Source organism: Acartia tonsa, chromosome 2, assembly GCF_053477335.1.
Source record: "Acartia tonsa isolate MP-2025a chromosome 2, ASM5347733v1, whole genome shotgun sequence".
Lineage (NCBI taxonomy): Eukaryota > Metazoa > Arthropoda > Copepoda > Calanoida > Acartiidae > Acartia > Acartia tonsa.
Window position 1 is genome coordinate 10449842 of NC_137261.1, and position 144179 is coordinate 10594020.

Sequence of the window (144179 nt, forward strand, 5' to 3'; positions counted from 1 at the left end):
GGTGCAAAAATAAGCTACCTACCCACATTTCTATAGTAATGAATGAGTATTTGTTTGAAGCAATACCATTGTAAAATGATATAAATGCTAGGTAATGATATTATCAATTGAGCACGGATTATTTCAATAAAACAGGAAAACATTACATCAGCTCCTAAATTATTTTCCTTGAGAGAGTATTTTTTTAAAATCTATCCTATGTAAGTGATTATTTTAAATCATAAAATCAACTTTGAAACATTGTATGTAAGATATCACCTGTAATCAACTTGTATATGGCCACTATGACATATATGTGACATAGGCCATTTAAATTTTAATTCAACACATTTTTTTACTTAAACATTATTTTTAAAAAAGGTCCTCTAAATTGTACCTATAAAATAATAATGTACGTATTTTATGTTTAGCTTAAATTATAAATATTCATATTAAGGAAAAATTTGAATATTTGAAAACTCGGTTGAATACACTGTTTAAAGGAAGCCCTTCACTACGTTTGAAGTATGTTTAACTCAAGGAGTAAAGGAATATATAAATTGACTATTTCTTTCAATTATAAAATTGTTATTAATTGAATCGCATTGCGTAGTTTTAAGGTCTATACTTATAAAATTATTATTGACAAAAGATAAATTTCGGTTTCCCTTATTGTGCCTAGTCGAGCAGAGAACACCCTAACACCTGATTTATTTTACATATAGGAAAAAAACTATCTTTTGATAATTCAACTTGGAGAATAAAGTAATACCACTTAAAGTTTTCTACTTATAATTAAAATATGAGTATTTTCCAATTATTATCTAAAAACAACATAAAATTTAAAACAATATTACAGATTTTTTTCTTTATTATTTTCTTTTTTATTTTACCTATCACTCTCTCACTGGCGTTTGCACTAAAGTAAATCCTTGCTTGGTCATTCAATATCTTTTACCTCAATGAATTTCAATAAATGCTTGTGTGCTTTAGAGGTCGCCTACATTATTTTCTAGATTTTATACAGATTGTTAAACAGAGTAGACAAAGAGTTCTCTGTTCATGTATGTACTTTTTAGTACCATTCAATATCTTTTACCTCAATGAATTTCAATAAATGATTGTGTGCTTTAGAGGTCGCCTACATTATTTTCTAGATTTTATACAGATTGTTAAACAGAGTAGATTTCTCTGTTCACTTGTTCTTTAAAGGTCGCCTAGATTATTTATTAAATTTTATACAGATTTTTAAACAGAGTAGACAATGATTTCTCTGTTAACGTTTGCTTAAGATCGCCTAGATTATTTTCTATGATCTATAAATTATTAATAACAGTACACAAAACTTTTCCGTCGTTAACGCGTGCTTAAATTATTTCCTAGATTTAATACAGTTTGTTAAATTATTTATCTGTACACATTCAATACCTTTTATCCCAATGAATTTCAATAAATGCTTGTGTGCTTTTGAGGTCGCTTAAATTATTTCCTAGATTTTATATAGTTTATTTAACAGAACAGACAAAGATTTATCTATTAACGTGTGCTTAAGATCGCCTAAATTATTTTCTAGGTTTTATTTATACAATTATTGAATCAGAACAGTCATTAATCAATATTTGATTAACATACTTTAAACTAGCATTTTTTTTTATTTCAATTTATGTTATTACTAGTGGCTGCTCACCTAGTAATTATGGCCCTTGGTCCTGCATTGGACCTTGAATTTCCCTGTCACCTTAAAATTTTTGGTTGTGCAATAAGATATATAAGTTTTCCGGAATTTTAAAGTTAGGGGGAGATTTGAAATCTGCATCAAATTTTGAAGATTTTTCATAAAATTCGTTTTTTCTACAATCCTTTAAAGCGGAAATGCAATTTAAGTTAATTAATTTTGGCATCTGTGATTGGAGGATTTAAAAAATCTGCGCTCTGATTGGATGGCGTACATCATTCAATTAATTAGAGCGCAGGTAGTTTAAAATCCACCTATCCTATTGGTCAAAATTAATTAACTTAAAATGCATTTCCGCTTTTAGATAAAGAATTATACAAAAAATGAATTTTATAAAAAAAAATCCTTAAAATTTGATGCAGATTTCAAATCTCCCCCTAACATTAAAATTCCGGAAAACTTATATATCTTATTGTGCAATAACTTTTAAATTCAATTGAATCACATTTCATAAATATTAAGGTTTGCTTATAGATTACAGGGGAGGAAAGGGAAAGGCCAATTCACAGTGTGCAGTTCTGACGATTTAATAAGCTGACTCATGTGCAGAAGTGAATACACACCGAAATATTCATGACTAAATTACATGGATCAATAATCATAATCAATTTTCATGGCTTTTTAGTAAAACTTTTAAAAACCAGTATCGGGGTTGAATATTAAGCAAAATAATTGAAAGGGTAGAAAACCTTTGACTAAGAGATATAAACAATTGCAAAAATTTTAGGGGGAAAACCATAGACGTCCAAGGTTAGGGGTATAAGGATGTTTACCCCCCTCAAACTTTGAAACCTCTGTAAAAAATATTTATAGCTGAACAATAACATGCTTTTTAGCGAACACATGTATGAATTACATTTTTTACTTCCGCTTTAATAGTTATTTTTATGACTTTTATTACTCTCTTTTTGTTCTAATAAATGTGATAAAAGTTTAAAGATTTTTTAGATTGCTACACTAAGATTTTACTTTTATGATACTAAGGCACAAGGTGTATCTTTATTGTTATTTAAACAGATTATCAAACTTTAGAATTGGGCAAAGCGTTGTCTTCTTTAATCTGTCCCTATACCCAAAGGAAATCCAAATCTATTAATAGAAAATTAAGTAATTAGATTGTTCGGTGTGAAGCAAAATATTTTTTAAATAGCCAATTGTACTGAATAGTACTTTTTAGAGAAGTTTTATATGTTTATTGGAGTTTTTTTTAGGCTATTTAATATTTAGAACCATCTCCCTCTAAATCCCATAAAGAATAGGGGCGAGGCGGCTGGATGATATGTGAAGTACATTTATCGCATCTTATCATATACAGCTTTCCTCCACAACTGGCCGAAAGTCCGTGCTAACAAATTTGGTATTAAGTTTAAAATTTTTATTTTAATATTCGTGGAAAATTTCTATAATACGATGCTATACATGATTTTCCGTATTTCTGAGAGCCGGTTCATATCCAGTGAATATTAATCGGTTTCGAAGCCACGATGGAAAAAGTTTTTGTGTGACCACTGATTTGGTGATGTCCAGAAGAGCCTTGAAAATTTTGTATTAAACCACACAACAGACGGAATTCCCAAGATATTACAGGGATAAGTGGATTGTCGTGTGAAAAAATTATATTGGTTTACTCTATTTATGTCAGGTTTTAAGTTATAATCTGTTAAGTTCTTTTATGAATCTTCAGATTTTAATAAATACTGAACCGATTGGTGCCCCTAGATGCTAGGGACGCAGCCGCTATTTGATGATAATTGCCTAAATATTTCTTTAAAAATATTCGTATAACACTTTACTGGACTTACTTCTATAAATTTGTTTTAATGCTACTCCAATTATAAATATAACTTTCCTAGTTTAAATGTAGTTTATTTTCATCTACATACAAATCATTTTTCCGCTGTCCTGTAAATTTTTAATTTTGGGATGTTATGTTTTAAATTACAATATGACAAATATAATTTTGAGATAAATCTGATTCATATTTTAAGATTGGGAACATTCAAAGATTTTTAAATCTAGGGAATTTAAATCATATCATTTTTATATATGAATATAATATAGATATTAAAATAAGGTAGAATAAATTTATGATCATAATGAGCTAAAGTTAAATAAGTTGAATTATTTTTTAATTTTTTATTGTATAGGTAATATACCTAGTAATTGCTAGGTTACATAAGGAATTAATTGTTCTTTTCATAGTAGGATTTATAGTTTTTTTATTTTTCGTTACAGTGCAGTGCAAAGTTTTATCTTTCAAACGTTTTGTTGAAATTTTACAATGAATGCATGGTTTTTAATAAAATAAATGATTTTTGGTTTTCCATTGAATCTAGATTTTTCTGATAAAAAAATATCGCAATATCCTGTCGTCATTAAATACTCAAATAAAAAAAAAGATATTTATGAACCATAGGGTTGATAAAAACGATTATAACTTGAACGAATTTGTCCAAATGTGGATTAACTAAAAGATTATCAAAGTATCTTAAACCTATTTAAAACAATACAGTAAAAAAAATATTTGTTCAAAAAATAATTCATTAACAAAGGTTTCTAAAAGTATTTAAAATTTGTAAGATATACCTACTAACTTTTATTTATACCTACTAAAGTAATCTAGTACATTATGAAATTACTAGCGGCTTCGCCCCTAGCTTCGAGGAGCTTTTCCCCAAGAGGTGATCAAAAAAAATTAAGGTGAAATTCGTAAAAGGACCAGGGAAATCTTCAGCAAAAAAAAAGGACCAAGGAAATCTTCTGCAAAAAAAAGGACTAAGTAGGTATATACCCTGAAGAGTAGAATCCAGTCGGTTCAGTGGTTACCGAGATCTTAAGCTTCAGACGGACGGACGGACGGACAGACATCATTCTACTTTGTATTATAGATTAGATATGCAAGGAAAATATATATATCTGAAATATAGAAGAGCTGCGCAACATGGAATAGTAAATAAACACAGCTTTCCGCTGATAGTAAAATGAAAAATTTAAAGATTAATTTCAGTTTTGTTAGCCTCGATGGGCCGCATGCCCGGGTCAACAAAACTGGTACTTTTGAAATATTTTTTAGTATAGCTCAGGTCCGGTTCTAATCCAACGGATATTAATCGGTTTAGAAAAATATGTCTAAATCTTTTTGTTGTTTTCTGTTATTATTGAATGTATGGGTCGAATGATAATAGATGAATAATAAATATATATAAATGATAATAATATGTGTTGTATTTACCACGAACCCCTGGGCCCCCCCGCAGGAAAACAAGGATGATCAACAAGGCTCATTTACAAAGAATACTACCATTATTTTTTTTATATAATAACCAAGTATTTTAGGTAGGTAGCAGTCAGTCAACAAACTTAAATTTAACCCTTACAGATCGGGCCCCTATTCCCACCTTAATAGATCGGGGGGGGGGGGGGTCATATTGACCCCCCCCCTCTATCTCGGCTTCTGTTACAGATAAAGACGTAAATTTTTTTTCTGGTGGTTCATGTGTATTTTTAGAGAAAATTACTTTTTCTAGTCATAGCGGTCAGACCGCTCCTTAGCCGCTTTTTAGCGGCCAGCCGCTAAATTTTAAAACAGCTGTAGAGCGGCCAATTTTGCAGCTAGGATGACCAAATTTTAGGACGAACTTTTATTTTTCATAACAAAAAAATTACTTTTTCTGATCATCGCCAAAAAACGGAAAATAACGGAAACCGCCATTTTCGGCGGTTACGGCGGTAAAACGGCGGTTGGCGGCGCCAATTAATATTTTTATCTGTTTATTATTGCTCAAGGATTTACCAAAAAAATTTATAGGTCTCTAGCTGTAATAGAAGCCACGATATTCATGATATATGTCTGTAGTAAAAGCCGGACAAAAATCGGTCATAAAGTCGGTCAGGGTGCGGTCAAACGGTCATAACACCACTTTTCTCATAAGGTCATTGATATTCACCAAAAAAATTTTAGGTTTCTACCTTATATACAAAGTCATAATGTAGAAATTAAGATTTATTTAGAATTTTTTTAAATTTTGGTGCTACCCAACCGACTTTGACCGGACACCACGACCGACACAGACCAGATATCCTAATAAAATCAACTCTTGCCAACGTGTAATTACTAAACTTAAAAAGTCATGAAGTCACAACTCTCTATCTTACCTACAAAAAAATGACATTGAAAAAATAAGGGGGGGGGGCTCAATATGACCCTTCCCCCGATCTGTAAGGGTTAAGGTTTAAAAATATTAAAAGAAAAGTGTCATTGGTCCATCGGTTGTCAAGATCTATTAATACAGAGACATCTTACCTCTTTGCATTACAAATAAGTTTTCTAATATTTTCTTTTTTTTCAGGTAAGATTTTGATTACTTACAGCCTTGAGAAGTCGGTTGTAACGAAATTTAAGTGCCTTCATGTTACTATTTGGACGCTTTATTTGAAAGCTTTACCTCTTAGCTAATTAACGAAAGGTTTACTATATTGCTCTCAATTTTTAAAATTATTATTTATCCCCTAACCCATAGATAGATTTATATTTATACAATAGTTATTACAGTTTTTTTCTTATATTAGATCATATCATTCATACTTGCATATTATATGAATAAAGAATAAAACAAAATATTAATATTGTGACTGTATATTCTATTGGGAGAAATATATATTTTGCACAACCAAGATAACTAATTTAAATCATCACACTCACAAAAACTCTATGTAAGCAAAACCTAAATATATTCCAAAAATGTGTACTTTGATATAAAGATAGCATTCAATTGAACTGTGTTTTAATTTATTTTGGGATCTAGTCCAGTTCACGGTAAAATGTCACTGACTGGTAACGATTATCTCTAAAAATCTTTAAATTAAAAGGCTGCTAGCTTACAACGGCTGAACGTGCATATGTAGCCTGCACACTTTTTTAAGTGGCATAACAAAGCCTATAAATAATTTGGAATAGCCAAGATCTAAGAAACCACGGGGAAAGCTTCACGGAAGAAAAAACGCTTAAAATAAGTCTTTTTCGCGCATTTATACTTCCCCTCACAAACCTTTGAAATCTTTAATTTTACCTTCCTCAAAAAAGCTTGGACGTTCTTGTTGACTCAAAATAAAATTAATCAAATGTTATCCCTATTAATGACAAAAGTGTAGAAGGAAAAATGCAACTGCCAATTTTCTTACATTTATGTATGTGTAACTTGGATTACCTTGGATACAGAAAAGTATTATTAATATAGAACAGGACAGCCAAAAGATTTACTTAAAATATTGAAACTAAATTCTTATAAAGATTAGTCATATAAAAAATATTCTTAAAATAGCCTTAAACATAGAAAATAAGTGGATTTTTCTTATTATTGATGTAATAACAGCTATTCCACCTAGACCCTAGAGGCCTCTCGAAGCCATTAAGAGAATGGGGTAACCCCCCCCCCTCCTCCTCCCACGATTTTTGAAATTTAATTCGCGGATTTTTTATGATTTCTTAAATATGACTTTATGGTAATTTTCATAAAAAAATGCTTGTTATTACTTAATTATTTATTGTTATTGTTTGGCTATTCTCTAATCCCAGCTGATTATCCATTTAGCGTTAATCAATATCTTTTTGGCAATAGGTGTCTTACTAAATATCGATGATGGGAATTAAGGGAAAGATAGGTGAACAAGTACACTGATGACCGTTGTCTTGTGTGTCCGCTGGTTCATCCATTTAGATGCTAACCGCTAAATAGATAAGAGTGTGCCCCTCATGGCATTGGTCATGATGCTTTTTGAGCTTTTTTTTGGAGTTGGGCTAAACCCCCCCCCCCTCCCCCCAAAAAAGTATATATATTATGTTAATGAAAATCCCTTTTTTTGTAACAAAATTTAAACTTTTGGTACCTGAACCCCACTTCCTTTAGGGTAAAATACCTAGGGGTTAAACCTCTAGTTCAATATATTACTTTCGAGAAGTTAAACTTTGTAATTGTACTTCTAAAGAATATTCAAATGTTTAAGTTTAATTCATCTTTGTTGTACATTTCACCTAATTAACTTACTGTACAATAATTTACATATTTGTTAACTATGTAAATAAAATTTTAGTTTTAAATACATAAAAAAAGTAAAATTACAAACAATATCAAATTTTAGATATTGACAAAGTGGTTGGGAAAATTAGGTAGAAAATTTAAGGCCGTATATTTATCTTAAATAAATTATTCACTTCTCAAAGGTACAAAACAGACATACTTTTAAAACTTAATGTGTTATATTGAGCTTTTAGTAGCAGTATCTAAATGTTCTTTTTGGTGGTTATGTGTCACACAGCTTTTATAACTTTTCTGTGCTATCTAAGAACTTATTTGTCCTCCTTCCTAATGACTCATGATGAGTAATATGATGTAGGAAAATCATGATATCGGAGTAAGGATTACAGTTTACCAGAAAACAATTATCTTCTTTACCTTAATATATGTGAGTAATTTAATTTGGAAATATACAATCTGGTGTTCCATTATTTACGCTTAATTATTTTTAAAATGTTCAAATTTCTTTTCAGGAGGGTTATTAAAGCATAAGCATAAGAAATTCTGCTGTTTATTACTCTAGTTTACAAAGTGATTTTGTGTATCATTATTGAGAATATACAATGTACATCAATTTTTCGTCCATAGTCTTATACCTTTAGATCCCTAAAAAGCTGTCCGTTACATAAGGCTTTAGTCTTATGGTAAACTACATTTTCATGATTTTTACACTTTGTCGGCAACGATAGCACACCATGCAATCTGTACTGGAGAGTTATTTCAAGAATTTTTTGTTACATAATAACTTATTCAAAGAAGCTTGGGTTTACCTTTCTGGATGTTAAGTCGATGATTTAAGACCAGAGGCGTGTAGAAGGATAGTGTATCCAACCCCCTCGATTTTGGTTCACGGGGGTTGTCAAAAATTGTAAGGGGTGTGTCAAATTTTTAAAAAAGTGGGTTTAATTATTATTAATAATTACTAAGTCTACCCAGTACAGAATCATTCGGTATTTTGAAGATTTTTAAAATGAATAACTTTGGCATTTTTCGTTGAATCACCAATCATGCACTTTTATAATATTAATTTCTGGTTTAATTTAGATTCTTGTTGCAGAAATGATAAAAAATTCATACAGTCACTCTTTTACTAGCATATGCATTAGACTATATAAGATGGAAAAAAATTAAATGTTACAGGTAGATTTGAAATCGGCATCAAATTTTAAGGGTTTTTGACATCCGTTATAGGTGGACTGAAAACTACCTGCGCTCTACTTGGTTGAATGATGAACGACACTTAAGCTTCTCCAATCACAGATGTCAGAGTTAATTACCTAAAAGTGCATTTGCGCTTTTAAATAAATAATTATACAAAAAAACAAATTTTATTAAAAAAATCCCAAAAATTATATGCTGATTTTAAATCTACCTATAACATTAAAATTCTTTCCATCTTATATAGTCTACAGTATGCATATAGGCCTATGTCTATTACTACGTTAGAAAAGGTGTTTCGGATGTCCTTAAAAAAAACCTCTTCGCTATAATCAATTTCTGATTCAACCATTTTTCTAGATTATTAAAACTGCGTCTTTCTTCTTTAAGAATTGATTTGGTTTTTCTGCGCTACTTGTGGACATAGTTTTTCTTGTTCTATCTTTTAAAAAAATGGTCTCCCATGAGTGTGTCCGCCTGTCCAATAGTTTAAAATTTAGTATATCTTAGTTGGATTTCATTGTATTTTAATTTTTTTTTGGATAAAAACTTCAGAAAATGATTTCTTTTTCATTAGTTCTTTACACTAATTGGATGTCTATTTATATAGGCAAAAGTATTAGAATAAATGAGTGCATATCTTTGAAAATTATTTCTATAAGAGTATCTATTGTTCTATCTGAATAAATATTAAATATAATTTAATTACTAGATAATGAAATGCTAAATATTTATCTAATATTATACACAGGCGAAATTCTTAAAATATATTGAATTCTTGTTCAATTAGTAAACACAAAAATCTATTTCTAAAACGTAGTTTTTTATCTACCTGATCCAAAGACCCTGCGGGGGACCTTAACCCTGAAGAGTATGTAACAGTTGTGACCCAGTACCCAATACAACCTAACATAACCTGACCAAAGTAATAGACAAACAAACGAATAATTCCTCCCCATCTATTTTTAATATTTTCCTAAGAAAAATGTGGCAGTGTTCAATAAAGACTTTCTGTGAAAGCATAAAAAAACTGTTTAGTATTCTACGCGTTGTATATTGAAAAAGACATAAAATATAATCAAAGCTGGACAACCCTCAGACAGAAAGGTAAAAGTATAATATCACTAGTATAGAAAAATATGATTGTTATGTAATTTGTTTTCCAGTATCGCTTGGAAACCGATTAATATCCGGTGGATTATAGGCGGTTTATCATCAGGCAAACTAATCGGTTTAATTCTATAATTTGTACGCTACAAATTGGACGCTATTGTCATTGTTTTTTCTTTGTATAAATGGATATATTTTAACTTGGATCTTACTTCAGATTTTCATGTAATCTAATAAAGTGAAACTTGTAGCGCGCTTAAAAAATGAACCCCCCTTTACCCCATCCCTTTCTCCATACTGGATAAACGATTTGACCAATAAACGAGCTCCATGCTATCAAGCTAAATTAACGTCAATTATCCCCCTGTCATAATATCCACATCCATTCTTGTATAGTTAAATTCTTGCAAATGTTATGAACACTCAACCCTAAAGAACTTTTCTAGTATGCAACTTACAAAACGATATTCTTATAATTGGTTTTATAATATCACTGTTGGTTTTACCTGGAATTAGCCTGCTACAATTCTGTAATTGTACTCTACCGGTATAACTTTTGGAATCACCCTAAATTTGCATATTCGTGGTTGAATTCCAACCCATTTCTATTTCATAGTTCATATACAGACCTCATTTTGGGGATAATGTACTTTTACAATATGGAGAAGTAATCTGAATAACAAATCGCAAAACAGAAGAACAATAGGGCGCATTGGGAGGAAAATTCAGGCTATTTTTTATTTCAAAGTTCATATGCAGTCTTTTTCTGGTTGTTTTTCTCTATAATTTGTTTATAAAGGCCAATAATAAAACAATCAGACTATAACTTGGACAAAACCAAAGATCTCATAAAAATATGAAATATAAATTCGTTTCTTAATTTTGTAAATATTTCCTTTCTTTTTCAATATTCTAGTCTCTATTTGTGTTATAAGCGTGTCTGCCAGGCGTTTATTGTTTCCAGTTGACATATCATTCATATTCATGGGTAATTTACTCCAGAAAGCTTTATATCCATCTATTTTCATTTCCTCCTACCAATAATACCAATATATGCTTTATTTATATGTAAAAATTTGCTTCGCCCATAGTCTAAAATATGAAAAAGGAGGATAGGCCTTACTTTTTATTTTCCATATTTGTTTTTAAAAGGAAATTTTTTTTCTAAGGTAATTCCTTTGGGTAAGTTGTCTAAAATGGCCTAAAACCTACCAAGTGCAATTTATATATAGATAGGTAGTTTTAAAATTTTTTTGGTCTAAAAAACAACCACGCGAATAACTTTAAAAGAGTATTTTCTGGTTATAAATCTGTTATTTATAAAATCAATCGTTCCATGTAACAACAAAAAATCTTTTTTTCTTTATGAAAAGTTTGGATACTACTGGTTTGGACCAATAAATCAAAATTCAATAAGAGTACATAAAGTTTAGGAGCCAACAAATAAGATAAAAACTTTGGGTACTAGTAGGATTGGGCCGGATATCCGGTAATTTTTAATATCCGGCCGGATACCGGATATTAAAACTATCCGGTTACATGATATCCGGCTTATTTATGACGCCGGATATCCGGTTATCCGGCCTAATATCCGGTAATTTGCCGGATATCGAACGTTGGCCAGATATCCGACCGGAATCGGATATCCGGGTTTAGAAATCAGCCGGTTATCCAGTATCCGGCCCTAGGTACTAGTGTAATTTACTGTCAAATACCTAAAATTTTAATGTTTCATGTATTAAATAACGGATTAAAGAGTATAAAAACATTTAATGCATATGAACAATAGTAGACAATGTACGGATTAAGTTGTGAGCCAATATAGATAGGGACAATCATATTGAAAATTAATATTATTAAAAATGGACGATTAAATTAAGGACATCCCCAATTATGATAAACATAATTAGGGATTTAAAAGTTTAAACACTATCAACCAACCAAACAAGATTTAATTAAAATACCCAAAGATATTAAGCCATCTAATGAAAGATCGTGTTTCGAGAAATACGTTTGTCACAAAAGTTTTATATTTAAATTATTGAATTATGTCCTGCTTTTATGTTTGTTTTCCATAAAATATTTCCATGTCTCGAGTCTTATCATATTTCAAGTTTATGCAGTGATACAGGATAAGGATAAATTCACTAAAAATAATTCATTTCGAATTCTATTTTTAAATTATGTGGAATTCCTACTACCTATTCTTATAGGAATCATTATTCAAAGTTTAAAATCGAAAAGACAATTCTAATTTGAGGTTTTTTCATCTTCCAATGACCGATCACTTTATCATAAAAATGTGTACATTTAAAAATTGTTTTTAAAAATGGGATAGAAATTGGCAGAAAGTTTGAAAACTAATATAGAAATTTGACTTTATATCAAATAATAATTTTAAGAAATTGTTATTGTCAAGCATGACTATTTATTTATTTTTTAATCAACCATTTTGTTTATATTCTTTATTAAAATTTTAAATTCCTTTTTTTTAGGTAAGGTACTTTTATTAACAAAGTAAATGTAGAAGAGAAAAGTGTATACAAAATCTAGGAGCTTACACCACATTATCATGTACTCTAATAAAGAATAACCTGTAGCTGACTAAAATAACTATCCACCCATCCACCTCTTTTACTCCACCCTAATCCTACTGGATAAACGAACTGACCAATTGATTATGTCCATGTTTGCAACCTAAATTGTCGACAGTTTTTTCCCCTTGTCACAATATCAAAATAATTCTATATCTATCCATTTTTACTGAAGAAATAACACCGCTTTTTGGCAAGTATATTATTAAAATTCCAAGATTTTACAACCTTTCATTGCATCTTTTTGTAAAATATCATAAAACTAGATTTATATTGTCCGACAACAAAATGTTCTTTAATTTTAGCCCCCGGCGAGATTATTATTAGAGATAATGAATTCTGGTGTAAAATCCAAGTAATAATATATTCATTGTAATGTAATGAGACTTTGCTCGCCAAGTATCTACCCTAATTATAAAGTAGCTTTGCAACTAATAAATGCATTTTAAAACGTAGATTTTCGAAGAAGTAAAAATATGATTTTTTTGGCACATGACTACGTACTGTCCTGTTCTGCAGGCAAAATATCAAAAATAAAAAATCAACACTCAGTCAATTTACTAGTTACCAAAGTAACACAAAAAATAATTTGATTTTATTACAAGAAATAACATTGTGATTGGTAACTAAGATGTCTAAAGGTGATATTTACAATTCATTACCAAAGTTTTGAATTATTTCATTATATTTTGAAAATCCAAGTTTTACCATTTCCTTGTCGCAATTTTACATTCATAATCTTATGTAAACTTATAACTTCGTGTTCCTTTTAACACTTTAAAAAAAACCTAAACTTCTAAATATTAGTAAAATATCTATGGGTTGATCTTATATTATGTACACATGTTAGTTCATGTTTAACAATGGCTTGCTTAGTTACACAGACATACAAACATACAGACGGACGTACAATTATATACAGACAGACATACATATTCTGAATCTTATATCCTTTGGAAAGGGAAACATATTCTGCAAATACACTACATTCATTTATTATTTGATTTTGATAGTTTATTTACTACTAAAATTTTATTTTCAATCGTTGAATTCGTTTTGTACAAATAGTATTTTTCTCGAGCTTTAAAAATTATTTTTAGAAAGACATATTTAATAAAATGTATATAAAACAAACAGATTTTTGAAACGAAATATGAAAAGTATTTTTGTGTTTTGAACAATTTTTTTGTGTATAATTATTCCTTTTCCATACATGTATTATGCATAATTTTATATTTGCCGCATTTTGGAATAACAGAGCTTTTTACACAGAGTTCACCAACATTTTAAATGCTTTTATTAGTTTAGGGCCGAAAACCACTGACTAAAATTACTTTGTTTATTGGGGATTTTTAAGATTAGTAAACTTGCAACGTTCAAATTCCAATGATACAAGATGTATGCTAAATCATGATTAATGCTTTTGAAATCGCCAAAAATCTTGCCTGTTTTAATATGAAAATAATGTAATAAAAATAAAGATAGAAACCATTATAAAATCAATCAATCCTCATTTGATAACGTTAGCATGTTTGAATAGACAGAGAGTTAATTAAAGAGATGCTACACTTGCTGTGATGTTATAATGGATATAGAATATACGTGGATATTATTACAGGGGAAATGTTGTCGATTAAGTTGCTAATATGAAGATGATATGTTGATCAGTTCGTTGATCCAGTATGAGGGAAGGGGATGAGGTAAAGGGGTTAGATAAAGGGTCATCGTTATTTTAGCCCGCTGCAAGTTAAACTTTATTAGCGAACATAAATTCTGACGTAACATCCAAGTAATGATATAGCCATTGATGTTATCTAATAATCAAATATTATATTGATAAATATGATGACAAAGAGAGAGAAATACAGAGATTATAGCTATTCCTTCAGTCAATTATTATCAATATTACAGCAACATTTGAGGCAGTAGGAGGCTAATATTCTTATGTGAATTGCTTAACTTGAGAGACCCTTTGAACCAATCATAAGTTCTGTGTTCTGTGCAACACATTTCAAGTGAGAATTCAATTTAAACTTGTCAGATAGACATTCGTAAATGGAGAGATTGATAGAAAAATAGATAGACAGATAGCTATGTTTTTTGACAGATTAAAAGGTACATCAATATATAATATAAAAGACTAACGAGTGTAACATAAAAAGCACAAAACATATTTGTTTCTATTTTCTAAAACTTATTTATACTTTTTAAAACATTCATTATTTTGATAAATAATAAATTTAAATTTGTCTGTTATACATTTGTCATCAAGGCACTTAAATATTTAAATAATAAACTTGTTTTTTCAATATTAGAATTTTACATGATTTTTATATATGGCTGTTTTAAAATTTTAAAAATGTTGATTAGCTGGCTACAAAATCATTTATCAGGGTTAACAGTGAGCATTCAAAATAACCCATTTCTTAAAGACAAATAAAAATTTTTCTCATTAGGTATACTTTTCCTAATTTACGTTTAATTCAATTTTAATTGTACCAAATAGTCACAATTTTTCGCCGGTTTCCTTTTAGTTGTAAATAAAAATGTAAAAATTAAGTTAGTTAAAAGTAGGTTCTATTCAATGAACGGCCTAAATATAATGATAGGAAGGACAATTATGTTTATAAGCAGCGAATTTATAAAATAAGAGATGGATAATCCCAAATTTTTATGACGTCACATTGAGTGCCTTTCAGCGTCTTCTAATGGAGTAAAAAGAAAATGTTTATTTTGGCCGTTACCTTTATATTTAAATTTGACATTGCAAAGCCTTATTCTTGTATTTAAAGTTTACATTTTAACCTAATTTCGACCTAAATTGGTTTTAGTTGTTTTCCAATAGTGAGTATTAAATTCAAGTATTAAATGTATTTTGTAAGAAGTTTTAAAAAAATAATATATTATAAGCTTAAAGACAAATAAAAAGTATCTCTTAGCTCTAAAATATTGAAAAGCTGTTCAGAATTTTTTAAATCGAAAGCAAGAAAGAAAAAGATCGTGCAGCCAAAGAGTTGGTTTTCTGTTGGGTGTTTCCTTATTTAATACACTGCTGGGCGATTGGCGCATTACACTGCAATTTAACGCAGAGTATGTTCAAAGTGGCGTGGGGAGGGCTTGTACCCGAAGCGTCACCTAGCCTTATCGATATAAGATGGTATTACACATACACACGAACATCTGCCTACTTATTATGTGCACTTTATACCAAACAAAATTAATTAAATGCCCAATACTGTATATTTCTGAAACAACTAATATTCTTAACCCTTGTGTAGCCTACTTCCTGGAAATTTAATTAATCATATATTTGCTTTTATGTGAAGTAACGTTTGTTAATTTAAGTTAAAATAAATATCAGGGATTTGGACCATTTTCTCTAGAAAAATTGGTCGATTTTTTGTTGTAACAAGGACGACAACATCCATAAAAGCGAAGCACTGAAACGGTAGGACAAACGGACATTAACACTTATATAGTGTCAGAGCTGAATAATTAGAATATAAATGTATAATAGTCGAAGCAAAATTATAAGTAAATTTGTTGAAAAACTGCTTGATTCAGGATAATGTTTATGTACATACTTACATTTTGGGACTTGATTATAGAGTTGCTTCTCCTATAACATTATACTTTGTTGTCCCAGGAATCAACATACAAAAAATCAAATGATTATATCACATAAAAATTTGTTGTTAAAAAATTTCTAAATCGTACCTAACTACTAAAGGAATCACCATGCAAAGTTTGAAATCGATAGGACAATTCTAACATGCCTAAATTAACGAAAAAAAAAACTATCCGTCTGTGACGGACGTACGGACAGATTCTAATTATAAAATCGATAGCATAAACATAAATTTTCGCCAACTTAATATAGTGTTACAGATGCCAAGGATAAGATTTTAATTTCAATCATGCATTTAAGATGCTGTATAATGATTTGAATTTTTCAAGTAAGTTTCTAAATATGAACTAGATACTTTGAATTTGAGACCCTGTTATCATTTCATTGAACTAATAATTACAAATATTTTTTTGTTGTCTTTTTTTGAAAATTGCATTGTTCCTCTAACATTTCTAGAAACCTATATGCATGTAAATCATGTGTCTTAAACAGTAAGTATGCCCATTGTTATGCTCCAAAAGTACAGCTAAAGCAAGATTTATACATATGTATTGTTATAAGATTAACCTAATTTCAATTTACTAAAAAATAGTAGAAAATTGTTGAACTTATTAATTTTTTTATCGTAGCTTCTCTTTAACTAGGGTTTGTCTGTACGTCAATTAGTCAGAGTAATTTTTTCCATTTTTCAAGAGCCTTATACCAGTTTAAGCTGATTTTAAGGCCATATTTGCTGTCTGAGTTTATTTAATTGAATCCTTTAATCCTCTCATATAATTACAAAAATATTTAGAAGTTTTTACACAACATTTAAAATTTTACAAAATAGTAGATATAAGGTTGTTAAAATCTTACAAACGTGTGAAAAAATGTTCCAACTTTTAGATTAGAACTTTAATTGGCCTAATCTACTTCTCAAGTTATCTTTTAAATCTTAATTTTCTTCTACTTTTATAACACCTTACCAGAAATCTTAAGGAGTAAGAAAATGGCCGATAATTAGATGTGTATTCCTAATGAAGATATACAAAATTACCCTTTCTGTAGATTACAGTTAGTGACTGAAACATTTAGACACTCAACTTTATGAACCAACGAACCACAATTCAAAAAAAAGTTCCCAAAGTTGTTACGCCAAAGAATGAGGCAAGTTTAATAAAGAGCCCAATATCCCCTACCTTCCTGCGTCTTACTGTTTATGCGATTGCGCAACCGTTTTAAAACTGCGATAACATTTTTTATACATTTTTACAGAATTGAACCCGAAATTGCGTGCAGGCATGTTCCCATTAATGCTTATGCATGCCGTAGAATGACTTGTAGAGTAGTTTAAATCAAGGAGGAAAGGAACATTGGACCTGAAATTATACTGTTATCTTAAGTGTCATAAGCAGGTTTCCTATTTGGTAACTTAAAAATACTTTAGGGGATTTTTATAAAATCTTGATTTGCCTGTACAAACCAGCAGTGTTAAATTTTTTAACCTATAGAAGGGGTAATATTGTTTATCATAATTGTGTATCTCTATTGCCTGATCCCTTAAAATCCGTGTGTTTGAATACTTAAAGCCTGTTTTGAATAAATCATAACTTAAAGATTTGATATTGCCTTTTTTTTGCAAAGCTCAGCTGCATTATATGCAAAATTTTGCAGATTTTTAAAATATATCCTTAATCTTTTACCCTGCCAATCCCTTTTTATAAAGGACACTAAGTAACATTGGTTCTTACCAACCATAAGTATTATAAAGCTGGAGTCCTGAAGGGATGATACATTGAGCCGTAAATTACATTGGTACCAAAAGTTTTATAACTATGGATATCTTATAAATTGGATCAAAACTTTTCAACCATTAATTTTAATCACAATTAATTAATTTAAAATTCCAATTACTTAATTTACATTAACAAATTAACTTTTCATTTTGTAGCAGATATTGTTCTAAAACCAGTAAACATGAGAGATACTTTACATTCTTTTAGTTAATAGAAGCGGCTGCGCCCCTAGCATCAAAGGGCTCTTTATTCGAAGGGAGAGAGGGGATACAAAAATAGCCGAAAACCATCTCAAGACTTAGATGAGAAATAAAATAGCCTAGAACCATCACAGGACCTATGAAGATTACTTAAAGTAGAGAATCACATAGGTTTAGCAGTTACTGGTTCTTTAAAAAAAAACTTACTTCTTTTTGTAATAGGATGTGTGTGAAGTTGTAGAGTAAGTTCCAAGTACCAGAGTATCCTTTTAGATAGGAAGTTTCAGAAGCTCAAGGAATCAAATTAAATATTTTTACTTCTTATTTAGTGTTTTAAAACATGGAAAAATGACTTTTAGATTTTAAAAATAAAATTTTGTTTTTGTAAAGATATATCAATTTCACTATAAAAATAGAATTATAAGGTTTACTTTGTAGTCGACATAACCATTTATTGCAACACAACGTTTCATTGGTCGACATGGTAAAAGAGTGTAATGGCAACTTTTTAGGTTCTAACTATATGACTTTTCGTCTATAGTATTCCATGACATCGATGTAATAAATTGTTTTTAATAAGGGCATTGGTTAGGTACCTAGTTAGAATTGACTACTGAGAAAAATTGTAATTATTCTCTTTAACTAGTCAAAATTGGTAGATTTTTAAAATTTTGGCTTATAAAAATTATATAATAAGTAAAATTATACCTAAATGTTAAAAGTACAAAAGAAAAATCAATTGATATATTTCCTCCTAATTATAATAAAAAGAAAATTCTCTTTAAAAAAGCTAAAAAAATATTTGTTGGAAAGTTTGCACATGCTAATTTGTACAGCCCAATCAAGATTAGTAAATAAATAAAGTTATTAGTATATGAATTATACAATGTCCCCTCCGTTCCTTTTAAAAAACTGATTTTTTTCCACGGCCATTGTCCGACTACTGTATTCCTTGGGCCCGACGACCTAAATGAACTAATCATTTCTACAGTGAAGTACAACTTTTTTTTGTCATTGGTTAATTATGATCAGGACTAAGTGTCACGCAATTATGCATTTTTTTCAGTGCAGCCACTCATCATTTTGTTTTCTGAGGGCTTTTGAGAAACTAAAGCGCAGCTTCCATGCTTTTATATTACTTGTTAAACGCAAAACAATGGGGGAGGGGGGGGGGGTGTATCACAGGGCTTTAAATTGTACTGGTCCCAATTAATGCATTATCTTACTCGTTGTCTATGAAGTTTGGGAATTCACACTCGTGTTTGGGTTGAATAAACTAAAAGTTCTTATTAATATACAGAGTAATTCTATCTAATATAATTGGTAGTGTACATCAAATAACAAAAATAACTCTAAATCATCAAATTCGTTTTTAGTCAAATGAACAATGAATAGTAACATAATTTTTTACATATTTTTGCCTAGCAAAATAAATTTATAATTAAAAAAGCTGCGCCAGCAACTAATATATTATCCTTGCGGCCACTGTAACCTATTATTATAGAAAACTTGGGACAATAATCACTTAATAAGGAGAGAGAAACCCACAAAAAAAGGCAAAAAAGAAATTGTTTTTGAAATAAGTTCACTAAAAAAGAGTTACAAGGACAATACTAAGCAAAGAATCTTTAGCTAGACTGTATTATTAGTCAGGAAATGTCTTAGCTTTAAAAGGTTTAGTTGTCTGAAATATAATTCTCGTATTTATTTCATTGAAAAGAAAGTATTTCATTTCCAACTAAATATATATAGATAAAACATTTATCAAAACTGTAATCTAGTTTATTCTTAATGAAACCTTATTTAATTTTTTATAAATATTGAAAGAATCTAATTTATTTAAATTATGTTTATAAAACCAGAAACGTGAATTAATGATTATTCGCTAATACATGTTTTCATTGACGCATGAGTTTTGTTTTAATTAATTTAGAATAATTCTCTATTTTATTTATTTAAGAAAGTTAGGTCACAAAAAAATAAATAACTAACAATATATATATTAGAAAGAAAGAATAAGCAAAATCAATTTAATTCTTATAGATAGTTAAAAAGGAACATATACATAAAATATAGGTCCTTTTATGGTTTTAGGCTACTTTATTTGTAAAATTAAGCATTGGGAAAGTTTTAGGCTATTTTAACTAAGTTTTCCTTACTTTTTCCGATATAAAGCCGCTAAATAGTAAGGATGCAACGACTAGTAGGTTATAAAAAGTGCCCTTTATACATTTCTAAAATTCTTTAAGAAACAAGAAAGATTTTACTGTTATCAGTTACTTATTGTGTCGCCTTTGTTTGTTAAAATTGTGACATACTTGTGACTAGCTGTGCTACGAAAATTTTATATATTTTCTTAATGCTTATGGATGTAATCGTCCTAACTATTTTCTTAAAAGTTTACAAAGACATTATGGTAATAGTTAGAAGAATACTTTAATGTAAAAACAAAGTTTCACAAGAAAATTGACATATTTCCCCTTTTAAAATGTCTATGTTTCAGTGTGTAGGGACGAACATATTCTTTACTCTTTTATGCCTATTTAAATATTAATCAAAATTACCAAGGTTATTTTGATATTGGTTTGTACAAAATTATGAAGATCAGAATACAGGTTGAAAGACAAACAGAGTTAAAGGGTAGGTCTACCTATAGTACACCTACATATTTGTCCCTACCTATCACAAATATTGACCTCATAAATATACTTACCTAAATTTTATTGATATTTACTAAATTAAGAATGTGTCTCCTTGCATCAATAGATTCCTTAGAATAAAGAATGTCAGAGGTACCAAAACAATTTATGAAAAATTCTGAATTGTACATATGTTATAGTTGAATAGAATTTAGATTAATAAAATTAGTAAAACCAATATTGTAATTTGTATCTATGTAATAGTATGTTAAAGGGAGCTCTTATTCAAAAGCCAAGGCATTCTTCTTTTGTAAAACTATTAATATGACACTTTTGCTAGAAACAGCATTCGGTATCTTTTAAATTTCTATGACGATGCAGTACTAAGATTCGAACCTATCACTTACTCGAAACCAATTGAGTGCAATTAATACATTTCATGGTATCACATACTTAAAATATATAACTTTATTGGAATAAAATGTAGGCCAAAATTTGGTATCCATGAAGTAAGTCCTATCTTGATATATTTCAACAAAAACCTAACTTTTCAATTTTCTAAACTTTTTTTCTTCAAGTATTCATAGACTGACATAAAAAGGAAGTCTTTTCAATAACATGAGTAAGAAAGGATGTATTTACAAAAAAAATAGTGTATATTAAATTCCTTTAAATCGAAAATAAAGTTTAATAAGATTTCTAAATTAACCTTTTATAATCAAATGCTTTGCCAACGTCATAATTTCTTTTTTCAATGTATTTGATAAGGGGCATTGCGAATCAAAAAGAGAGAGAGGGCAATGGGCTGTTTATTTTCTAGTACCTAAAGTTTTATAATAGCGTTTTCTTATTTGTTGGATTAAAAACTTTGGGGACTTAAGTAAATTTTGATTGGTTGTTTAATTAAGTTGAGTGTTCAAACTTTCAACCACTAATTTTAATCTAAAGAATGGTAATTTGTGTATTATCATTTTTGATGTACATCAATTTATCTGCCATTGTCTCATCTCTTTAGATGCATGGTTGCGAAGAGTAATGATAAACAAGGAATTAAAACCCATGGTCCTATCCCTATATATCTGAACATTAGGTTTAATCATTTTTCTAATGTTTTGTTTTGGTAATTATTGCCCTTATCAACCTTGTTTAATTACCCTATTTACTCTAAATAATTAATAGTTTATACCCAATCTTAAATAAAACTCTTAACGCAAAGCACAAAGAAAGGATGAGAACATCCATAAAAGCGAATCTCTAAAATCAGACGGTAGGACAAACGAACTCAATAAAATTAATTTATATTTATAAACAAATTTTTAACATATAGTTTTAAGACTTTATTTTATAGATGCTCCTTTTCTGATATTGTAACTTGTGTCTGGTAATCAATATAGAGTTGCTATGCTTAATTAATCGTACCCAACTGTTATAGGATACATCATAAAAAGTTTGAATTCGATAGGACAATTTTAACATACCTAAATCCATGTTAAGAGCTATACCCTAATAATAGAAAAGCCTTCCTTATTAAAATCATGGTTGGACTAATTGACAAAGTGAGCTATATAGCAGATGTGCAGTGGTCATCTAAATTGTTATCTTTGTTAGAAAGAGTAATGTCGAGGAAAATGAAAACAAAAGACCAAAATAATCTGATTTGGCAAAAGAATTCAATGGAAACAAGGATTATAACTTCCAATAAAAACGTAGATATTTCTAAACAAGCTGATAAAAGAGTAGTTAATAATTATTCATCGTGTTATAGACAGCTTTCCGCGGATATTAAAATAAAATATTATGAGAGTAATACTAATTTTATTAACCCAAAGGGGATGCATTTTTATTTTAATATTCGTGGAAAGTTGTCTATAATACGATGCTTTACATGATTTTTCAGTATGGTTGAGAACCGGTTCTAATCCAGTGTATATAAATCGGTTTCCATGCACACTAGAAAAGTTTTGGTTAGGTATTTATTTGATTTTGTTGCATTTCATTGTTTTTATTTGTTAGTGCACCTTCCAATTTATACATATTTGATAATTCATGAAGAGCATTTCTGAACTTCAGACGGACAGACAAACATTGTTAAAACTGTATAATTGAAACGCAAAAGGGATATGACCTTCATTCTTAGATACTTCAAATTTCTATTGTTCGTTTACAGAGTTGATATAATTGTAGTTTAGTTTCGAAAAATTTAAAAATATTATTTTTGATTTTTAGGTATGTTCTACATTAAAAAATACGATGCTATACATGATTTTTCAGTATGGATGAGAACCTGTTCTAATCCAGCGGATACTAATTGGTTTCGAAGTCATACTGGAAATCAACTTCCCAACTAATACGATACGATACACATTTACAATCTATATTGAAAGCAAAAAACGTCATATGTTTTGTTTCAATTTTACATACAATTAGGGGTAGGTAGGTGACTGGTGGAGTATTTCTTCTCTAATTTTAGTTACCAAATTCAAATTTGTTTATATTATACAAGCGGCTTAATCCATCTCAACCTACTTTTTTTAGTTTTAAAAAAGTAAAAGTAAAAAAATAGAGGGGGGAGGGGAGTTATAAACTTTTCCTATGAGAAGCTAGATTTTAAAAAAAGAACCTTATCGTTTTATCAGTCAGCTGGATTCTTCGGTGCAGACAAACATACAGATACGCGCATAGAGATCCTGTTACTTCATTATAAGGAATTTGAATTATTTTTCTTCCATTGGACTATCCTTTAACCTCTGAGTTTTATAGTCTACATTACTTTATTAGTTCTTCAATTACACCACAGAAAAAAGAAAACTATCAAAAACTGAAAAAAGAATTACACATCCTATAAAATAAAGTAGTAAGATTTTTCTTGTCTGAAGCTTTAGATTTGTATTACTACTCAACTGCTTAAGTTCTCCATTGCAGGGAAGGTTCAAATAGGTCCTAGGATGGTTTAAGACCATTGAATTTTCAGATTTAAATCTTGGGATGGTTTTAGACTATTTTTCTGGCGAAGCCGCTAGTTTTATGATATGTTATTAAAAATAGATTAAACGAGAAATTGATTAATATTGTCCAAGTAAAATTAATAATAAATATATTGATTTTTATTCATTAATAATTTATTTTAAGGTTAGTCTATACAAACCCAAATGCTTCATATTTCCTTAATTACCATATAATATCCAAACAATTTTTTATTAATGCACAAAGGCAAATTTATTTAAACCGCTGAATAGAATGGCTTTAACTTTTAGGAAGGTTCTGTTGTTTTCGATAAGTTTAGGCTATTTCTTATCACTTTATTATATAACCATTGGTTATGCCCGCAAAGGCCTCTAGTAGTACTTTATGAAAGGAGAAGGGTGGGGTGTAAGTACACCATCCAATTTCCATTTAGTTTTAAAAAGTAAAGTTGAAAGTTTTTTGTTTGATGGGCGAGGGGTATTTTTAAGGGGAAATTTTTCTTGGGAGGGTGGTGGTACTTTCCTGTTACTTCTATAAAAAAAGATTTATCTTTATTTACTAAATTCATACGTTTGGCTGCAAGCAGCCTTCAAATATCTTTTGTTTAAAATATTTTTTTGAACAGCAACAATTTAGCGCGAACTGTACCAGATCCACCAAATGTATGTAATTGATATTCTTTATCCGATTAATTCTCTAGAAAAGAAAATGTAAACAAAAATACAAATAAACCTAATGTTATTTAGATTAAGTGTACAATATTATCTAACTAAACTTAACTAAAGGACGTACAAAGCACTTGAATAAAACTATTTGGCCTATAGGATCATAACTAGCCTTTTTGTTCCATTAAATTTAACTTAGAAAAGGCGTTTCCTTGGAATAATGTTTAAATGAAATTACGTTGAAAATAACCTATTTTTTAATTTTCGGATTTATTAAGCTTCTCTTTTATAAATGTTGCTATCCTTGTATTTTTTTTTGTAGAATTAGTAGAAAAAAAACTAATTTACCTGTTTTGATGACGTCAGTGGTACAAGACGCACCAAATAATGTTAAACACAAATCTAATTTTCCATTACTAATACTAGCAGAGAAGATATATTGAGGGATCCAAAGGGACATGGCAATGGCCGATAAATTTATGCACATCCCCTAAGATGAATGAGTACCCACTTTGGAGATTATAATTAGTGGTTGAAACGTTTGGACACTTAACTAGGTATATAAGCCAACCAATCAAAATTTAAAATAACCCCAAAGTTGTAAATCAACGGACAAGATAACTTTGGTGACTAGTGCAATAAACTGCAAATTGTCCCCTTCCTTCCTGTGAGATATTTCACATGAAAAAAATATTTTTATCCCCACGTTTTACCCAATGAGGTTTTATTAAAAGTTTTCTTTGTTTCCTCCCTCCCTGCTAAAAAATACAATTTTTAAAATAAAAGAAAAGGTTAGACACGTATGCCATGTGAAATAGACAAATGGTTCTAAGTCAAAAGAATATGAAAGATATTCAATTGGATTATAGAACAATTTTTATAAAAGAATAAACGTAAGAAACCCTTTATTCCAACCTTATAGGATCATCCAACAATTTTCTCAGCTGCTATGTAAGATAGTAGGCTAATTTCCTTTCTTTAGACTAATGGATTTCTACTTTATAACTCCCTTAGTCCGTCGGTCTACCTTTAATGCAATTTGAACCTTAAATTTCTTTATTGAAATATAAATACGACTGCATCTTTCATTGATAGATCATCTTCAATCTTATTCACTTTTACCGTTTGTTCGCCACTAAATTTGTTGTCATACTTGTTTTTTAAAATTGTGTGTGGGTATAGTTGTTGAAATGGCAAAAAAAGGAATACTGGGGAGCGGGTAATTTCCTTACTGGCAACTAGAGGAATACTGACAAATAAACATTTCTTTTTGCAAAAATACACATATGTATATGTAGGTAGATATTCAAAATAACAAGTACAGACAAACAAATTTCATTTAAATTTAAATTTTGTCCTAAAGGAGGGGGAAAACTATCATTTTGAATGGCAGAAAAGTTTGAGGCAAGCTAATCGTAAATAGTAAACTATTATAATTTTTGTCTGCTGATTTTCTATTTATTATTCCGAATATTTGTCTATGTTTTTGATGCAAGAATAAGAAAAGAAATTGAATTTTATATAGAATGTAAAAATAATATGAAAATTTATATTTCCATCTTTTATTGTCAAAGTGAATCATAACAAAGTTGTTATTTCAGAATAAAAAGATTCGGAACATCTCTTTAACTTTTACCAAAAGAAAAGATAAAATAAAAAAGTAGGAATAAATTTTTGAGTAGCGACTTCTTTAATTTGACGCTAACAAGAATTGAATAAGAATAACTACATGCTCATAATGATCAGCTATTACTATTTTTTGGTCAGTTTACATAATGAAATTTAATTTTGTATCAAAACAAAGAATCCATTAAACCTACTGGAAAATAAGTTTTACCTATGGTTTTATTTAATGTGAATTGAAATAAATTACACATAAAAGAAATCAAAAGGGTTTAAGATTGATTTGTAAGTTCATTCCCATATAATAGTGGATGTAAATATTTATTTATTTCCCCGGTATATCATTTATATCCCTGGTATCATTTTTAGAAGATTTTTAATTTTTTTTGAAGATTTTAGAATTTTTATTAATTACTAAAAGAAAGAAAAATTATACTAGGGAAATAAATGAAATTTAAAAACCAAAATTAAACCACATTTCAGCATAAAAATGAGTTTTGTTTAAATGAGAATGATATTCCTATCCAGTTTTTTTTGTTTAGGAATGAATATTTTTTAGGAATACCCCATTTAAACGCCCAACTTTGTAAAATAATTAGAATTATGTCTTCAAAACAAGATTTTCAAAATAGAAGAATAGTTATTTCTCGCATCGTATTATAAACGGCTTTCCGCGGATATAGAATGTAATTGTACAATTATAAGATTAAAACTAGTTTTTTTTTAGCCCCGAGGTGCCGGAGGCACCGGCTAAAAAAACTGTTGAAACTGGATATAATACGATGCTAGACAGACATCATTTCTCAGTATGGCTGACAACCGGTTCTAATCTACCGGATATTACTCGGTTTCGAAGCCATACAGGAAAGTCTTTTACTCCAACGTACATTAAGATTTTGTTGTACATTTCCTGAAAGTTTCAATGATAAAATCTCATATGAGACAAACATGGAGTGAATATTAAAATTATCTTCAAAATATTATTCCTTATTTCTTAATTGCATTCATGATGAACATTTTTTTAGAATAATGATATAATGTTTTTTTATAAAATGTTGTCCATTCGGATAGGAGACTGCATTATGACTTTAGTAAAGCATTTTAAGTTTATAATAAAATACTAAATATTCGTTTTTTAAAAAAAAGCTTATGAGACTCTTTAACAACCTTGCTTAGTTTATAAAAAGAACCGGTTTCCAAACGTCTAGACCAATAAAATTAATCAACATAAAGGGTTGGTTACTGGCAAATTGGGAATGTACTTAAATCCCTTGAAATAATGCTTTCAGAATTTTCTTACACTTGAATGTTAAATTGGTAAACTTTTGGAACTTTTCTGAAGAAATAATCTCTCATTAAATGACAGGAATTAGAACCAGAAAATTTTATTAAAAAGTTGTCTAGAATTTTGTCGTCAACAAAGGAAAATTAATCTCAATTTTGTTTTGTAAATCTTAGAGCAAACTAAAAAATACAATTTTAATAATTATTTTGCTTCCAATCAGATATGAGAAGAAGACTTGGCCCTACAGAAAAAATTTTGAGTTAATGTCCAATGCCCATAATAATTTTGTTCAAATGATAGGAGCTTGTTTTTGATTTTAAAAACTTGCTAACCACTTCATTAAGCGGTTGAAGTGATCTTAAATAACTCATGGACACATACAAACCAACATAAAGAAATATATCAATGGACAGACACCAATATGGACAACACACATGAACAATCATACACAAAGACAGACACGCATATGAACAGACATACATATATAAAACCATCATCCATATGGACAGATATACAAATCAAAGGACACAGACAACCAATTAAATACTTTACTTTATGTTCATTTGTTTTATAGTTATCAGAATACTTATACGTATCCCAATAAAATTATAAAAAGTTTATAATTGTGCTGACACATATTTCAATAAGTTTTATTGGAAAAAATAAGTTTTATAGAAAACGAGGAGAATATAGTCCGTTAAAACGCGCTTACGCTTTAGAATTATATTCCAGGGATCCTAAGGGATAAGAAAATTTATGTAGAATAAATCTGTTGGTATGAAAATTAGGACACTACTTAATTGGAACCGACCAATCAGAATTCATTAAAAGGAAGTTTTTGCGCAAACATCCAAAAGTATTATATTTGAAATCTATAGAAAGATACTTACACCAAAATATGTCCAATACTAACCGTCAAAAACGTACACATGAACATGTCATAATTGTGTAATAGTTGAGCTTCAAATTTTATTGAGAAAATAAATATGATGACGTACGTAGTTATGTTAAAAACACATTTATTTTGAAGGTAAGTTAATTCTTCAAATTTATTCAGTTTTACAAAATTCGGTACCAAGTAATCAAGGTTTGCTGTTTATTATCTCTTAAACGGTTTAAATTGTTAAAAGCAGGTTTAAGCTTTCTTTTTGAAGTGAATACCCCTAATTGAAAAGAATAAATTTGTGATTTGAATTGAGCTTGTTTTGTTTCAATTATTTGTTTATGCTTGTCTGTTCTATACGATCTCATAAATAGTTTATAACCAAAGCGTATGAATTCTATCAAGGCTAGGTAGGTGTTTTATATCTACCTATTCGAAAATTGGCCTAGAATAGAAATTTTCTCCAAATCTTTGAGTTTAAAGAACTTAATATAGATATTTGTATGTATTATAATGCATATAAATATATGCATTTTTAAACAATGTTTACAATGTGAAAATATGGAGAGAGGCTTACAAACAAATACATAAAAGATTTCCATATATTAACTTTAAGAATATGAACTTTTTGATAAATAATGTTTACAAAATATCTTATTTATGCATTACCCAAGAACTTTAAGAGATAGGACAATGGACGAAATTTTGATATGCATTTTGATTTACCCCTTAAATACATTTAAATTATTGGTGGAAAAGCTTGAACACTGTGAGATTGTACAACTTAAATATTCAAAAAAAAGAACAATATTTTATAGCCAATTAGTTGGAGAAACAACATCGAAGCAGTATTCCAGGTCGGATGACCAGAGATCAGAGACCAGAGGGATTTAAAACCTCTCCCCCCCCCCCCAAAAAAAAAAGCAAACTACCTATAACAGAATCTTTAGAGGAAGATTATATATTTGTTCATTGTCATATTCATTTTAAAATCTTATGGTGTCCCACCCCCCCCAAGAAAATAGCTTAAAACCGTAGGATGAGTAGCTATATTCTCTGGTGAGAAGAGCTCAAACGGTTCAGCGGTTACTGAAATGTTAAGCTTCAGCCAGACAGACGGACATACATTGTTCTAGTTTGTTTTAAAGCCTATCATAAAGCTTTTTGAAAACTTTCCCAGAATATATACCTTTCATTTTAAAAAAACAAACAAAGAATTACTGCAAGATCAATTTGTCCCCCCTTCATTTAAAACTAGAAAAATGGATAAAAAATACAATCCAGATTTTGAGGTTTTCAAAAATAGCTTTAATAAAATTCTGTCGCTACCTATTGTTTTATACTATAAAAGTTTCCTGTTTGAACAATTTAATCGTACCCTTATAAGTAGAAACAAATTGTATGAAATGAAATTATTGGATAATAATCTTTGCTTGAAATGTAACGTAAAAGCAGACACTGATCATTCAATTATGGAATGCTACTTCCCTAGTTATTTTACGCATTGTCTCGCATTATTTCTTGATGAATACTACAATGATGGTAAACCAGATTTGATTTTTTTGAAAGAAAACTTTTATCTGTTCAATATACATTTTCCTGTATATCAAAATGATGAATATATTCAAATTAGTATTTTAACACTTATAGCAAAAGACAGATCATTAAAAATAAGCAAGGATGAACAAATATTGAAATTCAGCGATTTTAATTGTTTTGCTCAGACAATGTTTATTGCTCAATTTGCTTCTAAAATTCTCAATAACACTGGAATTAATAGTAACTTAATTGATAAATTTATTGATTATTTGATGCTCAGTAAAAATAATGTCCACTTATTTCGCATTAGTTAGATATTATAATTTACAATATTGTATTATCATAACATGATAATTATACCAAATATTAAATGTGTTTAATTTGTTTCATTGAAATAAATTTTAAAACAACAACAAGTATTAAATATAGTAAAGTTGTTGTATATGAACCTTGTATGTATAGTGTATACTGTAGCTTTGTTATGTAGGAATCCTTCAATATGTAAATCTAGAGAAGGATAGGGCTGGGGTACCTGAACAAAAATTAATATTTCTCCAACTTTTTAAAAGTCAAAATTTATAAGTTTTGTGTATTGTATTGATTTCTGAATGGCTATTGAGTATAACCCCTAATTTAATTATCATCTTGGTATTACATCCACTAAACTTAAAAAGTTATAAAAATATAATTTCTGGGATGTTGCACCATATTTTCATGTACTCCGCTATGGTAGTGATGCTCGCAGCTGGCTAAAGTAACGATTCCCCTCTTTACTCCATCCCCTCCTTCCCTTTCCTCCTACTGGATAGCGAACTGAACAATAAATGAGGTCCATATTAGCAAGCTAAATTGACGACTAATTTTCCCCTGTCAATATATCCACGTATATCCTATATCCATTATTATATCTATGTAGATCAAATTAGGTTTCCAAATTGTTTTTTATCTCTCCCCCTCCTCTTTCCCTACCCCTCTCCCCCAAGGGATTCAAATGTATGTGAAATTCTCTACTATAGGGTTGTTGACAAAGGAGTGCCAAACTAACCCACGCGGTAGGGGCGTGATTTAAATATATATAGTACACATTTATTTAAACTTAATTTAGGGGGTTACATATTATTACAACGTAGTTATAAGACTTAGGAAGCAATAAAATGAGACGTTGGGTATCCCTCTAACTGAACCGATTTTTGATTAGTCAACGGATCTAAATTTGTCTCGGCCAGGATATAATTAAAAGCCTAAGTCGGCTAAGGATTAGCTGAGTACAATAGTTTTAAACTCAAAAAATTAAAAATAAAGAGCTAAATGAGTGATTGCGTCTTTCTCTTTTTATCGACAGACGCACTTGGATATATTATTTTCATAATGAATGATATGTATTTCCGATTTTAACGTCAGCTTATGTGTAAATTTGGTGAGCTATATTATTGAGTAGCGTTGTTAAGATTGGATGGAAGAATTTTGTAATGAAAGTAAAAGTGGGGAAGGAGGATAAGGGATGGGGTAGAACGGGTTATCAAAAAACCAAAATTTTTTGCCAGTGGAACAAATTCCACCCTACTATAGAACATTTGAAAGTTTGGAGGCAAATTAGCTTTTCTTTAGTTGCCTAATTCCTATTGCTGTGAATACCCTGTGAACATGGGATTATCAAAGACCTAAATATACAATATGGAACATGGATTCATATTCAACAATTATGGCTGTTGTTGTCAATAAATAACTAAATTTACATATGAAATACTTTTTTGCAGCCTCAACCAATAACGATGTTAATTCGGAAATAAATAACGAAACCTATACGTGTTTTTCAGCTGTCGTTGGGGGGGCAACACATCGTAAAATTGACGACTTCTCCATTTGCCCGTATTTGCCCCATTTCAATGTACACACGTTTAAAAAAAAGTGCAAATAATCATTTTTTGTTTTAAGAATAAACCTTTACAAAATCGGACCTCAAATTAACCCATCATCAAGACCAGGGAAATGGACATTAATCATTTTCTATTTTTACCTGGTGAAAAAATAGAGTAATACGTTTCTATCTTAAACAAAAAAAAGACACAAAATGTGTATTTCTATATTGGTAGTAAAAAGAATATAATAAAAAATGGAGGATAATTTTTTTTATTTGAATAAAATATTTTTAGGATACTTATCTTTAACTAAACTAATATATGTAAATAGAACACCTACCTAACCGATGTTCACAATATTAGTTGGGTTCCGGAGATCTTTTATTCTATGAAAATACAGTAAAATGCTGTTGTTCTAAAGCTCTAAAATTTGCCTAAGGGGAACCACTTGATGAGTTTTGTATCTATTTTTATAAACTTTCTTTTTAGATAGTTTTAATATACTGAATTAATTTCAACCTTTTAAAAGAATGTAGCCCTTTTTTATGCAAAGTAGAAAAATGCATTTTACACAATAAAAGCATACAATTGAATATATTATAAGGTAACGTAGACGACGAAGTAGTTAATTCTTATAATTAGATTAAGTTAAACCTACTATGATGTTGGAATGTTATTTCAAAGGTTAGCCCTCTATCTCCATATTGGCAAAAAGCTTGTTCAATAGAGTAGTTAAATTGTAAAATATTATGACTTAAACAAATAATCACATTGCATTGGTTGACTTAAATACTTTTGGGGGTCAAAGTTAACTTTGCAAATTAACAGTGTCCAAACTATTTCATCGATAATTTGAATCAAAAGGGATAATTTTGTTTACCATAATTTTGGGTACACCTATTTGTCGTCCATTGTCCTATTCTTCACGGTTAATATTATTTCTAGTGGATGCCTTTTAAACTTTCTGTAACTATTTACATTAATTAACATAAATAAAACTAACTAAAATAAATATATTAAAGAAAAAGTATTTTAAGTCAATTAAAGTTAAGAGCAGATTTAATGAGGTCAGACTAAGAGAGAAGAAACAAAAAGGGGTTGGTGAAATTCCTTATTTGAGAAATAGGCAATCGTTACCATCCCCTCTCCCATTTGATTTTTTCTTCTTTGCTGTTTGAGAAGCATTAACCTAAGGGAAATGTTCCTATATTAATTGTATATTTACCATTGTTATTAGATAATTAGTTTAGGTTAAGTTGGGTCTGTTCAGTTTTATTAAGAAAAGAAAAAAAATATTTCATTATTTGGACAATTTGAATCGAGAAGGGATGTCACATTACAGAATTGGTTATTACAAATGGAGAGCTGTGTGCGAAAGATTTTAACATTTTATTTATCAATGATTGGGGGGGGGGGTTTGTGTTCACTTGTAAAATTAGTGATTATTGTGTAAGGGCTAGGTCAGCAAAAAGTAATTGATTGCTGTAATGCTGCTAAATAAATCCCTCTCTTCAGATTTGCTACTAAGTACAGGGATATAGGGATGATTGTCAGTAAATCCCTGAATATGAATATTCATTCAATTTCTAAATTTAAAAAATCTTTTTTTATTTTACTTAAATAAAAAATACCTACATGAAATATTATTTTATAAATAAATCCTTTTGTCTTTGAAGAAATGCTATAAATTTTCTTTTCTTCTGGAAAGTTAAATCTTTACTCTTTCTCTTTCTCTAAATTGATTTACTTATTTTAAAATTTATTTTCCTTTATTGTTACATTAAAAACGAATGAATTGTATTTTTCATTTAGAAAAAGAGGAATATTTTTAACAAAAAAGACAACATCTATAAACATTAAACAGTAAAGCACATAAATATAGATAACAAACTATTAGAATATAAATAATATCAAAATAAACGGACGTATGTTAAAGAGTGTGAGCACAAGAACCTTTTTTTATTGAATTTCAAAAGTCAGTTTCAAATAGCAGCTACACAGAAATAGGATATGAACGGGCAGACGGATTATTCAGATAATTTTAGATTCTTCTTACGAAATGTAAATGTATTAAAGGGGTAGTTTCATGTAATGCATTTGAAGTTAATTTAGTAAACCGCATATTTTTTTGCAAGTTAATGGGTTAAACTATATTTATATAGCATATATTTGAAAGAATTTTAATTTTCTACCATGTAGTTTTGAAAATAACAAGACTTGAAAATCGTCTTTTTTGTGATATATGCAATTTAAAAAGACAATTTTCAAGTCTTGATATTTTAAAAATTACGTGGTAGAAAATTAAAATTCTTTCAAATATATGCCATATAAATGTAGTTTAACCAATTAACCAGGAAAAAATATGCGGTTCACTAAATTAAGTTCAAATGCCTTTCGTGAAACTACCCCTTTGGACTACAATCAAGCGTTTTGTTTAAGTCTGAACTATACAAAAATCCATTAGTGCCTAATGTCTTTTCCAATATTGATCCAAATCAGATTCAATTCCACTGTATCAAAACCGGTTCTTTATCTTTTTTAGTATTACGATGCTGAAATGAGCTAAGGATTCTTTTATATCCACCAACTTTACTTTTGTACAGTTACACTATAAAAGCTGGCCAGAATCGGCATATACAATTCTATCCTGTAAAATAAAATGCATGTTGATCTTACTGTTGATAAGTATTCAATAATAGATACAAACAAACATACATCCAACTACTTTAGTATGTAGGATTATTATATGTAGACAAGAAAAGTAGCATATTTGTTCTAATAATTCCTTCCACGTATGACTACTGTTGTATTTCATGGATAAAGGAACATATCAATATTTTTTTCTCTCAATTATTAAGTGTTAAGTATGTCTATATGAGGAGGAAAATATTGGGGAGAAGAAAAGGTTTGTAGATTATTTTTGCAACACTGTCCCCTTCTTTCCTGGTTGAAACTACATATTTTCTTCGCACTTGCAAAAAGATTTATTACTGTTACATGGTTAAGGCAAGTAGTTGGTACATCAAGAAAAAAAGCATTTTGTCTCTAACTTGTCTGTCAGTCATATACAATATTTTTTTTCAAAATTTACTTATGTATTTTGGTGTAACATACCGAATCAATGTATAGTAAACATATATCTTTTATATAACAAATGATAAATTGCAATATCTCATTTAGACAAAACATTTTAGCATTATCAGTTTTCAACTCCATATAGAATAGCAACCTTTTAGTTTGTTTTGCAATGCTCATTTTTTATCAAATTTATCTTATACCTACTGAAAGTACAGCTTAGTACAATTTTATTATTATAAAAAAAAGCATTGAAGAAAATAGTTAAAGAAATCTAAACTTACTAAATACGTTGTTTAAGCATTTTTTTTATTGATAGTCGCTTCTTACTTCTCCTTTTTTGGGGTGGGAGGAGAAAAAGCCCTTGTTAGCATAAACAACTCTTTTATGAAAAGGAGAACCAAATCGAACTAGATTTAATTGAAATCTTCAGACGGGGGACAGTTGAAAGGCTGAATGTATGGACAGACATATTGTTTTACTTTTTTTTATTGTAAATGATAGGTATATGTAAATATATGTTCATAGTATGTTTTTATTTGAAGTTTAACAGATAACCTAATAAATAAATAATAATAATATATTGGTCTGCATGAATGTACATAATACTTTTATCATAAAAAAACATTTATGATACTAATATTGTAAGCTAATTTAATGAAATAATACTACGTACCTAAAACTCATAAATAATGCAATAAAACTATTTTAAATTTCTATTCTTATGCTCATAAGCTTTATATGGACATAGAAAATGTTCGTAGGAGTTGCATATATAATCTCATCATAAAATTACCTACATAAATTAAAAATACATTTCTTTGACTATTTCCGAAGCGATTTGAGGTTTTGTTAAGTGACGTAGGCTCTGTTTTATTTTGGGCTGTTTTTTCTTTTAAAATGATCAGCTAATATTAGGATAGGATATTATCATCGCAGTGTTGAGGGTTATCAACACCCCCCTTAAAGATGAATTGATGAAGGCCTGCCTTTCCCTTTTTCATCCCTTTATGGTTTTACTTCCCCAAGATGATTCTTTGTGTACGCCTCTGATCTTATGTCTCTTTTTCTGCCTATACATTGACACAAAATGAATAAATTTGTCCTTGTTTTCTCTACAAATAATACCTGAAAATATTAAGAAATATATTACCTGAACGAATAAAAGATTATCTACTAGTGAATGACCAAAGTTAATACATCATTTACAGCCCCCAGAGATCTGACTTATGTTCAATAAAACTAGACAATTTTTAGATCACATTAATAATAGCGCAGCTACTCTATAATTTGAATATTTTGTATGCAAGAAGTTTTAATTGAAATTTATTTTGTTTTTTTTAGTAGGTATTAACCAATAATCTTTCTATATGTTTTTTTAAAGTTTTTTTTGCGATTTTGCTATTTTCCTAGACACTACAAGAGGTAATTAAAAAAAATAATTACTACTGGTGCTGCCGCCAGTAGTTTTATGTGAACTAACTTCCCCATAAGAAAAAAAATTGGGGAAAAATAGATACCTACGCAAGAAAAAATAAATAAATCGCCTAAAACCACCACAGAACCAGTAGGTATATTCCCTGAAGAGTAGAATCCGATCGGTTCAGTGGTTACCGAGATCTTAAGGGACAGACGGACGGACGACAGACAGATAGACAGACATCGTTCTACTTTGTATTATAGATTATTCACAACTTAACCCAATGTTTTGCATCCATGTTATCATATTCGTTGCCTTATAAACTTGGGTACTTTATTTAATTTCAATGTGCTGGTTCTAAACTTATTGTATCCAAACTTTTTAACTAAATCTTAATTTACAGAAGATTATCATCATTGTGGATGTTGTTAATTTATCATCCATTGTCTTATCTCTTAAGACCCCTGCATTATTCAAGAAAAACAAGGGTACCTCCATTCCAACCCTAAATATTTTAACTAAAAAAGCTATGTTAGAATGTATGAATATTTAAGTAGTCAACAAACAAACAACTTTTTTTCTGTCAAGTCTCTTGTTGGACACTTCACAAATACAAAATACGTAGTCAATAGTAAAACAAGTTCTTTGGATAAGGATATGACAATTAAAGAAATAAAGTATATTACCTCAATCGTATCCACCAATTTAAAAGCTAATAAATCTCTGCTATATATTGTACCATCGGCTTCGCTTTTCGCATCTAGGGTAGGGAATGAAGAGCCAAAAAATGGCCTAAAACTATCCCAAGCCTATAACTAAACATTAGAATAGCCTATACTCACTCCGAGACATATGTCAAGGTTTTCTAAAATTTAGAACTTAATTGCTACAGATAAAAAAAAACTTACTACTTGATATACTGATATACTGATTTTTTTCTGTTGTATAATCATGAATAGTATAAATCACTTCTAGACTGTGTAGTTACTGTAAAGTAGACTACGCAGATACTGTAGAATATAGGCCTTGTATAGAAACTGAAACCATTTTTAATAATGTTTTTCGACGGCCTATTTTAAAGAGATTCTATGGCATATAATATCTTAGACTGTATTTTTTACGTTCTTTAAGCATCGGACGGACATTTGTTGTTATTTAGTAGCTGGGATGGTTAGTGGGATGTTATTATTATGGTCAACGTTCAAAATAAAGGTTTATTCCATTTTTTTTGAGGCTAATAAAGTGGGGACCATTATGTTTAATGATGCTTCCATGTAATTGATATTTATTAGATAGATACATTAAATTTTGGTGTTCATTCCCTTCCACATCATCGTCATGCATATTCGCACAATAACACAATAGCCAATAATTAATATTAATAGTTTTAATTTGTTGCTTTTCTAGTGTTTTAATAATGTGATTGCCTACATTGTAATCCCCCATTATCTGTGTGTGCGTTTTTGTCTGTAGCTTAAGGTTTTGCTAACCGCTTGACCGATATGACCCTCCTTTCTTTTAGGTCCACGAAATACATAGAACTATTTCAGGGGGAGGGATATCCATTATCCAACCTCCCAAGAGAAATCACCCCTAGAATAAGTAAAAAAAAAAATGTTTTTATATTATTCCTTTTTAAAATTATATGGAAAGAGGATAGTTGATTTACACCCCCCAACCAAACTTTACTTAGAGTTCCTCGTAATTTAGTAAAAAGAAACTCACTAAATCAATAATTCTTTTTTTTTCTAATTGATTAATTGTATTAATATTTCAGGTAACGTGTTAAAAGAAGAACAAAAAATGCGGCAGTCCTGTGGAATCTAGTCGGTGACTCACAAAAATCTACCAGAAAACCCCCATACGTTGATTAGTGTGAGCGTAGTTGAAGCTTGAAAATGGGGATCAAATCTATTTGGAAGTCTCTAACTTCCAGCGCCTCTCAGGGATATATTCATCATGTTGGTCAGATGCCTTTTTAAAGAAAAATATAGCAGAGTTATAATTAAATTGACGCCCAACAGACAACCAATTTGTAAATTCCAATTAATTGCACCTAAGGAATGAGGGAAAATTGAACTGTTAGATATACCGGTACCCAAAGTTTAATTACTACGTTACCTTGTTCGTTGACTCAAAAACTTTGTGTACTATTATTTAGTTTTGATTGGTTGGTTACAAAGTAGTACCTAGTGTTCGAACTTTTCGACGAATGATAGGGCAATTTTGTTTGACACATTTGGGTTTCATATCAATTACATTATCGATTGAGATACCTGTTTACACCTGTTTATTGGCAATGGTATTCCACCTACTGAAAAATTATTAAAATATAAGTTATAAAGGCAAACGTCCAATATCAAATTTCTTTTTTTGCTAATTGTCTATTGGAAAAGACTAGACCAAAAGTTTTAGTTGTGAATTAAACTCTAATTTGTAATAACATTTAGAAAATTAAGTTTGTGTCTGTGAGAGTTAAGTTACAATTTATGTAGCTTTGATGTAAGCAAAGCATTTGATAATTATTTTAATTTCTTTATGCAGGGTCGTCTAAGAGGGTCGGGATGATAAATGGGTGTTTACCCCCATCTACCAACCTTTAAACCCCTCATTTTACGTTCTTAGCTACATTTGTTAATTTTGAAATTTAGAAAAGATTAGGTTATCAAAAAAAGTTTGATTTAATTATAAATTGATTTAATTATCAAATATTAATACAAACAACAATAGAACTGTAAATTAAAGGACTAAATATATCTTCTTATTACCATTTGATATTGTTATCCTTGTTCGTTTTTGTTAAAATTGCAAGTGGCCTCATTTCTTAAATTTAAAATATTTAGGTCCACTACACAATTTTTCATCTTTTTCAAGTCGTTGCATTTCAAAACTTTTAAATTAAGACAGTTCTTTGCGTTCAGCCAAACCAAAACTTTAAATTTAGAGTGGATTTTTTTCTATTTATAGGAAAAATGATTTCATCTAAGTTTTGGGTTAACTTACTGCGAATCAATGATAGGTGAATAAAGGATAATTTGATCTCCTTTTTTTATATTTTTCTAAATTTATATTTTTACAAAATAATCTCATATATATTGGGTATTATCGAAGGAGTGCTAAACTGACAATTTACCTTTTGAAAGCACCTTTTTTCCTATTAATTTACGATCTGTTCCCTCTTCTCAAAATGGCGTTGCCACGTGCCTAATATAAAAGCAGTAGAAACCATTATCTCTTTTGTCCACTGTCGTTCCAAACTCAACCATTTATGTTTTTTTTTGTCTAATTAAATGGTTTATTATACCAATTGTATTTTAGATTACCTGTCCCGTTACAAAATTGTTCCAGGGAAGTGCTTCATTTTCTTTGATTTGAAAATACTTGACTCAAATAGAACTCTTCACAAGTAAATCTCAAATTAATCAAGAAGACGGGGAGAAATAGCGACAATAAAGGGATAGGGGATTGAATGATAAATTAATTCTTATTTTTTATATTTGCCTTTGCTATTGATTATTGAATAGAAGAAAGATATGAAGATTAATTTGAGTTGAAAATCTTAATTATGACAAATTTTGAGGTTATACTTCCAACTCAGCTTTGATCTGATTTAATACGTCTTTTAAAGACTAAACTTGATATAGTCGACTCTATTTTATTGGCTTTCATAAGATCCAACCGCTAAACTTTTTGTTTAAATCAAAAAAAGTTATATTCATTTGAATGAAATTAAGAAAAGTCTAGATTTTGATAGCTTATTTTCCATATAAGTAATCATTTTATGAAAAGGGGATCAATGTATTAGTTTCAGATAATTGAAGCTTTTTTGGACTTGACAAAAGCCTTTGATACATTCTTACATTTTTTCCTGGACACTCTATGCTTAAGTTTAGTACAATGTACTTCACTAATGAACTATTCTCCCCCAAATAAACTGCTTTATATTCTCTATGTCTAGAGCCACTGTGTACTTTATATGGTTTCAAAGTTCATTTATCACAATATTACAGCACAATAGCAGTGAAGTACAAACAAAAGTACACTGTGGCATCTCGAGATTCAACAATATTAGAAATATTCATTTGTCTGCATCATGTTTAATTTGTTTAGATAGCATTGTTTAAACAATGAATAGTAATATACAACTGTAGGATTTACTTAGCTTATTTGTAAGATATGTACAGCTTTACAGGTTTTAGTTGGCTTTTTATATAACATATTTCAATACATTTAAGTTAATTTCTCCTAAAAAAACAAAAACTTAGAAACCCTCTTTTGGTTATAATAGAATAACAATATATATAATTCTATTATATAATCAAAGGTATAATATAATTATATCAATGAAAAAACATCTATAAAAAAACAAGAATCAAAAAGCAGCCCTCTGATATAGCATGTTACTTTTTTGCGAAAATTTAATAATCTTGGGTTCAAAAGAATAATTTTAAGATTATAAAGTAGACAAGAAAATAAGACAGATAACTGAATGTAAAGACAGACATAATAACATTTTATAGGGTACTAGCGGCTACGCCCCTAGAGGCCTCTAGGGGCACTTGAGGAGGAGAGAGTCGAATTCAATAATTCAATTTCTTATTTTAGATTTTAAAAGAAAAAGTAAAAAAAATTTACGTTTGATGTTTGTTTTTCGTTGAACTCTCTTTCTAAAATTGAGAAATTTAAAAAAAATTTAATTTCTCTAGGGAGGGTGGTGGTACCCTCCCCCAAAATAGAATCTACCCTGTTAAGGAGAACCCGATCGGTTCAGCGGTTAGCGAGATCCTTCGGTACAAACACACAAACACACAGACACACATCCTGTTACTTTATTATAAGGATATACGGATACGCTTTTTAAAAAATTATACAGAACTACTGAAAGTTGGATATCATATAGACTACCATGTTTTTTCTCGTTCTTCTAATGAATAAATTCATTATTATGCTAATGAAATAAAAGGAAAGAGAGGGAGGTCATAAAGACAGCGGTAGGTAGTAACAGGCTTTAATGGACAACCTGAAAGAAATTTTATTTTTAAGATATAATTAAATGGAGTTTGTAAAACGAACTGAATGAAACAATTGATGTTGTTTTCTTTTGTATTGGCCGATTTTAAAAATAAATTGCTTTTTCTCCTTAGGTATTTCTATTATAAAATCTAAAACAATTTGCTTTATTTTTCCCATCAATACAATTTCTTGCTGATAAAAAATAGTCTAAATGGGACACTTTTATCTATGCTTGATCTGTTTACTTCCTGAAATTATTCTCATTTGTATGTAGAAATACATTTTTTGTCCCTCGTGTTCCAGACAGAGAAGGAATAAAGCAAATTAATCATATCTCTGCACCTACCAGGAATTCAAGGATGGGATTAACAAAAAATAATATTCTTTTCGTAAGTTTTATGTGTACGGATGGAGTGGGAGAAGATTATTTGAGCTATGAAATCTCTAAGGATTTAAATTCTTGAAAATAATTCTTAAAAAATTAACGCCATTTGCTAACTGAAACAATTTATAAAACACCTGCCAGGTTATAATTTGTATCTACAACTGTTCTTTACCACTTAAATCCCTATCTTTTCATACACAAATTACATTAATCTTAATATATATCACCTTTTATTCCAGAGATCTTAAGGGATAATACAATGGACGATACATTTATGATCATTATCAATGATGATAAACAAGATTACCCCTTCTATACATGAAAATTATTGATTTGATTTGACAATTCTTTTGTAGATTAAGATTAAGGTTCAAAAGTTTGAACAATTATAGATTGTAACTAACTAGATATGCAAAATTCAATAAAAATATGCAATTTTTTGTGTGTCAACGAATATAAAAATTTAGATACAAGTGTAATTTACAGTCCAAATGTCCCCTCCATCTCCCTGCATTATCATGATTACTTTTTTCTTATTTGTAAGGAAACTTTTGCGTCCATCAATAATGGAAAAGATGAAAAAGAACATGTAGACAGGAACATTTATATCAGGCCTCGGCAGCCGCTCGTTAGCCGCGTGTTTAAGCCTCAGAAAAATTGTCATATTAGATCTTTAAAATTCAGCTGGATGCCGGAACCTGTTCCAAAACAGGCAATCCTTCTTTTTGAAAAAAATTTAAAGCATCCAAACGGGTTTAAATTTGAGGCTTAATCGCGGCTGCTGAGCCCTGACTTATATTATTAGTGGTGGTGACAAAGATTTTCTATAGCAAACAAATATACAACAAAAATGATTTAAATATAAACAGAAAACGGTAATTTAAACCAAAATAGTAAACAATGAGCGAGCCCTTTGCCTTTAGGGCATCTAGTTAAGTTTAAATAAAGCATAAATTTGTTTTAGTTTAGTTAATCCCACGTCTCCCAAACTAAATAAAAATCTACCCATGACTTACATACAGCTTCCATGAAAATAAAAACTCATTTGGTTATGAGAAATATCTTTTTTGGTAAAGACATGCATGCAGACAACTATTTTTTTATATTGGGTTACAATACAAGGTTAATTTATCTTCCAATAATCTATCTCTTCATTTCTGTCACTATATTTATCTACTAGCGGCTACGCCCCTATATTTATCTATACCAAAATTAACCCAGGACAATAGTCTTTGTGTAATAAAGTTTAAAACAGATTTTTTTTTTAAAGTTTAGAATTTTAGATTTAAAATTCTATTAAAAGGATTAATTAATTTGCCTTTTTTTAGTATACTTAAAAACTATATAAAAGATGCATTAAATTTGGAAAATTATGATTTTTCCCTTTTTTTCAATGAAAGGCAAAATGTTCGTTTTGCACTAAACTGCATTGATTTGTTATCAGAAAAAAAACATATGTAGCTGATAGAATTATAAAATGTGTGTAATCAATTTTAGCAATTAAATGTACAGTGGAGAACCCCTATCCCCCCCCCCCCATAACCATCTACAGCCTCTTACAAGTGTCTTTTTCCATTAATGTATAAAAATAATTTCCAGTTTTATGTGGCGAAATTATAGGGTGTCTGTTTTTTTGTCTTTTTCAAACTTTGCTATTTTTAAAGCTAGGATTGTTAAAAAAAATGCCGATCGTTTTATGGGGTTTAAAAAAAACACATATTTATCTTTGAAGTATTAGATTTTAAGAAAATAAACTTTTTTTTTCAACTGCAGGTGGTGTGGTTGTTCACGAGTTGATTAGGAAGTTTGTACCTCCATATATCCTTTTATTACTCACATTTATCATTCGTGAAATACTGCATCAAAGATTTGAAAACAGCTGAAAAATTGGTTAGTTTGGGGTTCTTATTATTTCTGTGATCATTTAAATGGTGTTTAACATTTCTTTTGATTCTACATGTGCATATACTCTTTGACATACTTGGTTTTTTGGTTAGTCTGGAATATATTTTTCTTTTTCTAACTTAAAATTATCAATGATTTAGACATGAGTTATACACGCTACTTTTTGATGTTGTCATCCTTGTTTTGTTTAAGACTTTAACAAAATATTCAAAGCAACTGGCAAAATATTTTTAATGAGCTTTAAGGATAGGAAGTTAACCGCGCCCATTGTTTCGTAATAATGACATTTCTTTTGGTGCATTTTTCAGCAACAGAGTTTTTCTTTTCATGTAAAGCCAACAAGCGAAATTGATATAAAATAATATTTGGGGTCAGCTGAAAGGTCGTCAATAATACGAAGCTCTGTCCCCCAAAATCACGAATCCTATTTTTTCGATTTAATTCAGTTGTAAGTTACAGCTGACAATATTGTTATTATATTAATTGTTTGGGTTTTCTTAATACCCAATTTCCCTCTTATTTGACAAATATTCTTACAGCAAACCTATTTTGAGGATAAATATCACACAAACAATACACGATTAAAATTGGTGAAAATGTGTTAATGTTGCTGATTTTTCTTGGAAAGAAAACCAACTTGTAAAACATTAATCTTCATACTTTGGAAATTACTGGATAAAGGAATTGTTAAATGATAAAGGAATGTACAATAAAAAGACATGTTTGTTATATTTCATAAACAATAAACGTCTTTTCTTTTTATGATACTATTTTAACAATGAATATTTAAAATATAATGTTTTACGCAACCTATCGATATAAGTATTCTTGTTCGTATTAAAATTTATTTCATTCTAATAGTTTTTTTTTCATCTAGGTATTGTATTTTTTCAACCAAAGTAAAACTTGCCTAAGGCTACCAAATTTGACCTTTTATCTATATATTTTTGTTGGTGTAAAAAAGTACTAACACCTGCACCCCTAGCATCTAGAGGGTTTTCATTCGAAGGGGTAGGGAAGGTCTTAAAGATAGGATAAAACCACCCAAAAACATATATCTTAAAATAAAATAGCTTATAATCATTCTGAAACCCATGTGAAGCTTCCCAAAAATGGAGAACTCGATTGGTTTAGTATTTATTGAAATCTTAAGCTACAGACAAAAACCTCACTACTTTTTCATATGTATAACTAATATAACCAAATAATACACCTAATACAGAAATTCTCTGTTATATAGTAACTACGCTACTGAAATAAAACATATTTGTTTAAACTAGAAATTCTTTCCAAAAATTAATCTGGTATTTTCAAGTTTGGTTATAAAAACAGTGTTTTTTAATGGGATGGGCATTTTTTACAACTATACATAACATGATCGACCACAGTAAACTGTAAGACTTGTACACAAGTTTTTGAACTTTTCATTCAGAGTTTTTTTGAATATATAAGGCAATAAATAATAGAATTTTTTGGATATAAAGTTAGATATTTAGATTTTTAAAAATTAACTTGCATAGCCCTCACTCCCCCCCAATAATTTTAAATCATAAACATTAATTTATATTCTGAGCCTAATATAGATATATTTTATTTCTGTCAAAACTATTAATATTGGTATGATATAAAGGTCAATGTTATTTACAATTTTGAAAGAAAAAAAGCTTTTTAACTCCTTTTCTCGTATTCATTCAAATCCGGTGGATAGGAACCGGTTCTTATCCATACGAAAAAACTATGTCTAGCATCGTATTATATCCAGCTTTCCACGAATATAAAAATTTACGATCATAAGATTAAAACAAGTTTTTTTAGCCCCGAGGTGCCGAAGGCACGGGCTAAAAAACTGTACATTCTATATCCGCGGAAAGCCGTTTATATTACGATGAAAGAAATAACTATTAAATGCTTTACTTACAAGGGGCTTTAAGTCCTAAAATAAGCATCCATAAAAGTTAGTTTTTGGTCCTTTCTTAGTTGCAATAGAATCGTCTAAATATTTGGGTAAGAGTACAAACACTAGATATGAATCATACAATAATTTTTGGGCCTGCGTGTACTATGCTTTTAAAACTGGTTGGATCCAAAGAGTATTTTTTAGCAAGGATGAAACAATTATGGGCAGTGTGGCCATATTTTAGCAAATACAAAATTAATATATTCAATTCAATAATCATACAGCCTATTTTAATATAACGATTTCCACTAGCGAGAGATAAAATAATCAATAAACTCCTAAACAGAAAAATAGACACCAATTTAAAGAATAAAAAATCATTGAAATAATAAGTAACTCTTTGCATTACGTATTTAGGACTGCCATCAAAGGTCGTGCAATCAAGAGGTACGTGGATTAACTATATGATATATTGCTAAAGTTTTGAATTACTAACTTTGTAATAACTCGTACCATTATACTTCAATTACAACCTTCATATTAGTTAAAATAGAGGCTAACCGTTAAAATAATAAAACAAAGTGAATTGTGAAGAAGCTACGCTCTACCACATTCCTTGAAGAAATTCCACTTCGCCGTAGTTACAATACTACTTATATCGAACTATTGTTGCATCCAAGTTTCGGCGGACTAGGACAAAATTTCTGAAAATTTATTTGTTTTATTTCAATCCAACTAATTTACATTTAGGGAGATGTCATTGGATCAAAAGTTTTTAAAACATGTTCTCTTATTTTAGCTGCTTATATTTTGTGTGTACTTTTATTGAATCTTGATTGGTTGGTTGGTTCAAGCTAGCAGTGTTTAAACTTTCCAATATGTATTTTTTTTTATCTAAATAAGGTTTATGCAAAACTATCACTTTCTTATTTCAGCGTATTTTATGTTTTTTAATGCAAATGTATTAAACAACATAGGTAAACTTTTTTTAAAACTAATAAAAATATTATCAAGTGTGTTGTAGGTTCGAGTCAACGATTGAACTGCGTTAAAACAAAAGACAATAATAATTGGTATCTGCTACTGATATATTATTCATAATAAGTCAAATAACAACATTTGCAATTAGGACCTCTAGACAAAGGTTCTGCAATCCTTTGGTTGGTAAAGCTATAAAAGTATAAAAAACCTATAAGGCTTATAACAATAATCAAATAGAAAAAATAATCAACCCTTTGGTATACTTTTTACATAGATGTTTTGTGCGAATACCTATTTTGTTGCATAAAACCTTGTACTTGTAATACTGGTAAATGTCACTTTACTTCAACGTGATTTCATCAGTTGTTTTTTCTATACTTAGAATTAAATACATTGAAATAAAGTTATTTTTTTAGTGTAGGTGCTACGATTCAGAAATGGACTATTAAAGCAAGAATATTTTCAAATATATTCATCCACAATGAGGATACACAAGAAAAAATATTGGATAAAAAGTGTGGACACTGTTAGTTTGAAACCATCCAATCAAAATTCAATAAAATACCTAATTTTTTTAAGCCAACGGTGTACTTACCTTGCCATTGTAATTTATATACAGTACAATTGTCTTTTCTCCCCGTTTCAATTTTTAAATCAAGACTATTGTTAAAACTTTAGTAACGCAAATCAATAGGTATTTAGTTTTCATACATTTATTTCTCCAATTTTGTGTAAAGAAATGTGTGTCTTATATTTAAAATACTTTGATAGAATGTTTAACTTCCTTATTGCCCTATTAAGCTTTCCATTCAATTTCCTTAGAGATTCACATAAGCACTTTTCCAACTATCGACACAATTGAATATTAAAAAAAATTTACCAAAAATTTGAATGTTTTTCACAAAAACTGGACCATGTCAATTCTATTCTGTGGTGTGTCACAACTAAGACGTCAAATTTGACAGTCATTCAGATATTCATTAAGTAAGAAAAGGGGAAGTTATAGAGATGCTACGCACCTAGATACGAGTAAATCAAGATATTAACTTATATTGCCAACCATCAAATATTATGTAGAGTACCTTCGCTACCAAAAATATTTCCACATGTTTTTGCATTTGTTGTTACTAAACATTGAAAACAAGGTAAATGTCGAGAACAACTTTTTAGTGTCGCCATGGGTTTTAAGGGATAAGAAAATGGAGGATAAATTTTGTATACATCTTTAGTGATGTTCAACAAAATTTCCCCTTTCTGTAGATATAAATTAATCGTTGAAAAGTTTGAACACTGCTGCTTTGGAACCAATCAATCATAATTAAGTAAAAGCCAACATTTGATACCAGTGTAATTCAAATCCAAATGTCCCCTTCCTCCCTGAGTTTTGCAAATAATATAATATACGCATTTTTGCCAATGCTTCGAAGGGACATGGACAAACAACCAGCTGTTTAATCATACCATGTTTGCGTAAATTTTCCCTTGTGACTTGTGTTATGCACTTGGTAGATGTTTTGTAGGTGATAGGTTCGGGTCTTGGTTTTGTTAGAAGAATATCAAGTATGGTTACTAAACTGGGACATCTGAATGCAAATTACACAAGTAACCAAAGATTCATAACCTCATTATCTTATTCGTTGGCTCAAAAAAAACTTTAAGTACTTTCTTGATTTTAGAGTTTAGGTATTTTTATTTTATTTGTCACCTTTCTCGAGTTTTTTTTTGTGAACAATTTTTTCCATGATGATATTTTGTATTAAAGAGTACTAGTCATAGCTAGCTTGGCAGTGCCTTATTGTCATCCAGGCAATATTGTCTGTACTTTTTTCAGCGTACCTACTCATTATAATTTGTTTTATCTCCCTGTCTGTATGTTTGGACATTTTCCTAAAAGTAACTTGGTGGACACTGAAACCATAGACGTCCAAGGGTGGCTGTAAAGAGGTGTTTAGCTCCCACACACCTCATTTTACATCAAAATAAAAAGCTTTGACGTCCCTGACTGAAACTCACCTTAATTTTGATTATTTAAAAATAAGGTAGGTGGGTTGGGTGGATTTTTCTATTCTATTTTCTAAAGATAGCTTTGAATGTATCAATCCTTGTTTCGATTAAAAACTTATTGAAGCAGAACAAAGTTTTTTCCAATTATTAAAATCTTGATTTTGTTAATATAAAATTTCTAACTAGTTAACCATTGTTCTTCTTACGTCTGATATGCTTCAATAAAAAATACACGAAAAATAAAACTTAAAATCAACGTGATGAATATTGTGTATCCGCTGCAGGCTGGGAATACCGCGGGCGCCCGCCAGATGCGGGAGGAACCGCTGGAATGTGTGAGCAAGGAGCACAACCGCGACGAGCATCTAAAGAATCTCGGCATGAAACGGAACAAGTCTATCCGCCGCACCATAGCCAAAAAGTTAAAGCGCAAAAAGGACGAGACAGACTTTAATAACAAGGAAAATCATGAGTGCGGCAGCGGAGCGGCTGTTCCACAGCCGCAACATTCATCAGGTAGCACAGCAACCACTAAACATCACCTACATCCGCAGCGAGAAATGCCCCTGCCGCCCGCAACCTCCTCGCGGCCGCCGAACGTCCACATAGAAACAAGGACGAGTATAGGCTCCAAAATTGAGGGCGGCACGCGGGTCGAGGTTTTGACGGTCGTGGGCAAGGGGGAGAAAGATTTGGTGGGTGAGACCCAGCCCCTTCCTGGACATATTGAGAATGAGATTCCCCGGAGGATGGATAAATTACGAAGGAGTATTAGGTAAGTCTACAATTTATTTTTACAATTAATGGGGAATTCGTCCTAATCAACCATTTTCAATTATAGTTTTAGAAAGAGTAATGTTAAAAAAAAACAGGGGGGGGGCATTTTTTCTAGGGGTAATTTCTCTCAGAAGAGTGGTAGGTAGTATCCTCCCCCAAAAAGGTTATTAACCTTTCTAGGACCTACCAGAAGCGGCATTGTAAAGGAGAACCATAATGGTTCAGCGGTTAGTGAGATCTTTGGGTACAGACATTTAGAGATCCTGTTACTAATGTATAAGAATTTTATGCAAAACTGAAATTTAGAATTAAACCCTTATGATTATTTGCATCCTTGTCTGTCTATTTTTCTAAAAGGTTCTATGCATTTTCTAAAATGCAATTTTGAACAGGGAAGAAGAACCTACAGTCAAACTAAAAAATAACCATTATTTAAACAAAATATTTATAGTATAAAGCAGGGAATGTTTCTTATGATCACACTGTGGTTTTAGGCTATTTCCTTTCTGGTGTGGGCATGAAAATTAATGCATCCTCCTCCCCCCCCCCCCAAAAAAAAAGGCAAGTTTTACCACCCCGTATAACAAAGCAACTATAAAATATCAACTAACTCCTGGGCCCCCCTTATTGGGGCAATGACAATAACCCTTAATAAGTTTATCAATGCTATATCCCTAATCCTGATATTTTTTGTGTACAGAAACAATAAAAATTTAGAATTTTCACATTGGATAACAATATTTGCCTCTTACATAATCATCGTTCAAAACCAAGGATGATTCAATTCATAGTTCATAGAAATGCAATGAAATTTATTAATAACATATGATATTGGCAATAGGTGGCATGGGATATCCATACTATCCTCAATTTTTGACGTAAACCCAAGCAATATAGCCTCAAACATGCACTTTCCTTGAATTATATTTTATTGATTATAAGGCAGTTGTATATCTTCCTGGACACTATTACAATCTACTTTGTAAAGGAGAACCATATCGGTTAGCAAGATCCTTTGGTACAAACAGATATCCTGTTATATTTAACTGCTTGACTACATTTTAAATACACATAAAATGCATTATGTGATTGTATCTAACTATTGCTCTTTTAATTAAAGAAAAATGGTTTAACTTGCCTGAATTTGAAATGTGAAACTTGGCACTCTTTGTTTTTAGTTTCCTACTTCTGCGGGGAAGATAATTTCAGGATGCAAGTAATTTGTAAAGTTCTCTTTAGATCAATGTTCATCATTGTTCCTGTAGCTATCTTTATACTGAAAAAGTAAATATGTGAATAATATATTGAAAGTGCTCAACTGTTTACGGTATTTATTTGGACCTATGTGTGGAACAACTAACTACTTGGGAGGAGAGGGACATTCAACTGTACATTATACTGGTACCCAAATTTTTTTAGCCATCTCTTATTCGTTGGCTCAAAAACTTTTGGTACTTTAATAAAATTTTAATTGGTTAGTTTAAACTAAAAGTATAAAAGTTTTTAAACTAATGATTAGAATCTTTAGAATGGGTAATTTTTTGAATCATCATATTGTCTGACATTGCAGACGAAGGTACTTTTGTTATAGTTTTCACCAATTATTTAGTGGCTTGTGATGATATATTTAAAATGATGCAATTTTTTTCAAAATTGAAAAACCTTTATTTACTTTGCCAATGAAAACTTAAAAGTAAGCCAATTATATAAATTCTTTTGCTATAAAGTGTTTCAAAATATGTTTTGTTGTCGCATTTTTTATCTACCTATACCTATTTCCCTGCAATTTTCACAGTAACTAAACTTTCATTCTGGAAAACTTTTATATCCAAAAGTAAAATGAGGTAGAGAGATGAAATTTTGTACACCTGGTTCTAATGATAATGTATTGCTTTAAAACTACAGTAGAGTTTGTACCTAGTGACTGGTGACTCTTTTGTCATTTGACTATTATTTATGTTTTTAAAAATTTTAAAAAAATCCTATGATTTTTCTTTTGTTTTACTTTCATTCTTATGCACTTTTTCTTTCACTTTTATTGTTTAATATCTAGATTTTCATTCAAAATAAAAAATATTAGCTAAAATCTATGGAAAATTTCAATTAGATTATAAAGTAAAAAATTACAAACGGAAAAGTAGGTTGCGAATAAAATCCGTAAAAGTGCGTGTTTTAAGGCTTAAAAATAGTAGTAGAACGATAATATTCACTGAATATGTGTATTTCTTATTGAAAAGAACTATAGACAAAATTTTTTTTTAAAAGTTAACATAAATTTGTATCGTTCTACTACTGTTTTTAACTAAAAACACACAACTTTTACGGATTTTACCCGCAACCTACTTTTCTCTTTGTATATTTTATCATAAAGATATAAATAACTATGGCAGCTGTTCCCACTAGAAAAAAAACATTCATTTTCTAATATGGACTTACGGACTTTCTGGTAAGGACAATAGAGTTGCTATGTTTTTCAGTGTATCTAACGATTAAAGGAATCATCATTCGAACCCCCACTCTGATAAAAATAATTTAACCAGAAAGATAAAAAATTTTTGTCAAATGGTCTATAAATTTAAGAAAATTTGAATATTTAGTAAAATTTATGGTACAAAACCTTATCAGTACGGTAACCATACACAATGCTACATACCAGGGAAGATGGATACATTATCAGTATGGTAACCATACACAATGCTACATACCAGGGAAGATGGATACATTATCAGTACGGTAACCATACACAATGCTACATACCAGGGAAGGTGGATACATTGAGATCCAATTTTATGCTTTACTTTTTATAAGGACGTCTATCTGTCTGTTTGTTCGTAGCGAAGGATCTGCAAACTTTGGGAAGCATCCTATAGGTCTAGGGAAGGTTTATATCTATTTTCGAGGAGGGTACCTCCACCCTACCAAGAGAAATCCTTCACTCTCAATTTTTCATTTTTAAATTAAATTAAAAGAAGAAGGTTGACTATAGATTATTTGTTTTAGATATAAAAGTTCTATACTTCCAATTGTATAAAGATGTCGGTCTACTTTTAATTGTAATAGTTATTTTCGCCCATTGTTATAGACAGCTTTCCGCGGATATTAGAATTAAAAATTAAAAGATTAAAACCAGTTTTATTAGCCTCGAGGAACCGAAAGCCAGGGCTTACAAAACTGGTTTTAATTTTATGATTTTTATTTTAATATTAGTGGAAAATTGTCTTTAATACGATGCTTTACTGAAAATAATATTTTCTGTATCTATTCCTTGGTACATGATAATAGAGTACATATTTTATCCTCTCAAGATTTATTTGGTCTATTTTCTAATATCATGGATACCTTTTTCTGTTACAATAGAAAATCTTCCCATTATCATATTTACTACTAGCGTCTTCGTTCGTAGATACCTCAAGGGGCACCTTCAATTTAAGAAGAAAAAGTAAAAAAATTCCAAAGAGTGTGACATTTTTATATTTGGAATATTTTTTCCTAAAATAGATAAAAAAAAACCTTCCCTTGACCTATAAGAAGCTTAACTGTAAAGCTAAAAACAAAAATAGCTTACTATATTATATAATAGCTTTGGCTTTGCCCCTAGCATTCGGGGGCTCTGTATTTAAATAAGGAATACAGTCGCAAAAAAATGAAATGTTTAGAAATAAAAAAGCCTAATTCCAACTCGGGAGCAATATGAAGATTACCCAAACTGGAGAACCCAATCGGTGTAGGAAATATCGAGATCTTAATTAGGTTGACATAAAAAAATACATAAAATCCTATTTAAATTTTATTAGAATCAGTAAAAATTGAAGAGAAATTAAGACAAGGGGAGATGCAAAATTATCCTATGCAAAAATTTACAATTTGAATTACATAGAAATACAATTTTAAATTGAAATATTTGGGCTCATCAGCCGCCAAATTAGCTGCATTTTTTTTTCTAAATATTATTTATAATTATTGATTGGTGGTTTAAAATAATGCCTCTTTCCTGGTTTCAACTGTTTGACCGCTTGGTGGCAGTATTTGTTGTAACAAAATTGCGGATGTTCAACCCTGCGAAATATTTTCATTTTTGATCAAAGTTCCTTTCAATTTTAAATATTGTGCACTGATCAAAAATTCTGTTGCATTTTCGGTTTAGGACATAGAATATAAAGAATAATTGTATAACAGGGCTGATAATGATTTAACTATGAGTTTATTAATTTTTGAGATGCTAATTGGACTTTTGGAATCACGTAAATTTAAGTGCACACCTGTAAAATAAAGTATGTTAATTTATGAAGCTAAAAGTCTATTAAGAGATAGGTTTATTTACAAATTAAATTGAGTGTTTCTAAATCATTGTTATTCTATATTCTAGTAATTGATTTTTAGAATCTTATTTTGTCAAAGGTTAAGAGGAAAAGGAGAGAAATAGAGTGTTTAAGCATTTCATCTAACTTTAATGCAAAAACTAAGAACAAAAGTATTATAAAAATACAAAACAAATCAAACAAATCTATTGAATCACAAGAATCCGAAGGCTTTAAAATACTTTCTGGAACCTAATTGTAAGACTACATAATGCATGTTAATGAGTTCTGCCTGCTTTCAGGAAAAAGGCTTTCACTTACACTTCATACCGCCTGACATAGCAGCAGTTTTAGATCATGACTTGAATCCATAATTTTTTATGGTTGCTATGAAGGAACATGCTGAAGAATTGCAACAAATTTTTTATTATGAAATGTTCTGTATTTGAACTTGTTCAAACCATTTTAACCCATAGAATTTACTTTTTTTGATAAATAGTGACCACCTCTTAATTTCATTTTTTTGTCAGAAAAAGATAATAGTTTTTCTTTTCTGGTGGGAGATAAATTATATCATTTGTATAATGTATATATCTGAATATATTTTAAATGTATTCTATACATTTCTAAAGGCAAAACCTTAATCTTTGGTACAATATGTACTTTTAACAATGGCATATTTAACATGTTAGTAACATCTTATTGTGACAACTATTTGAACTTGTTGACGGGTTGCAACAACTGCATTCTGAACAGGACTAGAGGGAAATGTTATTTTTAGAAAAATGATTCATCAAAATATTGGTTCAAAATATAGGGGGGGTGGGTAGGTTTTATTTTCTCTATGACTTTAGGTTAGGTTATTTAAGATAATATGTAGCCCCGCAGCGTTAGGGCCCACAGACGGAGTTCATAATAGGGGGGAAAAACCTATATAAAATTCCAAAATAGTTAAAGGGGTATTAGTGCTCAATAGGCTCTTTGAGGTTAAGCACCAAAAAAATATAGTAAAATTTTTTTAAAACCTAGAATTTATTTTTTTCCCTGATTTTTCCCATCTCTACTCTTTCATCTAAAACATTCCAATTCACTTTAAAATTCAATAGAAAAAAATACTTAAAAGGCTTGAACAATGAAAGGCATGGTTTTTAGTACAAAAATATTGACCTCAAAGAGACCTCAAGGAATATTTTACATTTCAATTCAAAATTAAATGGTCATGAATTGTAAAAAGAGAGATTTTTTCAATGAAAACAAGGATATAAATTTCCAGGTTATGGCCAACTTTGTTAGTTTTTAATAGCAGAAATGTCTTATCAAAGTGTGAACTGATCGGTCTATAATCATCTAGCTACTTATTATATACTAGGGATAAGACGATGGACATCCCCAATGATGAAGCAACAAAACTACCCCTTCTATACATTAGAATTGTTGGTTAAAAAGTTGTACACTATTTGAAAGCAACTAATGAATATTTCATAAAATAAGAGAGCATGTTTATAAAACTTCAGGTACCAGTGTAATTTACAGTCCAATGCTCCCTTCCTTCCAAATTTCAAAATAAAATTAATGTTTTTCTTAATTTTCAGACACAGTGTCCGTAAGAGGAAAGAAAGTGCCAATAGTGAGATGCCAAGAGCTCAGAAATGGCAACTGGACGAGTCAGCTGTCAGGTATATTAACATTTTACTCAAAATGGCAATTTTTCTCATAGTGCCTTGTCGAGCACATAACTCCCCTTGTTATAAAACAAATTTAAAATAAAGTTGAGGGTTATAAGTTTTACGTTTGTTTAGTACTTTAGGTCAGGTTAGGTTGTATATGTTAATGGTATAGCCTCGCATGGTTATGTCACTGGTAGCCTCACTTGGATATGGCACTGCAGGTATTGGCCTAATTAAGGGGGAGGGGAGGGTTTCAGTACTCGATAGGCACGTTGAGGTAAAGCACCAAAAATAGATGACTCACACTTATTCAGTTCTAGCAGGCATAAATGACTTGTAAAAGGTTCTTCCCATCATAAAATATAAAAAAAAAATTTATATATAAAAAAGAGAAAAATAAAATATACAAATATAAGAAAATTAAAATATACAATCATATGAAAGTATATACTCTACATAGATATTTGCAAATTTCACTATGATTCATCGAATAATCTTAAGGACGTTGACATGGTCGTGTTTCTATAGACTAATAAACCAACTCTATAACAGCAAAAGGGCTGGCTAATAAATACAGAATTCAAGAGGTGTTACAGTATATTTCATGAGCCCATGTTCATACTGCATTCAAAATTTAATCTCTACCTAAATTGCAAATATTCATATATACATAAAATACACCCATAAAGTAGTAGATTTATTTATATGGACATTTAATAAGATATCTTGGGTATAGTCCCTTTCGTGGCAACGCACCTTAAGGTTTGATTCTTCATATTTTTCACAGTAGCTTACCTTCTATTTCTAGCCCCTGCGGGGGGCTCTAACCCTGCAGGGCAAATTGCCTAACCCTGTGGGACAATCACATAACCCAATATAACCTAACCTAACCTAAAATAACCTATAAAAAGCCATTTTAAAAGAACGACGCATCGCTCTTTAAGGGGCGTTGCCACGAAAGGGACTATACCCGAGACCTTATAGTCTGTCTGTCTGTAAATGTTTGTTCGAGGTCTTTGATCATTTTTCATAACTTAGCCTTTTTGTAACATTTACAAAAAAAATTCATGTTTTAAATGGTGTCTCAACCATGACACTTTGGTTGAGCTTGGACTTCCGAATTAGCGGGAAGTTCACGAGATCAGTTGGCGAACATACAAACCCCCAATACCAGGAACCATCAAGTTTCAACAGCAGGTTTGAATATAGATTTATTGATGAAATTATTTCAAAGACCTGAAATTACAAGATCAATTAATAAACAGAATAAAATATTATTCGTTATCTTAAAACTTTGAGCACTAAAAAAATCTTTTTCTTTTCTTATGGTTAAAGAATCTTTGGAAACTTTGGCTTTAAAGGAAAATTATTTGGTTTAATAAATCCTTGTTAAATGCAACAATAAGGCACATAACAATTACTAAAACATATATTAATCATAATTAAGTTTCATGCTTAGCTGGCTAAAGCCTTTTTAAAACTACATATAATCGTCCTATACACCATTCTTCTTAATCAAATTAACAAATTCTACCTGAAGCTCTTATGGTTTCAAATCCCTGATATACTAGGGTCGTTCACACACTCAATGAGACCAATGATAGGCCCAATTTTGTTCTCCGAAATCTTCACACTCTCATATCTCATTCAAAAGTAAAAAACGTGGGCGCATATAAACAATCCATGCTGCGTCACTTTATGAAGGGAAAGTCAAAAAAGACGACATTTGCGCTTAATTCTAGGATTAATGATAAGGAATTAATTTTGCACTTGATAAACACAAAGCTTCCTCGAAAAGAGGTTAAGACACACCCCCCGTTTGAAAGTCAAATTAACTTCCTTAACGAGATTCAAGGTTTTTTTCGCGCTGAGCATTAGCAACATTTCTCACTAAACTCAACTCACCATAATCACATGAGAATGGCCACATCCCGAAAACGTGACAATTTTGCTCCTAACTAAATGAAACCCCGTGAAATGCATACACAATATTATACTCCTCACTAGGACTCATAATACCTCACATTTTAGGATAGAAGGATGGGGATTGGTTTGTACCATACAACATTCCATGCACATGACAATCACAAGATCACATACACAAATCCTAAAATGGATAATCCTATTAATTATGATGTTGTAAATATAACAACTATACTAAATAATAATCATTTCATAATCAATAGGTAATAAATCATTATAAATAAATCAATAAGTACCTACGAAATCAGGTCGAAATGTAAACAATAATGGTAAAATAAAATGAAATAAATCTTAGACAAGAAAATTAAGATTTATAGGTACTTAAAACTAAATTTGTTAAGCATCAAAAAGAGTAGTAAGAAAAAATGTTTCAAAATCCTTGGGCAGAAAGTTTTTCAAACTTAATGAATAAGAACTGTAATATCTTAATCAACAATAAAACTTTTTAATACTTAAAGAATAGCAAATAATAATAATATTTTTGTTAGAATTTTCATCAAAATTATGAAAAAAATACCAATTTTTCTTTGTAAAAAATATGAGACTTTAAATATGAATTATCAATCATTCCTTGATCTGAATAAAAATGTTTACTTGATTGAAATTCATATATATTTTAAAAAAAATCTGCTAAAAATTACTTGATTTTTTTTTTCTTAGAATAAATATCGAATCACGCAACCTCGACACATTTATTCCTTTTTGTTAAACTTTTCAGGTAAGTTTTAAAATGAATTGTACTTTTGAAAAGAAATTAAACTCAATAAAATTAAATTTGAGCATATGAAATAGAATAAAAATTAGTCGCATTTCATTTGATTCTTATTTTAGGCATAAAATAGGCATATGAAAATGTGGCTTTTTACTAAAAAAAATCTCAATTTCCATAAAATAAGAATCAATTATTAATCATAATTTTTAACAACCGCTTTTATTTTAATATCTGCGATAAAAATGAAGGTAGAGTTAATTTAAAATATGCATAGCTTATCTTAAATTAATTCTGTAACATTCAGATAAAATATTAATCAATATTTTAATAATATCATGTCGTGTTCATTATTATAAATGCTTAAACATGAACGAAAATATATATACCTAGGAAAACAATTGCTAAAAGTATTTTCTCAAGGTTTAAAATTATCCGAAATCGCTAGGTACGTATATTACTACGAATCTCTGCTCTCGGAATGAAGAAAAATCTTAACGCGTGGATTAATAGGAATCCCAGCTCCCGGAGTGAACAAAAAAAAAAACTTTTGTACATGAATTGTTAAGAATCTCTGCCTCCGGAATGAAAGAAAATCTTTGTTTGCTTACAAATTAAAACAATATCTTGATTTTTTGCGATAATCTTTTTTAAAATAATAATAAGAAATATTTTAAACATTATCATAATAATTTTACATGTTGTGTTCTTTACTTTAATGCATTATCTCATACGAGAATCTGAGAAATAACATTTTTTTAAGCAACCGTGAACCATGAAAAAAATACCTCGAAAAATAATTCTTAAAAATCTATTTTTCTCAATCTAAAAAAATCTGCAAAAATCACTTTGTAGTTAATACACACAAACTTTTGCTTTTCAAAATCATACTTAAAGAAACAAAATCTTTTAAAATCTGCTTTAAAAGTCTAAACAATTTTGTAGAATTTTTGTGCTTAAATATGAACAATAAAATTAGTTGAATAATGAATACTTATTCTTTGCAGAACCTTTTTAGGTTCCCTTCACAAGCTTAATATATAACTTGTAATATTTTTTCTTTAAAGATCATTTTCACATAAATAGTTTATGTTGTAGATTAGATATGTGTGGTTTGGAATTTTTCAATGACTTTCTGGCGGCAACACCCGCCATATTTCCACCCGCCATTTGCAGGCCTCTTACCCTGTGTCGGGCGGCAAGATTGGCAGCAGCCAAGTCGATTCTTGATTCATGACAGCACCAGGGCAAGTAATAAAAGTGTGACTGTCATAAAATTTAGAATCATCTACCGGCTTTTGTCCGGCCGGAACCGAAACTCCCGTCGGCTCTTGTCCGGCCAGAACCGAATTTCTTATTGGCTCTTGCCCAGCTGGAACCGAAACTCCCGTCGGCTCTTGTCCAGCTGGAACCAAAACTCTGATCGGCTCTTGTCCAGCCGGAACCGAAACTCCCGTCGGCTCTTGTCCGGCTGGAACCGAATCATTCAGCGGCTCAATACCCGCCGTAACAATATTCTCAACGGCTACAGTATCGTTACCAATATCATCAGGAATAACTGCAGCACAACTAACATCATTATCAATATTAGCCACGGCAACACCCACCGTAGCCATGTTGTCAACGGCTGCGGCACTAGCAGAACCAAAAGGTTCATCAGCAGCGTTACAAGCAGAACCAACAGGTTCAATAATAGCAGCTACGGCAGACCCAACCGGTTCATTATCAACAGCTACGGCAGTACCAACCAGCTCATTATCAATAACTACGGCAGTACCAACCGGTTCATTATCAACAGCTACGGCAGTACCAACCAGCTCATTATCAATAACTACGGCAGTACCAACCGGTTCATTATCAACAGCTACGGCAGCTTTAAACGCAGATTTCTGCTGACCAGCTCCATAGTCAGCACTTGTACAGATAAAACCACTACCAAAAATGGTTCGCCACAACATAGACTGGCCCACTTTCTGGTAGGTTGATGGAAACACGTCAGGATGTGTATTTCCAATGATGATATCTAAGCCTCCACTAATATATGTAAATCTTTCTGGCGGCATCTTAAATATTTCGGCGGCGGTTTCCGGATGGACCGAGCGCATCTCGTTGCCACCTCCGAGGTTAGGCATAACAGCTGCCTCAAATTCTCTCAAGTTACCATCCCTGTCCTTCAGATAGAACACCACATTGCGGCAGGATGATTCACTACCGTCAGCAACAGAAATGTTTGTATATCTGCCGGTAGATTTCAGCTTCAACTTGTGGGACATCTTCTCAGATATAAGTGGTAGACTCGCACCAGTATCAAACATGACGGCGGCATGGCAGGCGCCGCCGCCAGGTGCTACAACTGGAACTATTTGCAGCAGGAAGGTACAGGTGCTAGGCGCAGAACTTGATTTGTAGACTGTATTCACACTAGCACTAGCCTCATGCAACATACGACTATGATAACCGTCGCAATTATTGGTGCCACAGACACCAAGCTTATCCGATTTATTACAATTGTCAGCAGCATGACCATCACACAAGCAGAGTTCACACAACTTATTCTGCTGGACAACTTTTTTTCGGTCAACAACATCCATCTTCTTAAATGTGGGACAACGGAAAATAGGATGTTTATCCTCGCAATTTTCAACAGGACATGCACTGTTCCACTTGGAAGCCTTGTCCTTTCCAGCCTTTCCATTCTCATTGTCACTGCGGCCAGACACTTGCGCGGCGGCAGCTCTATCACGATTTCTCTTGCCGGCGCCATTGTCATAGGACATATCACCGGCCAACATGGCACCCCTGGTCCTCTCCAGCAGTTCTACAATCTTCTGGATGTTTGGTTGGTTCATGCTACCTAGCTCCATCATAATTTTGTCTCTCAAATTTTCAGGGCACTTGTCTTTAAAAATATGAATAAGAGTTAGGTGATTGTAATCCTTAGCTGCAGAACCAACGATGGCTTCTACCTCCTGCATCATGCTCTTGAAGGTAGCAATTGCGCTAACCACGTCCACAGGTTTATCCACAGGTTTCATCTTGTTCAACTTAGTTAAAATCCTCATGAACCGGCGAGTGTTTGATAAAAACATCTGATCAAGAAACGCCCATTGTTCATTATGATCTCTAATCGCTGACACTTGCTTGCGTAGTTCCGGGTTGGTTATCACCTTCTCCATACACAACATCAGACTTAACCTCTGGTCAGCAAATCCATAACCAGAACATAGATCTTTAAAGACCTGTTTAAAGTTTGGGTAATCCGTGTCAGTACCGTCGAACGACGGCAACAAACTGTTGTCCCAGCGCCCATACTGCGGGTTGGAACTCCGAATATCCACGGCAGACATACTTCTGGAGAGCATGGCAGGTGTCCCACTCTCATCCAGGTTAGATGAACGACGTTCCATCTCTCTAAGCCTTCGGTACATATCACGTACTTCTTGGCGCAACTCCACGGAAATTTTAAGCACTCCCATGTCCATCTTCACCTTCTCAATGACGTCGAGGTTCCTGGCGACAGTGCTTGACCTCGCGTCGTCTGAATCATTGTCAAGCCAGTACAGAATTTTCGTACACTGCTCCAACGACGCATAAACTTTATCTGCAACAGATTTCTGCTCACTAGCTTCATCCAAATCACGCTTGAACTCGCGCAGCTCACTAGTATCCACGGCAGGTTTTAGACTTTTTACTAGGTCAGATTGGTCCTTGACCTCACTAAAAATGTCACGAATTGATTTTAAATTCACATTTTCACATGAACTAAAACTTTGGCAGGCTTTTAGATTTTCATAAAACACTTTTATCTGTTCGTCAAACACCTCTAGCCTTTCATTGCCAATAGCGATAGCTCGCTCAATTTTCTGCTTTTTAGTGAGCACCATATTGATTCACTAGGTAATTATTTCACAGAAAAATTGTCAATGTTTTTTTTTTCATCAATACACTATGTGCTATTGATTTATTGAAGAATGCTAACGCCTATTCTTCAGAACCATTTGAAATTGCTTGTGCAGCGCCTTCAACCATCATTCATTTGAAATTCGCTTGTGCAGCTCCATCAAACTTTAAGACTTTGAAATTGCTTGTGCAGCTCTTTCTTTTTTGCATCAATAATCTAGATGCTGTTGATCTCTTGATGAATGCTAACGCCTATTCATCAGATATTTTGAAATTGTCTCAACCATGACACTTTGGTTGAGCTTGGACTTCCGAATTAGCGGGAAGTTCACGAGATCAGTTGGCGAACATACAAACCCCCAATACCAGGAACCATCAAGTTTCAACAGCAGGTTTGAATATAGATTTATTGATGAAATTATTTCAAAGACCTGAAATTACAAGATCAATTAATAAACAGAATAAAATATTATTCGTTATCTTAAAACTTTGAGCACTAAAAAAATCTTTTTCTTTTCTTATGGTTAAAGAATCTTTGGAAACTTTGGCTTTAAAGGAAAATTATTTGGTTTAATAAATCCTTGTTAAATGCAACAATAAGGCACATAACAATTACTAAAACATATATTAATCATAATTAAGTTTCATGCTTAGCTGGCTAAAGCCTTTTTAAAACTACATATAATCGTCCTATACACCATTCTTCTTAATCAAATTAACAAATTCTACCTGAAGCTCTTATGGTTTCAAATCCCTGATATACTAGGGTCGTTCACACACTCAATGAGACCAATGATAGGCCCAATTTTGTTCTCCGAAATCTTCACACTCTCATATCTCATTCAAAAGTAAAAAACGTGGGCGCATATAAACAATCCATGCTGCGTCACTTTATGAAGGGAAAGTCAAAAAAGACGACATTTGCGCTTAATTCTAGGATTAATGATAAGGAATTAATTTTGCACTTGATAAACACAAAGCTTCCTCGAAAAGAGGTTAAGACAAATGGTTCAAAATTGTTGAATATCAATTCCAAACCTGGATTATTATCCAAACCTACTCAATTCAACTAAATGATATAACACGGTTCATTTAAAATACTACAAAATTTAACAATCACTTTTCAAACATAAATTATAATAATACATTATTTTTTCCCTTTTCTTTTTAGATTTTAAATTTAAAAAGATGGATCGTTACGAAACTATGCGTATTTGTTTGCTTTTTGATTCACCAAAATGAAATTCCCTTAAACTACAAAACCAAAAGTACTTGAATTCGATTTATTGTTTCATTTGTGAGCCTTGCTATGGATATTGTCATCCTTGTTAAAATCTATGAATTTTTATTTCCAAAAATATGTCTAAAGCAATCTTTTTGAACATAATTATTTTGACAAATCTATTGTAAGATAGCTGTAGTTTTGAAAACACAGACCTGATCTAATATTCTTTTGAAACCTGGCATTTCCCTGTATTTGTAAATGGACCATCCATGAAACAACCCCTGTTCTCTAATTCTCTTTTTATTTGAAGAAAGACATCATCAACAAAAGATTTTTAAAAGCGAAGCTTTTCTATAATTAGGGTCGGTCCGTCCGTACGTCCGTCCGTACGTCCGTACGTCCGTACGTCCGTAACGGATAGCTTTTTCCGTTAATTTAGGCATGTTAGAATTGTCCTATCGATTTCAAACTTTGCATGGTGATTCCTTTAGTAGTTAGGTACGATTTAGAAAGCGTAGCAACTCTATAATCATTACCAAAATGTCCGTACGTCCATTTTAAACATGTTGATTTTTTTACTTTTTTAACAACAAATTTTTATGTGATCAAATCATCGGATTGATCTGATTTTTTGTATATTGATTCCGGGGACAACAAAGTATAATGTAATAAGCGAAGCAACTCTATAATCAAGCCCTAAAAATGTAAGTATGTCCATAAAAATTATCCTGTATCAAGCAGTTTTACATCAAATTTACTTACAATTTTGCTTTGACTCTTATAAATTTATATTATGATAATTAAGTTCTAACACTTTACAAGTGTTAATGTCCGTTTGTCCTACCGTTTCAGTGCTTCGCTTTTATGGATGTTGTCATCCTTGTTTTATCATTATTGGAGGAAATGTTAATTTATAATTCATTGTCCAGTAAGTTACACTGGTACCCAAAGTTTAATAACCAAATAATCTTATTGGTTGGATCAAAACTTTGAGTACTTTTAATTGAATTTTGATTGGTTGGTTCAGTTTCAACTAACAATTAAATCTACAGAGGGGTTAATTTAGTTAATCATTAGGGATGATAATGTATTTATCGTCCATTGTCTTATTAATTCAGATCATTGCATAGATTTTGATAAGTTAGTGCTGGGGCCTGTTTTCAGATTAAAAGGATTTTGTTGAAAAACTGAGTTTAATTCTAAGAAAAACATTTAAGAAGCAGCATTATTCATAAAATGTACATGCTCACACACCACATATGCAAAGTATATTCGTAAAAATAAAAAAATGATACATAGAATAAATTATATATTTTAAAATCTATATACCTAATATTATAAAGAAAATGTATTGATTATATTCTTTAGTTTCCATTTACTTTATATCTAAAACCTATTTATACGTTTGTCTTGATTTCTTAAAATTTGCCTTATTTATTTGTTTATTGGCTAGACTTCACAGTTTAAACGTGAGTTATTGGAATTGATTTATACCTTGCTAAAAATGCTGTCAAAAAGTTGAATACACATAAGTTGAATGCGCATTATTGATAATTAATTTTCTAAGAAAAAATCATTCAAGTTTAATAAAGTTTTCAAAAGTTAAAGAAAATTTATAAAAACTTTTGCACATATTATATTAAAGAAACTGTTTATGTTGAATTTTTCTTTTTTTAAGTCTGGTTCTTTAAAGGTTCGGTTATGCTTTTTAATAGTCAGTTAAGAATTTGAGACAATCATTAAGAAGTGAATACTGAATAATAAATTACTATAATAGTCAACCAATTTCCTAAAAAACTGTCCGCTGGTGGAAAGAGATTCTGTTGTAAAATTCTATTTTAAAATTTTTTCATCTTGTCCTCTCTAAATGTAATATAACCTTATTTGTTTTACTCTGAAATAGTTAGCATACAAAATCGCTTAATATTTCATTGTTAATATCCATAATTGCGAAACACAGCAAATTAAACATAGATCAAATTAACAATTGATTATAAAAGATAAAATAATTCACCAAAACCTAAATAGTTACTCTCTTTATACATATATGCCATGAAATTGATAAAATGCAAGATTTAACTTGATTTAAAACAAGGATGACAGCATCCATAAGTAGCGAAGCTCAGAAATTATGAATGTATATTATGAATATATTTACAATGTACCAGTGTCATCCTATATATTTGATGAAATAGGGAAATGACAAAAACTTCAAAATCACGCACCTTTCAAGCACGAAAAATGAAAAATCTAGGAATCGATCTAGCACCACAATTTATAAACAAATCTGTATGAAACTTGATGGAAATATGTAGAATATGAGCATATTCAATCCCTGATAATTTTAGCCGCAAATCCTGAATAGGAATTGAGAAAAGAATAGAAAACCTAAAAATCTAGGAATCGATCTAGCACCCCTATTAATATAAAAATCGTAATAAAACTTATGTAAAATATGTAAAATGTAAATTTAAGCAATCCCTGAAAATTTCAGCCCATTATCTTAAAAAGGAGTTGAGAAAATCAGAAAAACATGAAAATGTAGGAATGGATCTAGCACCCCAAATAACAGACGGATGGACAAAACAATGTATAGATTAGATGTGCATATGTTATAAGAATCTTCACTAAAAATTTCAGCTTTCTATCTTTTATAGGAGCCAAGAAAATCACGTTTCCCCCACTTTGTCTCAGACGGACAGACGGACAGACATTTTGAATTATAGAGTAGCTTCGCTACTAAAAACAACATAAAATATTGATTATTCCAAACCCTGGGATAAACAAAAATTGGCCGCTGCTTCGCATGATGCTGCAATTTTGATCTTTTTAATGGAAGTTTTGATGGAACACTGTTTGCTATGTGTTTCAATTTCAATTTTATCTTCCGCAGCATTGGTTAGGAATTTCAATTTCATACATTCGAAAAACAACAAAATTTAAACCATGGCTTGGCACCTGCACATCAACTGCATGTTAGCCTCAGGGAAAACAACCATTTACAAATTTTAAAATCAGCTGGAAGTCTAAACCTGACCCCAATTTGACATTTCTTAAAAAAAAAAAAAATTCATAGTAACCAATCGAGTTTAAATTTTAGGCTTAGTAATGGCTGACGCGCGGCTGCCGAGTCCTTATTTAAACAAGATTAATTACATCCAAAAATAACAATTTCTTTTTTAACGTTATAACTACACAAGGTCATTTATATATTTTCCAAAACAAAATATAAAACTGAATTTTTTGTCGTTTAAATTTTATGTTTTTGACAACTTTTAAAATTTAATTTAAAAAAAAGATTTTTAAAATGAAAATGAATTTTATTTTTAGGAGAATAATTTCTCTATAACCTCTAAATTGCATCCTGTATTTTGAGAAACTATGATGTAGATTGATATCAATTTTTTTGTTGAGATTTCTAAATAATATTTAATATTAAGTGCATGGACGTCCAGGGGGGAGGGTTGGGGTAAAGTGATGATTACCTCCCCACCCCCAAGTAAAAAAGCTTGGGCGTCCTTGACTCTATGATGTAAAGATTACCCCCTCTCCAACAAAAAATTTTAATTTTCAATTTCCCCTCCCCTTTCCCAAATAAAAAAGCTTGGACGTCCTTGATTAAGTAAGTTGATGGATGTTAACATCATTGTCTATAGCCATTGTCATTCTTGTTAAGAATAACTATTTTTGTTTCAGAGCTGGTACATGCAAGTTCTATGTGAAATATTTGGGCGCAGCTGAAGTATTTGAATCACGCGGAATGCAGGTAAGCAATCAAGTATACGTTTAGCAGGAAGGGGGGGTACATTGGACTCTTAAAATATCACGTTTTCTTATTATTGGTTTGAAGACTTTGTTGCTCTTACTAAATATTAATTGGTTTGACTTAACAAATTTAATCTCCAAAAGGGATAATTTTGTCTATCATCATTAACTATATACATTTATCTTCCATTGTCTTGTCCCTTAAAGTCCTATTTTAAAATAAATTTTATGTAATCCCTATATGGATAATCTAAATTCAAAACACGTTAGAAGTAATATAGTTGGAATGATTTGTTGAATAGACCCTTGTTAGTTAAATGGTGACTTTATGTCAAATGCTATTTTTAAGTCAGACTGCATAATAATAGATAAAAATTTAAAAGAGCGAAAAGACTTCTTTTAGTTTGATTAATTAGCAATATATAAAATTTAAACAAAGATTTATCGAGAAAATAATTAATTTTCAAAATATTTCATCTTATTTCCAAATAAACCAATTTTGCCAGTAATTTATTTAAATTTTTGTAAAAGTTTATGATTAATCATTTTCAAGGCGAGATATTAATTTTATTCATGTTTAAATTGTTATTCATATTAATTTAATTTAAATTCATGCCATAAAACTTTTTAATAGTATGATTTTCAAAGGAAAAAGTTTTAGTTCATTATCTACTTTTCTAATTTAATTTATTAGAACATTTTTTTTTTTTGGGGGGGGGAGAGTCTAAATCAGCAAAAGAAAAAATTATTTTTATATGGCTTAAGTCACTTCTATCTAAAACATTTTATTATGAAATTCGAAACCGAATCAAAATGGATGAAAATAAAAAGGAAGGAAAAAGGATTTTGTGGATTGTGAAAGTAAGGGATTAAAGACCTATTAAGTCTAAAGATATTGTAATTTGTGGAAAAATAGATTACAGTTTCCCCATAATCTTTCTTTCCTTTTACTTTTCTTTCGGACGTTTTGTATTTTTACTTAATATTTTTATGTATTGTAAATATCTATGAAAAAATAGATTACAGTTTCCCTAATACAGGATTGGTTAATATTAGATCCGAAATAAGTTTGTAATATAAAAGTTTTAGAGCTTTGCCAATATATTATATTAGTTATGTACTCTTCGTGCAATCAGGGTTAAGGGACAACTGTGATCACTCTTTAAAGTCTAGACTTTACAGCCTCTTGGAATACTAGACTATATAACCTACATTCTAAACCTCTAAGCAATCTAGATTCTACAGCGTATACGTAATCTAGACTTTGCAGTCTTTTTTGCTATTTAGAATCTACAGTCTAAATGTAGTCTAGACTCTACAGTATCTACGCAGTGTAAAATCTGAGGTCTCAATGCAATATAGAGTCTGTAGTCTCTGTGTAGTCTAGAATCTGTAATCTCTGTGTAGTCTAGAATCTGTAGTCTCTGTGTAGTCTATAATCTTTAATCTCTGTGTAGTCTAGAATCTGTAATCTCTGGATAGTCTAAAGTCTGTAATCTCTGTGTAGTCTAGAATCTGTATTCCCTGTGTAGTCTATAATCTTTAATCTCTGTTTAGTCTAGAATCTGTAATCTCTGTATAGTCTAGAATCTGTATTCTCTGTGTAGTCTAGAATCTGTAATCTCTAGAATCTAGAGTCTCTATGCAGTTGAATATAAATTTAAAATATTTTGACTAGATTAAGTTAATATTTTCCAGAAAAATGACGTGTTACTTTTTTCTGATCTATTATCCCTGAAAATTGGTATACTGCACCACTCTGCCTCCCATTCAATACAAAACTAAGATACACAAAAGTTTTACAAACAAATAATAAACAAACAGAAAATAGCAAAAAAAATTTTTTTTTTTTTTTTAGGGGAGGTTGACATTTTTCACGAAAGTGCACATTTTAAGCAATTGAAAATTAAATTCTGTAGGTACAGTCAAAGTTGTTTTAGCTAATGTACTTTTACAGACGTACATAATGCCATAGCGCTAAAGTTGCTGAACTATCAGAACGTTAAATTAGAAGTATGGTTTGATAACTATTTGTGTTCTATAATAGAACAATAGCAAAAACTGGTATTTCGCTCAGGGAAGGTGAGGACATTAATGGTTAAATTTACATATTACCCTTTCTTTCCTTAGTGCCAAAAGAAAAATATAATACATGAGAAGTGGGGGTAAATTAATTCATCGCCCATTGTCCCATACTTGTGTCTCTTGGTATATCAAACTTTTGCTATATATAACAGCAAAGGTAGTGCAAAAAATTAATTGATTTCTATTCCCATATACAGTATACATGTATTTTATTGGAATGTCTGAAAATGATAAGCTTAATATTGTTGGAAATATAAACACTCGCAAAATGGCACCGAAATATTTTTAAAATTATAATTTCATAAATAAAACAAGGATGACCATAGTTGGTATATCAATTAATATTAGAAAAAAAGAACAGTAATCTTCAATATAGTAATGATATAGAAACTCTCATGTGAGCTGTGTAATTGTAGTTACAGCCAACAGACTGAGTAATTACACTCAAAAGTCTAAATTATCCATTGTATTTTTTGCTATCAATTAGTCTGACGACCATACGGACGACGAAACCAACTAAAAGAGTAGCTGCTAAACTAATATTTCCATCTACAAAACTTTGCTAATAAGTTAAGTTATTAAAAATAACTCTTTTTTTTGGACGTATAATCTTATTTACAAAATTCATGTACATATATAAGCATATCTTAAGTATAATGACAATTTTACCATGCTAATAATAACCTAGCAATTTTAAACAAACAAAGGACGAAAAAAGGATTGTTTTTGGCAAAGAAGTTGTATCAACTTTTTTTTTTATAGCTAGCCGGTTCTTTTAGTAAGTAGTAGATGTAAAATTTTTCATAGAATTCAAATATGCAATCGGTTTTTTTGTAGACCTCTTATTTTTTAAGTAATTTAAGTTTTTTAAAAAAATAATTAAGTCGGTTTTAAGGTACTAAAACGCAACAAAATAAAAGAAGAAAATGGTCAGTAAGAACAAAAATAGTAAGATCTTTAATTTGACACCTTACTTTTAAAATTCTGTTGAGTAATTATTGAAAAAATCTATTTTTTTAACCTCGGTATAATAAAAACTTTAGACCTAAATATTTTCTCAAACAGACATAAAAAACATGGGTTCATATATACCATTAGAATCAGAAAAATATTACGAATCCATTGTAAGCAAAATTGAAAAAAATTAAAAAATTAAAAAATTACAGAAATGGCCAAATTATTTTTTTTGTTCAGACAACACTATTGTCTTTCCTTTTTTACCCCCTCTTTACCCCCTCTTTACCCCCTTCCCATTTTTATACTCAATTGAAGAATTAAGACGTTGCCTGTACAACATAATATGATATTTTCATATAATTCCTTTTATTGTAGTTTATATACTATATTGTAAACTTTTTTTTTCAATTTTGCTTACAATGGATTCGTAATATTTTTCTGATTCTAATGGTATATATGAACCCATATTTTTTTATTTGTGAAATAATAAAATTAAGTTCAAAGTTTTTATTCTCGTGGGTTTAAAAAAATCGATTTTTTCAATAATTACCTGACAGAATTGAAAAAGTAAGGTGTCAAATTAAAGATCTTACTATTTTTGTTCATAATGACCATTTTCTTTCTTTTTTTTGTTGCATTTTAGTACCTTAAAATCGACTTAATTTTTTTTTTTTTAAAACTTAAATTACTTAAAAAATAAGAGGTCTACAAAAAAACCAATTGCATATCTGAATTCTATGAAAAATTTTACATCTACTACTTACTAAAAGAACCGGCTAGCTATAAAAAAAATAGTTGATACACCTTCTTTATAAATTAATGTCTGAACAACCAATTACTTTAATATAAAATTAATGTACAATTACAGTACAAGAGGACAATATATATCTTTGCAATCAATTATTGTAACTTTTTATAACTTTGTTTGATTGTTCTGCTAACAGTGTACTTCCTTAATTATTTATTACAAGGGATATTTTTTTGTAGCGAAGCTACTCAATATTTAGGGTACGTCTGTCCTTCCGAGATAAATGAAAGAATTTATTAACATTATTTTAATAGTATTGGTAGTGGATTTTGAATATAGAAGTATAAAAAAAAACTTTTTAAAAAATAATACCTTTATTTGATGATATAATGTACAATGTACATATTTAAATCTTATTAGGAACCTTTTTTTAATAAGACATTAATAAAAAAAATCCTTGGTTTTTAAGATTAATATTTAAATTTAGCCATACCGGGAAAATTTACTTTCAAAATTCTTTTATTCGAAATTGGAACACGTACAATGTTTATTGTTGTAAATTAATATTCTGCTTTTTAATTTTTATCAATCTTCCAATTTCATGTTTATTTGTTCTATCGTTCAATTTCAGAGCTTCGTTTTTGTATATTTTGTCATCCTTGTTCAATGAAATTTTATAGACCTAATGATATATATAAAATTTAAGACTTTCATACTTATTACTTATGTTGATTGATATATTAACTACAGAATAGGGGAGGGGTGAAAGGCATCAACTATCCAATTAATGGGATTCCATAAAATAAATATTCCAAATAATCTTGATTAAAAGGTTTGGAAGTTGAATAGATAAAGTAATTGAATTTTCTAAATATAATATTAAACATAGAATAGGAAAATATTACCTAATTTATTTAAAGATTCAGGGGTTATAATGTTTTGTCACACATTGTTAAATTTTTTTATATGAAAAAATTGTACAAAGCAAATTTAGATGGCTGGTAATTTTTAAAAAGTAAATTTTCTGTAAAATTTCAAGTAACTTAAATTACTGATTTCGAAGTGCCATTATAAGTAATGATTTTGTTATTTAGGGTAATGCTTTCAAACTATTCATGTAATAATGACACTTTTATAGAAAATATTCAGCCAGCAAAATTTATAAAATATTCAAAGATAGTCTTATTATCTAAACATAAATCCTGTAACATTTCTTAGGCTAGCCTAAGAGTAGGGTTACATACATATATCTTTTTATCCTATTATATAAAGTAGCAGGTTTCAATTTGTGTTTTGTTAATAATGTACATGGACGAAAAAAATTCCTGATGATGAGGGCAGTTTTTCCCTCGAAACGTTGAATAAATTTAAAAATTTGATGCCTTGAGTTTTTCTGTCTGAGGATTTTACATGTTGGGTCCGTTAACCATTCGTCTTACCTAGCAGGCTTTTTTGTAGCGCTGATATGGTCCACCTTTACAGCGAAGCTTCTTATAGGTGCCGGGATGGTTTTAGGTTATTTTATAGGCTATTTTTTCTTCTATATGCCTACGATTATAGAGCTCCTAAATGCTAGGGGTGCACCTGCTAGTTTAAAGTAAAGCAAGAGAAATCCTAACTTCTAGGCTTATTAGAAATTTTTAGTTTTGGGATTTGGTTCTTTATTAATTAACTAGCGGCTTCGCCCCTAGCCTCTAGGGGCTTTGCCCCAAGAGGTTTGATGAAACAAATTTTTCGTATTTAGAATTTAAAAGAAAAATTTAAACAAAAATTTGGGGGGGGGGGGGTAGTAGACCCCACTGTTTTAAACTTAGTTTAAATAAGAAAAAAAAAAATTTTTTTTGGGGGGGGTATTTTTCATTTTTTGGGGGGTTGGGGGTGTCCCACCCCCCAAGAAAATAGTTATAAACCTCCTCGGGACCTATGAGAAGCTACCCTGTTAAGGAGAATCCGATCGGTTCAGCGGTTAGCGAGATCCTTCGCTACAAACAAACAGACAAACAAACACACAAACAGACAAACAAACACACAAGCAGACAGACATCGTCCTACTTTGTATTATAGATAGCGGTTGCGTTCCTCTGTTTTCAAAGGAGGCAGAAAAAATAGACTAAGAACAATCCAGGACTTATCTGAAGCTTCTCTAAACGGGAGAACTCAATCAGTAAAAAAAACTTACTTCTTATAATTGTTAGATTTTTGCTTTGAAGCCAAATATAAGAGATTGATCTGCCCTTTTAGTATGTGGCTTAATACCTTTCAAACGGTTCTATATTTCAAATGAACCTGTGAAAGAAAAAAATTTAGATTATGAAAAATTAAGATTGTAAAAACAACGATTGAATAAACTTTTGTCGAATTTCGTGTTCGTATTAATTTAGCTTTTGCAATAGGTAAATTACTGCAAACTTTGGTTAAATTGGCGTAAACAAGTCGGTAAAATGTTCAGTTTCCTCTTTATTACATTGACTAAACCCACCATCCCCCTAAAGGTTTTGAGTTCAAAGGTATTTGATGTTGGTAACAATTCATTATCTAAGGTTTTAAATATAATCCAATTAAATATTTGTTTATGAAAAATATCTATTGATTTACACGATTTAACTATAACATTTACCAACTAAGTTAATGCATAATTCCAAACTATAACAAAAGATTAAAAAGGGAAAGTTTGGCTTTTTGAATATATTTAGGACGATTTAAAGATGGACTGACCCTAAATGTAAATAAGCATCGCTTTTGAAAATACGTAAAGAAAAACAAAATTATTGTCTGAAAAATTTTCTGAAATGTAAACTTGGACACGCTGATGTATTTTGTATTTTAAAATTCTAACCAAAATTGCCAATATTTTGATTTGTACAATATTTTACTTTTACTTTCTCTTATAATCATTGGAATGGTTATTTATCACATCGTATTATAGACAGATTTTTGCGGATAGTAAAATCAAAAACAATAAAGTCAATTACAGTTAGCAGTCCCGTTTTTCGTAGAAAATTTTATAATGCGATACATTTTTTTTTAGAATGGGTAAGAACCGGTTTGAATCTGTCAGATATCAATCGGTTTCGAAGCCATACTGAAAAAAAACATTTACCTATACATTGTTTCTTATAACAGAAAAGAATGAAAATGAAGAAAAATATAAGGAAAAAAACTAAATCATTAAAAATTATTTGTTTCTTTATTTTAAAAAACTTTTTTTAAATGTTGATACTTTTCATTTTGATAGAAAAAGTTTGCATGTATATTTTTACAGAAAATGTTAATTTTAAGTTGTCGCCTTTAAAGAAAATTTTTAAATAAAAGAAATTGATTTATACAGTTATATTTGGCATAGTTTATAGTAAAAAGAGCAATAAAACTTCTTTGAGCAAATCTTGGATTTAATTCATTGAAAATTTTATTCAAACAGAAACAAAACACATTCCATGTTCAAATTGTGTGATATAAAAGTGTCTCTTAAATGATTTGAAGTAAATAAATACTTATTATAACTATTTTAAGCAAATCCTTTTTTCTCAGTTATTTCGCTTTTACACAATCTAGACTTCTTAATTTTTTTATCTCAGGGGGTGTTGAGACCCCTCTAAACCAGGGAGGGAGGTGACATTAGGCTCTTTATTACACTAGTCCCTAAAGTGTAAAAATAACGTTTTATTATTCATTGGCTTAACAACTTTGGAGAATTCTATTGAATTTTGATTTTTTGGTTCATTACGTTGAGTGCCCAAACGCTTCAACCACTAATTGTAATCTACAGAAGAAGTAATTTTGGGTATCATTATTGGGGATATACATCAATTTATCGGCCATTGTCTTATCGCCTATAAATATATGGAAAATAAGATGATATAAAAAGATTAATCGCCCTTGCATGACAAATAAGAAATTATTTACAATAATTTCTAGAACATTTGTAACATTCAAGATAAATATTTAAATAGGACAATCAAAATTTACTTTATCTTTTCTTTTATTTTCATGAGATATCTTTTAACTTTTGAATTAAATGCGGAATATAAAATACCTGATTTTAAGATAGTTTAATAAATGTCTTTTTACGACTATGTAATTAAAGTATGGGGATTTTCCAACTTCTATTGTATAATAATAATTTTCTACAAATCTTGAATTTTAAAATTCTCATTCTCTATTCGGCAATATGTTTTTTTGTATTACATTGAGAATCCCAAGTGAATCAAAGTCCACTTTTTTGTCACTTATATACTTACTTATTTTATTATACAAAGTAGTAAGTCCTTTAAGTCAAGATTATGCTTACCTATAAAGCGATTGAGTTCTCCATTCAAGGAAGCTTCACGTAGATCCTAGATAGTTTTAGAATATTTAAATGCCACCTACCTCTTTCATCAAATATGTAGAACTAGATTTAATCACTTTATGCCCCCTTTTATATTTTTTTAATTTTATAAAATTTTTAGTATGATACTGTCCCTTTAAAGAAGACTTTAAGATTGTTTCATTGTTTGAAATTACATTCTTGCATGAAATGAACATTTATCTTTATTATACTAAAATCTTCCCTTTCATTAAAGTCTTAAGAGGGTTGCGAGGAACCCCCAAATCAAATTTACTTGATTTATTTTGCTGTATTCTAATTTACTGTTCCTTTTAATATAAATTTTGTTGTTACTGAGCTACTTTTGTGTATATTTAAATTAAACAAGAACAATTGTGTTAAGTTCTTGTCTGACGACTCGTGACTTACCAACGGACATACCCTAACAATTGCAATAAGGAGTAGCTAAGCTCCTAAAAAAAAGTGTTTTTTTGTAATGTCATAACATTGATAGACAGCTTTTTGATGTTTCAAATTATTTATAGAAAATTACTTTAACTTTCAAAATAAATTACCCCATTTTATAACACTTAAAAGGAATCGATATATAATTACTTGGATGTTGCACCAGATTTTCACGAACTCTAATTGAAGTGATAATCTAAGCTTGTTAAACCCCTTCCACCCCCTTTACCTCACCCCTCCCCTTCTACTGGATAAACGAAACTACAAATTATGTCCATTTTAGAAACCTAAATTGACGCCAAATTATCCCCTGATAATATATCCACCTATACTATATCCATTTTAAAAGGTTTTAAGATGTTTATATTGTAAGAACATTACTTTATTTTATGCCAAGTCCATCAGTCTTTAAATCCTTGTTAAATCATTAATTGAGAGTTATTTCTGCGCTACTTATGGATATAATTCTGCTTGTTTCCTTTAAAATGAAAATAGATGTAAGGTGGAGTAGTAATAAAAGCATATTATTTCCCGAGTAAATGTTTTATTTTCAGAAAAGTGCAAAATTTTAGGTGTTTTTCTGCGTACATAAATCTAAGGTTCTGCAAATTTCAAGACATAGAAAGTGATTCTAAGATATAAATTGTAGCAGAACAGAACTGGTAAAGATTTTCGCACAACAATTAATAATTAACATAAATTGAAATTTCCAATCAATTCTTTCTTATCCTATTATTAAAGTAGTTTGATTTTTTGTCTTTAGCTTACGATGCAATAACTTCTAAACCAATTGAGTTTTTTCTGTCCAATCTACCCCTTTTGAGACGATCCAGCATATGCTAGGGGCGCATCCAATTGTGTAGGATTAAAGTATGACACTGTGAGTACCCAGATATCATATGGACAATAAATTTATAAAGAAAAAAAAACCTTTCGGTACCAATATAATTTACAATACAATGATTATTTTTGAGAATACTTTATTTTTTCCCTAGTGCAAAATTATCACTTTTTGCAAAAGAACCGCCAATTTATTTTAATATGGAATTGCGAAACATTGTTTTATGTATAGTTTATTCTTTGAAAAAGTGCAGGAAATTTCATTATCTACTTTTTTATCGTCTAGGCCAATTTAATTTACAGAGAACAAGGAAAGTTTTGCCCACAAGTACCTCTATTTTAGCTTGACTGTAATGTTTTGAAAACTTGTTTTTCTCTGTCTTTTCTTTCAATTTATGTTTACTCCTTACAGATTTACTTACTCATTTTGTGTGTTTATGCATAAATGACAAACAAACTGACTATTTAACCTTTGAGACTTAAAATGCTACTGGAATACATAACTTTAGTAGAACACCCGCCATATTTTAGCTATATTAGAAAAAAGAATGTAAACTATGGTAGGGAATGTGTTTGTTTTTACAGAGATTGGACAATGCGAGAAATTCGTTATGGGTAGCTGGTTAATATTGAGTAATGTCCATATTAGCAATCTAAATGTTTTTTCTCCTGTCAATATATCCACGTATTCTTTATCCATTATGCCATCTCTGTTCATGAGATTACTATATAGTCAACACATTGATCGAAATAAATAAAAAAGTGGCTAGTCTAAACTTTTATACCATGCATGTTGTGCATTGAATGCCTTCTGCATAACTATTTTCATCTATTCCAATTCTAATCAAGGGTCAATTAGTAGAAAGTTCATAATGTAGTTATTGAGACTTGTAAGAGTAGGAGTAATGCCTTTGCAACAATAGGCTTTAAGTATCGTTTGAAAGTTTGCGAAATATTTGATCTTTTGTTCAAGGCCTATAAAAAATCGAGTAATTTTAATTTTAAAACGTTATACAAAATAAAATTTTATAAAAAGATAGAAAAAAGACTAATAAAGGATATTGAGAGGGTTAACTGTGTTAAAAGGCGAGAGCACACTTCAACTGAAACAAAAATGTGTTTTACTTAATAATATTTAAATCATTTCGTTAGAAATCTAAATTGTTAGGCATTGTGTAAAAAAAATCAATTGTTTAGAGTATATAATTTCAAATTGACAAAAGTATAAAAAAATCTTTCAGATCTTATAAAAGCAAATTTATGATAATATGCATATCTACAGCAAGCGTAATCCACTTTTTCTGAAATCCTAGGCCTAGTCTACTAAGCATAAATTCATCAACAACCCAAAAACCTGGAAACAGACTGTACAAAAGTTCCACAGCAGAAAACATGTAAATCCTAAAATGTTTGCAAGGCTGGCGTGCACATGATGCATGCACCCTTCCATCCAGAGCTGTGGATTGTATAAAAACTTGAGGAGTGATGCATATACACATACACACTTCAGAGAGCACAATGGATATAGGATATTCCTGGATATATTGACAGGGGAAAATTTGTCGTCAATTTATCCTTCTAATATGGACCTCGTTTATTGGTCAGTTTGTTAATTCAATAGGAAGTAAGGGGATGGGGTAAAGGGGTTGAATGAGGAGTATTGTAATTTTAGCTAGCTGCCAACCTTACTTTATCAGAGTAAATGAAAATCTGGTGTAACATCCAAGTAAAAATATATCGATTAAGAGCACACCATGTAATAATCACATACACGGATAGATTTTCACAAATTAAAATCATAAAATTTTCATATATAACATTTTACAGCTAAAATTTAAGTTAAAAAGATTTGGAAAAATTGTACAAATCGTAAATAAATCAATAAATATGACATTTTATTCGACGATTTTTTGGTTTCTTTTAGCTGTTTTAGGGAAATTAACTTAGAAGTAATGACCAAATTTGAATTTCGACTTGTTTTTGACGTTGGTTAGGATATACCTCATTGCTGGGACCATGTTACAGAATTGCTACACTTTACATAGACATTACAGGGGGATTGGAGGGAAACTAGACCTTACAAATTTCATAATTTTGGTAGGTGTTAGCACCCCCCTACATCTATTGTAGAAAATCTTTTTTGAATAAATGTCTGTGTTTCTGGGCAATTTATGGTCAGATCTTTTATGCATCCACTATATTAAAACTTTGTCTTTCAATACTCCGCATATATTCAACAGGGATTGTGGGGATCGAGGACTTGAAGATATTTCTAAACACTTTTCCGCCTCTTAAATAAAATACTAGAAACGAAATGGTAACATTATAATTGCATTTGTTAAGTAATTTGCTTTTAACAAAAATGTCTGGAGGCAAGTAAGTTAATTTTCTGGACCTGGTGGAATATTCCTGATATTTATAGTATATCTAAACTCAGGAATCCTAAGGGATAGGACAATGGACAATAAATTGATTTACATCCCCAATTAAATTAAGAAAATGGAAAAAAATTATTATAATACTTTGAAGATCAGTATGATTTACAGTCTAACCCATATTTAGAAAAAATCTTTTGTTCCTATAAAAAAAAGTATTAAAACAAAAATAATTGTAATAATGAAAAACAATCATCTTGGTGTTTTTATTATTACCTAAGAAATAATAAGCTAACAAAAATTTAGTCTTATAGTTAAGACAGACAATTAAGCTTCACTACAACAAAACAATAATATCCTTGTTGTTTACCTTTAGTGCAAAATAACTACAGATTAAAACAATTTGCTGCACAAAAAAAATGGTTATTCGCCACTCCTTAAAGAGTACATTAGTTTCGATTAGGGTAAGATACATTCATTTTCAAAAAAGGGTAAGCGAATTAGAGGATTTGTAGATTGATTTTTTAATTAAAGTTAATTTTACTGTCTTTACTTATATCCAAAAGGCAAAAATATATTTACACAATAAAACTTAGAGAAAGGTTTTTTTTATTTTTAATTGTCCTATTTCTACATCAGCTTCGCCCCAAGCAGAAATAGATTTTGGATTTTTAGGCTGTGCTTCGCCTCTAGTATGTAGGGTGAGATTTGATAATAAATAGCCTTTAACAACTAAGATTTTCATAAAGCTTTTCTTTATAAAAGCATAATCCGATCAGCTAAACCATTTCCGAGATCCTAAGCTTAAGACCTTCTAGAGTTTTAATTTAATAAATTTCATGTAATTTTGATTATTTTCACCCATTTCCCTTCATCCCTGAAATAACCCAGCCTTTAATTCATCTTTTTTTCACTTGATGCATCTTTTCTTTGAATAAAGAAATGATTAAATATGCCTTAAAGAGAATATGATTCTCAAATTAATAATTATTAGAATTAGTTGCGCGCTGCTGTACTTTGTACAAGATTATTTTCCTAAAACATTTATTTGTGCCATTATTCCATTTCTGTATGCATCAAGCGCCTTGCTGTGACACACATAATCTTTCTTCTTTATGTCTATCCATGGATCAAGGGATAGAAAAATGGATGAAAAATTAAACTTTTCCTCAAAATGTCTAATTATATCTTTACTACCTAGGAGATGTAGATATAAGATAATATGGATGTAAAACTTTGGTTACTAGTGTAATTTTCAATCTAATGTCCTATCCCTCCCTGATGATAATTCAGTATTTCTAGGTTCAAGAATATTATCCTTATTTCTGTCCTAACGCTTAAGATTATGTTGATGGTATTTATGTAATCAATAAGATGCAATGCACAACAGACAAACAAATTATAGAGTGTCTCTCACTCACCCACTCACTCTAAATTATTTCAATTTTCTTCGTTGTTCTGAGCAATTTTAAAAAGGGGGGAGGCATATTTTTGGTTTGATTTATTATTACTAATATATTAATATTTGATTTAGTCAGGATATCCCCGCAGGGTTAGTTTATCCAGCAGGGGTTATTCATAGGATAAAAACGACCCTTTCTTATTTTGATTTAGTCAAGTGGGCATCTTAATATTTGACCTAAACTGACCCAAAAAAGAATATGAAAATACTTAACAATACGATGTTTAGTTTAAAAAATTTCAAAATATTTATTCCTAAATTGTGAACTTGTTTTATCAACGTAATGGTTGAGTGCTTTTAAAAAAGAAATTGGCAAAACAAGTTAATAAAATTGACAATTAAATACAATATTTCATTGTCAAATTAAAAAGTATTTTTCTAATTTTCACTTCAGATCTAATTTTCATTTCAGATAATTTTGTTAAAAAATAAAAGAAGACCAATTTTGACTTTCCCTCAAAGTGCCTAGCGAGCACAAAACCCCACTACCCTATCTGAGATTCTCTAACCATGTAGAGCTAGAGCCTGTACCTAATTTAACCTAGCCCAATCTGGCCTAGGGAAAAAAACTAAATAAATTTTAAAAAAAATTTCTGTGCTTGATAAGGCACTTTAAAAATAATTGTCAAATAAAAAACCATTAGTTTTCCCTAGTACCATAAGAAAAATTTCTTTTCTGTTATAAACAAACAATTAGTAAAACTATGCATGTAAAAATAAAGAAAGGGTAGGTAGTAAGTAAATACACAAAGCCTGAACAAAAAAGGATGCTCCGGGCTATAATAGTGTATTTGTGGTATCCGCCGAGGATAAATGGCAGACACCGGAGTTCAATTAGATTACGGCAGTGTGACAGACGTGGACACCTTACTATAGAGAAGCTACGCTTCTCTAGCTTTCACTAGATAATGATCAACATCTAATTTCAGTTGTCACTTTATTGAAGGTTTAAAAGATACTGAAGCTATATACAACAAACAATAATAACATGGATAGGAATAAATAATCATAACATAAAAGCATAAATAATACATATACAATGGTCAGTTTGGGCAATAATGATCCCCCATCCCTGAAAAGGGTGGGGGAGAATTAAGAATACAGTTAACCATAATAAACATGACAGATTCAATCATTAATTCTAAGCGTAGGGAGGGGGTCACTAGACCCCTTCCCCAGGACTCGGGGGAGGGCCGTTGACCCTCCACCGAACCCCAGATCAGGGGTGCCATAGGCATGGCTCACGGTTGCCGAATACCACAACTCTCCCCTCGGAAGGCTGGGAGGGGGTTTCCCTACCAGACTTCCGACAGTGGTTGAGGCCTTCGGCCCGCTCCTTAGGGCTAAAATATATACAAACGATAATGATTCAATGGAATCCTAGTGGTGAGTATCTTCTTAGGGTTGGTGGGCTCCCAATGTGGGATAGAAGGCAGAGGCTGGCTTGGGTTGGACACGTTGGTCAGCGCCGGCAGGTATCAGGTTTGCTGGTGGCACAGTTGTTGATGGAACAGTCAGCAGTGGGGCCTGCTGGTTGTTGTTGGCAGCGGCTGGGGCACTGGCTGTCAGGTTGATCGTCTGAGCAGCGGCCTGTCCTCCTGAGGGGCCGCGGGGTCTGCCAGAGGGCGGTCCTGGCCTACCTGGGCGGTCATGCCCGCTGTCGGTGGATTTCATAGACACCATTTCCTCTGCTGCTTCCCTGCCGATGGGAATGGCATCCCAGTCCACTGAAAAGTCCCGGGACTTGGCATGGTTGAGCCTGGCTCTAGCCAGCGCTTTCCTATATAAAGCTGGATGGTACAGGAAAACTTGTGATATCGCATTCAGGGCTGCTCGGACTCCTCCTTGTGCGGCTGCCAGGGAGATGATGGTTAGGTCCCCCAGCAGTTTGAGGATCAACAACAGCAAACACAGTATGGCTGCGCCATCTCCCCACTCGTGGATGGCTTGTCTAAATCCAGCCCAGACATCCAGGGCTGCCTCTCCTTCCTCCGCCAGTCGGTCAATGTTGTAGGACACTATCCCATGGTCTCCTGTGGCCGAACAGCTGCCTTGCTGAACGCAGGAGCCATAGGATAGGCCGGTCAGCATGGCACTCTTGTATGCTGGGAACGCCAGCAGTTGTTGCCAGTCGTTCAACTCAGCCTGCGAATACAAGCCACCTGAACTGAAGTCATCTAAGGGTTCTGTCAACAACTGCTTAGGCATATCCAGCGGGGGTGGCCTCTTCTTGGGAGCGGGGGTTAACTCTATCCAGCCTTCCTCCGCGTGCACAGTCAGGGGGTAGGTGGAGGAGCAGGGAATCTTGGTGGCGTGTTCACTGTATACCCGTGTCACAGCGTCTACAAAACCTGTGGGCTCTACTGGCACTTTGTCCCAACACTCCTTGTGTTCGCGGACAACGTACTTGTGACGTTGGCAGGTCAGCTGCAGCAGGATGTCTCCCCTCAGTACCGAGAACGTGCTCCCCTGGACACGCACCGGGTGGGCCGGGTCTAGTTGCTGGAGCTTCCAGCAGTTGGCCGCCACTTCTTCTGCTGCGGTGCTTTTCATGCGCGTTTCCAGGGTAAACCCAATATAACCTGCATGTATCTGTGCTTGAAGGGGAACGTCAACATCCCTGGCCGACACTCTGGGCAGCGCAGCCGCGGCTGGGTCAGCTGCCACGAACAGCGCTGGATGGTTTGTGGCATGTGCCTCGAAGTCGCAGTTCACAATCGAGGTGGGGTTGGTCATGTTGATGAAAAACTGAGCCTGATGGTCAACCAGATATGCATCCATCACCAGGCTGGGCTGGAGGCTGCGGATCAGCCTCAAGGGGCAATCTCTCCCCAGGTGGTCCCACACGTAGGTTGCTTCTCCAGTGATGCAGGACAGCTCAGAATGGGGACACTCTAGGGTCAAGTGGTCAGACTGGGACTCCACCCGTCCATCCTCCACCACATAGGTCTCCTCCTTGACCAGCAGCCGTCGCTCCTGGAGCACTAATTCATTGCGGTATAGCTGGCCCTCAAAGTGGACGTCCTCCCCCTCACAACCCACCCCCTCGGGGCTGTTGACGAGGGCGCCCACCATGTCGATGGTGAAGAACAGGGGGTGGTTCAGCTGGAACGTCAGTGGCTGGGTCTTGCCTGGCAACGTGTAGACTCGGTTCCTGGCCAGGTCTCGGCACGCTTCTGGGTCTATCTTGGTTGGCCTCATGAGGGTGGGGACCGAGGTCACCTTGAGGTGACCCCATACCCCACACCTGAATGTCCACTGGGACACGGTGAGCTGACAACTGTACCCAGTGGTTTCCCTCACCTTGACTTGCTGCAGGACGTGTACTTCATGGCCCAGGGGCACCTCTTGGTGTAGGGGCTCCGTGTTACACATCTTTTCTTTATTGTAAGACGTGACATGGGTGGGGTTGGCACAGTCCCACCCCACCAGGACGTAGCTGGTTGTAGGCCACACGGCTGCCAGCAGGAGGCCCCACAGGACCATCCACCAATGGGAGAGGCTTCCAGGCAACCATCTTCCTCGTACACGCGGCTGGGGATCTTCAGCTCTGGTCACGGCTGCTTCTTGGGACTGGACACGGCTGGGCTGCTCCTGGCTAGATACAAGTTTCCATTGAGCGTTATCTGTATGCGGCCGAGGCACCCCGATACCCTCCCCAATGACAGACTGGCAAGCGACTGGCACTTGCCTGGGTGTCGGCTCCCCTAGCCCTAAGTGCTCCCTTCCCTTGTCCAAAGCATGCCCAGTGGCATGGGGCTGAGGTGCATGTGGCACAGGCTCGCCCTTACTCACTGCCCTCCCCTGCCCTAGGAACTCAGGTGCATGTGGCACAGGCAAGTCCTTATTTTCCCAAATTTCAATCTCCCCAGCCTCAGGTGCAGGGGGCACAGGCAAGGCTGGGTGTTTACAATATTTTGGATACAACACATTTAACAAATTCAACTTATCCTGATGTTGAGCAGCTGGGTTCCCTTGGCTGGCAGGGGGCTCTGGGTGGCATGTAGCTGGGCTCTCCCTGCAGGCTGGTGGCGCTGGCTGGCATGTAGCTGGGCTCTCCCTGCAGGCTGGTGGCGCTGGCTGACTGGGGGTGACGGGTGTCACCCCTTCCTCTGGGACCGCTGGCTCGTTCCAGGACTCAGGTCTCTCGGTGGCGGCGACGGTTGTCGCCCCAGGCACCAGGTGGGAGGCGCTGGATAGCACCCCCCCATCATCCCAGGTGGCGACGCCGGGTGGCGTCCCATACATCGATGCAGAGGTGCTGGCTAGCACCTCCTGCCTCTCTCGTTCGGCGGCTGCCAGGACCTCCCCATACACCGTCTCAGGGACGCTGGGCAGCGCCCCTCCACTCTTGCTGGGTAGGCTCAGTCGGGCAGGTTCCATCATGTTGAGGCTGAAAGGCTGGGGCCTCAGCACCTCTGGCTCGGCTATGTTGTTGGGCTGTATCAGCTCTGGCCCTAGATGGTTAAGACTGAAGCCTAGGCCAACCCGGTTGGGTTCAGCCGCGCCGCCCAGTACGTTGATCCTAGCTGGGACAGTCCCGAACTGCGGCATCCCATCGGCTCGGTCCGCAGCTCTGGGGGCGGCTGCTTGCTGTGGTGGTGCTGGGGGCGCGCTCCCTTCCATATGGGCCACTCTGCTGGGCTTCCCTGGAGGGGCACCCTTGTCGGCGGTGCGCCTGCGGCTGGCTACCTGGGCCCAGTCAGCTCTACAATCGGCCGCCGTGTGACCGTCATAGTGGCAACGCTCACACTTGGCAGAACGGTCACGGCGTGGCTGGGTACGTCTCTCCTCTAGGCTAACTTCCACAGGCGTTGGGCAGTCTCGAGCTCGGTGGCCTCTCCCCTGGCAGCGGTAGCAGCGGCCGGGAACCTTGTCATCTGGAGCGACCTTCCCCATCTGGTGGAGACCCGGAGCCAAGGAGCCAATCTCCATTGGCTCCGACTCGTCATATTGGGGCAACTGGATGCAGGCAGATCCAGTCAGCCCGTCGGTCGAGTCCACTAAGCACACACCTTCCTTCAGCTGCTTAGTAACCATGGTCACGGTGAACATGGCCTTACGAGTGTACTCAGGTACACTCGTAATTTCATGGTTCATCATGAGGCGTTTTACATTGGCGTTACGAATTCCACGATTTAATTCGTCCACCAACAACTCAAGATCCTCATGGTTGTAGGCGTCCCTATACAAGGCGCACTTAGTTGATATGTACGCTTGTATAGGTTCTGTCGAGTGTTGCTTGTAATCCCTAAACGCTTGTTTAAGCGTTTGGGATTCAAAAGCAGGGTGAAATAGCAATTCACACTCGGTCTTGACCTGTTCGTAGGTCAAGGCTTGGCCTGCCTCGCCAAACAGATGGGACGCCATTTCCGCCGCTTGCCCTACCAATGACAGTAGTAGGGCGTTGCGGCGGTTGAGGGAATCATGAGGTGGCACGCGGTAAGCCGCCCATGACATCTCAAGTCTGCGGATATGTGCCGACCAGGATTGCTTGGGCGGCCCTCTAAACTCCGGCAGATTGCTCAGCATCAGCTTGCGGTACTCGGCTGGGGCCGGCTGAGGGTCATCCTGGAGCCATCCTGGGGCTTGGTCACCTCCTGGGGCTTGATGCTGGTCCATTGGATACTCGGAGTTGACGTAGTTTTTCTCTGTTCTGGTGCACTACACTCGTATGTTAGCTCGCAGCTTGCAGCTATGTGGCATGTTTCAGCCTATCGGCGGCAGGGAATGTCCCGTCCTGCTAGCGCCGCTGATCCAAATCCGGCTGATGGCGGCAGGGAATGTCCCGTCCTGCTAGCGCCACTGGTTCGGATCCTGCTATTTCTTGCAGTAAAGTTGGCCTATTTCCAGCCGTTTACACTTATTTGGCTTGTTTCAGCCGGTCCGCAGGCCTGTTTCAGCCCTTTTGGCGCTCAATTCTCCGTTAGATATCAGCGCTGCTCGCGGTTATTCGTCGAATTTCGCTGTCTCGCTTCCACAACTGCCGGATGCAGAGTTAAACTTTGCTGTCCAGGGTGGGTAATTCAGGTTGCTTGCGTCAGTTTTGCCAGATTCACTGCTGGGAGTACCTTAGCCTCAGATGCGCGTCTGCTCTACACTTGTGGTTCGCCGTAATCTCACACAGCTGTCACCAAAGTTGTGGTATCCGCCGAGGATAAATGGCAGACACCGGAGTTCAATTAGATTACGGCAGTGTGACAGACGTGGACACCTTACTATAGAGAAGCTACGCTTCTCTAGCTTTCACTAGATAATGATCAACATCTAATTTCAGTTGTCACTTTATTGAAGGTTTAAAAGATACTGAAGCTATATACAACAAACAATAATAACATGGATAGGAATAAATAATCATAACATAAAAGCATAAATAATACATATACAATGGTCAGTTTGGGCAATAATGATCCCCCATCCCTGAAAAGGGTGGGGGAGAATTAAGAATACAGTTAACCATAATAAACATGACAGATTCAATCATTAATTCTAAGCGTAGGGAGGGGGTCACTAGACCCCTTCCCCAGGACTCGGGGGAGGGCCGTTGACCCTCCACCGAACCCCAGATCAGGGGTGCCATAGGCATGGCTCACGGTTGCCGAATACCACATATTCACCTCTCTCTACTTAATATTTACTCTTTTTGTGACCAGCACTGAGAACTAAAATAGTCTTGTTTTTTTAGAAATACATAGTTCGTTAATAATTCATAATCATAATTTAGTTGGAACCATTTCCGAGATTTTGAGCTTCAGTCAAAAAACTTCATAAATATGTAAATTATTTCCTTTTTATCGATGCTTATTGGTTAAATTGGTACAAATTTCCTTTACAATACCTTTTAAGGGACAACCTTATATTTTTTTATGTACATTGAAGACCTTAGTGCTTAGTATTGGTCATTATTTGGGTAGTGTGTATTGGAGAACAAGACTTGTAACAGCTAATTTATACTTTTTGCCAAAAAAAAACCTTGTATACGTTTGTTAACCTAATTAATAAACATCAAATAATCACGGGCTAGGCAGCCGCGCTTAATTCGCCAATTTCAAACTAGTCATAAAATTATAATAAGTGGAGGGATTCAAACCAATAATAAAATTGTAATAAGTGGAGGGATTGTCAGTGCTTACCCTCAAAGAACCTATAGAGCACAGAACCCCCCCACCAAAAAAATCAAATTAGAGAGTGGGTTATTTTTTTTCTTAAACACAACCCCAGTTTGAAATCGGTAAAGCACTTTTAACATGTCTAAATTAACGGAAAGAGCTAATCGTTACAAACTTTGCAATGATATACAGTTGATTTTGCTTCTTAGACCTACAATTTTCTGGCTTTAAACTAAATTTAGATATCATAAAGTAGGGCAAATAAAATTGTTCTTGTTTTAACCTTCTTAATAAATAATATATTGAACATTTTGAACAAATCAATTAGTTTTTCTAGATTGCTTAATGTTTTAGCATATTTGTAGTTAAATTTGATATATTACTGTCATCATAATGATTACACTAACGCTTTACATATAAAGAATATGTTTCAAAGTGACAATTAAGAACAATGTTATAAGTTCATCTCTACAATTAAGTCTTGAAATGAAAGTACGTCCAATCATGAGCAATACAGTATTGAGTAATTTTGCGACAAATTTCTATATTAGTAAAATCATCGTTTCATCATAAGTTTTCACATGCTGAAAACTTTAGGATTATTACTTTAGCCAAAGGCGGAAAAAAATATTGATAAACCTCAAATTTTCACAAAACACAAAATTAAAAGTGCATTCGATTTCTTTTAGTTTTACAGCAACGAGTATGATAGACATGGGGCCAGGTAGTTGATTATGCACGAGTTCGGTTTAGCTTTTTTACTTGCCTATGCATAGTAAAATTGTCACTTATTCACAAATAAATTTTGGCCTGACTCTGTGCTATGTATAAACATTATAGTCCTTGCTTAGTATTATATTAATTTACAAAATCTTTTTTTTATTAGGTGTGTGAGGCAGCTGTGAAACGGCTCAAGTCAGAGCGACGGCGGACGGTCCGCGGCACCATGTTCGTGTCCGGCGACTCTATCAGACTAGTAGATGATGACACCAAGGCCCTGATTATCGATCAGACCATCGAGAAGGTGTCGTTCTGCGCGCCAGACAGAAATTTTGAGCGCGGTTTTAGTTACATTAGCCGTGACGGAACAACGCGCCGGTGGATGTGTCACGCGTTCATGGCCGTTGGCGATACTGGTGAACGACTGAGCCACGCGGTCGGCTGTGCGTTTGGCATCTGCTTGGAGTACAAACAGAAGCGTGACAAGGCAAATGTTTCAGTTCAGTATGAGCCCAAGGACTCATCATTCACGCGCAATGGCTCATTCCGTGTTGGGACAATATCAGAGCGGTTGGCTGATCCGCAGTCCATGAAAATTATTGAGCCACCATCCTCAAGGCCACTAAGCACTGTGTCCGAGGCTGAGAACACAAAGGCTGTGGAGCGGCCACGGCCTACAGAGCTGATGTACCAGCGACAAGCATCTTTCCGCGGCCTAGGACAGATTTCTGGACACACACCGTTTAAGCGCCATTCAAGGGGTCTCAACTCCCTGCGGCTGAATGATCTTCCCTCAAATGTTGAACGGCGGGCAAATGGTATGCTTAGAGATAGTCCTATTCTGGAGGACATTGAACTACCATCATCCAATTTAGAGGAAAACTCAAGTAAATCCTTGGATTTATTGAGCAGTGATGATCCATTCACAGCCGCCGAAATGGCCGCGTATTCTGGAATATCCGGCTCCTCCACTCCAGCCCTGCGGGGAGGACCTAACTGTGACTCTTCTTCCACATACTCCACCTCTCCGCCACCCACCCTGCTGGTGCCGACACGGCTCCACAAGTTGGCCGAGACGCCGGAAAGTGAGATGTTGAACCCGTGGGAGCACGTGCCAGATCAACCAGTCGCACAAAACAGCAGCAGCAGTACAACCTCGACTCCACGTGACAGTGCCATGATAATGCCAGCTCCAAGCTTTTCGGTCAGTCATTCAAACACACCATTTTCATCTTCATCTAGTTACAACTTTGGTCTTCCCCCAACATCTATAACATCCATCCCCCACTCTAGTAACTCGCTGCAGCTGCACCTGACCACAACAACCAATGCCATACAGCAGCTGTCGCTAAGCCAGGCCTCGCCAGCAGCTGCTCCCACCAGCCTACCAGTGTATAGCAGTACCGTCACGTCGTCTGTGGTCACGTGCACAACCACTTCTGACTACAGCAGCACTCCTGGCGGATATGATTCCAGCCTAAGCTCACCGCCGTCTTTGAGTGATCCCGCGGCATGGTCAATAATCCCCAACAAACAATACAACCATGATGTCACAGCACAACATTTAATAAATAACATTAAGGGCAGTATAAGCCTAGATTTTCCCAAGCAGGCAAGTACTTCAAGCGGCTACAACAGTCCAACATCTTCCCAGCATTCTGGCAGCTTATCAAACACAGACTGGCCGGCAAGCTATCCTGCACAAGAGCTGACCAACCATACCACTACAAGTTTCCACGCCAATGGCACTTCAAATGGTATGGAAGTTAATTCTTCCAATTTCCACTCGTCAATATTAGACGAGCTAACTTCTAACATGCAAAGTTCTATTCTTGAGGATCCATTTGATGCAGAATGGGCTGCTATTGCAACCAGAAACTATACAAAAGACAAACAGGAAACAGCCAATGGCAGTAAAGCATCCACAAATAGCAAGAATCCTTTCATAAGTGAAAACTCAACACTAGAATCATTCCAACTTCATCTATAGAAAGTTAATAAATACTCTATACACACACATACTCTCTCTCAAATTTAAATGAAAACAATTTCTTTATTCCCTAATTCTCCTTTCATCCAAAATTGCAATTTCTTGCGAGATTTGTCGTGCTTTTGAGATTAATCAATCTACAAAATATAATTTATATAAAAAAACACTTTCCTTGTGCAAAACACAGGGACACAAAGATTGCACAATTACTTAAAAATTGATCTTTCTTCTAAATCCTATTTAGGATAATCTATCTTTGGTAGCTGGTTATTATTTCTGGAAAGAATGGAGTGCTGATAAATCTAAGCATTATTGCCCTTCCCCTCCCTGATAAGGCATCACATTTATTTAAAGAAAATGTGACAAGAATAAAAAATAAATGAAGTAAACTTTACAAAAAGTGAACAAAAAAAGTTAGTTTTTTTATAAAAGCCTAGTGATCTCAATTTTGTATTAGAAACTGTAAACTAGTGAAACAAAATACTCTTGAAAGTGAAATTTTATAAGATACCCATCTATCTATCAACCCATTTAGTATAAATACATCCTACATCGTTTAATATTAACAACATATACTCATTAAAAAACAAAACAAAAATTTCAACTTTTTACAATGTTATTCTCTTGCATTTTCTTTTTCCTGTTGTAAAATTGTTTTATTGCTGCATTTATATATACACAAATAGTTTAATTCAGTTAAAATTTTCTAGAGCTTTACAATTCTTTCTTGTTGCATTTTTTTCAATTTAAAGAGATGGAAGACAATTTTCACCTTGTGTGCCAAATTCAAATTTGAATAGTAATACTTGCATTTGGCAGTTTTTTAACTTTAATATTTATTTATCACATCGCATTATAGACAGCTTTCTGCAGATATGAAAATTATAAGATTAAAACCAGTTTTGTGAGCCTAGAGTGGGCCAGAGGCCCGAGCTAGCATAGTTGGTATCAATTTTATGATTTTTATTTTATTATTTGTGGAAACTAAGCTGTAATACGATGCTATACATGATTTTTCAGTATGTCTGAGAACCAGTTCTAATCCAGCGGATATTGATCGTTTGCGAAGCCTAACTGGAGAAGGGTTATCTATGCACAAATGGTCAGAAATTGCCGCCTCCTTTCTTTATTATGCAACTTGTTACATTTTCTGAAAATGCATATCAATATAAAAATATTAATCTTTTCTTTCTGACATTTCTAAACATTTAAAAATACACTGTTAATAACCTTTTCCTTTTAGTTCTCTATAAATAGTTTTTAAAATGTATTTTTCACAAAAGAAAATCTTTGAAAAATCACCATATTTATGATAAAAATACTCTTACACTAATATGAGTACCTTTTCTAAGATAAAAGTAAGGTTTTTGTACAAATAATATGAAATGGCCAAGCATATAATGAGATTCTTGAGAAAGGGCAGGGATACGTGGATAGGACGATGGACAATAAGTTAATCTTTTCCTGATTTTAATGTTTTGAAATATCACTATGGTATACTCTTCAAATTGGGGTTGGCAGAAGAAAGGGAATTTATTAATTCAAGCGCCATTAATGAACCCCTCCCTGGGGAAAAGGACCCATATGTGGGCCTTTCTAATTTGATAAGATAGGCAATTTAATTCTAAAAAACAATCCTACAATTTTTCTGTTTGTTTTTTGAGAAAAACAGATGGTAAAATGTATTAGAGTAATATTTACAAGATAAATAATAGCATTAGTAGCATTATCTATAAAACGGATAATGAAAAAGAAAAAGTTAAATTTAACAAAAGTCATAGTTAGGCATTAAGTTACATTAAATTTAATTTTTGCTGTTGTTCTAACTGTCTATTATTAAATAGCTTAAAATTAACAAGATAGTTTTTTAGAATACTTTTCCTTATTCGCCGAAGTTTTGGTCCTGTATAAAAGTTGGCAACGTATCACACTTTCTTATCCAAATCTAATTCATTTGTATATACAAACACACAGCTATGCATATATATGCATGTCTTTTTCAAGCTAAAGAAAAAGATTCTTAAAAATAGTAGAAAATGGCCGATAAACAAGATATCAATATTTTGGTGTCCGTTGCCCTTTGATAACTTTAATAAAAAATTCAAGTTATGGTTTTATTCTGCCATTTAATTTTCAAAATCTAAATCCCTGTCCTAAAAACAGACATGTAGTAAAGCCATAATAATAGATGTATCAATGAACCAAAAAATTACTCACCCTTAATGATAAAAATCATATTTATACAATAATTGGGAATTTAAATTTTTCGTTTATATATCTATGTTTAAAAGCCTACCTAAATTTTGTAACCCTAACAAACAGTCATGCTTTTATCTTCAGGCTTAAAAATTGATAAATTTCATTAATAAAAAATGTAAATAGTTACAATTTGTAAATATGTAAAAATGTTAAAAATTGCTTTAACTATCATAAAATACATTTTGATGGTACTAAAAAATCAAATCCCTTTTTGGAACCCCTTTAATGTTAAAATTGTTATTCTTTATAATTAGGCCTAAGCTAGGTAGTGTAGTCTCAAAATAAACAATGTGATCCCTTTACAATTATATTATTTTATCATATTATTCATATAAATATAACCATATTATTAACCTATTCAATGTAAAATAATATTATTAAAATGCATAAATCTGATAAATAAATTCTATGTACTGAAAAGTTTTCTTGTTAGTAGCAAAGTTACTCTATATATCGCTTTATGTATCCATGTCTACATAGACGTCCAAGGATAGAGGTAAAGAGATCGATGTTTACCCCCCTCGAAATTTGAAACCTATCATTTTACATCCCCCCTCAAAATTTTAAAAATACATCAAAGGAATCCTTTCAAAACTTTGAAACCTCTCATTTTAACCTCGTCAAAATAAAAAGCTTGGACGTCCCTGAATGTCTACCAATGCGAGGCTGTCAAAGTACCAAATTTAAACTTGACCTCAAGTAAGAAACAAACCATAAAACTTTATACTATTCTTAATTTGAATTAGATTGAAAATAAAAGGGGGTTATTCTATGCTCAACAGGGCAATACGAGGAAAACCGCTACACACAGTTATATTGTAATGACACACCATAAAAGTAAATGAACTAGCAGCTAATTTAATTTAATGTTTATTTAACACTTTTATATTGAAAAGGAAGCAATCAACGAAAATATCATAAATAATTATCATCACTTATGTTGTTATTCAGTTATGAATTTATAAATTTTCCTTTCATTAAGGATTATGGCTAGTTCTATGGAAGATATTAAGCGTTATGTATCACATAATTAAAATGAAAAATTTTAAGGTTAGGCCCTTGGTTAACAATTAAATGTTTCTATAATAGCCTATCCAATCTAGAAGCCAATCAAATCACAAATCAAAGAAACTTAATTTAATTTTCCCTAAACGTTTTATAGAAAACATTTGTTTAGAAAAAGGAAATAACAAATTCGAATAATAATTCAATTCATTTTTATTTAAAACATATCTACAATACATATTCCATTGCAAGCTAACCCATTTTTAACGAAGATGGAAAAGTTAGAAGAAAGATTCCACACCGAAATCTGGAATTTCGTCCAGCTCTTCATTCGACACCAGCAGCAGTCTCGCAGAAGTGGCTAAAAATAAAGAAAGAAATAATAATATCCAGGGATCTCAAGGGATGAGACAAGAGTCGATTAATTAATGCAAATCCACAATGATTACTCCTTTGGTAAATACAAATTTTTGCAAGTGAAAAAAAAATTGTAAGTGAAAAAAAACAATCAAGATTTATTGATGCAAATCCACAATGATTACTCCTTTGGTAAATACAAAATTTTGCAAGTGAAAAAAAAATTGTAAGTGAAAAAAAAACAATCAAGATTTATAATAAAAGTTTCTAAAGGTAGTGGGCCAAAATGAGAGCGTGTGTTTGAAAAACTGGATGTAATTACAGGGTGGGGCACATAAATTTTTTAAAACGGCCATTGCGTTGCTCTCACAACCCAAACTGGAACTTCATGCAATTTCCAAAAAGGTAAAGAACGTCGTTCTAGCTCAACTGTGGTCCAAATAAGAGCCTCCGTGTCTAAGGGTAGCTTAAAAATTGGGTAATTTAGATCCTGCTGTTACTCACTTTTCTAAGAAAATGTGGCATCTCAGCAGCCCGATCTTAATTCAACGGACTTTTGGGCCTGGGGCTACTTTAAAGCATGCACCAATTGAGGTTCCCATACCAGAAAGACCTTCCTCATTGCCACTATCAAGGAGAACCTTGCCAGCTTGGACAGGTACATTTTCACCTGTTCCTGGCGTCAATTTTTTTGAATAATCTAATAGTCATATACCTATTCTGCCTCCCAGTTTTTAAAATTCAATAAAATCTTTAAAATTGACGATTTTATGTTCATTTGTTTAAAAATTAGAAAAAGTCCGGATTGATGTGCCCCACCCACCCTGTATAGTCCAATGCTGATATTATTACACTAAATTTTTGCAAGAAAAGGTAGTAATCAGAAGACAAAGGAGTCTAAATATTGAAACTTAAGTTGGCGCTTTCACACAAAGAACCCAGGTAAGCACTGATATCTCCCACCTTATTAAATTCAAAGTAAGGAAATGAGAAGTTTTTCGTTTGTTTGTTTATTATTTTAGGTCAGGTAATATTAGGTACTGGGTAGCCCCGCAGTGTTAAACATATCAGGTGAAGTCCCCGCGGGGTTAGGCATTGGAAAAAACTAACTCCCTTAAAAAATAGCGGTGGAGGCCATAAGTGCTCAACCGGCACTTAGTGCGAAAGCACTCTCGAGTTTTTGTAACCTTCTTACTAGATGGATGAACTGACTAATGAATGGAGCCAACGTTATCAATCAAAATTGACGACAATTTTTACCCTATCATAATATCTACGTATTATATTCTTTATCCATTTATGTATACCTGCAGAGACCATGCAAAGTGGTACCATGCCAAAACTGCAATCTACCAAACATTCTAAATTAAAACATAATATTTATTAAAAACTGAATTTGACAATTTTACATTAAGAATTATTGACAAATAAGGTGTAAATGAGAAGACTACCACAAAATCTCCCCAAGAAATCGGTTGAACTTCTGTGATTAAATGTAAAATCCTGGCAGAAAAATAAGGGGACTTATATTTTACCGGTAAATTTTTACTATGAAAAAAGGTATTTTTATTGTAAATAGTCATTGGCATTCTAACTTTGTGCAAAAAATAAGCTCATAATTGTACTTCTCGCTGATAAAGTTTACAGGAAGCCTACAAGAAAAACACCACTCTAACTGCCACAATTCACAAAATTGTGTACCTGAGTGTGTAATACTATGGTCAAATGTTGTTGTTGTGTACCTGAGTGTGTAATACTATGGCCAACTGTTGTTGTTGTGTACCTGAGTGTGTAATACTATGGTCAACTGTTGTTTTTGTGTACCTGAGTGTGTAATACTATGGTCAACTGTTGTTGTGTACCTGAGTGTGTAATACTATGGCCAACTGTTGTTGTTGTGTACCTGAGTGTGTAATACTATGGTCAACTGTTGGTGTGTACCTGAGTGTGTAATACTATGGTCAACTGTTGTTGTGTACCTGAGTGTGTAATACTGTGGTCAACTGTTGATAACCTGAAGAAGCATATTTGACATCCAATCAACTAAAAAAAAACATGTATGAAAGCGTTCTTTATTAGCTAATAAGTTTTGGACAGATATGAGCAGTAAAAGGATCCAATAAATATGTGCAAATGTATGCCAAAAGTCCTTAGGCAGTTTTTTTTATCTATATTTTACTTTTTTACTTTTTACTATTTTCTCTGGAATCTGTAATAAATGTCGTCTTAAAAATGGGAAAATCAAAATTAAAGGAGATAAAGATATTTACCCTAAAAGATGTTGTTTGGGATAAATATAGATACTAAATCATACAAATATATATATTCGTTTCTTTTTTACTGATTTTACAGCTATCTTAAGGTATATATAATTGTATCTCAATATTAAGTCTAATGTATTTAAATAAGCAGGGAATTGTCATTGGAAGAATATAATCAACACTACCTGTCCCAAACATCCAGCCATTGCAGGGAGATTGTCTATATATCTTGATATTGTATCTTTCACTCCATCTAAACATAAAAAATATAATATACATTTTTAAGAGCTAAAATTAATTGTCCTTACAACTATAGCAAATTGTGGCAATAATGACCAAAATTAGCATTTCTTAGTTATAATTATCAGGGCTCGGCATCCGTAGCTATATAAGGATGCATATATTAGCCACAGTGCGTATGAAGGTGCTTTGACTTTGTGTCAGAACCTAAATTGGGACATAGTGCATCTCATTACCCTAGGTTAGGTAACTTCATTTCACTTTTCAACAAAATCTAAAATGCAGCCGTTTTTGAGAAAATTAGATTTAAAAATTTCAAGTTCAATTTTCATCCACTAGGAGTTATCGCATAATCATGACAAGAAAAGCAAATATTTATTTAAAATTTTGAACAACTCTGTTTTTATAAAGTCTGTCATAAAACCTCTTTATATATGATTTATTTAAGGCTGAATTTACGTGACCTTAGCAAAGCAACTAATAAAAATGATCACGAATCAACTCACTTAAGGAGTGTTTTTTTGCGGTATCTCCTAGTGGATGAAAATTGAACTTGAAATTTTCAAATATAATTTTTTCAAAAACGGCTGCATTTTAGATTTTGTTGAAAAGTGAAATGTAGTTACCTAACCTAGGGTAATGAAATGCATTATGTCCCAATTTAGGTTCTGACACAAAAGTCAAAGCACCTTCAAACGCACTGTGTAGCACATTCAATCATATAGCCATCTTCAACTTTACACTTTTGGACCAAAATTTGTTCTATTTAAAACATCGGATGGAGGACGCAATTCTATATAGATTTATAAAGGGTACTATGCACTTAATCACATTCAGCAGTTATATTAGGTTTTTTGTTGTTGATATATCAGGCTCGTGTAATGAACAAAAAATATTATGTTTAAAAGGAAATAAATTGTAAAATAGCTAATAACCGTGTGTGGGATTCATAATTTTTAAAACAATTGCTGATTTATACCGCGATTTTCATGCACATTTTTCTAAATATTTAAAACATTTTTTCATTAATTTAACGAATATTAAAATAAAAATCAATATCATTTTTTTAGCCCCAGGCATTCTGTTCCTAGAGGCAAATAAAACTGATATTAGTCTTATCATTTTCATTTTAATTTTCGCGAAAGCGCTTGGTGCGTTCTTAGGCAAATACCTCTCATTGTGCTACCCCTTACGCATCTAATCATCCTTGTTTGAAAAAACCTACCTAAGATAGATTCCATGAACAATTCCAGTATCAATTGAAACGCACTTGAATCCTGACAACTAAATTAATTGAATTAATGTTAAGACCTTTCCAGTAGGGCTTCAAAATTGATAAATTGAAACGCTGGAATTACTTAAAAGGAACCGGGTTTCAGCCATACCGAAAAATCATTGTAGACAATTTTTTACGAATATTTAAAATAAAAAACATAAAATTAATACCTTCGGCCCCTTGGGGATAACAAAAGACATTTTAATTTCCCCGGAAATCTGTCTATAATGCGATGCGATAAATAATTAATAATTAAAAACACTTAAATTATCAACAAAAATACGACAGACAGACAGAATGCCGGACGGACGGCCGGACGTGCCCTGTCCTAATCATAAAATTAGCTGCGCTAAAAAAAAATTTAAAAACCTTGCATTTTCAAGAACAAGTATAATTAGAAGAATAAAAATCAAGCGTCTCGATATCATTGTTTCCCATTTATATGAAAAGCAAAACATTTAAGATGTTAAATAAAGTATCTAGAAAAGGTTTTTAAAAAAATTAATTTTAAATGCATTTTTTAATGTATAGCATGGTGTTATAGACAATCGTGCACAAATATTAAAATAAAAATGACACCCGTTTAATTAGCCCGGACTTTCGCCGCCTGGGGGCTAACAAAACTGGCTTTAATCTTATAATTTTACATTTTAGTATCCGCGGAAAGCTGTCTGTAATACGATGCGAAAAAAAACTATCATCAAAACTTCGCTAGTCACATTCTTGTTTTGTTTTGATTTTGTCTGCTTTTGTTTTCCACAAACATATCAGCTGTTTTCACCTTTCTTTATCATTTGGAAGATTTTCTTGATCAAAAAGTGAATATGATTTAGATTTTATCATTCATTTTAAAATTGAATATTTCATTTTATATTTATTTATTTTTGAATGATTAAAAAATTTTAATATTATACACGTATACATTACAAAGAGCACAATCACAATTTATAATTTTTACAAAGAGTTGTAAAAATATTTAACAAAATGATTTAATAAAGAATAGCCTAAAACAATCACAAGACTTGAAGTATAGATGAAATAGCCTAAAACCACCCCAGGACCTATGTGAAGCTTGTCTAAAATTGAGACATCAATCCAGTAAAAATAGTTATTGCGATCTTGGGCTAAAGACAAAAATCCTTTCTACAATTTAGATCATAGTTTTGATTTTAAGTACATTTAAAGCATGTTAATTTAAATTATATTTTCTTTTTCAGTACATATAATAGATATTTATTTTATCTTATTATAGACAAGTGTCCGCAGATTGAAATAAAAATAAAAAAAGACTGGAAGTATTTTTTTACGTGATAGATAATATACTATACATGATCTTCTATATTACTCAAAATTTGTTTTAATCCAGCGGAAATAAATCAGGGCCTTAAGTCTCAATGGAATATATGATTATCTAATAAATGCTACAATTATATAGGACACTAGAAGAATAATTGTGCTTGTGTAGATATGAGTGGAATGATTATGTTGGTGAGTGGCCAGGAGTGTGTCAGCCAGGTGCTTAGCTCTGCTCCAGGTCTCCAGAGAGTCCCTCCAGTCGGGCCAGGTAGATACCTAGATATTTTTAAAATTATCTTTTCATTTATTAGGTGGGATTGATGTCGCAACAATGGATGTAGATTCAGAATATACGTGTATATTATTTATTATTCAGGGATTGTCGTCAATTTAGCTTGATAACATGGAACTCGTTTATTGGTCAGTTTTTTCATCCAGTAGGATGGGGAGGGTACTGGGTAGAGGGGGTGGAAGAAGATAAAATTTCTTCAATTTAGTAATAAACTTCCCAAAAATTGTGGAATGATCGTTCCAGCCGTTTAGAAGATGCAAATAATAAAAAATAAATAAACCTGACCTCCAGCGGCTTTTACCCTGGCGAGCATAGATTCTGTAGTTTCAGCGGCCACTCCACGGCTGGCATCTGTCAATATTGTTGCAGGGATTCCTGCAAAAAGAAACAATATTTAATTTTCTCCAAAATTAATTTTGGACAATTGTCCGCATATACGCCAATAAAAGGTCATAAATTTAATTTATGTAGATTAATATTATTGGTTGAAAAGTGTGAACAAGGATTTATAGTTAGTCCCCAAATATTTTACGACAGAAAGTGTTTAAACTTTTATAGTGCAAGGTCCCCTCTTCCCGTCCTGTTTATTACCTATTTTCTGAGCATCTAAAGTTGTACTTCCAACACAGTAATCTGTTGCCAAGCCGATTACTACAACCTGAAAATATTCAAAGTAAATTAATTATTTTTTGTTTAGCGGGTGGTGAGAGTGTTTAACGACACCCTCGTGATTTTTTAGCATCAATATTAAGTAGCAGAGGTGCCTTCCCCCCAAATAGTTGTCCTAGAAGTTCTCTAGACCTATAGAAGTTTCATTGTTTAGGGATAAACATTTCATTCAACCGGTTGGGTACAACTACACACTGACTGTATTTTCATATTTGGAATAATATGGATCAAATTAAAATTAACTGCACTATCTTACTTCAATGTGTTTACGCTCTGACCAATAATATGGCAGGATTGATCCTACACTGTGATTTCAATGACCAATTTTCTGATTAAGGATCAAGATAATTATAATTTGTGTTTACCTCCGTGACAAAGTCCTTTATGATAGATTGAAGTCCAGTATCTCCATTGCCTCCATTATCAAAGAAAGCAGAGTATGAATCTATGTCAGAATCTGTTCCCTAAAATGTTTAAATTGTAAAAGATTACAAGTTAAGCACTAATTCCCCAATTTTTTTTTTAAATGGGGGTTCTAACCTTGTAGGGGCTATGCCCTATACCTATGGTGCACATTATAAATTTACCTAACCTATGACCTAAAGACAAAAAAAATCACTTATTTTTAATTTATTATTTAAAGACCAAATTGAAAGTCGGCACTGGGTCTCCACCCCGTAGGTAAAATTATATATAGCTCGTGCACCCTCTATTATTTTACTTTAATTGGGCAACAATCTTTCATATGGTTTTATCCTATCTTTTAGTAAGCTGTCATACCTAACTTTGGCTAAATTGGCAAAACGTACCTTTAGAATTTCAAATGCCAGAAATGGGTAGTTAATTGACGAGTGAATTTCTGAACCTGTACAAAGATAAGAGTTTACTTAATTATTAGGTAATAGCAGAGACCAAAGAAAATAAATTTTAGTGGGGGGGGGAGGTTATATATATTTAGAGTGCTGTCATATCCTCCTCCAAAATAGCTTTAAACCTTCTGTTAATGCTATTTATTAATTACCTTCTGTATCTTGCAGGCAATGATCTGGCCATAAAACCTATAACATAAACATCATTATTTTAGCCAGCTGCAAGTTTCAGTTTATTAGAGCAATTAATAATCAGGTTTGTGGATTACACCCAACCATAACCCTCTTCTTCTTGTCTCTGCCTTAATATTAGTATCCTATGTTGCAAATATTTATTTATTTGTAACACTACCAACTTTAGATGTTTTCACAAGATCTAACCACCAACCAGGCGCGTGCATAAATATATGCAGGTAGCACAGACAACAGACAACCTACCACCAAGCGTTTAGTCTTTATGAATGTGAATGTATATGTTACTAAAATGTTTATTATATATGAATACAAGAATGTTGATTAAATATTGTTATTTGATTAGTTAAATACGACGATTTGTTAAACCTATTACTAAGATAAATTTTATTATCAGTAAATATAATTCAATTTCATAGCAAAAAAAAAAACCTACAAACAAACAGACAACATCTAGTTTTGGAAGCTTTGCCTACTCCAGTGGGGAAAAAATACTTCACCTGGGTGTAAGGGGGATCTCTGGCAAATACTACTTCATCAAACATCTTAATTTCTCCTAAATTAAATAATCTATTTCCTGTATGGCTTCGAAACCGATAAATATCCGCTGGATTAGAACAGGTTCTCAGCCATACTGAAAATTCATGTTTTGTTAGCCGGGCTTTGTGGAAAAAAACACCATTAAAATCACGTAAATCCTCAATGCAGATCCATCAAAAACTTCAAGTAGCGCACAGACAGACAAAAAATGTGTCGATGCAAAATGCAAAATGCAAACTTTTTATCTTAATTCTTGTTTATTGTTTACTTATTTGTAAACAAATTTAATTCAAATTGCATTCGGCCTCTTTTATTATTTTACACGGAAAATGTATACAAATTAACAAAGATAATCAAAGCTTAAAGTATCTCAAAGAGTTTCAAAAATAGGTTAAGTTTGTTTATCTTGTCCTTTGATATTAAAAGAATGATTAGAACCTAAATATGCATACGGACTTTCTGGTAATAGTTTTAGAATTGCAACACTTTCTGAACAGCCAAACCGACACTATATAGAGAAAAAATTCGCTTCGAAACGGCAAATAAGATTATAATTGTAGAGTAGCTACGATAAATAGTTTTCAACCTGTACCTGGATGTTTTTCTCTCCAAGCAGGATCCAGTTCTCGTTCTCCAAGGTTGGAAAAGAAGGATATATGATCACTGAAACAATTTATTTAAAATTTTTGTTGTTTTTGGAAAACATCGAAGAAAAGGCTTAACAAAAACCTCATAATTTTGTAATTTCTATCTTTTTGGGCTGAGTTACGTTGAATCAATTTAAGATTTTATGTAAACTTTTTTAACTTTATCAAAGTGATTAATAATTCATTTTAGGCATGTATTTGTCATTTAAATATTCTTTAATCTACAAGAAAAGTAAATTTTTAATAAAATAAGTATCAATGATAGGTTTTGATAGGTTGGAAAGCATCAAGAACTGGGCAAACACTATAATTGAGATTGGTTTAAATATTTAGATTTATATCTCAATATAATTTCAAATTGTGTTGCTTATGATATTTCGTGACAAAGAATCTCTAATATATGTACATAGAATATATATTTTGTAAAGCTAATATAGTTTCCTTCAATTGAACATAATGATCCTGTCTTTATAAATATCCCAAACCTTTAAACTATCAATCAACATTGATAAAAAATTTAAACAGAATTAACCTTGTGCAATTTTTAAGTTGATAGAATTGAAGAAAATACTCTCAGGAAAAAAAGGTATATATTCTTAAATTGCAATATATAATAACAAGGATGACAACATCCATAAGTAGCGAAGCACAAAAAATTGTGGATGGGAATACGTAGAAGTAGATTTAAAGTGTATTTATTAAAATCAAGAATAGATTTATTGGAGAAAATAAAAACGAAACCTTGTTTTATTTTGTATGATGAAGACGGTTAGAGTAAATTACATACTAGATGCACATAACAATGGGGGGAAAAAATCAGAAACTGTTAATGCAAAAAAGTTTTAAAATTGGACTAAAAATACCAAAGATAATGGGAAATATGTCAAACATATAAAAATAGCCAAAAACCTGCTAAAAGGCAGTTTGGCCGCCATTGTTTCTTTTCTTAAAACACCAGAAATTTAATGTTAATATCTTTAACTGAAAATTTTTTTTTAAATTGGACTATAAACACCAAAGATATGGGTAAAAATGTGATAAATACAAAAATAGCCAAAAACCTGCAAAAAGGCAGTCTGACAGTCATTGTTGTTTTCTTCAAACGACAGGAAATTTAATTTTGCTATCTTTAACTGAAAAAATTTCGAAAATCGGACCATAAACACCAAAGATATGGGGGAAAATGTGAAAAATATAAAAATAGCCAAAAACCTGCAAAAAGGCAGTCTGACCGTCATTGTTGTTTGTTCAAATGACGGGAAATTTAATTTTGATATCTTCAACTGAAAAAATTTTGAAAATCGGACCATAAACACCAAAGATATGGGGAAAATTTGGAAAATATAAAAAATAGCCTAAAACCTGCTAAAAAGCAGTCCGACCGCCATTGATGTTTTATAGTTAATTGTGCTCCTTAATGATGGGAATGTTGTCAAAAAATTTCAGCTCTCTATCTTTTATAGGAGCCGAGAAAATCACGTTTCCCCTAATTCATTAATTACGGACGGACGGACAGACGGACGGACGGACATTGTGAATTATAGAGTAGCTTCGCTACTAAAAAGTATAGCGATATATGTATGCTTCTCTGAAGCTTAGGATCTTGGTAACTGCTAAACCAATTGGGCTTCCCCTGAAATATTTTTAAACCAAACAAAAATGAGGGGATAGGGTCTCACCGCATCTTGGGAAAAAGCCCCTCGAGAAAAAAATTACCCCTCCCCCCCCCAAAAAAAAAAATCATTTTTTAAACAAAAAAATAAATACAGGGAACTTGTCTAGGGCCGAATCTTCTAGTACTTCAAAAATTTAATATTAATTAAAAATTGTATAGCAAAGAAAACAAAACTGGTATTAACTTTATGATTTTTATTTAAATATTCGTGGAAAATTGTCTGTAAAACGCGTACGATTCTATACTTGAATGGTTTTGATCCTGCAAATTTTAATAGTTTTCGAACCCATATTGTAAAAAGTTTTACCTTATAAACTTTTCCCTATATATGGCTAGTCTTTGTATAAACATTATGCTCACTGGCTCAGGTCGTCTCAAAGTCTGCTTTACTTTTTTAACCTCCAGGGAACGTAAGAGATAAGATTGATACTTTCCCACTGAGGAAGAATTGAAAAATTGCCCCTTCTCTAGGTTAAATTATCTGTTGAAAAGTAATGACTATGCTACTTTTTGAACCAAACTATTATTTTATGATTAAATTAAATGAATGTACTAAAATTTGATGGGTTCTTGGTTCGCAAGGCACTTTAAAAGAAAGCCCAAAAATGGTAAATTGTTAATGTGGCGATGAATTAAAAGATTTTGTGATTAATTTATATAAGAGCTAATGTTACCTTCATTTCCTACTTCTTGTAAAAACAAAGTAGGCATTTAGAAACTTTTAAATCAAACATTATGTGTACTTTTTTTCAAACAGATTAACATATATTAACCTACTTACAAGATCTTTCTTATTAACTTTTGATAATCAATATTTTATTACTTGAATGTGGAACCAGAATTTTATGGGGTATAGTCCCTTTCGTGACATTGCTTCTTATGGGGCGATTTGTCGTATTTTTCACAGTAGATTTTCTCCTATTTCTAGCCCCTGCGGGAGGCTCTTACCCTGTGGGGCAATCACCTAACCCAATATAACCTAACCTAACATAAAATAACCTATAAAAGGCCATTTTAAAAATACGACAAATTGCCCCATAAGAAGCGATGTCACGAAAAGGGCTATTCCCATTTTATGTACTTTATTAAAATGATGATCGAAAGTGGCAAAAAAAGGTACCCCCCCCCCCCCTCCCCCAACTCCCCATCCATTCCCTTAGCCCAATCCCCTCGCTTCCAACCGGATGCACGAACTGACCAATAAATATAATTCACATTAGCAAGATAAAATAACAACAAATTTTCCTCTGTCAATATCCACGTATTTTTTCTAGTTTGAATTAAATGAACGTAAGAGCATTGCCGACATAATACAAATTTTCAGTTGTCTATCTTGTTTAGTAATCGATAAAGCAAGATTTCCTCTAAATGTAGCTGACAAACGATCAGACGGACATTTTGATTCACACAGAGTAGCTTTGCTCAATATCTTACCTTGGATGCCAGTCTTTAGAAAAGATGGTTTTTGTGAACATTTTAGAATCAATGATCTCCTAAAAAAATAGTTTTTAAAATGTTTAGTTTGTGAAGCTGTAATCGTGATAAGCCGCCGATTTCGGGAAATCCGCATATGGGTGTCAAAATAAGCTACCCTGGTATTTTCCCTCAAAGTGCTTTAACGAGCACTGAACCCCCGCCCTTATTTTGCTTGTTTGATTATTTTTTTTAGGTGAGGTTCAGTACAGGGTTATATTGGATAATATATGTTTAGACCCGCAGGGTTATGTGTACGCTGTTACGCTTACGAGAAGAAAATCACCCACCCTCCCTCTTTCTTTGCTTTGAATTTATATTGGGGAGGGAGCAGTGCTCTATAAACACTTTGGTATAAAGTTCTTAAACATTTCGATGTCAATTCCAACAAAAGGCAGATTTTGACTAGCCAGTACTTTATTTTTAATTTGTGATAAATCCGCAATAACTAATGTAACTATTATCAGCTGCAGCCGTTGGCTAGATCTCTTACTATGTACCTGACATAGTTCTAATATATCTTCAGCTTCCGGAACAGCAAGGCTACCTAAACCGTAATTTATAGGATTAGTTATTTTTCGCGCATCGTATTATACATAGCTTCCCGTGGATATTAACATAAAAAAAATAAATGATTGCAACCAGCTTTAATGTTAGCCACGAGGGAAATAAGGTTCAGGCTAACAAAACTGGTATTAATTTTATGATTATTTTATTTTAATATTTGTGGGAAAATGTCTGTAATACGATGCATTACATGATTAGATGAATAGTGGATATTAATATGTAGGGGCATGCACAGAGTTTTGTCAGGGGATATATTTCTTGGAGGGGTGAAAAAAAGAAAGAAAGAAGGCCTTACTAATTTCCACTTTTAGGAGGGAGGGGTGTTAATAATAATATCTAAAATGTACTGCAAATGTTTATGAATTATTTACTTTAAATAAAAAAAAACTGTTATAAAAAAAACTTTGTGTCTTTTCGTCTTATCTTAATTATTTGTTTCTATCTCAATAATTTAAACATAAATAGAATTTTAAACAAATTTAACTAGATTATACTAGTTTTTTTCAGTAGCGTAGCTTCCATATAAGATACTATGTCCGTCCGTCAAATTCACTGTACCAACGAGCATCAGGTATATAACCTACTTGATCCGTCGGTCTGTAGGTAATACTTAAAAGGACATAATAACTTATTTTTAAGGTTTCGTGTTTTTTTTGCATTTTTTCTTTTATATGACAACTGAAGATCTGCCCTAGAAATCACTTTGTCCGGTTGTCAATACAAGAATGTTGTGCTTTACTACTTATGGATGTAATCATCCTTATTTTACATTTCAAGTAGCGCAGCTACTCTAGAGTGTGTCTGACAGAACGTCTATATGGATTTATTGACATTTTATTTAGTATCTGGACTATTCTAATAGGCTCATGTCTGTTTGTCTGCCTAAAGATCAATTCAATTAAAGACTAATTGTTATTTATGTTTAAATGGTAGAAAATAGAACTATAATTACCATTGATAAAATCATTTTGTAGATCAATTACCAAGAGCCCTGGTTTGGGATTATTCACCTAAAATAATTATTCTCTCATTTTTCAAAGGTCGAAACTTCAAAACATTCATAGTTTTTTTTAAATAGCATGGAAAATTAATCAGCGAAGTTTTTAATAATGATCTGAGCTGGATCTTTAAATCATTTTAGTGGTGAGCCAGATCGGGGTGAGCCGAATTTTAGCCAATCACAGCGCGGCATTTCATAAAATGCCGTGTTCTCATTGGTGGAAAGTTGGCTCACCCCGATCTGGCTCACCACTAAAATGATTTAAAGATCCAGCTCTGATTAATTCGAAAAAGGTATTTGTAAAGGTTTCGTGATTTTGGGGGACAACACTTCGTAGTATTGACACTTATTTTATGAGTTTATTTTTTACTTTCATATTGTTGTTTAAATAATCGATCCTAGCAACATTTTAACGTGAGCTACACCTCATTCGAATATTCTGTCTATAATATTACATACAGACAAAAAAAGCTTAATTCTTTATTTTATAGGATATCCGATATAACCTGGTTCCACCACACATCCAGAAGATTCTTGTTTGATAACATTGATAGAGTGCTGGAAACCTCCTCAGTTTCACCAAATCTAGATTATTCAATTCAGCGAAATTTTTTTTCTCGTATTCATTCGAATCCGGTGGATAGGAACCGGTTCTCATCCATACAAAAAAAAACTATGTCTAGCACCGAATTATATCCAGATTTCTACGAATATAAAAATGTACAGTCATAAGATTAAAACTAGTTTTTTTAGCCCCGAGGTGCCGAAGGCACCGGCTAAAAAAATACGGGGCTAAAAAAACTAGTTTTAATCTTATAATTGTACATTCTATATCCGCAGAAAGCCGTTATAATACGATGCGAGAAATAACTATTATTTTTCTTTGAATTTCATTGAAGATTGATGTGTTATGATACGGCACACAGTAGATACTTTAAGGTTACAGGACACAAGATGATACAGTGATTTTCTGAGATGATAACTTAAAATCAAACCATCTTTCTTTATACCTATTACCTAGACCTAGGTCCATTTTTTTAGCTTGAAATAAATCTATTTATTTAAAATTATAAAGGAAAAATTGGATTGGTAGTTATTTTTTGTTTAAATTGTTTAGCTTTGCTTTAATGAATTTCATTATGATGTAAAATTACTAAAGATGAAATAGCAAAAGACAACATTCGCCCCAGATTCTAGGGGAGGGCGGTTGACTTCAAAATAGCATTGAACCACCCCAAGACAATTTTAGAGCTCCCTGTAAATTTCAACAAGTTACCGATACCAATTGTTTCTTTGAAAATCTACGAATAGCGTCAGGAATATTAATGCAGACCAAAAAAAGGTCCTTAACAGGGGGATCCAGGTAGTTGCCTGGTTATGGCTTATACATATATATTATAAATTTATTGGAAAAATATACATAAATTAACGAAAAGAGGTATCTGTACTGATGGACAGACCTAACCTAAATGTAGAAAAAGCTTTGCTGTTTAAAAGAATACCTTCCAATGGCCTCATTCATAATATCCTCACAAACTGTAATGGAAAATAAACCACAGAGTAATAACAAACTTTCCATTTTTAATATCATATTCTGAAAATATTATTTTGGTGAAAACACCAAAGATGTGAAAATAGGTATAAAAAAAAGCTGCTTTAAATCTGCTTCATAGCAGTCGGACTGCTATGGATGTTATATACTCAAACATTCCCCATAATGATGGGAATGTTGACAAAAAAATCAGAGATCTAGCCTTTATAGCAGCTGATATAAAAAACGCATTACGGACGGACTGACAACTAAAATTATCGATTAGCTTCGAGACTAAAATGGAAAAATATGCATTATTTAACTAAATTTAATAAAACCCAAACTGTAATTAAGCATTTTGCATTCAAATGAGGTTAAAAAGGATGATAAAATGCAACATAAACAATACAATTTAAAATGAAAAATCACGAAAAAAGGTACAACATGAAAGTATATCAGATTTTATAGCAATGGATGTAGAATATACGTGTATATTATGACAGGCGGAAAATTGTCGTCAATTTAGCTTGCTGATATGAACCTCATTTATATATCACTTCGTAGGAGATGGGATGGAGAATTGTCGTCAATTTAGCTTGCTGATATGATATGAACCTCATTCATATTATATCACTTCGTAGGAGAGGGGATGGAGCCAAGAGGTTGGAATGGATATATAGTTATGTTAGCCAGCTGCCAGTATTACTTTATCAGCATACATGAAAATCTGTTGCAACATCCATATAATAATATATCAATATTTTTAGTGTAAAGTACATTCATTTCCATAAGTAGCACAGCAAAGCTAACTTTTAATTAAAGAAATAGGTTAAAATTAAATGCAGTAACAATTTAGTTAGATTATTATATATCAAGTAAATGTAACACTTAATCACAAAGCCGGTTCATATCGGATATCCTAAAAAAATATTAACCAATATATGTACAACTAGCTTAAAACCATCCCAATGCTTAAATTTAGAGATAACTAGCTTCTAACTATTCTTGGACTTGCATTAATACTCTCTAAAATGGAGAACTAAACTAGTTTTGTGGTTCTAGATCTTTTCGGATAAACAAAATAACCATACTTCTTTAAATAATATGGCATCATATTATAATGCTTATGTCCATTTTTAAGGTACAAAGGTTTGGTTCCCACAGATTTTTGCTTTAAAATCTATGATTCGCTGTGCCTTCTACAATAATTCAATAAATAGGTTTAAATAGTGACAGAAACCACCAAAAGATCGCAATCAAGCATTATTCTGATAAAAGTAAAACCAATGTATTATTACTTGGATGATGCACCAGATTTTCATGTACTCTGATAAAATGATGCTTGCAGCTGGCGATAATTCCCATCAACCCTCTTTACAAAATCTCCTACTCCTACTGTATGAACGAACTGAACAATAAATAAGGTCCATATTAGCTAGATTGACGACTATTTTTCCCCTGTCATATTATCCACGTTATTGTACATCCATTTGTATGAATCTAATAAAATTACAACGGAAGACGACAAAACCATTATAAACCAATTCTAATTCTTTTTTTGGTAGAATTTCTTATTAAGTTCGACATTTATTTATTTTAGTTATACAAAATTAATAGCGAAGCATCTTTAAAGTTAAGGCCTAGAATGTAAGTATGTCCTTAAACAATATCCTTTATTACAAGCAATTTTGCAACAATTTTACCTCATGATAGTATTATTTTTTTTAGACTTATAAATTAATATTCTCCTTATTCAGTTCTGATATTCTACAATCTTGTTATTGCACTGTGTTTTTGATGTTTGTTTCTCCTACTGTCTGATTTTGGAGCTTCGCTTTTATGGATGTTGTCATCTTACAATCTATATGTATTTATAGCATAAGAGTTTTTTTCACATTTTTTTGAATTTAATAAATTAGAGTATTGTTTTGAGTAATAAAAGTTAAATTTGATTTCGTGCAGTTTTGCCTAAATTTTAATTAAAATCACTGCTTAAAGTAATCACGCCCTACAGCCGTCAAATTTATAACTAAACGTAAATTCTATGTTTATTTGAAAGGCTCAGTTCACAGTTCTTATTTAACTAATGTATAACACCACAATAATGGAATCAATATTTACTATTTATACTGTGATACAAGTAATTAGTAAGTTTTAGAAACAGCTTTAAGCCTATAGAATAACAACAAACAGAGAAATTCAGTGAAAACTTATGCTTAATACACTCCAACGGTGTTCATGTAATTGCGATAGTGATCCATGCATATTTATATATTTACTTATACTTTTATAAATTTTATTGTTAGCTTAAAACCATTAATGATGAAAAAGCAAGCAACCATAAATATTATTCCAATGGATTCTGAAAAATTAATTTCAGACGGACAGACATTCTGCTAAATTAATTCTTATGTATAAAACTAGTTGCTTCACCCTTGCCTCTATGGGATGGCTGGAGATTTCAAAAATAACTTAAAACCATTCAAAGAAATTTTTAAAGCTTAACTGATAATTACTACCAATTCGGATAATCTTTTTCTGAAATCTTTAGCTTCAGACAAAAAAAAAACTTACTGTAAAATATTTGCTATTTCGAGTAATTACAAATTTGTGCTTATGCATGACACACACTTCTCCAACGCGTAAGTAAGTAGATTGTAGTAAGAAATTATAATCACTGCTTTGATTTTAGTAGCGAAGCTACTCTATAATTCACAATGTCCGTCCGTCCGTCTGTCCGTAATTAATGAATTGGGGGAAACGTGATTTTCTCGGCTCCTATAAAAGATAGAATTCTGAAATTTTTTGACAACATTCCCATCATCAAGGAGCACAATTAACTATAAAACACCAATGGCGGTCGGACTGCTTTTTAGCAGGTTTTAGGCTATTTTTTATATTTTCCAAATTTTCCCCATATCTTTGGTGTTTATGGTCCGATTTTCGAAATTTTTTCAGTTAAAGTTATCAAAATTAAATTTCCCGTCATTTGAAGAAAACAACAATGACGGTCAGACTGCCTTTTTGCAGGTTTTTGGCTATTTTTATATTTTTCACATTTTCCCCATATCTTTGGTGTTTATGGTCCGATTTTCGAAATTTTTTCAGTTAAAGATAACAAAATAAATTTCCTGTCGTTTGAAGAAAACAACAATGACAGTCAGACTGTCTTTTTGCAGGTTTTTGGCTATTTTTATATCTTTCCCATATTTACCCATATCTTTGGTGTTTATGGTCCAATTTTCAAAAAAATTTCAGTTAAAGATATTAAAATTAAATTTCTGGCATTTTAAGAAAAGAAACAATGGCGGCCAAACTGCCTTTTAGCAGGTTTTGGGCTATTTTTATATGTTTGACATATTTCCCCATATCTTTGGAATTTTTGGTCTAATTTTAAAACATTTTTGCATTAACAGTTTCAAAATATTTTTTCCCATTGTTATGTGCATCTAGTATGTAATTTACTTTAACCCTCTTCATCATACAAAATAAAACAAGGTTTCGTGTTTTCCCAATAAATCTATTCTTGATTTTAATAAATACACTTTAAATCTACTTTTACATATTCCCATCCACAATGTTTGTGCTTCGCTACTTATGGATGTTGTCATCCTTGTTTAATTTCTAAATAGGTATTGGGGAATTTAGTAAAGCCGAACTTCTTACTTATAAACTATATCTAAGCTAATGGCCTTAACAACTAGGTTGTGGTTATGTAGGGGGTAACTTTTTTTCTTCTAGGAATATATCTTTCAGGGGAAGATTTAACTTCACCGAAAAAAAATGTATTGAGCAGTCTAGCTGTTTATGTATTTTAAGTGCAACATAAAATCATTGGCTTTTAAAGAATGTTGCATCTTCTTATGCGATAAAAAAAACTTTGAATATTTATTTACATTTCTTTGTTACTTTCAAAGTGAAGCTATTTTTTAAATGTCTGTTTTTATTCTTTCTTTATGTGATATCTGCCGTTGTGTCTGTCTGCAGAGTTGTCTTCGCGTATGTCTTTATATCTGTATTTAAGTCTGTCTTTATATCTGTCTGCATGTCTGTCTCTATATGTATGCCTTTATGTCTGTCTGTATACTTAGTGAATGTCTGTCTGTATGCCTGTCTTTATGTCTGTCTGTATACCTTTGTGAATGTATGTCTGTATGACTGTCTGTTTGAACTGTTTGTATATCTGTATGTATGTTTGTCTGTATCTTTATTTCTGCCTTCATGTATGTCTACATAACTGTTTGTATGTCTGTCTATATGTATGTCTGTTTGTATGCCTTTGTGAATGTCTGTCTGTATGCCTGTATGCATGTCTGTCTGTTTAAACTGTACGTTTATTTATCTATGTGTACGTTTGTCTGTATTTCTGTCTGTATGTAAATCTGCCTGCATGTCTAATCTTTATGTATGTCTTTCTGTCAGCATGCCTTTCTGAATGTCCTGTTTGTATATTTATATGTATGTTTGTTTGTTTATCTGTCTTTCTGTATGTTGCAAATGACCAATAAAAGATGTCAATATTAGCAAGCTAAATTGACCATTAATTTTCCCCTCGCATATACGATACCCATTCAATGTCTGAATATCAATAAAGAAATTTAGAAGACTTGTTCAATTAAATGTTTTTATCAGCTAAAATGATAGCGTAAATTTGTTTATAATAAAATGAAATTGTTTATGATAAAATATTGAAATGAGGTCTTCGTTTGTTATTAATAAAATATTTCGCAACTTCTAAGCATTTAATGAGTAAAAGCATTACAGAGAATAAAACGTTTTAAAATTACATTTTTTAGAGGGGTGTGGGTGGGGTTTAGAATGTATAACACTTGTTTGCCCCACCCCCCAAAAAACATTTAATAGAGGTAAAAACCAGTCCTCCAAATACATTTTTTCTCAGGTGTAAAATTTGGGCGTTGAAAAATTTCAGCGTGCTATTTTATTGCCCCCCCCCCCTCCCCCTTAAAAAAGGTTACATAACCCTCCGCCCCCACTGCAGAAAAATCTAACCAGAGCTCCACAGTCCTGGAATATTTCAACAAATTGATAACAAAAATCATAAGATTATTATTAAAATTTTAGCCAAAGTCATAAATCCTAATCAACCTAATTTATTGGGTAAATATATATCTGTTTGTTTTAAACAATCAGAATAAGGCTAGATTTTCTATTTATTTATTTGAAATAAGAATTACATATACACTGTCAATTTTAGCCCTGTTAATTTAAAACAGTATATATCGAGGTTTCGTGATTTTTTAAAATTTACAATTTCAAATATTATTTTATTTTGAACTATAGTCTTTTTCAACTAGCACTTGTAGAAGCCTCCTGATGCACTTTATTGATAAAGGAAGTAGATCAACCACAGAAAAGCGTAGCTTTAAAAAAGAATGGTTAATTATAGACAGTTTTTTTTTAATTATCTATAAATGAGATATCTTTATGTTAAGACTATTAATTTTAATCCTAAGAATTAATGTACAAAAATAACTCTGAACTGGGACATTCTCTTAAAATGATACCTCTCAGAAATATAGGAATCAATAAATAGAACAGTTTTTTACGTTCCCTCCTAGGAATTTTCTTCTAATTTTGAAAATATTGGTAAAAAATAAAATAGCTTAAAACCATTACGGGCCTTATGTAAATCCTCCTTCTCATGGAGAATTATTTGATTTAGTAATTTTAAATCTTAAGATAGAAAAAACTTTTATATTGTAGGTTACTAATGATAGAGTAAAAAAGTTGAAAATCTGAATTAGTATAATTTGCTGGCACTGGAGTTGGGGAATCTAAACCTGCAGGTCAATCCTGGAATTAAAACATATTTATTTCATAGTTTTTTTTCCTTTAATTGTAAATTTATGAGACGGCTGGGGGGTTATCGTTATAACTTTAGCAGAGTACATGAAATTCTGGTGTAACATCCAAGAAGTAATATATTTATTTATCTATCCTTGATAACCACTGGCTTATATAAAGTTTTGTTCAAGTCTTGTGGTTACCCTCTATATTCCCCACAGGGATAAAGGCAAAGTCTTTGCCATGAAATCTTTGAAAGCTGAGGCATGCATCCATCCCTTGCAAATTTATAATTAGTTGTGGATATCCCCCCCCCCCCCTAAGGTGTCACTCCTCAACACTCCCCCTCAAGTGTTTACAATTTTCTAAAACAGATACAGGGGATGCCAGGTTTAGATGCATAGGCGCCTTTGGCACCTTGGAGTTTACAAAACAGTAATTAATCTTACAATTTTTTATTTCACCATCCGCGAAAAGCTGTCTATAATTCGATGCTAAAAATAACTATTATAAAATATTGAAAAATCTAATATACGTCATTTGCAGTCCCTAGTGACTGGGATGAAACTATTATCAACTTTATGTCCATAGGGAGCACAAAATAGGATAAAATACACCAAAATAAGCTTATAGTTATCTTCCAAACCAAATATTTTAACAAGGATGACAACATACTCCATAGCGTAGCACACAGCTCTTAGATGAGGTACAACTATATTTTTTTACAAGGAAGACAAAAAGATAATAAAATATACACCAAAATAAGTTCTTAGTACCCTTTTAAACTAAATATTAAATAAATACAAAAATAATAAATACACTTTTAAAAGCTTACAGTTAGCTTCCAACCCTTTTTTTAAAACAAGGATGACAACATAAGATATAGCGTAACACAAAATATACCAAAATAAGCTTCGAATTAATTGAATTAACGTACAAGAACTCAGCATAAATAAGAAAAACTTTAGAATTGCTTTGCTTTTTGAATTACAAAATATACACAATAATATCTTTTTTTATCAAGGGAATCAAAAACCTTTGAAAAACCAAAAAAGTTCGTAATTCAGTGTAAAATATGGAGTTTTTTTTTATCAAATATCTAATTTGAATATATACCAAAAAATTATTAATTTAAAAAATAAATGAAATAATGTGTTTCTTTTGTTAAAATCTTATAAATTTGTAAAGAAAAAACACAAAACCTTTGTCTTTTGGTTCTATTTGTTGAAAATAAATAATAGTTATTTATCATATTTTCGTAATATTGTGAATGCTAGAAAGGATATTAAAATTATTTCAACAATTTTGGTCATGTGATCAAAATTTGAATTTTCCTCCTACTATTGCCCCCTCTGGGGGCGAAGTAGGTGGAAATATAAATTTTTGTCACTTGACCTTAATATTAGTGAAATAATTTTGAATGACCTTTCTTGTATAAGCAATATTAATAAAATATGATACTTGGTTTTGTCTCATTCTCTATCTTTTTCTTAAATTCAAAAAAGTCTATCAAAAAATTTACATCATCTAAGGGTGAACAATAAATATCTCTTTCTGTCTATTTCCTTCTCTCTCTCCTCCTCTTTTGTACGTTCATTTATACAATAGAGATAACCTAGAGACAGCACAAGGGAATTTTGTTTACATTATGTATCAGCTATAAATTGTTGAATATCTTAGGTTAAAGCTTTCCTTGGGTGAAATATTTGAAGAAAATATTTCTTCCATCATATAATGTGAAGCGTATGACACAACATATAATAAGTTAGTTATAAATAATTTAATTTCTTATAATAAAGTTATCTTTCTAAAAATTATATCATTTTAAAATTTAGTTGCAAATAATGTTGCCTATAGGGCTGTATTTCATATACAACAAAAAGTGAACAAAGGTTTCTTTTTAAGAAAAAAATGGGGTCAGATTGGCCATCTATGTCTAATGTTTATACCCACAATTATATAATAACAATGTACAGTAGAGTGGATCAATTTTGGACATTGAATTTGTAATCAACATCTACAGTTTAAACGTCATATAAGAAACCTAAATATAAAAAATTTATTTTGTCCTTGAGGGGAAATGGGGGGGAAGGTGTTTCCATGCATTAAAAATTTTAGAAGTTTATTCTGGAGGTGCAACTTTTTTTCTTTCAAAGTATTGCTTTATGCATCTTTTTGAATTTGTCTTGTTGATTAATATAAGAATATCAAATTGGTTTTAAAAAATATTCATCCAAGCATGAAAAATCTTAAATTAAATGTAAAATCTCTTGGTTTTTAAATTTATTTATGGATTTTTCTTGCTAGGATCAAAAGTTTTAAAAACAGATTTTTTATTCTTATTCTACTCTTCAAGACAAAATTGGGAAGGTGCATAAAGCTATACTTTGAAAGAAAAATAATTGCCCCCCACCCCAAAAAAAAAAAAAAAAATTCTCCCCACAAGTTTCTTTCTAAAAGTTTACATGCATTAGCGAGCCTCCCCATTATTCAAAATATTTTCTTTTCATTTTTTGGTCTCTTATATGATGTTCAGACAGAAAGTGTATGTAGCACATTTAAAATTAGAAAATCATTGAAAATCAAGCCACTCTAATGTACAGCATTTATTTCTTCAATTCCACAGTACAAAATTATTCCTGTATTTAAATTTAACATATCATATAGGAAAAAATATTCTTGTATTTAAAATTAAAAATCATGTTGGAATTTTTTTTACCATTTTTAAATTTTTTAATAATGTACAGCAAATTATTTCCTTTTTATCTCATGTTTTGAAATTTATAAGATAGTTAGAATAAATTACAGAAATAATGAAAAATTTAAAGAAGAGAGCGTCAGGGGGGGGGTCGAGGGGGGTTTCCCCCCCCCAGGAAAGGGGGGATTGAGGGGGGTCTCCCCCCTCAGAAAAAGCTTGGGCTTAAATCTTCTACAAATAAAGAACACAAAATTATTTTAAAAATTTCTTTTTTATGTTAAATATTATTATTTTTGTGACACTTGATTTTGAATGACAAAAAATGTTGAAATAAATATTACCCACTGTATGAAATGTTAAATTAGAAATCAATAATGATGTTGGAAAATTTATTCTCATTTTATACTCTGAAAAAAGGAATTGACAAAAAATAATAATTTTTATTCCAAACTTTTAAAACAGCATGCCTATTTCTTATTGGTTGACACTCGAATTAAAATAAAATAATGAATATTATTTCAAGACCAGAAATAAATAATTTTCTTTCCCCTATATTTTTTATTCCAAAATGCCAAGAATTAATTTTGAAATAAAATAATTTTCTTTCCAATATTTTTATTCCTTTTTCTTATTGGACGTCATTTTGTGTCCAATGAGAGACTAGTGTTTAAATATTTTAAAGCTTATTACAGCATTTATTTTGAATATGATAATAGCAACATTCTCACATTAAATGTGATAAAAAAAAAGATAGATTAAGATAGTTAAATTGATATAATGCTGAAATGATAAAATTGGCTCTCCTTATAACTTTTTCATAAAGTTAATATAAACGTTTTACTAAAATAAGTCTCAATAGTAGCACAGTACATTACATACTTTCTGTTACAGTTGAAATTCTTTTCTAGTATGGCTTGAAAACCGGTTGATATCCGCTGGATAAGAACCGGTTCTTATCGTATTTCATAGAATTTTCTACGAATAAAATTTAAAATATTAATACCAGTTTCTTTAGGGGCTAACAAAAATTTAATAAATCTTTTTATTTTTCTATTTTGCTATTCACGGAAATTTGTCTTTAATACGATGAGATATATAACTATTAAAACTTTTTCAACCTTTCAATCTTTATTCCAATTTTCTCTTTATAAAAGTAATTTTCTAATTGTTTTCTTCTTTGGTAACTAGATCGACCAATGACAGTTTTCCATCGTAAATTTTTAAATATAAAAATTATAAGCGATTTTTTTACCATAATGATATTATATTATTAATTATCCCTCGCCTCTTATACCCCACCACCCCCTCCCCCAACCAAAAAAACTTGGACGTCCTTCAGCAAAAAAAAGCTTAAGAGTAGCTTTGCAATTTGAATTTAGGGGTGTGGAAATATTTTTGTTGAAAATAAATTAAACCTATTTACACCTAGTTAACTTCAAAATTATGTTAATAATCTCATATCTTGTTTTTTTTGCACAATTTCTCACTTTTTTTGCTAAAAATTTCATTCAAAATTAGAATATTTTATTATACAAAAACTGACATTTGCATAGATTTTAAAAGCGAAGCTTTCCTCCATTTAGTGTCGACACATTAGTCTGTACGTCCGTAACGAATAGCTCTAATAATTACCTCCTAAATTCTTTTTGGAGGGGCGGGATTTGTGGGGGTTAGTTTCTGATTGAAATTTGTTTAGGGGTTGTAAAGGTTTTCAAAGAGGTTAAACCCTCCAAAAACCTTTTCAAGGTAAAATATATTTATAGGTTGGGGGTTAATCTAACATTTTCCCAATAATTTTTTGGTTGGTAATCACTCCTTTACCTCCCCCTTGAGATAATGATACCAACCACATGACTGCACGACTATTGTCTGGCTTTGTTGAAAGAACCAAAGGAAGTAATGCCATAATGTGATGAAAACCAGCACACTCTCAAAAATATTTGGTAAAAAAGCAGCAAAAAATGAAAATTTCTCTGAAAATTTTTATTTGAGCTGTTGTGACGTTGGACTGACACTTTAATTCATATTTTATTTTAACATTCTCAACACAGAAGACAAGCACGAAAAATTGTTAAAATATTCAGCTTTTTTGGAATCAATAATTTTTTTGAATTTTTTATTTAACAAACTAAAATTTTAATAAGTTCAGTGTATCCACCTCCCTCAATTTTGCCTGTGAAACAACCCCTACACCCACCTTCTGTACGTCTCTGGGACTCCCTCCCAAGGTTTTGCTTCTGTTTATTTAAGTTATTTTTTCCCCAAAAACATATCTCTGTTCTTGCACGAAATGAGTTTTTGAGGGTTGTGGTTTGCAGGAATAAAGGAAAGAGCAAATGAAAGATTATAATTATTAACATGGGCTGTGTATTGATAATTATCTACCTATGTTTGCTTGTTGTCTAAAGGTCTCGGGTGTGACAGACAGAATTTTTAAAATCGGTCTGACACTTTTTCTAATGTAAGTAAGAATATTTCTTTATACTAAAACATATTTTTGTCCCTTTTTTAACCTCACCTAACCTTTATTAAATCATCTTATAGGTTTTTCAAATGCCTAATGCCTGCGAGGGACATATTTGTATGTTCATATCTTAACCTAACCTAACCTGTGTAAAAATACCTGAACAAATGTTGTTGAAACGATAATTTTTTAATACTTTAGACACTCCTGCATTTTACTTTTAAAATGTCCACTCCTACGTTTGTCCCAAAAATCCTACATTTGTTCACTCAGACGTTAGGTTGGTTTTTACAATAGTGTTATAATAAAGTTTTCTAATTAATAAACTTAGCAAATTTTATGGACTTTCGTTGAATTTATTGGTTGGTTCATTAACTCGGGTGTCCAAACATTTCAACCACTCATCATAATCTACAGAAGGGGTAAATTTGTGTATCATCATTGGGGATGTACCTCAATTTATCAGTCATTATCTTTTTCCATTAAATCCCTGGTTTATAAGTTAGTTTGAAGTTGTCAACATAATCTTAGTTCATGGTTTGTATGTGGTAAAAGATCTCTAGAATCATTTCAGAATGATGTACATTATAAGATATAATGGTGTACAATTTTATATCAGAACAGTTTTATAATTCTATTACTTATCTCTGATTTTAAAAGATGCCACTATAGGCTAGGGGCCTACTACAAGACCTTTTGTAATTTGTTTATTTCTTTAATATCGCCACCCACTTATCAGAAAGACGTCCAAGCTTTTTATTTGTGGAAATTTTATATGGGTGTGAACTGATACAAATTTACCTAAGTTTAAGAAATAATTGAAAAAAACTTTTTAGAAATAGATAACATCTATTTTAAGTTACATAATAATACTGTGTAATGTTATTCACAAAGTATAATGAAGACATATTAATTAACAAGGATGACAACATCAAAAAGTAGCAAAGCACAAAAAAACATGGATTGACGAACAAACAAAGTGATAAATGCAAGTCCAGGTTGTCGGAAAAAAGGCAAAAAAAGAAAGAAGGATATTAGAATACAAGATTTCAAGAATAAAAATGTCACAAAAACTTCACAAAAAATATTCTATGCTCTTTAGCACATGGAAAATTAACAAAAATCAGCAATCTATATTTAATAGCAGCAGATAAAATAAAATCATTCGGACTGCAATGCATGTTATATACTTAAATATTAATTACAATAATTGGAAGGTTTACAAGAAAAATCAGAGGTCCAGCTTTAATAGCAGCTGAGTAAATCACATTTCCTCCATAGCCTTACGGACAGACTGACTCGCGGACAGATAAAATGAATTATAGAGTAGCTTTGCTACCAATAAAATGTAAAATAAATTTTTATTTCCATCTGAAAATAATTAGAAAAGAAATAATATAACAATATGATGTGAGACATTTTTTCTTTAAAAATTCAAAGCTTCGCTGCTAACAATCATAATTATCCTTGTTTCTAATGAGTTTTCTTTTCTATGTAGGTATTCTATTTAGTATGCTGAAAGCTGAAAGAAAACTTTTAATGAGACAAATTAATATATCTCAATCTCAACTTTCAAAAACTGTTAAGAACAAGGCTTCTGTTACATGGGCTGGAATTCATATAGATTTATATAGAAATTTTGCTTTGCTAACATCGACACTCTAAAACAGCATTACATTTTTTTAAATTTAAGCTTTTCTTTAATTAGGGTTGGTCCGTCCATTGTCCATAACGAATAGATCTTTTTGTTAATTTAAACATATTTGAAATGTTCTATCAATTTCAAACTTTGCATGATTCTATCAGAGAGTCTTTAGTTTATTTAAAACATACAGATTTTAACTTTTTATGTTACAATTTCGCTCTGCTTTGTTTATAATAACTTTAGCATAGAATAATATAGCTTCAAAGGACAAGACATTTATCTTCATACTATCTTTACTTTTTTTTTATGAATAATGTCCCTGATATTCTGTCCTACGAATGAGAATGAAAATGCAAAGCCAAACTAATTTTTTTAATAAAAGTTTTCTGCCTCAGATCTGCACAGAAAATATTAAGATTATAATTATTTCATACTAAAGTTTTTTTTTGGGTATGTTACATGGTAAGTAAAGGTTAAAGTTAGGGACAATTTATAAGCCTTTACATCTAATTATTAACTGTGCATAGTAATACGATACTGGTAGAAAATACTGTTTCTAAATTTAGAGGCTACTATAAGCAAAACAGCTCAATGTAAATGTTATGTTCGCACATTGTCATTAACGACATAAGATACTATCCTATAATATAAACTAGTAAGGATCTCGCTACCCGCTGAACCGATGTGGTCCTCCGCTTCAGTGAAGCTTTTTATTGGTCCTGGGATGGTTATAGCTATTTTTCTGCCCTCCCATATACCTTCTAATATAGAGCCTCTAGGTAGTAGGGGCGCAGCTGCTAGTCTATAATACAAAGTAGAATGATTGTTGTCCGTCCGTCCCTTAAGATCTCGGTAACCACTAAACGATCGGATTCTACTCTTCATAGTATATACATATTGGTCCTGTGGTGGTTTTAAGCTATTCTTGGGGAGTAGGACACCTCTAACCCCCCCCAAAAACAAAAAAATCCCACAACCATTTTTTTTGTTTATGGGGAAGTTTGTTCACATAAAACTACTGACAGCACCAGTAGTACTTAATTTTTTTTAAATTTTTTTTAAATTGCCTCTTGGGGCAAAGACCCTAGAGGCTAGGGGCGAAGCCGCTAGTGATATTATATAAGTTTTGGCATCTTTAATTTCTAGCTCCCCTCCATATGTACACTGCAAAACAATTAAATAAGCAAATCCAAGTAGCAGCACTAGCCATTTTCCATGGTTGCTCTGTTATTATATTCTGTAGAAGTATCCATCATTAATTGTTTTCATCGTTAAATTACTAAAAATCCCCTCTAAAACTAAGCTAAAAATGTCTGGCTTGAATTCATGCCAACAACCCATCTTTTCTTGGTGGTCCACAAAGGATGTTGTCATTTCTTCTATTTCCTTTAAAAATTGAACTCAAATTATTTATTTGATGCAGAATAGATTTCTCCTAGACATTTTAAATTTTTCTGATAGGATAAGATAAATCAAAGGTTGCAAGATTTGAATGTAGTTAACCAACCTTTTATCTTTTACCTTTTCATGTGGTAATAGAAAATCTATAAATTCGTTTTACTATTAAGCTATTTTAGTTTAGATAATATGTTTGAAGAGGTCTTTGTCTAAGATTTTTAAAATCAAGGATTCAGGACTGAGGTTGGATTTTTAAATTGTTACATGAAAATCCTTTTATTTTACTTTTTAAAAACAATTGTTTGCTGTGTTCAGTGGTTTGTACAGTGTTTTGCCAAAGGTAAAAAAATGGTAAGACAGGAACTTCCCAAATTCAATTTTGAGGGTGATTTTGACACTCCTCTACATCCCTAAACCACACACCACTTGCTGTATTTAATCCATAAAGGTTACAGACTAAATTTTAATTAAATAAGGAAAACTTTCATAATCCCTTGTCCTTGAGGATCAGTGCACTGTAGTCCCAGGAAAATCCATCAGTTAAATGTTTAACTTTTTAAGGATCAATATAAAGCACATTATTTTTGTACAGTTTTTCCTCTGCTTCTAAAAGAAACTTTTTTCTATATCCTATTATGTAGAGTATTAAGGTTATTTTGTAACAAATCATTATACTTAAAGGAAGCTTCACAGAGGTCCCATTTTCGTTCTAGGCTTAGAAAGAGACACATAACAGTAAGGTATGCATAGTTCTAAAATGCTTGCTTGTTTGGTAAAGAGATGATAAAATTTTCTTATAAGCTAAGCATCATGTTGTTTTTTAGGAATATGACTTTGATATTCTATTTTATACACTCAAAAACTAACTTTTTACTCCACCAGTATATAATTTGTCTATAGCGCTTGAGATTTTGATCATTCCTAGACCGATTGAGTTCTTCATTTCAGGTAAACACCACATAAAGCCATAAAGCCTGGAATGGTAATAGGTTTCGAGACTATTTTTTGCCCTTCCATGGCCATGGTTAGTATTATAAAGTACTTTTTTTGTTTGTTTTTTGGTTGTTGGTTAAGATTTGTATAACTACTTAACCAATTGAAATGAGTTAATTTATTGAAACTTCACTTAGGTCCAGGGTTAGTTTTAAGGATTTTTAGATTTAGGTTTGCAATAGTTTTAGTCCAAGCTGTACATTGGATTAGTGTTTAACAATGATCTTTAAAGTTTTCTACTCGTCCACTATTTCTGCGAAGTTTATCTCCTTACCAATTGGTCTCTTCAAACCTTTAAAGTGTGCTCAGACCAGGGGAAGAAATAGATTTTATTTGATTCCCTTTATCGCTTCGAAACCAGTACATATCCGGTGGATTAGAACCGGTTCTCAGCCATACTGAAAAATTATATCTAGCATCGTATTATATCTAGTTTTCTACGAATATAAAAATATACAACCATAAGATTAAAACCAGTTTTTTTTAATCTTAAAATTGTACATTTTATATCCGCGAGAAGCTGTTTATAATACATTGCGAGAAATAAATATTCAAGTATGGCTTTAAAAATGATTAATTTCTACTGGATTTGAACCGGTTCTTAGCCATACTTGGCCTTTAACCACTGGCGACCACAGGACACAATGATAATGCAATCACAAATAGATAAAATTGGTGAAATATTAGGTTCGTGATAATTGGCAATACACTAGTAACAGACATACATCATCAACGTATGAAAAAGGACTTCCAACCAAAGACTTGATTTTTGATTAACCAATCATTAAAATTGTCTGTGTTTCGTGTGTATCATTGAAATAGTATAAAAGTCTCAATTCAACTTTAAGATTACATAACATAAGCCGAACCACGAGTTAGAAATAAATTTAAAGTATATTATCTTGAAAAATTTATGATATTAAGATTTTTAATTAATTAGTAATAATCAATATTTGCTTGTCAAAGCATTTTTGAATCATTTGTTTAATATCAAAATAACCCTATTATGTTTTTTTTTTGTTTTTTTTAGGGGGGGAGGGTCATTAAATGTCCCCCCCCCCACCCACGGATTAGGAATAAAAATAGGCAAAAACAACCTTGTTTGAATTTTAAAAAGTTTTTGTTAAAGATTTTACATTTTCTCATGTTATAAATATGCAATGTAACTAAGTATGCAAATTATATCAAATTTTGCAATTTCACAGCTAAACTTATTTCCCAATGTGCAAGGACAATAATTCGGAAAAGTAAAGTTGTGCAAAGACAAGTATTCGGAAAAGTAAAGTTGTAATCAATATTAAATAAAAGTGGTCATGGATGACATATCCTTTTGTATATAAAAGTAAAAATATCACAAATAAAATTTATATTTTACCCATTTACAAATTTGTTTAAAGAAAACATTTCCCTTACTTTTTGAAAGAATTTGCAGAGTTATGTAAAACTATTTTGATAGATTAGATGCGATTTTCTTGGACCTTTTTTCAGGGAAAAGGGTATAGTGATTTTACATTACAATGTAAATAAGAGTGTAGCGTTTCTTTCACCTTTTTAAAATTAAGTTTAGATGACTGTTTTTGATAGCTCTACGCTACCTGGACTCAATTTAAATCAAACAGCAAAATCCTATCCGTTTATTGATGGTAACATGTAATTGCCATTAAGGGAGGGGATATGGGAATGTGTACTACACTTGCCCACAAAATTTTATAATAACGTTTTCTTAAGAAAATTGGGGACTTTTTTTTAAAATTTGAATTGTTTTTTTATTAGTTTGATTATCCAAATATTTCAAATACTATTTGTAATCTATAGGAGTGGTAATTTTGTGTATCATTATTAAGGATGTAAATCAATTTATCGGCCATTGTTTTATCCCTTTAGATCCCTGTGTAATTGCACTAAACTATAATCAGTTACAAATTTAAACTATTTATACTTTTTTACATTATTTTTTTTACATCAGTTCAACTTTAGCTAAACTTTGTAGATAAAGCAGCTATACTATGCAAATTATTTCCAATATTACAAATTTTTATATTGTTACTAGCAGCTGAGCCGCTAGCATCAAAGGGCATCGTATTTGTGAGGTAGGAAAGGGCAGAAAAATAACCAAAATCTACCCCATCCCTATATAAAGCTTCTCTAAAATGGAGAACTAAATCGGTTTTAGTAGTTGGGCTACAGACAAAATTACTACTTTATATTAGGAATTAGGATATTAATCAGAGGTGGATTCTTAAAAAAAAATTTACCCCACTAATCGCTTAGTGGGGCAAAATTGTTTTCGTGAAAAATCCACCAAAATCACAATAAAAACTACAAAATTTAAACAATTTTTTTAAAGAATCCACCGCAGGGATCTTAAGGGATAAGACAATGAAAGGTAGATTGATGTGAACCCCTCTAACAAGATTAAACCACTTGCAGGTTAAAATTATTGAGTATAATAATTTGCTAATAAAATTTTCAGTATGGCTTAAAAACCTATCAATATACGCAGGATTAGAACCGGTTCCCAGCCATACTGAAAAATTATGTATAGCATCGTATTACAGAAATAAATAACCAAAACTTGATAAAGCCGTTTAAAAGATTTAAGCGGACATGAATACAAAAAAACACCCTGGTTATTATAGAATGTATCAAGGAAAGAGAAAACCAACTAATTTGATTATTCAATTACATAATACAATTAAAATATTTGTTGCTGCACTTGCAAAAAAAAATTCACAGAAAAGGGCAAATTTAGTTTTTGAACTTTTTGCAAAGTTGTTGTGGAACTTTGTGGAATTGTTGTTCTTGTTAAGAAATGCAGTGTTCACATAGATTAATAAAAGTAAATAGCCAGGTTGATAAAAAATATTAATTGAAAATTATTCTATGGCTGAATATGAATTATTAGCAACAATAACAGAAAGTCCGTCCGTTTGAAACATATTATTGTTGAGCTTTTTAGACACCAAGTTTTTACATTATGAAATTATACCAATAGTGAATAATCATCAACATTACTAGGACTATCTGGGATAATTTTATAAGTAAAGCAACTCTATAATTAAGTCTTAAATGTAAGTTTGTTTACATTATATTTTTTGTATCTATGGATTTGTGTCATATTTGCGTGAAATTAGTTGTTATCCTTGATTAATTAGAAAGCTCTTTTTACTTACGGAGAATAAAATGCATTCTTTAATCTTTATGAGCTATTTCTATTCTAAATTATTCTATGGATGTGCATTAAAAGAAGTAATGCATTTGCTTTTTTGCAGATTAGCATGGATCAAAACACTGACACAACAATTATCTACTAAGGCTTTTGGTATTGTAATGCTCTATAATACATTTTTCTCAGCTGTTATAAAAGATAACATTCTGAAATTTTGTGTAAAGATTCTTATTTTTACATTCAATAGCTTCGCTACTTATGAATGTTGTCATCCTTGTTTAAAATATAAAAAAAAATATTTCCAAAATTGTGTAAATACATGAAACATATTATAAACATACTTTAAAACGTATGAACTTTCTAGTAACGTTTATAGAACGCTACAATTTATAAATCGTACCTAACTGTTTTAAGAATTATTTTGCACAGTTTGAAATTGATAGGACAAAATTAACGATAAAAGATATCCGTTATGTACGGGAAGATCTTTATTGAAGAAAAAAAAAATTATAACCTTTTAAAAAATCCTTTGCAAATCAGGAAGGGAGAAGACATTGGACTGAAAATTACACTGATACCATAAGTTTTTAACCACTTGGCTAATTCTAATGGGTTGGTTCCAAACTATAGTCATGTCCAAATTTTTTAGTCAATAATTGGAATTATTAATCTACATATGAGTTCATGTTTATCATCATTGGGAAGTGTATCAATCTATCTCAATTGTCTTATCCCTTAAGATCCAGGTTTAAAACTATAATATGAAAGTTTAAAAAGTTTATTTTGTGCCAGTCTAATGAAGATTCTTTCAGAAAGTGGTCGACAAAATGTAAAGTGAAGGAAAGGAAAATCAAATTTTGCAGTGTAATTTAAGGCTAATTTTATTACATTAAATTATTTATATAACTTGAAGTAAAAAAGTATTAAAATTAAGTAAATATCTTCACTTAATTTTTTGATCAGTAAAATATACTAGGCCAAATCCTATGGCACTTTTAAGGCTAGCTTTGAAGTTAGGGTTTCCTAAGTCTTACATATTCCTTTATATATATGTAATTGTAACGCAGAGGCGTGCAAGGGGGGTTTATACAAATCCTTGGCAAAATTAAAGGTTGAGATACTCCCTAGGTGTCCACCCCTCTACACCCCACTTGACAAGGGTTTACACTCCTCTAATAATACAGCCAAGAGTATGTCAGGGTAAAAAGGTCATACGTTTTAGTGGGTGGGTGAACACCAAATAAGGGAGTGTCCACCACCCTGACACTAAGAATACACCCCTCTTGTTGTCTGTAATACAATCAACTCGATTTTGGATCAAGGGAAGTGTAAAAAATCATAAAAAGATTTTCAAAATTTTACGATATATTCCTGTGATGTATGCATACAGATTTAGTTTTATTTTCATGTACTAGAAATATTACTATATCCCTGGTTAATAATATATTCCTATATTCCTGTGATGTATGCATACAGATTTAGTTTTATTTTCTTGTACTAGAAATATTCCTATATCCCTGATTAATAATATATTCCTATATTCCTGTGATGTATGCATACAGATTTAGTTTTATTTTCATGTACTAGAAATATTCCTATATCCCTGGTTAATAATATATTCCTGTATTCCTGTGTTGTATGCATACAGATTTAGTTTTATTTTCTTGTACTAGAAATATTCCTATATCCTGGTTAATAATATATTCCTATATTCCTGTGATGTATGCATACAGATTTAGTTTTATTTTCTTGTACTAGAAATATTCCTATATCCCTGGTTAATAATATATTCCTATATTCCTGTGATGTATGCATACAGATTTAGTTTTATTTTCTTGTACTAGAAATATTCCTATATCCCTGGTTAATAATATATTCCTATATTCCTGTGATGTATGCATACAGATTTAGTTTTATTATCTTGTACTAGAAATATTCCTATATCCCTGGTTAATAATATATTCCTATATTCCTGTGATGTATGCATACAGATTTAGTTTTATTATCTTGTACTAGAAATATTCCTATATCCCTGGTTAATAATATATTCCTATATTCCTGTGATGTATGCGTACAGATTTATTTTTATTCACTTGTACTATAAATATTCCTATATCCCTGGTTAATTATATATTCCTATATTCCTGTGATGTATGCATACAGATTTAGTTTTATTTTCTTGTACTAGAAATATTTCTATATCCCTGGTTAATAATATATTCCTATATTCCTGTGATGTATGCATACAGATTTAGTTTTATTTTCATGTACTAGAAATATTCCTATATCCCTGGTCAATAATAATTATATATTTCTATATTCCTGTGATGTATGCATACAGATTTAGTTTTATTTTCATGTACTAGAAATATTCCTATATCCCTGGTTAATAATATATTCCTATATTCCTGTGATGTATGCATACAGATTTTGTTTTATTTTCTTGTATTAGAAATGCACTTGTCCTTAGTAAATTGGTCCTCACACAAATCAGTCATTCATACGAGGAAGACATTTTTAAAACGAAACTTTATTGATTTTGATAAATTTCTTATAAGATCTATTAAAAACTTTAAGATAAAACAGAGTTAAAGACATTATTAGTATCTTTTACTCTTCTATTTAGCAAACTTTATCTGAAGGTCCTAATAGACACAGCATACCAAATTGATATAGATTACAAACGTCTACGTATAGCACAAAGTCAAAGTAGGATGGTAGCAACTGTTCTAATAAAATTATGTAGTGAGTTTCTATTCTGTTGCTATTCTGTGATTTATTAGTTTTGTGTGAACGTCTGGCAAATTTGCATTCTTTTAATTTTTTAACAAATTGGTGTCACAAGAGCCGCAGTGTTCTCAGGAAGGAAGGGGACTGTGTATAACAATAGAGTAGAGGGATTACTCAAGAGACATAATGTCTGATTCCACCAATAGTAGGAGGTTGAAAGAACATTAAACACCTGTCATTGGTTGAATTAAACTGAAATCTTCCACATTCAACATATCTGTTCTTTCAACTTTTACTCGGATCAAGTCCATCACAAGAAATGATTAATTTATGCATCTAAAATAAAAAAGCTACCTAGATTTGCGTCTATAGCTATCTAATGCACAGCAAAGAAACAGTTTTGGAATAATTTGAGCAAAACTTTTTCAATCTTTTTTCCTGTCTTGAACATGTAATAGTAAGATAACAAGGAAGATTTCATTAAAAAGAAGCGAAAACAGTAAAATAAAAAAGGCTGAATCTATATATATTATAATTATGATAGCATAATATTGTAGAAATATGATTTACGAGTACTAATTAATGTTGGTCATGTTTGACTAAGTAGATATTTCAATAAAAAATACTTAAAAAAGCATTAATATTATAAAAAAACTAGCATTTGTTTTTTTCACAAAATCAAAATTAATAATGATAAAAATCACGCAACCTTCACATTGCTCAAAATACAATAGTATTAATCAAATATCCCCATAAATGTATATATAGATGTGTATTTTTTTTACTTGGGTATTGTATAAAATATGTTTGCATAATAAAGTCCTTTTTTTTGGCTATAATCTGGCAAGGAATGTATCAACCAAAGAAAAACTATTTTACAATGCTTGCAGTCGAATATTTTTGATGTAGCTCAGCTGTTGACTAATTGCGGATATGACATCGGTTACCGAGTCCTACAAGTTTCATGGGTTTTAAGTGATTGGTTGAAATTAAAGACGATGCTAAATTGAACTAACCAATCAAGATTTGATAAAACTTTGGGTACTATAGTAATTTACATTCCAATATCCCCTCTTTTCGTTAAAATTATATTTATTAGGCAAAATTTAATATTTTTGTATTTCATTATGAACTACATGCTTTAATTGTTATAAATAATAAGGTAATACAATATTTACATTATTAACTATTTTCACTATTTTGGCAGAACACTATTGTAAATCTATGAGGAGCGAAGCGGGTAAAAAGTTTGGATCTCCCTTCCTTCCATACCAAACTAACAATGGGCACTAATGCACTAAGATGTTGGATGACCAATGCTTGGCTATTAATGTATATACAATTTGTTTCTTTAATCTATAAACAATAATCGATATTTTAATACTTGAATGTTGCATCAGATTTTCATGTACTCTTATAAAGCTCTCAGCTGTTTAGAATAACGATACACACCATCCACCCTATTTACACCATCCTTTACCCTCCTACTGGTAAAACGAACTGTCCAATTAATGAGGTCCATATTAGCAAGGTAAATTGAAGACACATTTTTCTCTGTCAATATATCTATCTACAATATATAAAAAGAAAAATGTCGAATACAACAAATCAAATTGTATCTATATTAATTTACTTCTTTTATTTTAGCTTGTTGATGTGCATCTTATGAACATAATTTCCCTTTTTTAATTAAAGATACAAAATATCAAAAAATATAGAATATTCAATGTATAAGTGCTTGCAATTGATGATCAGATATGGGGTGGGGAATATATCATATTATATAAACCATGGTTATATTCTATTATGGAAATACTAGCGGCTGGACCCATAACATCTAGGAGCTATTTATTCCTATGGGTAGGGAATTTAAGGAAAATAGCCTAAGACTTCAATCTATAAATCAAATTGCCAAAAACTATACTGAAACCTATGTGAGGCATCTCTAAAATAGTAATACACCAACGGTTTAGCAGTTATTGAAATCTAAAGCTACAGCTAAAACCTTGTTTTTTATATATTAACCCTTACAGATCGGAGGGGGGGGGCTCCGAGAGCCCCCCCGTCTAGTTTTTTCAATCTCATTTTTTTGTAGGTAAGATGGAGAGCTGTGACTTCATGACTTTTTAAGTTTAGTAATTATACGTCGGCAAGAGTTGATTTTATTAGTATATCTGGTCTGTGTCGGTCGTGGTGTTCGGTCAAAGTCGGTTGGGTAGCATCAAAATTAGAAAAAATTCTAAATAAATCTTAATTTCTACATTATGACTTTTGTGTATAAGGTAGAAACCTAAAATTTTTTTGGTGAATACTTAGATATCAATGACCTTCTAAAAAAGTTGTGTTATGACCGTTTGACCGCTCCCTGACCGACTTTATGACCGATTTTTGTCCGGCTTTTACTACAGACATATATTCTATAGAGACCTATAATTTCTTTTGGTAAATCCTTGAGCAACAATAAACAGATAAAATAATAATTGGCGCCGCTAGACACCGTTTTACCGCCGTAACCGCCGAAAATAGCGGTTCCGTTATTTGCCGTTTTTCGGCGATGATCAGAAAAAGTAATTTTTTGTTATAAAAAATAAAAGATTGTCCTAAAATTTGGTCATCCTAGCTGCAAAATTGGCCGCTAAAAAGCAGCTAAGGAGCGGTCTGACCGCTATGACTAGAAAAAGTAATTTTCTCTAAAAATACACATGAACCACCAGAAAAAAATTTTACGTCTTTATTTGTAACAGGAGCCGAGATAGAAAGGGGGGGGGGCCCCGATCTTATAAGGTGAGAATTGGGGCCCGATCTGTAAGGTTTAAGATTAATATACCTTTTTGCATAATATTTTTAGATTTTATCCAGGACTTTTAAAATACTGTTTATAAAGTTAAATAGTAAATCTGCAAAAATCCACCAGAAGGATCTTATATTTTTAGAAAAACAATCTACAGAAGGCTATTTTAAATATGTCATCATTGATGAAGAACATAAATTTATCGGCTATTGTCTTATCCCTTTAGATCCCTGAGATGTATGACCTGTCTGTCTATCTTTCCATCCATTATATCTTATTATTTTTGAAGCTTCTTCGTTTAGACCAGAATTTGACATGATAAAATATTAAATAACTAATTTTATTTTTGAGTTAGTGTTCATTAACGATTGGATACATTGTAAATTGTGTAAAATCTCAATTATTATAGCACTAAAAATCCCTATTATTGTCTATATAAACCCTCTATTCCCTCCGCGATTTAGGATTAAGGGAAGTTTTTTTAGGGGTTGCTTCCCCATGGCAAATCCTCTGCACTCCCCTAATATTAAGTATCCTGCATTTTGATTAATTTGGAGTGGGAGTAAAGAGTAGTTTACCTCCCTCAAACTTTGAAATCCCTCATTTTACCCCCCTGAAAATTTTTAAAAATACATTAGATTACCATCCTAAAACCCTTAGAACCCTCTCATTTTACCCCACCCAAACTTAAAAGCTTGGACGTCTCTGTTATTAGGTTTAGCTTTTCATCATTGTCATACAGGGGGAATATATTTATTCTTGGTTACTCAGAAGCAATAGGATGGATACCTATGACCTGTCTATCTCTGTCAGGGAGGGGACATTGGCTTGTAAATTATTGATTATTCTGATACCAAAATTTTTTTAACATGTTTTCTCAATTGCTGGTTTTAAACCATAGCGTACTTAGCGTACACAAAATTAAACAAATAAACAGAGTCCAAACATATCAACCAATAATTTTAATCTACAGATGGGTTAATTATGTTTGCAAAAATTTTATCATTTTTTGTCTTATCCTTTGCGTCCCTGGTTTGATTAGAACATCCATCATAATCACAGTACTCATATTATTGTACATACACACCAAATTTACAGACCAAGAAACTAGGGGGAATATTTTATTGTCCAAAGTAATAGAATGTCTAACTGTAATGGTCTGTCGGCCAAGTAATAAGAAGTCTATCTATGACCAGTCTGTCTCTTTACACATCAAAATCCCAGATCTCATTTCATTGGATCATATACACCAAATTTAAAAAGATGAATGAGTTTAGGTTTCTCTAAAGTAATAGGTTGCAGGGATCTTAAGGGATAAGACAATGGATACTAAATTAGTGTATATCCCCAACGATGATAAACAGAATTGCCCTTTCTGTAAATTAAAATCATTGAATGAAAATTTTAACTCCGGAAGATTTAAAGTTAATTAATCAAGATTTTACAAAGTACCCAAAACTTATAAGCCATAGGGTAAGAAATCGTGTTTATAAAACTTCGGCTACCAGTATAATTAATTGTCTAATGTCACCTACCTCCTAAAATGTCTATATGTTTAGTGTACGGCCTATCGCCAAGTAATGAGATGTCTTTCTATCTCTCTCCATCCATCATAATCTAATCTAATTCAATCTTGGCTTTTCTTGGTAATTAAGGACAAAAATATTCTTTAAAAAGTGGACCTTAAGGTTATTTTATAAACATCGGTACTTTTTAACTATATAAAATACATTAGTAATTTGTAGTATGTTTTTTCTAGGAATTATTTACTTTAATTTTTAGTTAGATTGAATCAATTTGACTTCAACAAAGCATTTGTCATATAAGTGTCTTTCTTTTTCTTTGTCATATAACCTATTAAACAAATTAATTTTAATCTGTACGATATGTTTAACGTAGTACGTTTGACCCTTTGACAATACTAATCTTCTATAATCTTCATTTATGCATGTAGGGAGGGGACATTTGATTCTTTATTACACTAGTCCCCAAAGTTTCATAATAACGTTTTCTTCGTTGACTTGACAACTTAATGAATTTTGATTGATTGTTTCATTATATAAGTTAAGTGACAAAACCACTAAATTAAATCTAATTTAGAAGTTGTAATTTTATGTATCATCATTGGGGATAAACATCAATTTATCGGTCATTGTCTTATCCCTTTATATTTCTACCATTTATCTGTATCTATTATAGCCTACTGACCTAATATTATCTATTCTATGTAACACCTTTTGTAATACAAATGTAAAAGTAAGAATAATGTAATGTTATTAACAAGGATAAAAGCATCTTTCATAGTATATCTTAAATATCAAAAAATATAAAAAAAATTTAACAGTCGGGGACGTTAAAGTTGATTTTTTCTCATTTTGTTTGTGCATAAGATAAAAGGTTTTAACTTACAGACTTTTCAAAAGTATTATAATTGGACACAGGATTGCAGGGTCATCTAGGTAAAAAGCAATTTTTTAAAACAAAAATTTAGAAATGACCAAAAACTAAAATAACTATTGAACCGATTGAGTCCCTGAATGGTTTTAGGCTATTTGATTTTTATATCTAAGTTTAATTTTATGCTATTTTCCTAATTTATTTAATCCTTTAAATACAGAGCTCCAAGATGCTAGAAGCGCAGCCGATAGTAATATTATAAAGGAATAAAAAATATAAGTATCCAGGTCAATTCCAGTTTCCAGTTATGATCCAGCTTAATAACCGGAAAATAATTAAGGAAAGACGCACAGACATAACCTATACAGTGGAAAATCTTTACTTATTGAATAATGATATATAATAAATATGTATAAATCTGACGTTAATTTTTCACGGGGATAACTACATCACACGTTAGGTGATAATACATTTAACCAGAACTAAAAGCTGCGTCTTTAGCCTCCAAGGTTTTTACCAAAGGGGGTGGTTGGGAGTGATATCCTCCCTATAAATTGTATTTTAAGTCATTTTAATGCGTGATAGTAAGATCTTTTAATTTGTGTTTGACAGATATTGATACAAGTAAAGAATGTATGTCTGTCTCTGTGTCTTCGTTGTAAACTGACCCAATATGGTTCTCCTTTACAGCGAAACTTCTTATAGGTCAGAGAAAGTTTTTTTTTAGTAAGTGTACTTCCACCTCCCGAGAGTTTGTCAAATAGAGATAATCTAGAGATATACTCTGAAAATCAGCCAATAGGATAACAGTGCAATAGAAGTACAATCCGGCAATGTTATTTCTCAGGATGAAGTTAGCTTTTTAGTAATTTTATCGTTAAAAAAATTCGTTGCTCACATTACTTGAATTTAACAAAAATAAATAGATGTTTTTGTCTGATATGATTTCTTTTTAAAGGTTGACCTATTGTGAGATCGGTTTAACCATCTAGATAATCTATTTATATTTCTTGTCATGATATTGCTGCGCTAATGACGGATATAATTGTCCTGGTATCTATAACATAACTAAATATATAGGGAATATTGATATTACATTCATATTAAGTGAGAGTAAAGATCGTTAAGTCTCATTGATGACTTTATATCATATTTGTAATGGCGACGCATATTCCTAGGATTTTATAATTTTACAATTCGTCAAAAATTAAGCATTTGATTTATGATATACCTCAATTATATTGCTTTTCCAAGTAGTTTTTTGTCTGAAGCTTAAGATCACAAAAACCACTGAACAGCGAAGACGAAGATAGTCTCTCAAAAAAATTTGACGTCATAAAAATGAGGGATGAGAAGAGGAGGAGTGGGAAAGAAATGGATAATCCCTCTCTATTATGACGTCATAGGCTGATTTTTTGAGAGATTTTCTTCATCTTCCTGAACAGCATAGGGTCTCTTTTTTAGGTAAGCTTCACATAGGTCCTGTCATTGTTTTAGGCTATTGCTTTTTATTAGGGGCGTAATAACTATATTTATAGAATGAACGGTGGTTTTCTTCAAAGTATCTAGTCGAGCACATAACCCCCCTTACTTGGATATAAATTGAAAAAAAGATGATGGAGTTGGGCAGTTAAGCATATTTTGTTTCTTTATGTCAGATAAGGTAAGGCATAGTAAAAAATGGAATCAAAGCTAAACGTCAACAAAATGATAATTTGGGGTTTTGATTCAATAAAACGATTCTATAATATGCAAAAACACCAAAATGCAAACAAACATGCATAAAGAGTACAACGTACATTACTGACATTTGTAATAAACGTAAAAACCATTTATTTTGATTTTCTCTCTACACATTATCTCTTTATTGATGGTATAATTCTGATTTATGTACGCATTATTATCGTTATAGTCATCATTATGTTATACACAAAATTAAGTTGGCTAACGTATTAGTATAACATATATTTAACATGTATATATTATTTTTGCACAAAATTTAACACCAACAAAAAGAAGCCTACAAATAATCTGAAACCATTACTCAAAAGTGTACAGTGATCATTAGAACCCCTAGAGGCCGCTTGGGAAGTATTTGAAAGTTATACAGTGTGTTTTTACTAATGGGGGAAATATTGCCTAATCTAACCCACTTACTATTGACAGAAAATAAGATTTTGATTATTAATTATGATTATCTGTCAATGGTAAGTGGGATTAATTAAGGAAAACAGTAAAAGTGTCTGACTTTGACGTCAGAAAAAATTAAAAATTAACCAATGAGAGGCCGCTATATATTTTACCATTGTGAATACTGGCTTCTCATTGGTTAATTGTTAATTTTTTCTGACGTCATAGTCAGACACTTTTACTGTTTTCTTAATTAAGCAATACTTTTCCCCAATTAAATGCAACTGTAGATAAATAAATAGCTTTTCAAATAATCATGACCGTATAAATCCATATTTTAATAATATCCTACTTTAATAATAATCCTACTTTCAAAATATGCATTTTCAATAACTTCAAATTATCCTAATACATTCAAAATAATGGAAATTGAAAAAGATTTTCTCTTTTTAGTTGTAATTCTATCAGAATTTGTTGAAAAACAATCTTCTTTGCGAATAATTTGATTCCAATTGAATTCGAGTTCAATTTATGATCACAATTCTCACATTGTCTCTTAATATTTGTTTCTTCTGTTTAAAAGCCCCTTTGAATATTTTCAACAAAAAAGGTAAAAAAAAGCAAAACATTGTGTTTAAACAACATGAGATGTTGAGGAATTATATAAAAAGATAGGCAGCTAAAGAAAAAGAGAAAGATGCTGAGAAATTAACGTTTCTTCCTTTTCGTTGCTTACCGGAATAATATTTCGAATTATAGAGTAGTTTTGCTACTAACCATACATCAAGAGCAATTAATTAAAAGCTACTACTTTTGTATATTTTTATTTTCTGAAATAATGAACAATGTAAGTTATATTGTAGATGCTTTAAAACGTTATAATATCAGTAATCTAACATAAATAGCAGCGGAGAAAATATCATTTCCCCCATCAAATTCTTACTAAGAGACTAACATACATTTGGGAGTATACAATTCTTAAAAAGCTTCTTATACTTATTTATATGATAGGTTCAAAGAGGAGGCTTAAAAATTACTTTTCAAACTATTGCTATATTGATAAAATTTTTGCAGAATACGAAAATGTAGAATAAATTCTTTTCATATTGAGATAAAATAGTCGGAAGGTGATTTTAGGCAATTTTTAAGGATATTCGATGTTCTTTCCAATACTTTGACATAATTTTTGTAACATAAGTATGTAATTTGCTAATATATTATCAATTATAATTTGATGGTATGTTAGTCAATTTTTATTTAGCTTAATAATTTACCTAATGAAATAATTTAGAATGAGAAACAAACTTTAAAAAATGAAGGCACCTGCTTAAGAAAGAAATTTTCATTATCTAAATAAAATATAATTCTAAAAAAATTAAAAATATTTTTTTTAAAAAGGATATCTAAGGACTTTAAAATAATATCTGGGAGGAAGGGAAGTTGGGAACAAGTGTTTATTATACTAGTCACAAACGTTCTATTATTCGTTGGCGTAACAACTTTGAGAATTTTGGTTGGTTGGTTCATTAAGTTGAGTGTCCAAACGTATCAATAACTAATTACAATCTACCGAATGGGGTAATTTTGTTTATCACCATAAAAGATGTAGATGCAAAATGGACCAGGATGATCCAGTCAAACAGGTAGAGTAAAATATACATTTGTATCTACTTTTGAACAGTTTTTACTGGTAGTTACAAAAATGTACCATGTCTTGAACAACCGATTTTATAAAGTAGTAAAGTTTTTTATATATCTGTTAAGATTTAGCTATACACTGAATCGGTTGGATGCTCCTTTTTATTCTCGAGTAGTGTTGAGGTTTTTTTTCAAGCACCCTACAAAACTAGTTTATACAATTGTTTATAGTAGGATAGTAGCACAGCCACTATCAAATACATTAAAAAAATAAATGAACAATTATATTATCGTTTTCGAACAGTTTGCATGCTAACTTAATCTAAATATACAGCAGTTCTGATACAAAAATTGCAAGCAAACTTTTCTATGTGTCGCTTGTAATTGTTTAGGGTGTACCAAAAACCACACTTTTTTCTTTTAAATCTTTTTTTATTTGTTATATTAGATAAGAGCGGATGAGTCAATTGTATCTAGGGGCTTTGTATTCAAATTAACAATGATAATATTTTATTTGGAACCCTGTAAATTCTATAATGTTATATTTTGTTAAACACCCTGTAAATTTTACAATGATAACATTTTGTTGGGCACCTTGAAAATATTTAAAATATTATGAACATCTTGCTTTCAAATTTGATTAAACTTTGTTTACAATGTGTATAATTCTTTTAAATTTTTCATTTTTCTATTTTCCGACTGCAAAACTACTCCATAAATAAAGCATGCTTAACTGAGTGCATTACATAATCATTTTGCTAAATGTTCTTGGACATTTATTAATCGTGAGGAATTAGACAATGGACGATTAACAATTTCTGTATGAAGGTTTAGAACGTGTTTACTAAACTTTAAGGACTAGTATCATTTACATTTCAATGCTTAAACTTATGGTCCACGGTTAATCCCATACTCTTAATTTTTCTATCCAATGCTTAACAAATCAAATGTGGATATCAATATAGCATCTGAAAGGCTATCATTTAATTAATACAACAATCCTCTTTTTGCAACTTAATCTGCATAAGAAACCAAGAATTTCATAATTCTTATTATGTATTTTGTATAAAAGTTTCGATAATATCTTGTTTCCTTTCAGTTTTAAAGGATGAAAACCTGGATAGGCCAGTAGAGGAGGTAATCTTTTCACAATTTCTTATTTGGTATCTGGCAAATATTTGGGGATTCAGATTCTTTATATTTGTTTGGATATTTTATCAGTTATGTCTAACATAATATTTTTAACCTTTTTGACAATAATGTATTTATGTGATATAATTATCTTATGCATCTGTTTTTTGGAATAATAATTCCTATTAAAATAAGATACTGTGTTATAAGCAAAGAATCTATAAAAATCAAGTCCAAAAAACAGTATCTTGCATTTAATCAGTTTTGCAATAAAAAACAAATTTGTTTAGACTTTTACATTCATACTTTACTTTTTTCAGTTTTGATACTCTACAAGTGATAATTTTCGTTTGTACAACCGTTTCAGAGCTTTGTGTGTTTTAACAATATTGTAATAAAGATCTTCCCGAATTTTAAAAAAATGTTTCTAAAATCTTTTATGCATAATATTTTAATGTTTCTTCATTTTACATGTAAATCAATGATTACTAAGCTTAAACGAAGGAACTTTAGATTTTAGAAATGTAAAAGAATACGATAAGTTTGAACAATATATAGAATAAATAAAATGCAGATTAAGTAAGGCTGTGTTTTACGAAATAGCTTAAAACCACCTCATGGCATACAAGAAGCTTTTTTGAAAAGAACAACCACTTTTGCTTTCAACAAAAATCCTCACTAATACTTTGTGTTATTGAGTATAAAAAGTTTAAATTTTAGTCTGTATTTAGCTGCTAATATTTTTTAATTAATCCCTAAAACTTAATTTACTTTTATTTCTCTAACAAATCTCACTGTCCCTGAAATAGGCTAATTTTGTGGAGAAAAATTATTCAAAAGTTGTAAAGTGCATTAGCCTAACATTTCATTACCCTTTCCAGTTCAGGGAAGTGGTACCACAGGAAAAAAAGGTATGCAGAAACGATTTAGATTTTTAAAGACATCTGTGCTTGCTTAACTACTAGTATTTTTCTTAAAATGTATTTATTCTTATACTTGGATCCTATCAGATTGTCATGTAATCCAATAAATTAATTTAAAACTTGTAGCTTTTTAGGGGCGTCCAAGCTTTTTTGAAGGGGGTTAAAATAGGGGTTTTTAACTGGTTTGAGGGAGACAAAATGAGATTTCAAAGTTTGACGGGGTAAACAACCCCTTTCTCCCAACCTTAAACGTCTATGTTGTTGAGCTAAATTATCATTGTTATAGTTTTAAATTGCAGGCCCTTCTTCACTGGATTCTATTTAAATGGTTTTCTTTCATGAACATGCAAATTGCAACCAAAATTTTTGCTCTTAATTTTCAATAAAATGAATAAATAAAATTAATGCAAAAAAGTTTATTCGGCTCATAAATTCAATTTTTTCTGAAGAATTAAGTGGTATTTTATCTTTCTCAATTGAGATAAAAAACAAGATAACAAGGACGACAACAGATTTGAAAGCGAAGCTCCAAAATGAGTCATACAATCTGACATAGAATAACCTAAATTCATAATGCTTTATATAGACGTATTTACATTTGGATAAAATCTTGGCAATGATACTATTATTACTAATTGCCCTAGTATTCCCTATTTCCTAATTCAAGGAGGAAAATTAATTTTCGAAAATATTTGGTATTCTTCATACGGGCCTGTCTGCTGCCCACAACAATCTAACGTCAGGTCCAACCACCAAAAATATCTAAAGGGACACTTTTCTCTGCTTCTCTGTCCAAAACCCCGAGGTATTAGCAACAACACCCAACAACAACCAACTCTTTGATTGCACGACCTTTGTCTGGAAATCCTATATGTGCATGGTTGCGCCTGTTTTGGGCCAAGGTATTCCTCTTACTCATCTTCATCTGACGACATAGTAGCATTAGAAACATTTTAACGTCTCTTATAAATAATGACCGTTTTCCTATTATATACACTAGCGGCTACGCCCCTAGAGGCCTCTAGTGGCACTTTAAATGTTTTTGTTTGATAAAGTCTCTACTTTAATTTTTTTGTACGATACCTCTTCATTTGACGTTGAAGTCTCCTAAACGTGTTTTAAAATTTCGATTTTTTTGAAATTTCTCTTGGGAGGGTGGTGGTACCCTCCCCCAAAATAGTTAAAAACCTTCCCGGGACTTATGAGAAGCTACCCTGTTAAGGAGAACCCGATCGGTTCAGCGGTTAGCGAGATCCTTCGGTACACACAGACAGACACACAGACAGACAGACACACAGACAGACAGACACACAGACATCCTGTTACTTTAGTATAAGGATATGTAGAATATAACCAGTTATTCATTTGCCCAACTCTCTCATTGCGTGCTTTATTATCAAGTACGGGGTTAGAATTTTAGAATTACACTTTGAAAGGGTTAACTACTCTCAAATTCATTTTGGATAGATTATTCTAATTTCTGTGTTCCCATCTAGAATCCCTGTTTATGTCAACCAACTTTAGGGCATTTAATAAATGTATATAGAATGCAGAGATTATCAATCCATTCAATGACAAAATAGGAACAGGATAACAACAATCCGGATACATTATTGGTTAGAAAGTGTACATATTCTAGTTCAAGAGGATAATTATTTTTCATTTACTTCATACACAATATAGTTTCTCATAAAAATTCAAACTTCTTTTTAAGTTGGAGAGGTTATTGTATTTGATTGACCCTCTTGTGTAATAAATCTATTATCAATTCCAAGCAGTCATTGTTATTAATGTATTATCGACACATTGTGTACTGTAGACTTTTTCAATGGTGTAATAAAAGTTCATGATGATATTTTTATAATATTTAGAATATGTGTCCCTCCTATATTTGAATTGCATGATAGATATTGACCAACCTTTTAATCTTGTTGTAGGGTATATTTCTAGTACTTTAAAGGTCACTCTGCAATCTAGAAAAGTAAAGAAACTAGCAGCTGCGCTCCTACCATTAAGGGGATCTGTATTCTTAGGAGCTAGAAATATAGCCTAAAAATATCTCAAGATCCATGAGAAAATAGAGAAAACCTAATTGGTTTAGTTGTTATTGAAGTCTTGAGCTTCGGATAAAAAAACGCTTGCTACTTTATAAAATAAGATATATGTTGCCTAGTAAAATCAGGTACTATAAAAGAAAGAGTAGCCTTTTAATTTTATCCATAAGTTATGTAATATAAATGGATATAGGATATACGTGCATATATTTTTTCGTCAATTGAGCTTGCTAATATGCTTCAAGCATCACTTTATCAGAGTACATAAAAATCTGATGCAACATCCATCGAATAATATATCGAATGTAATATGATATTTATGATGTAATATCTCAGCTATTGACCGTATATAGATTTTTAGGTAGGAAATAAAGATAAAGTTAAACCATGTCCTGAAAGTTCAAGGATGTCTGCTTATTAAGATCACACAAACGTCTCTGAACGCGTATTAAAGACAATTTTTGGCCCCTTGGTTTATATCTTACATTTTTTTTAATTTTCACATCAACGGAGAGCTGTCTTTAATACGATGCGATAAATAACTATTACTTCTTTGTTTATTTTTTGAAAAAGATATCTAATGAGCTTACGATTACTCAGTGGTTTGTTGTCGATACCTGCCAATAAAAGTATTTATGCTAACCAGTTTAAATTCATCACATGGTCTATAAAATTCTTCTCTTAAAGCAACATTGTATCTTTTACATTGTATTTAAATAATTAATATCCGCTGGATAAGAACCGGATCTGAGCCACACTGAAAAATTAAGTATCGTATGGTATTGTAGATAATTTTCCACGGATAATAAAATAAGAGTTTTAAGAATAATTCAAGTTTTGTTTGCACTGTTTTAATAAATAACTATTATAACAATATTTAGTTTTGTAGATTCTTATTGCTGATCTTATGGTTATAATTCACCTTGTTTTAAGAATAGCAAATATTTAAACAAAGAAATATTCATAAACTAAAAGACTGGAAATTTATTTAGATTTGATATGGCTGTCTCTTTAGATTATCTGTGCTTATTATTTATTCAATTATTTAATCTTGGTTAAACAATAGATTCAAAATTCTTTACAAGACAAGCTATTCTAAAATTCGAGTGTGTCCATCAGACATTAACGGATAGCTGTACTCCAAAACCTTGAAAAGTATAAACCACATGTTAATTTAGTGCTATTTTAAATAAATCTAGCAGGAAGGGAGGGGACAGTGGGCTATTTTTACACTAGTCCCCAAAGTTTTACAATAACATTTTTTTATTCGTTGGCTTAACAACTTTGGGGACTTGACTTTTTAATAGTTGGTTAATTAAGTTGAGTGTCCCAACATTTCAAAAACTGATTTTAATCTGCAGAAGGTTGGAATTCTAGCTCACTCTTTTGATTGTTATTATCCTTGTTATTATTATACCTTATCCATATTATCCGTGAATATTGAGACGAGGTTAATTTGCCGATAAAATCAACAAACATTTTTTTAAATTCAACGCAAAAAAAGATTTTATCGTGCAAATTGGCGTTGCAATTGAAATAAAAAATGCATAAAATTGAATTGTTATACATCTACCTTACTAATATACATTTTATTTATCGTAGACTGTACTTCAATTTTAATTGCACTTTGTTATACTACTATCTATCCTTATCTTTGCTTCCTTTTAAAAAGCGAAGCTTTTCTATAATTAGGGTCGGTCCGTCCGTACGTCTGATTATTGGTATATTGATTCCTGGGACAACAAAGTATAATGTAATAAACGAAGCAACTCTATAACCAAGTCCTAAAAATGTAAGTATGTCCATAAACATTATCCTGTATCAAGCAGTTTTTTAACAAATTTACTTACAATTTTGCTTTGACTCTTATACATTTATATTAGGATTATTCAGTTCTGAAACTATACAAGTGTTAATATCCGTTTGTCCTACCGTTTCAGTGCTTCGCTTTTATGGATGTTGTCATCCTTGTTTATAAAGACCTTAAAGAACTCTTATTCTCCAAATTCGATGTGCATAATCATATATTGTAAGCCTTTTAAATCAAGAGACAATAGCAGCGAGAATGGTTTGTCAATTTTAAATAGCATTTTTAATGTGGCGTTGAATTTTTAATGTTCATATTTTATATAAAAAAATACTCATGGCTGTGTATAAACCTAAAACCATACAAATACCTATATAAAGCTTCAGACAAAAAAGGCACGGTAATTTATTAAATAGGATAAAAAAATGAGTTTTAATACGTTTTGTATTGATGGTACGGTGAGGGGGGGGGGGGGTGGAGGCTTGG

At 31.5% G+C, this 144179-nt stretch overlaps 3 protein-coding genes across 3 annotated transcripts; 1 reads left to right on the forward strand and 2 right to left on the reverse strand.

The window, feature by feature from the left end:
- The first annotated feature begins 48585 nt into the window (after window positions 1-48585).
- LOC145304289 (uncharacterized) lies at window positions 48586-92450 on the forward strand. Its single transcript, XM_080146148.1, has 4 exons — window positions 48586-49165; window positions 55058-55141; window positions 66646-66715; window positions 87948-92450. The coding sequence occupies exons 1-4, from the start codon at window positions 48651-48653 to the stop codon at window positions 89769-89771; spliced, it is 2493 nt and encodes an 830-aa protein (XP_080002274.1). The 5' UTR covers window positions 48586-48650; the 3' UTR covers window positions 89772-92450.
- A 780-nt stretch (window positions 92451-93230) lies between these two features.
- On the reverse strand, window positions 93231-97908 carry LOC145304281 (uncharacterized). Its single transcript, XM_080146137.1, has 6 exons — window positions 97539-97908; window positions 97119-97177; window positions 95839-95906; window positions 95372-95435; window positions 94700-94753; window positions 93231-93396 (listed from the first exon to the last, which is right to left on the reverse strand). Exons 1-6 carry the CDS (start codon window positions 97625-97627, stop codon window positions 93317-93319), a joined length of 414 nt encoding a protein of 137 aa, XP_080002263.1. The 5' UTR covers window positions 97628-97908; the 3' UTR covers window positions 93231-93316.
- Window positions 97909-98030: 122 nt separating this feature from the next.
- On the reverse strand, window positions 98031-107984 carry LOC145304273 (nicotinamidase-like). The gene is made up of 13 exons (XM_080146127.1): window positions 107892-107984; window positions 106896-106974; window positions 106342-106399; window positions 105323-105369; window positions 104784-104842; window positions 101620-101690; window positions 100988-101043; window positions 100448-100484; window positions 100236-100291; window positions 99792-99890; window positions 99349-99415; window positions 99038-99132; window positions 98031-98741 (listed from the first exon to the last, which is right to left on the reverse strand). Exons 1-13 carry the CDS (start codon window positions 107978-107980, stop codon window positions 98577-98579), a joined length of 978 nt encoding a protein of 325 aa, XP_080002253.1. The 5' UTR covers window positions 107981-107984; the 3' UTR covers window positions 98031-98576.
- Window positions 107985-144179: the final 36195 nt, after the last annotated feature.

Coding starts and splice junctions, on each gene's coding strand:
- LOC145304289 (XM_080146148.1), top strand. CDS start 48,651: ATGAATATTGTGTATCCGCTGCAGGCTGGGAATACCGCGGGCGCCCGC. Junction 49,166..55,057: donor AAATTACGAAGGAGTATTAG/GTAAGTCTACAA, acceptor CTTAATTTTCAG/ACACAGTGTCCGTAAGAGGA. Junction 66,716..87,947: donor TTGAATCACGCGGAATGCAG/GTAAGCAATCAA, acceptor TTTTTTTATTAG/GTGTGTGAGGCAGCTGTGAA.
- LOC145304273 (XM_080146127.1), bottom strand. CDS start 107,980: ATGATATTAAAAATGGAAAGTTTGTTATTACTCTGTGGTTTATTTTCC. Junction 105,370..106,341: donor ACAAAATGATTTTATCAATG/GTAATTATAGTT, acceptor ATTACGGTTTAG/GTAGCCTTGCTGTTCCGGAA. Junction 101,691..104,783: donor TCTAAAGACTGGCATCCAAG/GTAAGATATTGA, acceptor AAATTGTTTCAG/TGATCATATATCCTTCTTTT.
- LOC145304281 (XM_080146137.1), bottom strand. CDS start 97,627: ATGTTTTGCTTTTCATATAAATGGGAAACAATGATATCGAGACGCTTG. Junction 95,907..97,118: donor GTTCATGGAATCTATCTTAG/GTAGGTTTTTTC, acceptor TTTTATGTTTAG/ATGGAGTGAAAGATACAATA. Junction 94,754..95,371: donor CCACAGTATTACACACTCAG/GTACACAACAAC, acceptor GTTTTAATTTAG/AATGTTTGGTAGATTGCAGT.